The 144,179-nt window shown below is 43.4% G+C and overlaps 2 protein-coding genes across 2 annotated transcripts; both read left to right on the top strand.

Moving 5' to 3' along the window:
• The first annotated feature begins 49,486 nt into the window (after window positions 1-49,486).
• On the top strand, window positions 49,487-64,167 carry IER3IP1 (immediate early response 3 interacting protein 1). The gene is made up of 3 exons (XM_030192917.1): window positions 49,487-49,638; window positions 60,276-60,377; window positions 62,447-64,167. Exons 1-3 carry the CDS (start codon window positions 49,548-49,550, stop codon window positions 62,500-62,502), a joined length of 249 nt encoding a protein of 82 aa, XP_030048777.1. The 5' UTR covers window positions 49,487-49,547; the 3' UTR covers window positions 62,503-64,167.
• A 12,523-nt stretch (window positions 64,168-76,690) lies between these two features.
• Window positions 76,691-140,394, top strand: HDHD2 (haloacid dehalogenase like hydrolase domain containing 2). Its single transcript, XM_030192918.1, has 6 exons — window positions 76,691-76,726; window positions 95,507-95,611; window positions 96,828-97,036; window positions 104,048-104,132; window positions 130,242-130,458; window positions 140,311-140,394. The coding sequence occupies exons 2-6, from the start codon at window positions 95,511-95,513 to the stop codon at window positions 140,386-140,388; spliced, it is 690 nt and encodes a 229-aa protein (XP_030048778.1). The 5' UTR covers window positions 76,691-76,726; window positions 95,507-95,510; the 3' UTR covers window positions 140,389-140,394.
• The last annotated feature ends 3,785 nt before the right edge of the window (window positions 140,395-144,179 follow it).

Below are 144,179 nucleotides of genomic sequence, written 5' to 3'. Positions count from 1 at the left end.
CCCAAATAGCAGCAACATCCTATGCTACCAATCCCGGGGCAACCAGTGGTTTCTCCCATGTCTGCCTCGATAGCACACAAATATTTCCTCCAGGAACTTGTCCAAACCTTTTTTTAAACCCAGATATGCTAATGCTGTTACCACATCCTCCAGCAACAAGTTCCAGAGCTTAACTATTCATTGAGTGAAAAAATGTTTCCTCCTATTTGTTTTAAACGTATTTCTATGTAACTTCATTGAGTGTCCCCCAGTCTTTGTACTTTTTGCAAGAGTACAAAATCAATTCACTTCTACTCATTCTATACCACTCAGGATTTTGTAGACCTCAATAATCATATCTGCCCTCAGCCGTCTCTTTTCCAAGCTGAAGAGCCCTAATCTCTTTAGCCTTTCCTCAAATGAGAGCAGTTCTATCCCCTGTGTCATTTTGGTTCCTCTTCTTTGAACCTCTTCTAATTCTGCTATATCTTTTTTGAGATATAGAGACCAGAACTGAATGCAATACTCAAGGTGAGGTCACGCCATGGAGTGATACAGAGGCATTATAATAATCTTGGTCTCATTTTTTATCCCTTTCTGTATCCTGTTTGCATTTCTGGCTGCCGCTGCACACCGAACAGAACATTTCAGCATATTGTCTACAATCACACCTAGATCTTTTTCTTGGATGCTGACCCCCTTGGCTTTTTCTTCCCAATGTGCATCACTTTGCATTTGTCTACATTAAATTTCACCTGCTATTTGGATGCCCAATCTTCCAATTTCCTAAGGTCTTCCTGCAATTTGTCACAGTCTGCATGTATTTTAGGGGTTTCATTTATTATGGGAAATGGTTGAAGACAACATGGGTATGAACAAGCAAATAAGGGGTTAAAATGTAAAAGTAGACTCAAAAGGGTAGGGGGCTGTTTTGCTAGATTTATATAAGGACAGAGAGAGCCTGACATAGAAGATCAAGAATTTCGTTCCAGGTATATGGTGCTGCAAGGTATAATGAACAGAGTCTGGAATTAGTGGTACAGCAGAAGGACACAGATAAGAGTTCAAAGGGCAGATGACGTTTAATGTGAGCAAGTTTAAAGTGATGCTCGTGGGAAAGAGAGAAGATATGATAGAGGTCTATAAAATACTACAAGTGGAATGGAACGGGTAGACATAAATTGCTTGTTTACTCTTTCCAAAAATACTAGGACTAAGGGGCACACAATGAAGCTACTAAGTAATAACTTAAACTGGAGAAAATATCAGGGTTTAAAAAAGATTTGGATAATTTCCTAAAAGAAAAACCCATAATCTATTATTAAGAATATTCTTTAATGAATAACCATTGTGGATATCCTGAAAACCTGACTGGCTGGAGAGGACCGTTTTGGATTCACTGTCCTAATGGAAAGTTAGCTTACAATTTTGAAGATTTGATAACTTTCTGGCACTAATACATTGTAAAAGGGTTAATACAAACCTTGCAAATGTTTTTACTTATTAATGACAAAATTAATTTGAATATGACAAAATCCATGGAATTGTCATACATTGTACCTGAAGTGTTGGTGCAGTTGCTTTAATGTGGTTTAACATACTTTAATTGCCACAAAACACACATTAGTATACCTTTGTAAATTCACAATTGTGAAAAAGACTCAGTAGAAAGAACATTCTTCTTTCTCCTCTGAAATTAAATGAAATTAAGGAAACAAATACCTGGGAAATACTAATGATTTCATCTGTATGAATTGCCAATGTAATTATCTATTTCAAAATAAAAAGTTGCAACCCCTGTGGATTTGTAATCTTTAAATTCAGAAGCAGACAGAGAAGTTGAAAAGTAGCCTTCTTCATGTAATGCCTATGGGCTCTAGGTTTTGATAAAAATGACTCTTTTTGTTCTGTCAGGAGACCTGTGACCCTACTTTTGTACACCAGATTGAATTTTTGCTGACAGAGTATCTTCTGTACCCCACTGACCTACTCTCTGATTTTGTTTTGCAGTCTGGCTGGAACTGAGGAAAGAGCGACTAAAAACATGCCTTCATTCACAGAAACAGGTATCATACCCTTATGAAGTGATTTCATTTTAATATTAAAAAATGTATATAGATCTATAATAAACCATTTTCCTCTTTTATAACCTTAGCAGCTAAATGTAAGTGCCAGTTGCACACTAAACGACTGATATTCAGCGTCATTTAACCGCTAGGATCAGGTCCTGACCGGTTAAATAGCACTTTGCCAGCTAAGCGCTAATGTTCAGTGCAAGACAGCTGGTTATCTCCACAAATATTAACACTTAGCACATAGTGTTAACCAGTTATATCATGCAGTGTAACCACGTAGCCGCAAATATTCATAAGATCATATGAATAGCCATACTTGGTAAGACCAATGGTCCATCTAGCCCAGTATCCTGCTTCCAGCAGTGGCCAATTCAGGTCACAAGTACCTGGTAGAAACCCAATTACTAGCAACATTCCATGCTACCAATCCTAGGGCAAGCAGTGGTTCCCTCATATCCATGTCAATAACAGACTATGGACTTTTTCTCCAGGAACTTATCCAAAACCCTTTTTTAAATAGCAAAAAGAAGCACCAGGAGCCTTCAAAATCAGGACACAATTTATTTAATCATATAACTTGAATGTCAATTCTTCCCTTGGTGACCCGACATGGCCCATGTTTCGGCGCAAAGCACCTGCATCAGGGGTCAAAAAGGTTGTGACATCTAAGAAGCAATGGAACTTGCTCCTTTTATGGTGACAAGTAAGACTGTCCCATTAAATGCCAATGAAATATACTTAATCGTGCGATAAAATTGGAGCAGAGACGATCCCTCTTGCTTGAGTTCAAAAGTCAAAGAGTCAAACCTTTTTTAAACCCAGATATGCTAACCACCGTTACCACATCCTCCGGCAATGAGCTTAGCTATTCTTTGAATGAAAAAATATTTCCTCCTATTTGTTTTAAAAGTATTTTCATGCAATTGCATTGAGTGTGCCCTGGTCTTCATACTTTTTGAAAGAGTGAAAAATTGATTTACCTCCACTCGCTCCACATTACTCAGGATTTTGTAGGCCTCAATCATATCCCACCTCAGCCATCTCTTTTCCAAACTGAAGAGCCCTAACCTCTTTAGCCTTTCCTCGTTCCATTCCCTCTGTTATTTTGGCCACTCTTCTTTAAATCTTTTCTAAGTTCGCTATATCTTTTTTGAGATCAGTGCTTCACCAGCTAAGTACAGTGGCCAAATCAGACCGTCTAAATAGCAGTCCTATCTTTGGCCACTATAAACTTAACCGGCCAGTGCTCAATAACAACTCGGCCGGTTAAGTTTAAGCCAGCCAAAAAAAATGGATATTCAATACCAGTCACAGGAAATTGCCTGGTACTGAATATGCAGGCTCAACACTGATCATGACACTTAGCCAGCCTGCCTCCCATGGGCTGAATATCAGCCAGTAAGATTATACCATACTAGCATTTATGCTTGTGAATGTAGCAATCCCACTCAGTGGTATTCTATGAGCGCACAAGTCACATAGGACTGGATTCAGTAAATGGAGCTCAAATTTAGGCACTGGAAAAAATTGGCATGGAATGCTATTTTCTGTGGCATAGCTACAGGTAGACCTGGGTGGGCACAGGCCCACCCAGTGGGGGCACCACACTGCTCTCTCTCCTCTTTCCTCTGTGGCGTCCTGGCATCTGCACTTCTGTCTTTGAACCTCATCCTTTGGTGTACCATAGAGGTGTCCTTGGTGCCTGCAGTAAGTCATTCTTGCATAGGGTTACCATATGTCCGGGCAACCGGGCGGGTTTTGCCAGCCTGCCCGTTTGTCCAGAAATCCGGACAAACGGGCAGATTGCTAGCCTCCCCTCCCCTTAGTTACTACTGCTCTGGTGGTCTAGTGACCTCTTCCGCCTTCGGGGCAGGAAAGACTTCAACTCTCGGCAGCCATTTTGAATCGGTGCCGAGATCACCAACAGGAAGGATGCATGTAGGGCAGCGCTCCAGGCAGGAAAGAGGGGCTCTTTCCTGCCCCGAAGAGGTCACTAAACCACCAGGGCAGTAGTAAGGTAAGGGGAGAGGGGTGACGGGGTGTGTGACAGGGGGGAGGGGAAATTGTGATGGGGCGGGGCGAGGGCATGAAAGGGGCGGGGCAGGTGTGTGGTGGGGGCAGGGCATGTGTCATCCTTTTGGGGGGACAAAATATGATAACCCTATTCTCGCAGCTTGTGCCGGCCCTGCAGGCTTCCATCTGCTGCGTCCCTCCAGACAGGAAACAGGCAATGATGTCAGTGAGGGCGGGGCGCGGCAGATGGAAGCTAGCAGGGCCAGCGCAAGCAGCGAGAATGAATCGCTGTAGGCACTGAGGATGCCTGTATGGTACACTGGGGAAGGACAAGGTTCATGAAAAGAAGCGCAGATGTCGGGATGCTGCAGAGGAGGGGGGGGGGGGGGGAGATGTAGGGTAGGTGAAAAAAATCTGTATTTTAAAAAAATATCTCCAGGAAGGGGGCATGGAAGGGCCCATCCAAAATACTGAATCTGGCTACGCCTCTGGCTATTTTATAGAGGGTGCACTGAGATGAATGCTCTTTATAAAATAGCATTTAGGGCCCATTCCCATGGCCAAATTTGGGTGCCAGTATTTACACAAGCTGAAACCTGGTATAAATACCGGCGCCCAACTCTAGACATTTGGGTGCATAAATGACACTATTCTATAACTCAGCATGCAAATTTTTGAATGCCCTTGCCCGCCCCCTTTTGAGTTTTGTGCTATAGAATAGGGCGCAGGCAAATGCCTGTGCAATTATTAACTTTTGCTTATTAACTGCAATAATTGATTGTGAACATCAATTTAATGTAATAAATTGACTTGTAAGCCAATTAATTTCCACATGGATCTTTTCAGCGCTGAAATCTTGGTACCATATACGGAATCCAGGGGGTAGCACAAAAATGCAAGGGGATGTGAACAGGGGGAGGCACATGGGTGGGCATGGGTGCGTCAAACATTTATGCATATAAGTTACAGAATATTTGCATTTACATGCTAAAGTGCTACATTTAGGTGCAAGCATTTATAGCTATTGCCATAATGTAAGTGGGCGTGGCTAAATATTAGCATGTAAATACCAACTTACGCTAGTGTTCTACAATGGAATCTGGAAACCGAGGGGCCCTTTTACTAAGCTGCATTTAAAAGTGGCCTGTGGTAGTTTGGACGTAAGAAATTGACACTCGCTGGGCCATTTTGTACCGTGGCTGGGAAAAAAAAGGCATTTTTTAATGGGGCAGTAAATGGCTTTGCGCTAAAATTAAAAGTAGTGCGCGACCGTTTACAGCCTGAGCCCTTACCACCATCCATTGACCTAGCGGTAAGGGCTCGCATACTACTCGTGCAGTAATCATGCAGCACACGCCAATATGGCCGTGCTGCCGATTACCACCAGGAGCGTCCCCCTCTCCGGTAGAAAATAGAAAAATATTTTCTACCATAGGAAACAGCATGACCCAACTTCGAAATTACAGCCTGGTGCCTGCGCTACCCCGGAGGTGTGTCGATTTGCTGCACGTTACCCACACATTAGCCCGACTGCTTCTTAGTGTAAGTGGTTGCGCCTAAATGTAATTGCGGTTCCCAGTGCTAAGTGCTATTCTATAAATGGCGCCTAACTTTAAGCGCCATTTATAGAATAACGCTAAGCGCTATTTTTCTCAGCACCAATTTTTTAGGCACCATTTATAGAATTTAGACCTAAGTGATCTTTTGGCACATACTTTATAGAATAGTGCAAAGCACTTATACGCCACATGCTGGTTATTGGCACCAATGACCCCGCATAAATGCTAATCAAACATATAAATGGCAAGAGGCGTACTCACTTGCAAATGTGCAGTAGAGACCCTCTCTGTCCCGCCCCCACATCAATACGTGATGATGGGAGCGTGAGAGAGGGAACCTGCGCACCTGTGAGTGAGGGAACCGCCATCGCCACCGCTCCCCCCCCCAGGGTTGCCGCTACCGGTCCCCCCACCCACCCGGAGTCGCCGCCGCCACCCACCCTCCACCCGGCCTGGGTACCTGGCTTCACTATTCAAACCGCCGGAATGCAACACACAGCTCATCTGAGCTGCCGTTGGCCTTCCTTACATGCCTGTGTCCCGCCCTCGCCGACGTTACGTCACACGAGGGCGGAACACGCGCAGAGAAGAAGGAAGGCCGACGGCAGCTCAGATGAGCTGTTCGCTGCGTTCTGGCGATTTGAATAGTGAAGCCAGGTAGCCGGCCCGGGTGGAGGGGTGGCGGAGGGGACTCCGGGGGGAGGGGCGGCAGCGACTCCGGGGAGAGGGGCGGTGGTGACCTATCCGGGGGGGGGCTTTCAAACCCCCCCTTCCTTTACTAGCCCGTTTTTACGGGCTCAACGGCTAGCATTCTATAAACTATGGGGTGGATTTGGTGCCAGTTTATAGAATTGCCCTTTATGGTCATCGCTTCAAGGTGTCTTGGAGGTTATTGTATTGCTATGGATTGCAAAGAGTAAACAGCCTTCTTGTCCTCCTCTTTTCAAGTACCTTCCAGTGCGATCTATGAAATCATCATGGTATCTATCGCTGGAAGCATCTTGATGTTATCAGTCATTGTTACAGCCGCGGTGGTTTTCAGAAAGTAAGTAGCAAAAATAAACACCGACTATATGGCGTTATTTTCTCATTCTTTTATTATTTCTGGCAGTCCGCTTATGGAAGAATTTACCTTTGGAACTGTGTTTGATGAAATGTTACTTTTCTTTTGGTAAAGCTTTGACAACTTATTTATTTTAATATTTTTGTGTTAAGATTAGTTGCATTTAGATTTTTAGAGCTTTCTTTGTATTTTTTTTTTTTTTGTAACTCCTAATATGTTTGCTATGAGTTGCTTTTTTTTTTTTTTTGTATCTCGCCTTGAATCGCAATCTGAGGGAATTGGCAGGTTATAAGATTGTTATAATATAACATAACATATTTCACCAGAAATTAATCCCTGAACCTTGTACAGGATTTAATAGATAGATATGGCAACCATATATTACAAGATTTTACCAAGAGAATGAAAAAAAAATGGCCAATATTTAGGAAAAATACTGGAATAAATGGTTGCAGTACTGACAATGAATATTTGCAGGTGTATTCTATAACCATGCGCATAGATTTTTGGAACACCCATGGTCACGCCCCCTTTTTGGCAGTATGCATTAGAATTTATGCGCACCACTTTACAGAATATGCCTAGCAAGTTGTGTGCATAAATTCTAATTAACACCAATTAGTATCACGTGGCAAATTATCAGTGCTGATTGGCTTGTTAATTAAATTGCATGTGCAAATCCAGAATACGACCGGATTTGTGTGCGCAATTACGCTATATAGATCCGGGGGATAGGGTCCAGAATTCAGCCAACTAGGAGAGGCTCTGGCCTGGTTAAATAATGCTGAATGGGTCGGGAGGGGATTCCAGTGGCACTTAATGGGATAGAGCCACTGAATAATATCCCTTCTGACCAGGGGCACAGCCAGACCTCAAGGTGGGAGGGGGCCAGAGCCCAAGGTTGGGGGGGTGCATTTTGGTCTGCTGCCCCGCTGCCGTCCCCCCTACAATGCCTCACCGCCCCCCTCGGCCGCCTCGCTGCCCTGCCGCTCCCCACCCACTGCCACCGCTGTACATCTTGGCTGGTGGGGGGTTCCCAACCCCCACCAGCTGAAGCACTGCTGCCCCAATTACCTTGACTGGCGGGGGTCCCCAACCTCCGCCAGCTGAAGCCTTCGTCCAGCGCTGGTCTCCGACGCTGCCACATGGCCAGCCCTGCTCTCTCTTCCCCTCACGTCCAGCATGCTTCTTTTAGTGAAACTGATGCTCTTGCATACTTTTAGCCACACTGCAAATGCAATTTACTCATACTACCCCTCTCCTCAAGTCGCTTTACTCATACTACCCCTCTCCTCAAGTCGCTTCACTGGCTCCCTATCCGTTTTCGCATCCTGTTCAAACTTCTTCTACTAACCTATAAATGTACTCACTCTGCTGCTCCCCAGTATCTCTCCACACTCGTCCTTCCCTACACCCCTTCCCGTGCACTCCGCTCCATGGATAAATCCTTCTTATCTGTTCCCTTCTCCACTACTGCCAACTCCAGACTTCGCGCCTTCTGTCTCGCTGCACCCTACGCCTGGAATAAACTTCCTGAGCCCCTACGTCTTGCCCCATCCTTGGCCACCTTTAAATCTAGACTGAAAGCCCACCTCTTTAACATTGCTTTTGACTTGTAACCACTCGCCTCCACCTACCCTCCTCTCTTCCTTCCCGTTCACATTAATTGATTTGATTTGCTTACTTTATTTTTTGTCTATTAGATTGTAAGCTCTTTGAGCAGGGACTGTCTTTCTTCTATGTTTGTGCAGCGCTGCGTATGCCTTGTAGCGCTATAGAAATGCTAAATAGTAGTAGTAGTAGTAGTAGTACTATTTAGGTTTGTATAGGCTAGAAAATAAGGGTGTGTACATGCCAGTTAGGCATTCTATTGAAAAATATATCCAATTATTTTCTATCACTTTACTATAATTTACTCAATCAAAATGTTTGGCACAGTCTTTTTGTGAATCATCCTTTCCAATATAAATGATTATTATGGCACTCATTTTCAAAGCAGATGGACGTCTCAATCGTCCGCCCCCAAAAAGTCCATCTGCCAAAAACATCCAAATTGCGATTTTTGAAAAGCAGAACATGGACGTCCTACGTTGCAGTTCGTCCAGATAGCAAAGGGGTGTGTTATGGGCATATTTAGGGCGGGACTAGGAAGGGCCCAAATTTATAGCACCTAACAGCAATAATCAAAGGGGAAGACACATCCAAGTCAAAAAAAGAAGGGTATCCTAAGTTAGACCTATTTCAATCCCATCCAGGGTATAAAAAGGTGCCTTGATTGAGTAGCTGACCACTGATGGGATTAAGGCATGACCTCTCCCTAATCTCCCAGTAGTTGCTGTCCCCCCTCCCTCATCCCTGAGAGTGACACTAGAAAAGGGAAGAAAGGCTCCCTGACAACATCAGGTATTGTGGGCATTCTGAACACAGCAGGTAGACTAGTGGTCAGTGTAGTGGACAGTAAACCAGGAGACCCAGGTTCAAATCCCACTTCAACTCTGTTATTGTACTTTTAAATTGTGAGCCCATTGTACCTACATATTAAAGACACCTGCAAGCCTGAGGCCTATTGAAGTAGAGTACATTCAGGTACAGTAGTATTTTCCAGTCTCCGGAGGGCTCACCCTTTAAAATAGCAGAGTTGCAGTGGAGTATGAACTCGGGTGACCTGGATTAAAGTCCACGGCACTGGCCACTAGGCTGCCCCTCTGTTCTGCAGGGACGTCTGTGTAGCCATCCTTGTCCCTGGTTTTTTGATATTCATAATTTGGCCATTTTATTTTGGAAAACGGCTCTTCATTTTGGACGTTCTCGCATATTCTCAAACAGGAAACCCCAGTGTTTTTCCTGTTCAAAAATAGCTGTGAGATGGACTTTCTTTTTTTAGACGTTATGAGTGGGAATTCTGACTTGAAAGTTCTTTTGAAAATGCCCCACTATCTCTTGCTCCTCTTCATGTCTAAAGGGCCCTTTTACTAAGATACTGTAGGCAGTAGCGTTTGCCTACCGCACACCAAAAAGCACTGCCGCGGGACACGCTGAAACATCCCGCGGTAGTGCGCCAATCAGCACACGCTAATCCCGTGCTAAAAAAAATAGATTTTATATTTTGGCGCAGGAGGCATGGCTACGGGCAGAGAATAGGTGTGCCCAGCACTAATTGGGTAGCACGAGTACATTGAGCATGCTGCCTGATTAGCACGGGAGTAGCACCTGAAGCCTTACTGCCTAGTAAACAGGTGGTGGTAAGGCTCCTGAGGTAATGGTCACACACTAATTGGGAAAATAGCACAAGCCTTTACAGAAAATTAGACAACTGTGGCCATTTTACTGCTGCACTCAAAGTGGCCACAGCGCACGGAAAAACCCACTCGGTACAAACAGCGTCAGTGCGGCTTAGTAAAAAGGCCCCTAAGAGTCATAGGTATCTGTCAGTTTAACACTAGCTTGTACTATTTTACCACAGGTCTCATTTTATGCAGTGAGGCCTAGGGCCCTGTTTACTAAGCCATGCTGTAGGCGCGCTAACTTTTTAGCTCATGCTATAAATTAGCGCACGCTAATGCTAGAGACACCCGTAGGGCCCGGTTACCGCCAGGTTAGCGTGGGAGCCCTTACCGCCACCTCAATGGGTGGCAGTAAGGGCTCCCCCCCAAAAAAAAAAAATAAATGGCCACACAGCAAGTGTTTCAATTGCTGTACGGCCATTTCCTCAAAATAAGAAAGACCTACCTCTACCTTTTACCCACTGCAGTAAAGGGGGGCCTTGGCGCACATCTAAAACACATGCTGACATCAGCGCAGTCCCCCTTTTGCCATAGCTTGGTAAAAGGGGCCCATGTATTCCTATGGGTGTCTGTAGCATTAGCACACGCTCATTTTTAGAATGCGCAAAAAAGTTAGCGCGCCTACTGCGCAGATTAGTAAACAGGGCCCTTAGTTACTAATAGCTGGGGTTATAGGTGAAATAACATGTCTTAACGGTAACCCACAATGATAACATCCCCCCTAAATGTTAGTTGTGTTCAATAACTGAATGTAACATCAATCACTGCTTGGTTGGTTTTAGGGACTGAAATAATGGTACTGATAAAAAAATTTCCAAAACTTCTTCAGATCTGTGAATTGCATTATCATAAACCTCAACGAAAGTATGATAGTCACTTCACCTACTGCTTACAAATACTGCCTATTTTCTCTTGATTTAGGTACTGCGAGGTATGTAGGTTCTTCAAAGATCAGAATCCAGAAGAGAGCGCTGTGGTAAACATTAGCATGACGCGAAACACTGCTGACCAGATCTCAACGGTGGATATTGCTGGCCCAGTGCATATCACTTACATTTCTGAAGAAGGAAAAGTAGTCCCCAAGTATCCTGTCACTCAAGTCAATCTTGGCAGAGATGCTCTCCTCCACATTTCGTTATTAATGTGTGTCACGCTACCAAATTTGCCATCAGAGCCTTGATCATCCCTGAGAACATAACCCCAGTTGCTGCGATTGAAGATTTCATTCAAAGAGATGAATGGACTATTAAGTATTAAGTTCTGTGGGTACACAAATGACCTAGATGACATCTACAGTATTAGAACATGAATTTTCAAGACATGGGCTTGTTGGAAATGTGATTCTTTGAAAACCCTAAGACTGGAGTAAATACACAGTCCAGTTGTTAGGCTCCTTCAGTGCTGAAAAAGCATGGACCAGTACTCTGCACCAATCATGAATGGATGAGTGCAGGACGGAAAGTTTCTTGTTTCTCAAGAAACAATTTCTAATTAAAGAAAGTGTTCACTAGTTCAGATGAAACCTGCAACTGATGTGGTCCAGGTGAGACAGTAGACTAGAGAGGACCGTTCATATAATATATATTCGACAACGGGCCTTAAACTTCCTGCCATGGCCAGGACAGTATACGAATGTGTTTGTTTAATATCAAGCAAAACAGAAATGTTAAATCCTGGAGCGCACTCATGAACTGGAAGTTCATGACACATAGTTGTACTGACCAGAAACAAATGTATATAAAAGGAAAAAAAGTGCTTCCATGTCGGCACATCTCTGTTTTCAAACAAATGAAACCTTAGGTTTAATTATTCTGAGGGGAAAACTATGCATTACCACACAATATTGTTACAAAAATGCACAGACATACTTACACAGGTTTCAAACTGTAATTAAGACTTTGGAAGGGTAAAACAAAGCTTATTTAAACATTTCCTTGCCTATCAGGATCAAAAAAAGCTCAAAGGCTTTATCAGCATGGCTTCCCTCAGTCTCAAGGGTAGGAAGACTAAATGGCATAGGCAATACTAATAAAACCTGATACAAATGTGAGCAGAATTGAAACAGAGATATTGAACATCTTGTTTAACTGCTTTTTAAAATTGTTTTACTTTATTTTTTACCTTTATTGGTTTTCATGTTTTTTGGCAGTATATTTTGAATCTTTGAAACCAAATATTTTGTGTATAAATCCATTTATAATTATCCTACATTTGATGTGTTTAGTTGCAGTAGTCATTTAACAGATAACCTGTGAGTGCCAATTTGTTATTTGTGATAATCTTCAATTAATCTTAAAGGATTACTGTACAATCATTTATTTAAGAATGCTACAGTAACTGAACACTGCAATCGCTTTCCATATTTGGGCAGACTGGATGGACCGTGCAGGTCTTTTTCTGCCGTCATCTACTATGTTACTATGTTACTATAACACTTGCTTTTTATATATTAAATATAGCATTTCAGTCACGGGAACCCAGCTTGAAACATTAGTGTGAGTATGAAACTCCTGAAGTGACATCAGAAGTTCATTTACCACTATCTCCATACTACAAAATTCAGTTTAAGCACCATGTTAAAATATTTTTAAAAGGGAGGAATCAGTTTCAAAACAGATGTTCTTTCCAAATCAAAGCATTCCAAGGTAAAGGATTCATTTTCAGTAACATTTTGTAGAACAATTTGCATGACTGACACCCTTGACTTTTAATGGGAATCAGCATCTTTTTCATCTGAAAATGTGTGCATTAACAATAATTTACTTATTATAGTATGTTACAAAATGAATCCATTTATGCAGAATTAAGTGATCAGTCAAAGAGGACTCAACAATGTTTTGATTAAGGAAAGCTGTGTTGTTCTCTGTGACTACCAAAGAATTCAGTAGGGATGTGCCTAAGTACATAACTGTTGCCATACTGGGACAGACCGAAGGTCCACCAAGCCCAGCATCCTGTTTCCAACAGTGGTCAATCCAGGAAACAAGTACCTGGCAAGATCCCAAAACAGTACAATTCATTTTATGCTGCTTTTCCAAGAAATAAGCAGTAGATTTTTCCCGAGTCTATCTTAATAAATGGCTTATCAAACTTTTCTTTAGGAAGCTATCCAAACCTTTTTTTAAACCCTGCTAAGCTAATTACTTTTACCACATTCTCTGGCAACGAAATCCAGAGTTTATTTACACGTTGAGTGTAGAAATATTTTCTCTGATTTATTTTAAATTTACTACTTTTGTAGCTTCATTGCATGCCCCCTAGTCCTAGTATTTTTGGAAAGAGTAATTAAGCAATTCATATCTACCCATTCCACTCCACTCATTATTTTATAGAGCTCTATCATATCTCCCCTCAGCCGTCCTTTCTCCAAGCTGAAGAGCCCTAGCTGCTTCAGCCTTTCCTCATAGGGAAGTCGTCCCATCACCTTTATCATTTTCATCGCCCTTCTCTGTACCTTTTCTAACTCCACTATATCTTTTTTGAGATGCGGTAGCTCCAGGTCGAGTGTGCACCATTTTTTCTAGCTCAGCAGTAACCTGGCGGTAATCAGACATCGCCACGCACTGCCCGTTTACTTCCGGGTTACCACGCAAGCCCTTACCACCCGGGTTACCACCAGGTTACCGCAGGAGCCTCAGTGGGTGGCAGTAAGTGCTCCCCACCGCATGGCCACGTGGTAAGAGTAATCTTAACAGATGGCCATTTTTTGGGAGGGCTTCTTATCCGCTGCAGGCCCTGGCATATGGGAAAAACAGCTACCGCAGGGCCCTTTTTCCCGCAGCTTAGTAAAAGAACCCCTTACCATGGTTGATTTTCAATCATCTTATCAAAAAGGAAAAGGAAGATACCTCCTTTATAAATGCTGCAACTGAATAACATGTTACAGGGAAGTGTGCTTTAGTATATTTTTTGTACCTTTACATACCATGTCTGTATTTAAACAACAAGGTTCAGAATTTCTAATCAATAAAAGATATGTTTTCTTACATAATGTGCCTTGTCCTCTTTTCGTTCAGTTAAAACTGGTCATACAAATCGGTCTGCTGGTTTGAGCATCAAAGACAGACAATATTTTACTTTCCTGTAAAAATGTTGCACGTCTAATTTGTTTCACATCACCCATCTTGTTTAGTTATATTCCCTCCCTCCATTAATTATATTCACAACACTTGAGAGAGAAGGATGTATAGTCCTACAGAGCTGCAAAATTTAAAAAATAAATACATTTGCTGTTATTCTTAGGCAGCTTTTGGTTTTAATTAATACTTGCTTCTCCTTAACCACTCATGAGTTTGGTTTTGATCAACAAATGGTTCCTGGAGCAACTTATGCCGTTTTTGCCGTGCACCTTCCAGGGCCCCCTTTACCACAGTGGGTGAAAATAACCAAAAATGAAATGGCAGTGCGGTAAGTTTGCACATGCCGCACAGCCATTTCAGGGGGGAGCACTTACCGCTACCCATTGAGGTGGTGGTAAGGGCTTCTGCACTAACCCGGCAATAACCGGGTAGCACGCGATGCTGCCCGATCACCACAGGGTAACCCACTGCAGAATATTTTTTCAATATTTCCGCTAGCATCGGAATTGGCACTTGCTGGGGGGCCCCCTAAATGCTTTGAAGATATTTTTTTCTCTTTTGAAAATTCTGTTGCTTCCATCCCTATGTATAACTGTGGATCCTCATTCATTCCTTCTACTTGTCGGAACGCTCATCCAAGTTTAATGATGGAGACTGGTTCTGGACATTTACTTTCATATCTCACCACCTTTTCAGTATTTGGATCTAATGACTAGAGGGTGTGTTTACTAAGCTGTGTTAAGCAGCTAGCACAGGTTTGAATAAGTATCAAATGCTAGCACAAACCTGAGCTAATGGCTAAAGCATGTTAAAACAGGCTCATTTTCGAAAGAGATGGATGTCCAAAAAGTGACATAAATCGGCACTTGGATGTCCATCTCTCAGAGACGTCCAAATCGGTATAATCAAAACCCGATTTTGGATGTCTCCAACTGCAGTCCGTCGCAAGGACGTCCAAATCCCAAGGGGGCATATCAGAGGTGTGGTGGAGGCAGGACATGGGCATTCCTAAGACTTGGACGTCTTTGAGCCATAATGGAAAAAAGCAAAGACGTCCATGACTAAAACTTGGACGTTTTCACCCAGACCTGTTTTTATTACAAATAAGGCACAAAAAGGTGCCCAAAATGACCAGATGACCAATGGAGGGAATTGGGGATGACCTCCCGTTACTCCCCCAGTTGTCACTAACCCCCTCCCACCCTCAAAAAACATCATGAAAAATATTACTTGCCAGCCTCAGATGTCATACTCAGGTCCATGACAGCGCATGCAGGTCCCTGGAGTAGTTTCGTAGTAGGTGCAGTGCACTTCAGACAGGTGGACCCAGGCCCATACCCCCCTACCTGTTACAACATTTGTGGAGGAAACAACGAGCCCTCCAAAACCCACCAGAAACCCTCTTTACCCACATCTAGGTGCCCCCTTCACCCATAAGGGCTGTGGTAGTGGTGTAGAGTTGGGGATAGTGGGTTTTGGGGGGCTCAGCACACAAGGTAAGGGAGCTATGTACCTGGGAGAATTTTATGAAGACCACTGCAGTGCCCCCTAGGGTGCCTGATTGCTGTCCTGGCTTGTCAGGGGGACCAGTGTACTACAAATGCCGGCTCCTCCCACATCCAAACGGCTTGCATTTGGACGTTTTAGACTTGGACGTCTTTGGTTTCGAAAATCACCAAAAATCAAAGATGTCCAAATCCAAGGATGTCCATGGTACTTTCAAAACCAAAGATGGACATCCATCTTTTTTTGAAAATGACCTTCTCCCCGCCTCCGAATATCAACAGTTTACAAAGTCGTCCAAATTCCAACTTAGATGTTTCTTTTGAAAATGCCCCTCATAGGCACCTACGTGCGTCCAACTCACATCAAATTGGCACTACCATCCGGCTACCGCGTGCCATAGGCGGTAATTCCAAAACATGTGGTAGAAAATATTTTCTACCACGGAGCCTTTACCCGGTAGTAATCAGCAGTTGGCACGCACTGCATACTTACTACCCAGTTAGCGTGTGAGACCTTACCACAAGTCAATGGGTGGCATTACGGTCTCAGGCCGAAAATGGACACGCACTGGTCTTCATTTTGCCGCATATCCATTTTCCGGCACATTAAAAAGACCCCTTTTTTTCCAGGCACGCTCAGGAAATGGGCCAGCGTGCATCCAAAACACATGCCTGCACCAGCGCTGGCCACTTTTGGTCATGCCTTAGTAAAAGGACACCTCAGGGATTTACATTTCACTGTTGCTCCTTTCTCCACTCCTATATATTGATATATACCTTCCTGTTCAAGTTCCCTTATCACACAGTCATCAGTCGAAGATATATTTTCACTTTTCCTCAATTTACTTTAAGGAAAGTTGCCTTAGTACAATTTTCCAAACCGAATGTTATCTCGATGTCATCTGAAAAGCTTTTTACTACATGGAATTGCTCCACTCATTGTTGGTCACTGAAACTGTAGAATTTCAGGTCGTCTGCAAACAGTGGGGCCCTTTTATGAAGCGGCGGTAAGCCCAATACAGGCTTAATGCACGCTAATCTAGAGCTACTGTCAGCCAAACGCAGGCACCGGTGGTAGTTTCAGCCCCAGCGCATGCCAATTCACGCAATGGAGAAAATAAGGCTGTAATTTTTAGTGCAGCACTAACCCAATGGTAATCAGGCAGCATCGCTCACTACCTGGTTACTACCAGAGCCCTTACCACCATCTCAATGGGTGGTGGTAAGTGCTCCCCCTAGCATGGCCACGCAGTAAGAGCAATCTTACCACGTGACCATGGCTATTTTCAGCCTTTTTTACCCACTGCTGTAAAAAGAGCTGCAGCATGTGGCTAAAGCGCGCTCGCCACTAGCGCAGGGTCCTTTTTACCGCAGCATGGTAAAAGTGTTGGAATGTAATTGTATTTTACATGCATTGCCTGTCACCTATTATTTCTCTGTGATTACTCTGTGACCTCTGATGTGAATTACTTAGAGAGGTCACACAGCTATGCAACTTCCTGTGGGGGTTAGATGCAGCAGAAGCAGCACATGGAGCACATGGAGCTCATGATCTCTCCTAACCTGAGAGGATCTATGGTGGTGTGAGCATCCATTACCATCTAAGCACATGGAAAGAGCTGATAATACAAATGTATAGTATTATGTATATATAAGCCTGTCTGATTATAATCTAACTACAAACTGTGAGTAAACAGATGTTTTGTTACTTCAACTTTAAAGTGACTCAGCAGTGAATTATTCAGGGGTGAATGAGAGAGAGATGAAGAAAGAAATTAACATTTCTAAAGCTGAAGCTGTGTGTACTAAAATCTGCTAATTATTTACTACAAATAATCCAACAAAAGGGTTATGGGCCCAGGGCCCAGGAATTGAAAAAGAAGAGAAATATTACCAGGCAGAAAAAAAAGGCCACATTTTTCTCTTAAGTTTTAAAGGAAAGATTCAGTCTGTCTCTCTCTCCCCCCACACAGCAGACAGAAGGCTAAGAAAATGGCTGAGGGAAGAAATTCACCATTTTTCTATTCTCTCAAGGTGCCTAGATTAACTGAGTTTAATTATCGGCAGTGGGAACTAAGATTCATATGTCTCCTTCGAGCAAAAGGATTAAATATATGCTTAGACCAAGACAGAACAGCTGAAAATATGGCTGAATGGGACAATGCAAACTATTATGTGAAGTGCATGCTTTTGGAAGCTCTCTCAGAGAAACATGCCATATTAGTGGAGGGAAAAGATACACCAAAGGACATTTTATATAAACTGAGAACTATGTATGCAACTACATATGCAAAGCAGCAACCAATTTGGTTGGCAGAGTTGAATGAAACCAAATTAAGGGATAAAAGTAAATGTAATGATCACATTATGCATCTTATGTCTTCATTTCAAAAATTAGAACTTTCTGGAATTCCCATGTGTGATGCATTGAAAAGAGCATTTCTTTTTACCTCACTATCAAAGAAGTTTGATGTTTTTAGGTCTGTAAATGAGGCCATTGAAGGGCAATCTTTTGAACAGGCAACATCAAAACTAAGGCAGGAATGCATAATAAATGATTCTGAGGAGATGTGTTCTCAAAGCAAGTCAGAGAGAAATGAAACAAATTTCTTGGCAAAGAACAGAGGAAGGCGGAGCTATGGGAAAACTCCACCCAAGGGCAAGCTGATTTGCTACTCATGTGGAAAGGAGGGACATGTATCTAAATGGTGTAAGGAAACACAAAACACTCCCTCTAGCTCACCTAAGCCAATGGAACTAAAGAATTTTCAAACCAGGAAATGTATGAAGGACAAAGATAAACACAAGGGCTTTCTAATGGCAGAAAAATCTTTGACTATGGTAAATAATAATTCAAATGAAAGTACTTGGATTTTGGATTCAGGGAGCACATGCCATTTAACCAATTGTAAAGATTTCTTTCAGGAAATGTGTCCAGAAGAAGGAATTCTTAAAACTGCAAACGCAGGGACTGCTAAGATCCAAGCAAAAGGTATTGGATTCTTAAAATGCAAAGTGTCTAATGAAGTTAAAGAAATTCCTGTAAGTGATGTCTTGTATATTCCCCAAGCAGTTTGCAATATGCTTAGTGTATCTACATTAGATAAGAAGGGATTTGCGATTCATTTTGAAAAAAGTAAGTGCACAATCTCTAAAAATGATGAAGTGTATGCTGAAGCTTTTATGCATAATGATGTTTATAAGCTGAACATTTCAGGTGAAGCCTCACATATGGCGCAAGTAAGGAAGAATGATGGTAAATGTAGTCTGGAAATCTGGCACCGCCGCCTGGGACATCGTGATTCTAAGGTGATCCAGGATCTTTACAGTAAGCAACTGGCCACCGGCATTCAGATAAGTGCAGATGCTGGTAAAATGGAGAAATGCATAGACTGTGTTACTCAAAAAGATGTGAGACCCTCATTTCCTGCATACACAGGAAATAGGAGTAATAAAGTGCTGGACTTAATACACAGTGACTTATGTGGACCGTTTAATATCCCATCATTGGGAAATAACAGATTTGTGCTAATATTCTTGGATGATTTCTCTAGATATTGTGTGGCCTATTTGCTGAAAGAGAAGGGTCAAGTCACAGACATGCTGAAGAGGTACGTAGCCATGGTGAGCAATAAATTTGAAAGAAAACCAAAGGTTCTTCAGACCGACAATGGTGGTGAGTTCACTTCACAAAGCATGCGCACATATCTAGAACAAGAAGGCATTCAGCATATCACAACAGTAGCTTATACACCAGAGCAAAATTCTGTTGCAGAGAGAAAATTTAGGTCACTTGTGGAAATGACCAGATGTATGCTGTCAGATAGCAATCTCCCTAAAAGACTATGGGGGGAAGCCATTCTCACAGCAGTGTACCTACAAAACAGAATGCCAACTAAAGGCGCTGAGCGCACACCACATGAGACATGGCATGGTAGGAAGCCAAACCTGTCACACATAAGAACATTTGGAAGTACAGCATATGCTCATGTACCAAAGCAAAGAAGGCATAAGCTGGATTCCACAACAGAAAGGGGCATTTTAGTTGGCTATGCTCCAGGACACAAAGGATATAGAATTTTGAATCTGAAAACTGGCATTGTTGGCATAAGACATGTTACATATTTTGATGAAAACAAGAGGGTTGATAAAGGCTGGATTATCCCAGATGAGCCTTATCATCCAGAATATGAAACTAGAACCATAATAGACATGCCAGTGTATATAAATGCCATACCAAGGCAGATGTCTGAAAGCAACTCACCTGTATCTAACGAGGAACAGGCAGAGGAAGCAGACACAGAAAGGATCATTGAAGAAGACAGTACAGTTGGAGAAGGGGAATCAATTGGAGAAGTACTCTCAGATTTAGAGGATGCAGAAAGGTCAGACCAACCTGTTGTCAGACGCTCATCCAGGGAAAACAAAGGTGTTCCACCCCCAAGACTGTCTTACCTAACAAAGTCAGCAGAAGCTCAAGAGCCCTTAACATGGGATGAGATTGAGAAAATGCCAGCAGAAGAAGCTGCTGAATGGCATAAAGCTGCACAAGAAGAAATTGATGCATTGGATAAAAATAATACTTGGATTCTTACAAAATTACCTCCTGGCAAGAAAGCTATAGGATGCAAATGGGTATTCAAGTTAAAAGGAATGCACAAGGAAAAGTGGAAAGGTATAAAGCCAGATTAGTGGCAAAGGGATATCTTCAAAAATATGGAGAAGATTTTGATGAAGTGTTTGCACCTGTAGTGAAACACACGACAATTAGAACACTTCTGAGCATTGCAGTCTCAAAAGGCATGCAAGTCAACCACATTGATGTGAAAACAGCGTTTCTTCACGGAGATATAACTGAAGACTTGTACATGGAACAGCCAACAGGTTTCATAAATACAAAACAAAGACAGCTAGTGTGTAAATTAAACAAAGGTCTTTATGGATTAAAGCAAAGTGCAAAATGTTGGAATGAAAAATTGCATGAAATATTGACAAATTTAGGATTTAAGCAAGGTGAAGCAGATAAATGCTTGTACACTAGGTGCAGAAATGGACAATATGCATACATTTTAGCTTTTGTTGATGATCTGCTCATTGCAAGCAAAAGTGAGCAAGAGTACAAGGACATTGTAAAGTGTTTAAACCACAATGTTGAGATAAAAGAACTGGGTAATGTGTCATACTATCTTGGTATAGAAATTGAGAAACAAAATGATGGTTCTTATCTTCTAAGCCAGAAGCAGAAAATAAATGAGCTTATTGAAAGTTTAGGTATGCAAGATGCCCAAGTTGTAAGCACTCCCATGATCACTGATTTTCTGAAGGATGAAACAGTAAGAGAACCTTTACCAGATAACATCCAATATAGATCAGCCATAGGTAAGCTTTTATATCTAGCTACCACATACAGGGCTGATATAGCAAATGCAGTAGGAATTTTGAGCAGAAGGGTCAGCTCACCTACCAAATCAGATTGGACTGCAGTTAAAAGGATGGTAAGGTATTTAAAGGGTACCATTGATTGTAAATTAAAGATTTCAGCCAATAGTAATCCAAAACTAATATGTTACTGTGATTCAGATTGGGCAGGGGATCATTCTGATTATAAATCCACAAGTGGATATGTGTTTATGTATGGAAATGTACAAATTTCATGGGCCAGTCATAAACAAAGTATTGTGAGTTTGTCTTCTACAGAAGCTGAATACGTGGCCGTATCGGAAGCGTGCAGAGAACTGATGTGGATTGAAAAACTTTTGCTGGATTTTGGAATAGCTGAGCAGAGACCAATCCAGATAATGGAAGATAATCAGAGCTGCATCCGACTGTCACAGAATGACAAGGTTCAGTCACGCACCAAGCACATCGCAACGAAATACCACAACGTGCGAGAGTTGGCAAAAGAAGGGGTCATCAGTCTACACTATTGTCACACCAGTGAGATGACAGCTGACATCATGACCAAACCGTTACCCAGAGAACATTTTGTGAATCTGCGTATAAAGCTTGGACTTTGTATGAATAAATAATTGCATGACAGTTATGCATGAGAAGGGGTTTGTTGGAATGTAATTGTATTTTACATGCATTGCCTGTCACCTATTATTTCTCTGTGATTACTCTGTGACCTCTGATGTGAATTACTTAGAGAGGTCACACAGCTATGCAACTTCCTGTGGGGGTTAGATGCAGCAGAAGCAGCACATGGAGCACATGGAGCTCATGATCTCTCCTAACCTGAGAGGATCTATGGTGGTGTGAGCATCCATTACCATCTAAGCACATGGAAAGAGCTGATAATACAAATGTATAGTATTATGTATATATAAGCCTGTCTGATTATAATCTAACTACAAACTGTGAGTAAACAGATGTTTTGTTACTTCAACTTTAAAGTGACTCAGCAGTGAATTATTCAGGGGTGAATGAGAGAGAGATGAAGAAAGAAATTAACATTTCTAAAGCTGAAGCTGTGTGTACTAAAATCTGCTAATTATTTACTACAAATAATCCAACAAAAAGGACCCCAGTGTGCTGTAACCTATGGACCGCTGCCATAGCACAATGAGATGACAAGAGTATTCTGTATTAAGTGCCATACAAAACAAAAGTAGTGATAGGGAGTCTCCCCGAAATATGTCTCCTCGGACCTTGATGTTTAGAATGGCAAACTGCCCATCTGCATACTTCAGATGGAGTGTGGTTTGTCACATTTTCATGGTGAATTCAATGTGCTTAATCAATCCAGGGTTTATTTTGTACTAGTAAGAAATGCCCGTTTCTGGCAAAAATGAAACGGGCGCTAGCAGGGTAATCCCCCCCCCCCGTCCTCCCTCCCGAGTTGCATACACCCCCTCCGTGCCTCCGTTCCGAGTTGCACACCTCTCCTCTTCGTCCCTTCGTCCCTCAGTGACGTGGTTGCGAGGGCCGCCCCGCCCTCAACGTCATCGCATTTTGACGCGAGGGCGGAGCTACAGTGACTGGAGCCTGCAGGCCAAACCGGATATCTCGGGCGCCTCAAGTTTCCAGCTTGAGGCTTCAAAGTGCCTTTTATATATAGACTAGGAAAAAATGGCCGTTTCTGAGCGGAATGAAACGGGCGCTAGCAAGGGGCCCCCTCCCTCCGTCCCTCGAAGCTACTTGCCTTGTTCGCTGTGGGCCGTTTCGGCCCTCGAGTGTCAATAGCTCCGCCCTCGACGTCATGACGTTTTGATGCGTCATGACGTTTTGACGCGAGGGCATTGCAGACACTCCAGGGCACACCGGATATCTCGGGCGCCTCAACTTCCGTGGAGGCTTCAGAACGTTGGGGTTGCCTTTTATATATATAGATATTTCAAGGCAGCTTATTATCCAGGCATGTGGGATGCTATGAGAGGCTTTCTTATAACCAGTCCATACTACACTGAGATTTCCGCTTTTCTTCTTGCAATGACCAAAATGGCTTTATTTAGCATTAACTTGACCTTGGTTTCAAATGCTCCCTTCTTATTGCCCTTCTGCTCTATTGTCATGATGTTACTGGAGTTGATATGATCATATATTCTACTGGCATCTATTGCAGCAAATAGCTTATAGACTGTAAGTAGACATGTTATGGGTCTGTAATATTTGTGAACACTACTTGTATCTCCCATTATTGTATTACATCTACAAAAAAAAACCTTCAGCTTAACAGGTGACTTCCTATTCCCAAAAGCACAGGTCACAAAACTATTTTAAAAATAAAAATTGAGAAAATCTTTAAAATTTGATAAAATCATGAAAACCTGAAAAAAATACCAAAATATTGCTCCAGTCTCATATTATTCTGTACAAAAAAAGCTATTGGTTTTACACGCACCACCAACCACCACATAGAAATGCCTCCCACCAGAGGCAAAACAATGATAAAATTAAGAAAAATTGGAGGTAAGCAAAGAATCCTTAGCTGCAAAGAAGAGAAGGTAAAACTAGATATCAAGAGAGCCTACGGGTACAGCAACAAGAAAAATGGGCAATACTTATCTACTACCTCATTCTCTGTTTCTTTTCTACCATCAACGTATGTAATATATCTTATGTACTACTACCATGCTAAGACAAATAATTAACTCCTCAATAATAATAAATAGTTTCACCTAGTTATTCCATTTTCAATATACTTAAGCTCTCTGTTTTCCAAATTAGACTACCTACCACCCACTCCAGTTTCGTTCTGAGTCTAGATCAAAGCGGGCAAAAGGTCACCAAACCTGGCCCTGCATCAAAACTGATTTAAACTGTCTATAATGGTACTGAATTAGTAAAATATTAAACAGTCCCTGTTTGTACCAGTGAGTTATTTATTTTTATTGTACTTTACACTGCATACCAAATGAAGGAACGCCCTCAATCTTGCTTGTAGGGTAGATACTATTCTCAGAAAGTCCCAAACAATGGCCTTTACTAATCAAAATAATTGGCACTCTATCCAGCTAGAACCCCATACCTGCTTATAATCGAAAGAGAAAAACGCCTATATTGTGACCCAAATCGGGAGATAGACGTTTATCTCCCAAAAACAAATAAAGCGGTATAATCAAAAGCCGAATTTGGACGTTTTCAACTGCACTCCGTCGCGGATGCGGACAACGTTGATGGGGGCGTGTCGAAGGCGTGGTGAAGGCGGAACTGGGGCGTGGTTATCTGCCGATCAGAGATGGGCGCCTTTCGCCGATAATGGAAAAAAAATATGCGTTTTTAGCGAGAATTTAGGGCACTTTTCCTGGACCCTGTTTTTCCACGAATAAGGCCCCAAAAAGTGCCCTAAATGACCAGATGACCACTGGAGGGAATCGGGGATGACCTCCCCTGACTTCCCCAGTGGTCACGAACCCCCTCCCACCACAAAATATGCCATTTCACAACTTTTTATTTTCACCCTCAAATGTCATACCCACCTCCCTGGTAGCAGTATGCAGGTCACTGGAGCAGTGGACTTCAGGCAGGTGGACCCAGGCTCACCCCCCCCCCCACCTGTTACACTTGTGCTGGTAAATGGGAGCCCTCCAAACCGCCCCCCAAACCCACTGAACCCACGTGTAGGTGCCCCCCTTCACCCCTTAGGGCTATAGTAATGGTGTAGACTTGTGGGCAGTGGGTTTTGGGGGGGATTTTGGGGGCTCAACACCCAAGGGAAGGGTGCTATGCACCTGGGAGCTGTTTTACCTTTTTTTTTTTTTTTTTTGTAAAAGTGCCCACTAGGGTGCCCGGTTGGTGTCCTGGCATGTGAGGTGGACCGGTGCAGTACGAATCCTGGCCCCTCCCACGAATAAATGTCTTGGAGTTATTCGTTTTTGAGCTGGGCATTTTCGGTTTCCATTATCGCTGAAAAACAAAAACGCCCAGCTCAAAAAAAGATAAACGTCCATGTTTTTTCGAAAATACGATTCGGTCCGCCCCTTCACGGACCCGTTCTCGGAGATAAACGCCCATGGAGATAGGCGTTTCTGTTCGATTATGCCCCTCATAGTCTCATGGGGACAATTTTAAGCAGGAAAGGCACATAGGTACGTGCATGTCACCTATTTTATAAAGCAACACCTAAACATTTGTCACTAAGTGTTTCCATGTTATCCGAGAGCAGCACAACATTCATATTCATGCCCAAGCTGCAATAAAAAAAATATCAGGAACACCCCCAACAGGTGCCCCATGACATTTGCAGATACCATGTGGTAAAATCCCATGTTGAGCCATGGTAACTGCAAATTTTGCCACAGTTTAGGAAACGGACCCCTTGGTTTCTACATTAGAGACACCTGAGCTCCATTTGGGGGGGCAGGGTTATTTCTATGGAATCCTCCAGTCTGATTTTGCCCCTTTGCAAACTCATGGAAACTCAATGATTTTCCTACATATCTGTTGCTTCTTTCTCTATAATATCACCAAAATGTGTCCTTTCCTTTCTCAGCACACTGCCAAAACCCTTATCTACACTCTCATCACCTCTCACTTAGACTATTGCAATTTTCTTCTCACAGGTTTCCCACTAAGCCATCTTTCTCCCCTTCAATCTGTTCAAAATTCTGCTGAATGACTTATATTCCAGCAGTGCCGCTATGCTTATATTAGCCCTCTCCTCAAGTCACTTCATTGGCTCCCTCTCCGTTTCCACATACAATTCAAACTCCTCTTATTGACTTACGAGTGCATTCACTCTGCAGCTCCTCAGTATCTCTCCACTCTTATCTCTCCCTAAACTTCTCTCCGGGATCTCATTCATTGGGTTAATTTCTCTTATCTGTACCCTTCTCCTCCACTGCCAACTCCAGACTCTGTTCCTTTAATCTTGCTGAACCTCATGCCTGGAATAGACTTCCTGAGCTAGTACATCAAGCTCCATCTTCAAATCTAGGCTAAAAGCCCGCCTTTTTGATGCTGCTTTCAGCTCCTAACCACTATTCACTTGTACAGTACCCATGTCTGTTTTATCATTCCCACCTTTGTAATTGCCTTATCCCTTATTTGTCCTGTTTGTCTATCCTGATTAGATTGTAAGCTCTTTCGAGCATGGACTGTCTCTTCATGTTCATGTGTACAGCGCTGTGTACATCTAGTAGCACTATAGAAATGATAAGTAGTAGTAATAGTAGTAATTCCCTGCCCGTGGGTGGGAAATTGTGGGATATAAATGCTATAAATAAATAATAAATAAATACCAAATTTCATCCCATTCTGTTAAATTCTCAGAGATGTATTGTGTCCCTAGACTGACAATGTCTACCCTTCTGTAGAATTCTTTCCAACTTTCATTGGGTTGGAAAGAATAAAAATTGAAGTGGGATTAAATTGCATGGCGGAGAAATTTTAAAAGCCTAAAACAGCATACATATGATTGCATCAGGGCTTCAAAATAAGCACAGGTAAACCAGCATTGTGATGGATTTGGATATTCCTGGGACTAAAATGAGAAGAGGGCTGAGATGTTAGAGAAGAAGATGTGGGCAAGAGGGAAGCAGGTGTTGGGTTGGGTTAAGAAATGTTAACATTTGCATCTACAGAAAGGGTGAAGGTATTGGACAGGATGGATAGGCTACTTTGGTCTTTATCTGCTGTCATTTACTATTTTATATTACTATAATTGCAGTAAGATTATCTGCTCTTTCTTGGATTACTACTGTACTACGTTTATCTACGTGCTTAATTATCAAATCTACTATCTAAGAAGCTGTCTAATTTTAGGACAATATTCTAGATGGACCAGGTTTGTTTCATTTTTTCCTTTAATTTGTCCCCCATTATATCTCCTCTCTTCCCAATTTGCTTTTAGTTTCTGTATCTGTTGATGGCTAGTGTTAGGTGTCTTTTTGGTTTTTATTTCTATCTCTTGTGGCTTTTGCTCCACTGTCTCTCATTAATGTAAATTTCCTTCAGTATGGATAAAATTTTGAAAACTAATTTTTTTAAAAATTGTCTAAATCCCTCCATTATTTGTTGGTGAGGTTATAAACTACTTACCAATACTATATCCTAGGACAGCTAGATCCCTAAATTACAGTATATTGTATACAAGGCTAATAATTATCATCTTTTTGACAACAGTAACAAACACATAGGGCCGATATTCAGAGAAATTTAAGCAGGCTGGATAGGATCTGGCCCGCTTAAATTGCCTATCTCCACCCAACCCCGGGCATTGCCACTGAATATTGCCTCTGACCAGCCCAAAAAAATGAGGGCCAGTCAGGAGCAGGCCAGGGGGCATGTTGGAGAGGAGACAAGGCTTATGTAGGTGCCAGCGAGATTCAGCTGACGCCCACATAAGCTTAAGCAGTTGAATTTAGGACTGCTCAAAAGCTGTCCTAAATTCACCCACTTGCCCCAGCTGAATATCAGGCCGGTCCTGGACTCACAAAAGCTTTTTTAAAAACTGAAGACCCTCAGCCCCCGATGTGTCACATCCCTTCCCTGCTCTTCCCAACTCGCAGCCACAAGCCACTCCTCCTCCCACAAATGCCACCCTTCCCCACCCCACCCCTCTCCTCCATAGTTCAGGTACACCCCCAGGCCTACCTTAATCCCTTGTGGTCCACTGGTGGTCATTGGGGACAGAAGCGCAGCCCCTTCACACACGCCCTTTGTGGCACCTTCCCAAAATTGCTGCTGCAACCTCTCACAGCAGCTTGTGGTACTACATGAAACACCGTGAGGTGATGCGAGAGGTTGAGGCAGCCATTTTGCAAAGGTGCACAAGGGGCAGGAGCAAGGGTAATCTCCTGTTTCCTCATAGGTGGGAAGCAACAGGAAGAAGGAACTATGGCCAGCAAAGCAGTCTCTCTCAATCGCTGCTGCCTACCAGTCAATGACTTCAAGGCAAGTAAAGGACTGGGGAAGGGGGGAGGGAAGGAAGGATGCTGGAACTTACTGAGCAAGGCTAGCTGCAGCACAGCATCATTGAAAAAAAGCAGCTTTTCTATGGCCGGCCCCAGGCCCTCATTGGAGGCCAGGCCCGAGGAATCTTGTCCCCCCTGCCCCCCCTCTCAGTGGCCCTGGTTGGTGGCAGCAGGCAGCGATTCAGACGGCCTGCTAGCACCAACCCTTGCATCTTTTCTCTGACATAACTTCCTACTTCCACATAGGTGGGAAGCATCAGAGGGAGGGTTCGGGTTGGCGAATGCAAGCTGTCTGAATCACTGCCCACTTCTGCTGCTGATCATTACAGGAAAAAAGGTGAGGGAAAGACAGGCTAAATTCCTGAGTTTCTGCACCCAGATACCATGAGGAAGTTAATGGAACTTTCATACTAAATCTACTTAAACTTGTCATGCATTTCTAATCCCTTATTATATTAGGGATTACTAAAACGTGTTAGTTTCCCTGGAGTCACTGGGAGGAGAGAGAGTTGTCTTTGGGTGGACTTGAAGTCCAGAGCGGGGGGGGGGGGGGGGGGGGGTATGGCATAAGTTGCAGAGAGAAAGTTTCTAGTTATTGATTGACTGCAGAGATGAAGTTTGAAGATAATAAACATTCTTGCTTGTCTAAGCATATGGCCTTTGGTTGCTTTCACTCCCCACCAGTACCCTAGGAGGAGAGGGGGTATCCTGGAAAGGTCAGATAACCTAATGCTAAGTTAAGGGGGAGTTATTGTCAGCCAAAGGCATAACTGTTTAGAGGAGTGCTCTGGCTGGGCAAGGGGATCCCAGCTCACAAGCAGGAAGAGGGAAGAGCCTGTTCATGGCCAGAGGGTGCAGCTCAGTAAAGAGGAGAGGACAGACAGGGATGTCTGATCCTAGACGAGTTTGCTGGTGACCACCAATGCTACCAGCATAACTTTGGATTATACAGCCCAAAGGGATGGATGATGGACTGGGGAAGCTGTAAATATATACACACTTTAGGATTGCTGCAAGAAACTGTTTAAGCAACGGATAACGGATAACCCACCTTCTACACCTACCCTAATCACTCCCTTCTTTCTTCACTCTTCCCTTACTTAATCTCTACACCATACTAACTGTATCTGATATCCTGGTTTGACAATGCTAACAAAAATATGTAAGCCACATTGAGCCTGCAAATAGGTGGGAAAATGTGGGATACAAATGCAATAAATAAATAAATAAGACTGTAACCGATATTTTTGGATGGACAGGAAACCTCTTAAACCAAATGCTGACTGTATATAAGGAATTATGAAGTTTGAATCAACTTCAAGTTGCAGAAGTTAAGTAAAGTTTGCTTGCATAAAAGATAACTCTTTGGTATGGCAAGTATTCCTTGGAAAAGAGAATGAAGAGCTTGCTCCTGGACTGTTCAAGGGTACTCAGTGTAAAGCCCAGCTTAACATCCTATGGCCTTCCGGATCTTTATCCTGTCCCGACTTGCGTCCAAGCTCAAGTGAGAGAGACTGAACTGTGTGCAGAGTGAGTGGAGAAAAGGAAAGAAGTTTGTGGCCCGGGTTGGTCAGAGAACTGAGCTGATTGGTGAGACCCGGGTTATAAAAAAATGGTGCCCATAACGTGGAGCAATGGGATTTAAGCTGCAGAGACTTTTTTTTTTATCAAGGACTATAAATTTGATTTTTATGTGTTGGAGAAGTGTAGCATGGGGTGATAAAAAGCCCAAAGAGACTGTAGATACAGATCTGGGACTTACAGGACATGGGGCATCTGCCAGTCGGTCATGGAGGTCATCCCAAAGACCTGAAGCACATTACCATGCAATGTGCCTAGCCGCAATAGAGACAGCAGCAATGCGTGAAGTGCTATCATACAAATCATAGGTGTTTCTAATAAGATGAAACATTATATCTTCCTGTGAGGTTGAAATGATTATCAGTTTTGTCATAGTAACATAGTAGATGATGGCAGAAAAAGACCTGCATGGTCCATCCAGTCTGCCCAACAAGATAAACTCATATGTGCTACTTTTTGTGTATACCTTACCTTGATTTGTATCTGTCATTTTCAGGGCACAGACCGTAGAAGTCTGCCCAGCACTAGCCCCGCCTCCCAACCACCAGCTCCGCCTCCCAATCTCGGCTAAGCTCCTGAGGATCCCTTCCTTCTGAACAAGATTCCTTTATGTTTATCCCACACATGTTTGAATTCCATTACCGTTTTCATCTCCACCACCTCCCGAGGGAGGGCATTCCAAGCATCCACCACTCTCTCCGTGAAAAAATACTTCCTGACATTTTTCTTGAGTCTGCCCCCCTTCAATCTCATTTCATGTCCTCTCGTTCTACCGCCTTCCCATCTCCAGAAAAGGTTCGTTTGCGGATTAATACCTTTTAAATATTTGAATGTCTGTATCATATCACCCCTGTTTCTACTTTCCTCCAGGGTATACATGTTCAGGTCAGCAAGTCTCTCCTCATACGTCTTGTAACACAATCCCATACCATTCTCATAGCTTTTCCTTGCACCGCTTCAATTCTTTGTACATCCTTAGCAAGATACGGACTCTTTGTCAAGAGTCATTTTGGGAATACAGATTTGAATCCAGTATATGTGTACCATGAAGAATTTGATTGAATTTTTTGGACTACATGTGTTGAACGCTACATCTTCTGAATACTACTACTACTACTTAACATTTCTAAAGCGCTACTAGGGTTACGCAGCGCTGTACAGTTTAACAAAGAAGGACAGTCCCTGCTCAAAAGAGCTTACAATCGGAATACTATATGATATCTTTTGAATGCTCCAGTTGGAAGTCAAGTGGGGTTGGGAATCGGGGTTTGTAAAGATATATGTGCGCATTGGCTTTAAATGTTGTGATTCTAATAAATATTTTCAATTTGATATGTATTGTATGTAATTGTAGGTGGTTTTTGTTGGATTATTTGTAGTAAATAATTAGCAGATTTTAGTACACACAGCTTCAGCTTTAGAAATGTTAATTTCTTTCTTCATCTCTCTCTCATTCACCCCTGAATAATTCACTGCTGAGTCACTTTAAAGTTGAAGTAACAAAACATCTGTTTACTCACAGTTTGTAGTTAGATTATAATCAGACAGGCTTATATATACATATTACTATACATTTGTATTATCAGCTCCTTCCATGTGCTTAGATGGTAATGGATGCTCACACCACCATAGATCCTCTCAGGTTAGGAGAGATCATGAGCTCCATGTGCTCCATGTGCTGCATGTGCTGCATCTAACCCCCACAGGAAGTTGCATAGCTGTGTGACCTCTCTAAGTAATTCACATCAGAGGTCACAGAGTAATCACAGAGAAATAATAGGTGACAGGCAATGCATGTAAAAATACAATACATTCCAACAAACCCCTTCTCATGCATAACTGTCATGCAATTATTTATTCATACAAAGTCCAAGCTTTATACGCAGATTCACAAAATGTTCTCTGGGTAACGGTTTGGTCATGATGTCAGCTGTCATCTCACTGGTGTGACAATAGTGTAGACTGATGACCCCTTCTTTCGCCAACTCTCGCACGTTGTGGTATTTCGTTGCGATGTGCTTGGTGCGTGACTGAACCTTGTCATTCTGTGACAGTCGGATGCAGCTCTGATTATCTTCCATTAACTGGATTGGTCTCTGTTCAGCTATTCCAAAATCCAGCATAAGTTTTTCAATCCACATCAGTTCTCTGCACGCTTCCGATACGGCCACATATTCAGCTTCTGTAGAAGACAGACTCACAATACTTTGTTTATGACTGGCCCATGAAATGTGTACATTTCCATACATAAACACATATCCACTTGTGGATTTATAATTAGAATGATCCCCTGCCCAATCTGAATCACAGTAACATATTAGTTTTGGATTACTATTGGCTGAAATCTTTAATTTACAATCAATGGTACCCTTTAAATACCTTACCATCCTTTTAACTGCAGTCCAATCTGATTTGGTAGGTGAGCTGACCCTTCTGCTCAAAATTCCTACTGCATTTGCTATATCAGCCCTGTATGTGGTAGCTAGATATAAAAGCTTACCTATGGCTGATCTATATTGGATGTTATCTGGTAAAGGTTCTCTTACTGTTTCATCCTTCAGAAAATCAGTGATCATGGGAGTGCTTACAACTTGGGCATCTTGCATACCTAAACTTTCAATAAGCTCATTTATTTTCTGCTTCTGGCTTAGAAGATAAGAACCATCATTTTGTTTCTCAATTTCTATACCAAGATAGTATGACACATTACCCAGTTCTTTTATCTCAACATTGAGGTTTAAACACTTTACAATGTCCTTGTACTCTTGCTCACTTTTGCTTGCAATGAGCAGATCATCAACAAAAGCTAAAATGTATGCATATTGTCCATTTCTGCACCTAGTGTACAAGCATTTATCTGCTTCACCTTGCTTAAATCCTAAATTTGTCAATATTTCATGCAATTTATCATTCCAACATTTTGCACTTTGCTTTAATCCATAAAGACCTTTGTTTAATTTACACACTAGCTGTCTTTGTTTTGTATTTATGAAACCTGTTGGTTGTTCCATGTACAAGTCTTCAGTTATATCTCCGTGAAGAAATGCTGTTTTCACATCAATGTGGTTGACTTGCATGCCTTTTGAGACTGCAATGCTCAGAAGTGTTCTTATTGTCGTGTGTTTCACTACAGGTGCAAACACTTCATCAAAATCTTCTCCATATTTTTGAAGATATCCCTTTGCGACTAATCTGGCTTTATACCTTTCCACTTTTCCTTGTGCATTCCTTTTTAACTTGAATACCCATTTGCATCCTATAGCTTTCTTGCCAGGAGGTAATTTTGTAAGAATCCAAGTATTATTTTTATCCAATGCATCAATTTCTTCTTGTGCTGCTTTATGCCATTCAGCAGCTTCTTCTGCTGGCATTTTCTCAATCTCATCCCATGTTAAGGGCTCTTGAGCTTCTGCTGACTTTGTTAGGTAAGACAGTCTTGGGGGTGGAACACCTTTGTTTTCCCTGGATGAGCGTCTGACAACAGGTTGGTCTGACCTTTCTGCATCCTCTAAATCTGAGAGTCCTTCTCCAATTGATTCCCCTTCTCCAACTGTACTGTCTTCTTCAATGATCCTTTCTGTGTCTGCTTCCTCTGCCTGTTCCTCGTTAGATACAGATGAGTTGCTTTCAGACATCTGCCTTGGTATGGCATTTATATACACTGGCATGTCTATTATGGTTCTAGTTTCATATTCTGGATGATAAGGCTCATCTGGGATAATCCAGCCTTTATCAACCCTTTTGTTTTCATCAAAATATGTAACATGTCTTATGCCAACAATGCCAGTTTTCAGATTCAAAATTCTATATCCTTTGTGTCCTGGAGCATAGCCAACTAAAATGCCCCTTTCTGTTGTGGAATCCAGCTTATGCCTTCTTTGCTTTGGTACATGAGCATATGCTGTACTTCCAAATGTTCTTATGTGTGACAGGTTTGGCTTCCTACCATGTCATGTCTCATGTGGTGTGCGCTCAGCGCCTTTAGTTGGCATTCTGTTTTGTAGGTACACTGCTGTGAGAATGGCTTCCCCCCATAGTCTTTTAGGGAGATTGCTATCTGACAGCATACATCTGGTCATTTCCACAAGTGACCTAAATTTTCTCTCTGCAACAGAATTTTGCTCTGGTGTATAAGCTACTGTTGTGATATGCTGAATGCCTTCTTGTTCTAGAAATGTGCGCATGCTTTGTGAAGTGAACTCACCACCATTGTCGGTCTGAAGAACCTTTGGTTTTCTTTCAAATTTATTGCTCACCATGGCTACGTATTTCTTCAGCATGTCTGTGACTTGACTTTTTTCTTTCAGCAAATAGGCCACACAATATCTAGAGAAATCATCCAAGAATATTAGCACAAATCTGTTATTTCCCAATGATGGGATATTAAACGGTCCACATAAGTCACTGTGTATTAAGTCCAGCACTTTATTACTCCTATTTCCTGTGTATGCAGGAAATGAGGGTCTCACACCTTTTTGAGTAACACAGTCTATGCATTTCTCCATTTTACCAGCATCTGCACTTATCTGAATGCCAGTGGCTAGTTGCTTACTGTAAAGATCCTGGATCACCTTAAAATCACGATGTCCCAGGCGGCGGTGCCAGATTTCCAGACTACATTTACCATCATTCTTCCTTACTTGCGCCAGATGTGAGGCTTCACCTGAAATGTTCAGCTTATAAACATCATTATGCATAAAAGCTTCAGCATACACTTCATCATTTTTAGAGATTGTGCACTTACTGTTTTCAAAATGAATCACAAATCCCTTCTTATCTAATGTAGATACACTAAGCATATTGCAAACTGCTTGGGGAATATACAAGACATCACTTACAGGAATTTCTTTAACTTCATTAGACACTTTGCATTTTAAGAATCCAATACCTTTTGCTTGGATCTTAGCAGTCCCTGCGTTTGCAGTTTTAAGAATACCTTCCTCTGGACACATTTCCTGAAAGAAATCCTTAGAATTGGTTAAATGGCATGTGCTCCCTGAATCCAAAATCCAAGTACTTTCATTTGAATTATTATTTACCATAGTCAAAGATTTTTCTGCCATTAGAAAGCCCTTGTGTTTATCTTTGTCCTTCATACATTTCCTGGTTTGAAAATTCTTTAGTTCCATTGGCTTAGGTGAGCTAGAGGGAGTGTTTTGTGTTTCCTTACACCATTTAGATACATGTCCCTCCTTTCCACATGAGTAGCAAATCAGCTTGCCCTTGGGTGGAGTTTTCCCATAGCTCCGCCTTCCTCTGTTCTTTGCCAAGAAATTTGTTTCATTTCTCTCTGACTGACTTTGAGAACACATCTCCTCAGAATCATTTATTATGCATTCCTGCCTTAGTTTTGATGTTGCCTGTTCAAAAGATTGCCCTTCAATGGCCTCATTTACAGACCTAAAAACATCAAACTTCTTTGATAGTGAGGTAAAAAGAAATGCTCTTTTCAATGCATCACACATGGGAATTCCAGAAAGTTCTAGCTTTTGAAATGAAGACATAAGATACATAATGTGATCATTACATTTACTTTTATCCCTTAATTTGGTTTCATTCAACTCTGCTAGCCAAATTGGTTGCTGCTTTGCATATGTAGTTGCATACATAGTTCTCAGTTTATATAAAATGTCCTTTGGTGTATCTTTTCCCTCCACTAATATGGCTTGTTTCTCTGAGAGAGCTTCCAAAAGCATGCACTTTACATAATAGTTTGCATTGTCCCATTCAGCCATATTTTCAGCTGTTCTGTCTTGGTCTAAGCATATATTTAATCTTTTTGCTCGAAGGAGACATATGAATCTTAGTTCCCACTGCCGATAATTAAACTCAGTTAATTTAGGCACCTTGAGAGAATAGAAAAATGGTGAATTTCTTCCCTCAGCCATTTTCTTAGCCTTCTGTCTGCTGTGTGGGGGGAGAGAGAGACAGACTGAATCTTTCCTTTAAGACTTAAGAGAAAAATGTGGCCTTTTTTTCTGCCTGGTAATATTTCTCTTCTTTTTCAATTCCTGGCCCTGGGCCCATAACCCTTTTGTTGGATTATTTGTAGTAAATAATTAGCAGATTTTAGTACACACAGCTTCAGCTTTAGAAATGTTAATTTCTTTCTTCATCTCTCTCTCATTCACCCCTGAATAATTCACTGCTGAGTCACTTTAAAGTTGAAGTAACAAAACATCTGTTTACTCACAGTTTGTAGTTAGATTATAATCAGACAGGCTTATATATACATATTACTATACATTTGTATTATCAGCTCCTTCCATGTGCTTAGATGGTAATGGATGCTCACACCACCATAGATCCTCTCAGGTTAGGAGAGATCATGAGCTCCATGTGCTCCATGTGCTGCATGTGCTGCATCTAACCCCCACAGGAAGTTGCATAGCTGTGTGACCTCTCTAAGTAATTCACATCAGAGGTCACAGAGTAATCACAGAGAAATAATAGGTGACAGGCAATGCATGTAAAAATACAATACATTCCAACAGTTTTAGTATACAGTATGAAAGTAGTATTGTTTCCAACTTTTAGATTGTGAGCCCAGTTTTTTGTTTTATATCATTACTGATGTTTTTATGAGATCAACGGGTTGTGCTGCCCACAAGCTTTCATCATGAATGCAGATGCAGGCATTACAAAAGTTTTCAACTTCCAACTAATTTGTGCCCCCTACTCCTTCATCAAAGGAATGTACGAATCTGGTCTCTCCAGAGAGGGAGAGGGAGCTTCTATTACTCATTCTCAAACTAGTTCCCTTTTGCTTGCACACCCCAAATGATAACTGCCAGCGTATTCCTGATATTTGTAGTAATATTGGAAGACACGAACAGTATCTATACAGCAACCAGATGCAAAGTTCTGTAAAATTTGATTAAAGGTAGGGTTACCATATGGCTCCAGAAAAAGGAGGATACATTGATCCAGTCTGGGTTTTGCTTCCATTGAAAGCAATGGAAGTAAAACCCAGACTGACTCAATCTGTCCTCCTTTTTCTGGAGCCATAGGGTAACCCTACCCTTAATCAAATTTTACAGAACTTTGCATCTGGTTGCTGTATAGATACTGTTCGTGTCTTTCAGTATTACTACAAAAATCAGGAATCAGTTTGGTTTTTGCCATCATCAAACTTATGGCCTTGTTCAACAAAAGTGTAATCTTTTATCTGATTGTTATCATCATTATCGGACCATAAAACTAGAAAGAGATTAACTCAGACAAGATTCTACCGTTAGAATTATAATATATTTCTTGGAATCATTGACCTTTTGGAGATTTCTTTATTACTGGGTTTTATGACTTTGGATGAGTTTAATGTTTAATGCTATAAAAACCCACCAATGCTGGCGATCACTGCCAGTCCCCTACTATAGTGGCATATAGGGTGAGGAAGGATGGTATACAAGGACCACACTACTACAGCAGAATTAACGATAGTAATCCCACTTCTCTATCGCATTACATGTGTGTGTGTGTATCTAGATAGATAGATACACAACACACATGCACGCAAAATATCAATGATTCTCCCAGAGGTAACGAGCAGGGAGCCGATGCCTTCTTCAGCGCCGTCTCCAGCGCAGCCGCATTTCTGCCCTGCTCTTCTTGCTCCTCCTGCCCTGTGCATGCTGACACTCCTTTACGTGAAACTGAGGAGTGTCAGTGTGCACAGGACAGGAGGAGCAAGAAGAGCAGGGCAGGAACGCGGCTGCGCAGGACATGGCGTTGAAGGAAGGCTTTCGCTAGCGGGGGTTGAGGACCCCAGCCTGCAAAGGTATTTGTGAGGCAAGGGGGGTGCAAGGAGGCGCGAGGCGATGGAGGCGGCGGGGGGGGGGGGAGGTGAGGCAAAGCAAAGTGAGGTGAGGCGTGGCGGGTGGGGGGGTGGCCGCGGGGCAGCACTCAAAATGTGTCCCCAACCTCAGGCTCTGGCCCCCTCCAACGGTAAGGTCTGGAGACACCCCTGGTAACAAGTCTAAAACTCCCATCATGTAATTTTGAAATATGGTATCATCCCATGACTATTCTAACTTACTTTCTACTATCGGGGGAAGTGGAGAATGGACATTTCTGCGCTCTGTTACATTACCATGAGACCCTACCACCTACAAAATAAATGAAAGTGCTCATGCTGTAATTTTTTTTAAATGGCTGCCTGTTAATGGCAACATTGCCCTTGGCCATTACTAGAAAAAATGGCCTTAGCGTGTGAGAAAAACCCAAGCCAGGGCGCACTAAGGCTGGCAGACATCATCTCTGTCACTCCGCAGCTCACAAAGTTGCTCCTGTTGTTGACCATTCGCCCAATTTGAGCCTGAGATTCTCATTCCAGATCTTTCCTCCTCAAAAGATGCTACCAACAGATATGGAGGAGTGGCTTAATGGTTAGTGCAGTGGAATGTGATCCCAGCATCCTGGGTTCAATTCCCACTGTAGCTCAAAAGCTGTTCTAAATTCACCCACATCTTAAGCAGGCCCCAGCTGAATATTGGCCAGGCCCGCATAAGATCCAGCAGCCTGTCCACCCTCATTTAACTGCTGGTATTCAGTGCCTGGTGCTGAATATTGGGAGCTAATTTAGCTGGTGACTGAATATTGAGGGGAAAGGAGTTATGCAGAGTGGAAGTATGAGGAAATCCTTCTTTACTGAGCATGATAGATGCCCTGAAATAGTCTACTAGCAAGGTGGTGGAAACCAATAATGTGGTTTGGAAATATAGAGGGCAATAGTGGGAGCATCATTCAGAGGCCGGATAAAACATTGGGGGAGTTGAGGGGGGAGGTACTACTAACTGCTGGTTTATAGATGTGTACTTGTACTGGTCTGCCCAAAAGCTCTTTAAAGGATCAAAGACAGATATGGTTGACCATGGAATCCTATTACACATACTCGAATACTTTGGCATTGGAGGAAATGTCCTGAATTGGTTCGAAGGGTTCCTAACCCAACGTTCGTATCAAGTCACATCAAATTCGACCACATCCAAGGCATGGACACCTGAATGTGGAGTACCACAAGGATCACCTCTCTCACCAACCATCTTCAACTTAATGATGATCCCTTTGGCAAAACTCCTATCAAACCATAACCTCAACCCATATATATACGCTGATGATGTGACAATATACATCCCCTTCAAACAAGACATTAACAAAATCTTCAACGAAATCAATCAAAGCCTACACATCATGAACACATGGGCGGATGCATTTCGTCTGAAATTAAATGCAGAAAAAACTCAATGCCTGATTCTCACCTCCCAATACAATACAAAAGAATTCACAGCCATAAACACACCAAACCTGAACCTTCAAATCTCTGAAACGCTAAAAATCCTTGGAATCACTATAGACCGCCACCTAACGCTTGAAACTCACGCTAACAACACAACAAAAAAGATGTTTTACAGCATGTGGAAACTGAAAAGGATAAGACCATACTTCCCAAGATCCGTCTTTCGTAGCCTAGTGCAATCCCTCATGCTCAGCCATTTGGATTACTGCAACTCACTATACACAGGCTGCAAAGAACAAATACTGAGGAAACTTCAAACAGCCCAGAATACAGCAGCCAGACACATCTTTGGAAAGCCAAAATATGAAAGTGCACAACCATTACGAGAGAAACTGCACTGGCTCCCACTCAAAGAACGCGTCACTTTTAAAATATGCACATTAGTCCACAAAATCATTCACGGCGAAGCCCCAGCCTACATGTACGAGTTGATAGACTTACCAACTAGAAACACCAAAAGATCATCCCGAACCTTCCTTAACCTCCACTTCCCCAATTGCAAGGGCGTGAAATACAAAGCGCTACACGCGTCAACCTTTTCTCACATGAGCACGCAGTCTTGGAATACACTGCCGTGCAACTTAAGAACAATCAACGAGCAAGATTCCTTCCGCAGGTTATTGAAGACCCATCTTTTCGAAACAATTTACGGAAAGAAACAAAACACATAAAGGCCACACTTAATGTTCACTAATGCATCATACTTTCAGCTCTAAATTCTCATTCCCGTAATATCACATCTCTCATACCTTCACTCACAGAAAGATATATACCATATGTCCTCATGCCTTTTTATCACCCTCCGAGCTCGCTGTGTTTTCTTCCAAAGTTTCAATGTTTATGTTCCATTGTTACATTCCCTAACGATACCTCAATTGTTTCGCATAACTCTGCACAGTGTAATCCATAACCAATCTGTAACAAAATGTATTTCTAACATTTAACTCTTATTGTAAGCCACACTGAACCCGCAAAAAGGTGGGAAAATGTGGGATACAAATGCAATAAATTAAAAATAAATAAATAAATCCAAGATGGCGATTTGAGCTGTGTGGGCGTTTTCTCGTCTCCGAGGGGTTGCTGTGGCGAAACGCCAGAATTTCCCCATTGTTAGTTTGAAGAATGGGGAAAAGAAAGGGGAAAGCAAAGGCTCAAGCCTCCCCGAGCCTTGCTACAGGTCCCGCTGTTCGTCAGACCACATTAGACACCTTCGGGATGAGGCCGCTCGAAGCGCAAGTTCCTGCTTCGGCGAGACCCGTGGAAACGGGTCAGAGCATAGAGGAGGTGACGCTGAGCCCCTCCACAGGAACAGCCCCCCCGCCACCACGAGGTGTTCAGACGCCAACGGAGAGGAACCGGATAGAGGAAGCTAATATGCAGCCCCTACCTGTTCAGTTGGGGGGACCTGTCGGCTTCTCTACCCCGATCGGAACAACAGAGGGAGAGCTGAGGGAATCGCTCTCAGATCGAGGAGGCACCCCAGACGGTAGTGGGATAACGGTAAGACCGGCTGTTGTCACATTAGAAGTGCTCTGGGACTCAATTCAAGGACTAAACACTTCCCTTAAAATGGTTACAAACTCTCTTAAAGAAGATATTGTGGAGGTTAAACAAATTTCCCAAACTTTGACTGTTAAAATTCAAGAACAATCGGATAAAACAGCATTGTTGGAAGGAGAAGTCGCTAAACTTAAGAACATTACGACTAACTTAATTAAAGACAAGGAAATTCAGGCACGTAAAACTGAATTCCTTGATAACCAACTCCGAAGGAATAATTTGCGGTTTATAAATTTCCCCAAGTCTCCATTAATTCCAGCAGTGGAGATGCTAAGGAAATATTTTGGTGACGTGCCTGGCCTACCAGTGGAGGGTTTTCCACCCATTGTTAAGGCTCAGTACATAACAGGAGTTACAAACAATTTAAATGAACAACAACCGCAAAACCCGCAGTTAAACTTAACTGAATTTTTAGAGAGTTCTTTGGACGTAGTGACGGAACGGACCACTCTGCTGGCTACTTTCGCCTTTGAAATGGACAGGAACAATATCTTTAAGATTTATTTCCAACATATTAATGCAGTCTTTCTGGGTTCGAGAGTTCAAATTTTCCCTGACTTGGCGAGGGACACGCAGAGGAGGAGGAGAGAATTCTTGCAATATAGGGCAAGACTTCTCAACCTGGGCGCAGTTTTTAAACTGAAATTTCCTTGTAGATGCTTAGTATCCCTTCAATCGAATAACTATATATTCTTTGACCCCTTAAAACTGCAACAATTTATAATAGCAAAGGAAAGTGTTAATACTCCTTAGTTGAACCCCAAAGAAAGTAATATGCTGTAAAGTTGGCTTGCAGGATAAACTTGCTCTTCACGCTTATGTATAATTAATTTCCTTCTGTTTACCTAGTATCTGGATCTTTATTTGTGGACAAAGTGATTGTGTAATTACCATTCTAATTTTTTTTTTCTTTTTTAAAACAATTTCTTGTATTTCCATTACATTTATGTTGTTTAATAAATGTAAAATTATAAATAAAATAATTAAAAAAAAAAAGGATCAAAGACAGAAGGCAAGAAAACTGATTAAATTAGATAAGGAGCAATAATATCCTGTAGGGGCTGACCGCTGGGATGTTTTCTTAGCTCATACAATATAGAAGGCTGGCTGACTCTTAACTGCCATTGTCCACCATGCTTAACAGTGGGCATTTATTAAGTTAATGATTAACTAAACTTAATAAAGTCATTTAAGCCATCTATTTATCTTGAGATTAATACAGCAATAATACTTTGACTCTACTTAATTAGCACATATAAAAATCAGTTTACATAATAACATAGTAACATAGTAGATGACGGCAGAAAAAGACCTGCACGGTCCATCCAGTCTGCCCAAGAAGATAAATTCATATGTGCTACTTTTTTTATTTGTACTATCCTCTTCAGTGCACAGACCGTATAAGTCTGGCCAGCCCTATCGCCGCCTCCCAACCACCAACCCCGCCTCCCAACCACCAGCTCTGGCACAGACCCTATAAGTCTGCCCAGCACTATCCCTGCCACCCATCACCGGCTCTGGCACAGACCGTATAAGTCTGCCCAGCACTATCCCCGCCTCCCAACCACCAGCTCTGGCACAGACCGTATAAGTCTGCCCAGCACTATCCCCGCCGGCCAACCACCAGCCCCGGCACAGACCGTATAAGTCTGCCCAGCACTAGTCCCGCCTCCCAACCACCAGCCCCAGCACAGACCATATATGTCTGCCCACACTAGCCCCGCCTCCCAACCACCAGCTCTGCCACCCATTCTAGGCTAAGCTCCTGAGGATCCCTTTCTTCTGCACAGGATTCCTTTATGTTTATCCCACACATGTTTGAATTCCGTTACCGTTTTCATCTCCACCACCTCCCACGGGAGGGCATTCCAAGCATCCACCACCCTCTCCATGAAAAAATAATGAGTTTCCTCATTATAAAAGTAATGTTATTTGTCTATTGAATTTATACCACGCTTATCTAGTAAAAACACACACTAAAATAGCTAAAACAAATTTTCACTGTATCAGCCCCAATTTAGAAGGTCGTAAACAAAACAATAGATCCTGACAATCACATGAGCTCAAAGAAACAACAGGAAATACTTTTACTAGCAGAGAGGTGTACAGTTTTCACATTGCCTACTTACCCAGATTATTCTGGGAAGGATGGTGTTGAGGTGAACATGGGGAGGAGGCCAAAGGGCCTACAAGTTCATCTTGGGGGTTGGGAATGCAAGGCAGGTTTATCTAGGGTACCTAACACCCTTACACCAGCTCTGGGGCCACCATTTTAGAAGAGCAGGTACGCATGTGTAAAATTGATACATATCCATGCCGTCCTCCCCCCACCCCCGATAGTATGTTATCTGTAGCAAAATTGGGAGAAATACACATGCACAATGCCAGTGTAACACGGAGAGGTAAAAGGTGAGCACAACAGAGATGCATGTGCATCCTGGACCTGGATGTCATTTGCACATCTGTAGTGCAAAGGCCACAGTCAGTGAGGTCCATATGTTTGCATCCACATTTTGGTGCCTGCCACATACATGGGCCTTTCTGCACTGCAAGCCTCAGTGATGCATTTCTAGACCCTCACAACACTGTGCCCACCACATACATGAGTAACGTGGCTGCCAGGAGGGAAAGCAAATTCTCTCAGGTGGAGAGTGACCTCCTGGCAGTACTTGTAGTGGCCAAAGAAGACCATCTCTATTTATTATTAGCATTTGTATAGCGCTACCAGACGCACGCAGCGCTGAACACCTGACATAAAGAGACAGTCCCTGCTCAAAAGAGCTTACAATCTAAAAATACAGACAGACAAGACAGTTACGGGTGAGGGAAGTACTGGTTGAGAAGGAAGGAAGTAAGGGACAAGGGAGGGCAACTGAGTAATGACTAGGAGTTAAAAGCAGCAGTGAAAAGCAGCTACCTGTTAGCTACAGGATAACAAGCAGGGGGTTCTGGCACATGGGCACACATCGCGGGCGAAGAGCTATGCTACCTAGCATCATACCTGGCCCACCAAGTGCAAGTGCCTAGTATGCTTGGAAACACACCAACCCACCAGTGCTATATCAGGAAACTATGTGGTCCGAGCAGTAGTAACACAAAAACACAAAAGAGTTGTGATACAAGTGTCAAGAAAGGGCAAAGTTTGTCTTTTGTGCCAAGTCTAGCAGACAGAACACAACCCCTCCCCCACTAAAAAATAAAATAAAAAAACATTGTGTAATGTACCATCACACATGGCAGCACCCTCATTGTGGCACTCATGGACTATGACTCCAAAACTAGCCCTTACGTTATGAATCTACCTACACAATACAACTATATAGCCAGTTTTAAGTAGTACGGGGTGAAATCAGATGCCTTTCCTGACTTTTTTTTTCTTTAACCACAAACTTGGGAGAGGGCTCTGGACAAGCAGCTGGGTTGTCTACTCCACACTGTTCCTAGCCTTTCCTTTCTATCCTATCAATGATTGTAGTTCTGTTTATTTCTACTTCTTTTCTTTCATTTCTGTATACATTTTTACTTAATTTTTAATTCCTTCTCTTCCCAATTTTATATTTTAAACCTCTCATGAGAAGTGTATCAAATATTAATAAACTCAAAACTTAAGCTTGACGGGATGCCCAATCAACTTCTGGCATACTGCAATCACCTATCAATAGAGTGGCCTAGTGGTTAGGGTGGTGGACTTTGGTCTTGGGGAACTGAGTTCAATTCCCACTTCAGACACAGGCAGTTCCTTGTGACTCTGGGCAAGTCACTTAACCCTCCATTACCCCATGTAAGCCACATTGAGCCTGCCATGAGTGGGAAAGCACAGCGTACAAATATAACAAAAAAAATAGTACTTTTAATTTCATTTATTTCACTTGATATACCCACCTGTTCACTGCTGCTTTTAGCTCCTAGCCACAATTGCCCTCCCCTTGTCCCTTCCTCCCTTCTCATCCATTACTTCCCTCACCCGTAACTGTCTTGTTTGTCTGTATTACTTAGATTGTAAGCTCTTTTGAGCAGGGACTGTCTCTTTGTAACAGGTGTTCAGCGCTGCATGCGTCTGGTAGCGCTATACAAATGCTAATAATAATAATAATATACCGCATTAGGCCTGGTAGGGTTTCAGAGTGGTTTACAGAGTTAAAACCAAGTTAGAGAAAGAGGTAAGGAGAGAGGAGAAGAAGGAGGAAAGGGGCAGGGAAGAGAAGATAGAGAGTAAAATAGGTTAAAAAATGTCTGAGGGCTGACTAAAAGAACCCTTTCATAGCAATGTTGTAAAGATCAAGTAAACTTCTGCCTGTGAAGGAGGTCTGTATATCACACCAATGTAAAGAGAAGTTTTATTCCCTCATTCCAGATTAATTTACAACACTTCCTCTTTACCACAAAAGTCCTGCAATTCTGCTGCTTTAATATAATCTTTAAACTTACAATGCCACTCCTTCTCCCTTACTTTCTATCCTGTTCTTCCTGAACAGATTATAGCCAAATATAAGTACATTTGAGTCATAGCTTTTGGTGAAACACATCTCTGTGACAGCCATTAAATCCAAGTTAGCTTCTTCCTACAGTCTCTAGATCCAGAACCTTATTTGCCATACTACAAGCATTAATATACACAGCTTTCCAGATTCTGTCCTTTTTTCCCATTTCTAGTGAGGTATTTACCCCCAAATTCTATAAAAAGCGCTAAAAACTGCACATACAAATTTAGGTGCATGCCCAGTTTGTATGCACAATTTAACTGAAAAAGCTGTGAGCAAGATCTAAAGAAATAGTTGAATAACTAGCTAATTAGTGCCGATAATTGAGATCTTAACAAGCAGTTATTGGTGTTAATTGGATTTAATTACAATTTACATGTGTAAATGTAGGTACAGGTCCAAAAAGGGAGCGCAGCCATGGCAGGATCAGGTGTGGATCAGGGGTGTTCCTTTAACTTACATGCGTTGTTACAGAATAAAGGGGATTCGTGCCTAGGCAGTGGGATTTACACCAAGGTTTCGTTGGTGTAAATGGTCGTGCCTAAATGTAGTCTCATTCCCGGTGCTTAGTTCTATTCTATAAACAGGGCCTAACTTTAAGCGCCACTTATAGGATAGCACTAAGCAATTTTTTTCATACATTTATAGAATTTTTCAGCACGATTTTTTAGGTGCCATTTATAGAATTTAGTCCTTAATATTTTATTTACCTAAGGGCTTTTACTTACCTGGGGACTTTGCTCACTCATCTCTGATGATGCTAGTTTAAAGCCCTATTCAGTGGTTTAGCCAGTCTGCTGCAGAACACACTAAGAACTTTAACATCGCCATACTGAGAGACTAACCAGCTCACTTTCGAAAGTGATCGCCGGACATCTTCCAACAGAAATCGGGAGATGGCCGGCGATCTCCTGAAACTGGCAAAATCGGTATAATCGAATGCCGATTTTGTCCGCACCAACTGCTTTCCGTCGCGGAGCCGGCGAAACATCAAGGCATGTTGGTAGGGTAGTGAAGGCGGGACGGGGGTGTGCTCATGAGATGGCCGGCTTCGCCCAATAATGGAAAAAAAGCCAGCCATTTGTTTTGCTCGCACGGTAAGACGGTTTGCGAGAGAAGCATCTATCAAGCTACCAGTATCATTTGTTTGAGATTTATTTCTCTGTTACACTATGAAGACGCAATACCTTATTACTGTACAGGAAGACTGCATGTGTTTTAATCGATGCATACTTTTTCAGAACCCATGGACATCCTCTGTTCATTTGGTCATTCCCACAATCTCTCCCAGACATACTTCAGTTGTAGGAACTTTGGTACATGTCGAAAGAAAATAGAAAAAGATCTATTAATGTCCCTATCTTAGTACCTACCTGTAACTCAGGTGTCCTGTCAAAAGAAGCAGTTAGACCATTTCCCAAACTGTGAACTGCAGCACCCCAGTGTGCAGCAACAAACTCACAGGGTGCCACGGGGCAGATGGGAGTTCACACGCCGAGCACCGGAACACAGATTGCTGCAGTGTTGTTCACCTTCCTCTCTCCACCGCCACTGCAGGCTGCCAGCAGCGATGTAAGCGTTGCCTTTGGCCTGCCCCCGAAGCCTTCTTTGTACAGCATCCCGCCTACGCAGCAACAGGAAGTGCTTGTACAAAGAAAGATTCTGGGGCAGGCTGAAGGCAGCGTTTACATATCGCTGCTGCCAACAGCCAGGAAGTTTGGAGGCCTGCTCCCGCCCCAGTACCCTGGCTGCTCATTACTCAGCTGTCTGTGAGGGAGGCCGGGGCTGCGGGACATTATGTTGCCTCCCTCCTGTGCTTAGCCCTGGGCTCTTCCTCATCTTCTCCCCAGGAACAAGGTAAAAAATGGATTAAAATCGGAGAAAGTTTTTCTTCACCCAACGCGTAATTAAATTCTGGAATTCGTTGTCGGAGAACGTGGTGAAGGCGGTTAGCTTAGCAGAGTTTTAAAAGGGGTTAGACGGTTTCCTAAAGAACAAGTCCATAAACCACTACTAAATGGACTTGGGAAAAATCCACAATTCCAGGAATAACATGTATAGAATGTTTGTACGTTTGGGAAGCTCGCCAGGTGCCCTTGGCCTGGATTGGCTGCTGTCATGGACAGGATGCTGGACTCGATGGACCTTTGGTCCTTTCCCAGTGTGGAATTACTTATGTACAAGGGGGCATGGGTTGGGAGATGGTGCATGGGGGAGAGAGGGAGAAATATTGGACATGATGTGTGGTGGGGCGGAGACCTGTGTGGCTGGGGGGGAATGCAGACCTGTGTGGACGTGGGGGGGGGGGGGGGGGGTGCCACGAAAAATTGCTCAGACACGAAGGGTGCCGTGAACCAAAAAAGTTTGGGAACCACTGAGTTAGACTCTTTTGTGGGATCTAGCACCTCAGTTCTGTTCCCTGTATGCAGTCCTGCTTGCTTGCTTGCTTACCTGTTACTGGGGTATACAGCAGTTTATCTCATCTCTTCAAACTTCAAAGGGCTTTATTCTGTCCTTATTATAAGTACATAAGTATTGCCTTGACCTCTGTGTCCTCTGCTTTAGACTCCAGTAACCACCATCTGTTTCTTGATACCCAACCTTTACTTTGAATTCAAGATTAGGTTCTATACTGGTTCTTATCTTACCTTTCCTAGTTCTCGATCAGAGGATCCACATCTTCAGCAGTTCTATTATCAGTTGCTATGCCTCAGGACTCTGTCCTGGGACCTCTCTTCTCTCTATATCTTTATTCCTTAGTAAGCTTACCTCCTCCCATAGATTCCAATAACATCTACCTCTGTGCATTAAAATATCATTGAGCATTCAATCACAAATCTCTTCCTGCTTGTCCAACATTGCTGCCTGGATGTTCCAGCACTGCCATAAAAATCAGAATATAGTTTGTACGATGACTTCCATGAAGTAATGTCTTCTGATCTGCATCTGTTGTGGGGAGGTTGAACTTTTGTGGATGCAGGCATATGTTTACATTTATTTATTTATTTTTATTTATTGCATTTGTATCCCACATTTTCCCACCTTTTTGCAGGCTCAATGTGGCTTATAATACATCATAAATGATGAAGATATAGTAGAAAAATAGGCAATTTAGTTAACAGAAGAATCATGGTAACATGATAATGATATAACAGGATAGTAATATAACAAGCAGATATTATAAGGCAGTTCTGAATATCTGTGAAGGAGTAGTGTATGTTTACATTTGTTGATCTTTGTGGTATGCTTTATTAAAGAGATGGGTCTTATAATAACTGCTATACTGTCAGACCAACATTAAAGTTATGTTTACAGTATTAATATTTTATATTTACATACAAACCCTGGTCCCTGGTAGAATACTTAACATACAAAAAAATGACCAAGGGGGCAATTCTATAACTTGGCACCTCATTAGGTGTCACAATGAAGCATGCTTAGTGACATTTCTATAACGGCTTCAAGGCACATCTATGGTGTGCTGAAAGTTAGGTGCTCCAACTTATATCATGTCAGTGGCTGGTGCTGGATGGGGGAAGGGGTGGCGGTTGTTGAAAGGAAAGCACATTCCAGGGCACTGGGGTGGCAGGAGAGAAGCTGGGAAAAACAAGAGAAATGTGTGTATTGGGGGGGGAGGGGTGCTGGGGCTTTAAAGCTAGGAAAAGAGGAATAAAATATTCAGGGGGAGGGCAAAAGCTGGAGAAAAAAAAGAAAATATTCAGGGGCTGGGGGGAGGGGGACAAATGGTAAGAGGAGAAAATATTGGGGGAAAGAAAGCTGGGGAAGAGAAGAAAACATTCTTGGGCAGGAGGCTGGTTGAGGAGGGAAAGCTGGTGAACAGTAGTTTGTGCAGCTCATACTACCAGATTGGCCCAATGTGGGGGTGGGGCACAAAACAAAAATTGGTCCTAGGTGCCACAACCTCTTAAGCTGGATTTAACTGCTGGCTGGGCCAGCATGTTTCTAAATATAACTGACTCTGGGCAGAACTTCTGCATGAAGGCAGCTCTTCCCTCATTATTCATTAAATAGTAGTAATTAAAAATATCTAGTGAATACTTATAATACACCACTGCGTTCCAGAAAACAGAAAGTGCATGTTCCCACATACCATCTTTCTCTTTAGATCTAGGCACTGGGGAAAAAATTCTAAATTCCTTTCAGGTTTCAACCTAATTAAGGTTTAAAAAAAAAAAAACCGTTGTAGTTTAAAATAAAAACTCTGAATGTTCAACACCTGATTCTCAGAACACGATGTCTGTTAGTGGCCCTTTACTAGGTGAAACAATCTCTGCATTAATACAAGGTCTGTTAGGGTGTCCCTACAACCAGCCCCTCGAAATGACACACTAATTATTACTCTAACCGAGCAAAAGTTATTCCGTTCTGATACTTTCTCTGTCTACATCTGTATGCCGCACAAGCCAGCAGCATGTTTCTGCCATTAAACCTTGTTTCAAACTGTAACGCAGACAAAATAAGTATAACATGACCAACGTGTACACATCAGTCGTTTTACACTAGCCAACAGTGCGGCTGCGCGGGAGGCTTATTTCAGCTCCTTGACGTCATCGTGGACTCCTCCTCCTAGTATACCTCCTTGAGCTACGCCGATGGATGAAGTTTGTTTCTTGTGGCTTGCCGTACTTGTAGAGATTTGTCATTCGTAGAGAGAGGTTGGGTCGACCAAGCAATATAGGACGCTGAGAGTGCCAACATGGCGTTTACGTTGTACTCTTTGATCCAGGCGGCTTTGCTTTGTGTGAATGCTATTGCCGTGCTACACGAAGAGAGGTTCCTTAGCAAGAGTGAGTAATATCTTGTAATGAAAAAGCTGCACAGAAGTTAGGGATAGTTGTTTCATTGCTCGTTTAAAACAATACAGCTATTACTAAAAAAAAAAAACAACCCAAAAAGTAGTCAGGAATTCTAATTCCATTGATAGCCCAACCCAGCTTCTCAAAGATCGTCCACATCTATTACTGTCATTCTAATGCCATCTCAATTGACTGCAATCCAGTGATCATCTCCCTTACCCTTAATTGTTCTCTCTGTCTGTCTGTCTGCCTGTCTTATCTAGATAAGCTCTTTGAGCAGGGACTGTCTTTTTGTGTATGGTGTACAGCTCTGCGTATGCCTTGTAGCGCTATAGAAATAAGTAGTAGTAGTATCTCAATCTCTTACCTCTTATCCTGAATGCTAACCTGTAATACTAGAGCTTTTTTTTCAGGGAGTACTGGAACCTTTTTCATTGCATGTTAAAATTGACCCATTGTACCCAAGTATTAATGAAAGAACCCAGGCTTTCCATATGAAGTCTGCCTCTTCATGGATTCTGTGGCTGGCTTTAGGGGGCCAGGCTACTGGAGAGTTGGTCCTTCAGTATTCACCAGGCATTGGCTAGGAAAAAAATGCACTGTGTATTTTATTTGTTTATTTATTACATTTGTATCCCACATTTTCCCACATAGCAGTAGGCTCAATGTGGTTTACAGGTTCCAGAGAGGAGAGTACCAACTCTGGGAATATATACAGAGTGGAAAATAGAGTAACAGTAGGTGAAGGAAGCTGATAAGGTTCCGGAAAAGAGAATACAACTCTGGGACGAATATATAGTACTACTTAACATACAAAGAAAAGTAATCCCAATGAGGCTGATAAGTCTCTGCGGATGGGACTACAGCTTCAAGTGAGTAATACAGAGTAGGATAAGGGTAGAAGTACACTTAATTATAACTAGAGTGGTAAAATTCGTACAGTTTGAAATAATAGGATTATGTGGAAAGGGTATTGTTCATTTCTTAGATCGAAAGATGTGATGCATTGTTCATTAATTAGTTCAGGTGTGCTGGGTAGGCTTTCCGGAAGAGGTGAGTCTTGAGGTATTTTTGAAACTTTAGATGGGTGTTCACAGTTCTAATGTTTCTAGGTAAAGCGTTCCAGAGCTGGGTGCAAATGTAGGAAAAGCTGGATGTGTTGATTTGTATTTTAGTCCTTTACAGTTTGGGTAATGCAGGTTTAGAAACGTTCTAGATGAATCGATGATGTTTCTAGTTGGTAAGTCGATAAGTTCGGTCATGTAGGTTAGGGCCAGACCATGGATTATTTTGTGGACCAGAGTGCAAATTTTGAAGGCTATTCGTTCCTTGGTTGGTAGCCAGTGCAGTATTTCGCGTAGGGGTTTAGCACTTTCGAATCTTGTCTTTCCAAAAATGAGTCTAGCTGCCGTGTTCTGTGCGGTCTGGAGTTTCCTTCTGTTCTTTGCATCCCGCATATACGGAGTTACAGTAGTCAACATGTGATAGTACCATTGTTTGAATTATATTACGGAAAGTTTCCCTTGGAAAGAATTGTTTGATCCGATTGAGTTTCCACATTGCATGGAACATTTTCTTCGTGGTGGCAGAGGCTTGGCTCTCCAGGGTTAGGTTGGTGTAAATAGTAATTCCAAGGATCTTCAGTTTGTCCAATATTGGGAGAGTGTGTTCCTGGGTTTTTATGGATGAAGGGAGGTTTGTTTTGTGGTGAGAAGAGAAAATAAGGCAGTGAATTTTTTCCTTGTTGAATTTGAATGCCGATGCCCAGGCATCCATTAAGCTTAAGCTAGTCTTTATTGCAACAGTGATTTCTGTTGGATTAGAGTAGAATGGTATGTAAATGGAGACATCATCCGCATACAGAAAAGGATTAAGATTATGCTTGTATGGGGCATGAGCAAGGGGGATCATCATCAGATTAAATAATATGGGTGACAGAGGTGAACCCTGGGGTACTCCGCAATGATGGTGATATGTTTGAGTTTGCTTTTACTTGATAAGATCTCGTGGTTAGGAAAGGGGAGGTTGTTAGTTCTCCTGTGCAGGTGATGATTGTGATGACAGAGAGATATATTTTCAAAGCACTTAGCCTTCCAAAGTTCCATAGGTTTCTATGGAACTTTGGAAGGCTAAGCGCTTTGAAAATATGCCTCATAGTGTATTGCATCCACATCAAAGGCCATTGTACTAAAAAGATAAAGGCTGGAGGTAGGTGTGATAAACTTTGTCAGAATGGTGTGAGTCCTATACCAGTAGTCCTGTCTGATGAAAATTAAGTGTCTAAATATGTATACTCAGGTGGAAGACTGGCCTAGTAGTGAGAGCAACAGGCTGAGAACTAGGGAAGTCAGTGTTCAGATCGCACGTATACAATTTGTGAGTGTAGTCAATTCACTTATTTATTATACTGTTTTGAAGAAATTCATCCAAGGTGGTGTACAACAAGAATAAGCTGGATGTAGACAGTAAAAATATTCAAATAAAAACAATACATATTTATGGCATAGTACGCTATTTCCTTTAATCACCTTGTGTTAAACCACAAAAATACCTAAATAGGGACCACTGGTGAACTATTCTAATGTTGTATTACCAGGTGGTGTTCAAAATATTCTGCTTCAAACAACTGCAGCTGGTTGTAAATCACACTTATTTATTCTTACTTTTATTAAGAGGACCTCAAATCTTCCCAGCTTGGCTGTTCTATTCAGAACTCATTTGCATGATAAGTACATAAGTACATAAGTAGTGCCATACTGGGAAAGACCAAAGGTCCATCTAGCCCAGCATCCTGTCACCGACAGTGGCCAATCCAGGTCAAGGGCACCTGGCACGCTCCCCAAACGTAAAAACATTCCAGACAAGTTATACCTAAAAATGAGGAATTTTTCCAGTCCATTTAATAGCGGTCTATGGACTTGTCCTTTAGGAATCTATCTAACCCCTTTTTAAACTCCGTCAAGCTAACCGCCCGTACCACGTTCTCCGGCAATGAATTCCAGAGTCTAATTACACGTTGGGTGAAGAAAAATTTTCTCCGATTCGTTTTAAATTTACCACACTGTAGCTTCAACTCATGCCCTCTAGTCCTAGTATTTTTGGATAGCGTGAACAGTCGCTTCACATCCACCCGATCCATTCCACTCATTATTTTATACACTTCTATCATATCTCCCCTCAGCCGTCTCTTCTCCAAGCTGAAAAGCCCTAGCCTTCTCAGCCTCTCTTCATAGGAAAGTCGTCCCATCCCCACTATCATTTTCGTCGCCCTTCGCTGTACCTTTTCCAATTCTACTATATCTTTTTTGAGATACGGAGACCAGTACTGAACACAATACTCCAGCTGCGGTCGCACCATGGAGCGATACAACGGCATTATAACATCCGCACACCTGGACTCCATACCCTTCCTAATAACACCCAACATTCTATTCGCTTTCCTAGCCGCAGCAGCACACTGAGCAGAAGGTTTCAGCGTATCATCGACGACGACACCCAGATCCCTTTCTTGATCCGTAACTCCTAACGCGGAACCTTGCAAGACGTAGCTATAATTCGGGTTCCTCTTACCCACATGCATCACTTTGCACTTGTCAACATTGAACTTCATCTGCCACTTGCACGCCCATTCTCCCAGTCTCGCAAGGTCCTCCTGTAATCGTTCACATTCCTCCTGCGACTTGACGACCCTGAATAATTTTGTGTCATCGGCGAATTTAATTACCTCACTAGTTATTCCCATCTCTAGGTCATTTATAAATACATTAAAAAGCAACGGACCCAGCACAGACCCCTGCGGGACCCCACTAACTACCCTCCTCCACTGAGAATACTGGCCACGCAATCCTACTCTCTGCTTCCTATCTTTCAACCAGTTCTTAATCCATAATAATACCCTACCTCCGATTCCATGACTCTGCAATTTCTTCAGGAGTCTTTCGTGCGGCACTTTGTCAAACGCCTTCTGAAAATCCAGATATACAATATCAACCGGCTCCCCATTGTCCACATGTTTGCTTACCCCCTCAAAAAAATGCATTAGATTGGTGAGGCAAGACTTCCCTTCACTAAATCCGTGCTGACTTTGTCTCATCAGTCCATGTTTTTGTATATGCTCTGCAATTTATTCTTAATAATAGCCTCCACCATCTTGCCCGGCACCGACGTCAGACTCACCGGTCTATAATTTCCCGGATCTCCTCTGGAACCTTTCTTAAAAATCGGAGTAACATTGGCTACCCTCCAGTCTTCCGGTATTACACTCGATTTTAGGGACAGATTGCATATTTCTAACAGTAGCTCCGCAAGTTCATTTTTTAGTTCTATTAATACTCTGGGATGAATACCATCAGGTCCCGGTGATTTACTACTCTTCAGCTTGCTGAACTGACCCATTACATCCTCCAAGGTTACAGAGAATTTGTTTAGTTTCTCTGACTCCCCTGCTTCAAATATTCTTTCCGGCACCGGTGTCCCCCCCAAATCCTCCTCGGTGAAGACCGAAGCAAAGAATTCATTTAATTTCTCCGCTACGGCTTTGTCCTCCTTGATCGCCCCTTTAACACCATTTTCGTCCAGCGGCCCAACCGACTCTTTGGCCGGTTTCCTGCTTTTAATGTATCTAAAAAAGTTTTTACTATGTATTTTTGCTTCCAACGCTAATTTCTTCTCAAAGTCCTTTTTTGCCCTCCTTATCTCCGCTTTGCATTTGGCTTGGCATTCCTTATGATCTATCCTGTTACTTTCAGTTGGTTCTCTTCTCCACTTTCTGAAGGATTGTTTTTTGGCTCTAATGATTTCCTTTATCTTACTGTTTAGCCACGCCGGCTGACGTTTAGTCTTTTTTCCCTTTTTTCTAATACGTGGAATATATTTGTCCTGAACCTCCAGGATGGTGTTTTTAAACAGCATCCACGCCTGATGCAAGTTTTTTACTCTGCGAGCTGCTCCTTTCAGTCTTTTTTTCACCATTTTTCTCATTTTGTCGTAATCACCTTTTCTATAGTTAAACGCTAGCGTACTTGATTTCCTAGTTTCACTTCCTTCAATGCCAATATCAAAACCGATCATATTATGATCACTGTTATCAAGCGGCCCTCGTATCGTTACCCCCTGCACTAGATCATGAGCACCACTAAGGACTAAGTCTAGTATTTTTCCTTCTCTTTTCTTACATGCGCTCAAGCTGTTTTCTGAAAGTATTTATTATCACTGGTCCTGTATTTACTATCAAAATCTTTCAGAGGTCAGGTTTCTTACGTCACTGAAAAAAACTCCCAATCGGAGAAAAACCAGTGACTCCTGCCCTCTGAAAAACAGCTTCCCCTTGTACCAAGCAGAATATTTTCTGCAACTGATTCTGTCATTCCTTTACATTTGAATAGGGTTAAATGCAGTGCTCAATCTTCACATTATCCAACCCAGCTTTTCTCTTGGCATTTGGTTTGTGGATCTCTATCCACCCCAAACAAAAAACAGTCTGTACTTAGCTTCAGGTCAGGGTTGTCCCTGAGCTGCCAGCTACAAGCTGCACGTATCACAGCTTATTTCCTCTTTCCCATTATGATGTTCTCTAAATCCTTCTGTCCCTTCAACAAGAACGTCTCGTTTCGCTGCTCTCACTGCTGCGTCAGGAAGGAAACACTATCTCTGTCTACTATCCTCCTTGCACATTTTCAAAATGGCCGCAGGTTTTTATAACAAACGCTCAGGCTTGTTCTTATCCAATCAGATTTTCCATTATATTTAAAGGGCTATTCTTTTCTCTTCTTGTACTTGAAAGAACTACTTTCTAGAAAAACGCCTTCCATTCAACATTTTTATTTAAACCATGTGGTTCTACTGTATTATACTGATAAATTAACTTTAGTTCTTTTTGCCACAGTTTCAATGAAACTGTGGCAAAAAGACAGAGAAACAGCTTTATCTTTTCAGTCAAACACCACGGACCCTGAGGCAGTATTTCGAAACTTGGGCCGTGGATGGTGTTCTTTTGACTGCTGAATATAAAAGATAAGTGTACCGATTAGTGAATATTCACACGGTTTTCTTGTGAAGTATTTGAGCAGATCAGCCATACTTTTGTAAAAAGAGGTTTTTGCCTATGATGATTTAGAGGACCTCCTTTATGTTGATGTTATCAACAACGGAGTGTTCCTCTAGATTTTGAGGCTTTTTCTCTACTTAAGTGTATACATCAGATAATTATGGATATTGATTATAGCTAGAAAATAAAGGTGGCCAACTTAAATTACACATGAAGTCAGAAAAGGTACAAGAAAATATCAGCTAGAGTAGGACTGCCACAGTATGTGCAGTTGGTGTTATCCCTTGTGTGTGGGGTTAGCTAGTTAGGTGTTTCTTCCATTAAAGGCTTGGGAGTAGAGCTAAGCTTTCACCTGCTTCCTGAAGTGGAGATGGTAGTTAGGTAAAGCCCTTCTGAGAGTGTGCCCCAAAGGGTGGAGACTACTCCAGAGAAGACTTGTTGGCAGGTGTTAACATTGTGTGATTTTCTTTGGCGAAGATGTAGTTAGGGATATTCCTTGGTAAGCCTTTAGTGCCCTTGGAGGTGTGTGTAGAGAGAGAGATCCTGTTCTTAAGTTCTCTGGCCCATGTCTTTTAAGGGCCTTGAAGTTCAGACGTGGAGTTTTAAGTTTAGCCCTGTATCGTACTGGTAGCCAATGAAGTTTTTTTTGCAAAAATAGAAGATTGTAAGCAATGTGATCACATTGTACCATCAGTCATGCTGTTGCAGGCTCTTCGTATCGAGAACAAAAGTAAGATGGGGGGCATCAGCTCAAAACTTTTTTAAACAGACCTGACATGGTCCGTGTTTTGGTGAAACCACCTGTGTCGGGAATTTAAATGAAATATATATAAAAATACATAAACATGAATTAGTAAATACAAATTTAGACAAGTCATGAATTAGTAAATACAAACTTAGACAAGTCATAATTGTAAAAGGCTACGCAGTAAAGCCACATGTGGCTTCTGCTGCAAAATTAAAACCACATGATTCAGTAAGATAATGAGATGCTGATTTCAAGTGCGCAGAACTTGTGCGCTAATTGGAGGAAGCCTGCCAGACCCATGTGGTGAGGGCCGCTTACTGTGCGTATATCTGAACAAAACAAAAGTGTCAGCACACACATGCACCTGTTGTTCAGTGCACAAATATTAGCCTCACAAAAATTTCTTGGACAAAAAATTTTTGCGAGGCTGATATTTATACACGGGTTTCAGTAAGTCTGAGATTAAACAATATGTGTTGTAAAATACTTCTTTCCTTACCACAAGACCAGCAATTTTGAGACATGGTCGATTCTGTATAGTGTGATCTGACAGGGGTCCATTATGTCCTGAGAGCTAAAAAGTACTTGGACTGTGTTATATTCGCAGATCTAGAAGAAGAAAAGATTGTAGACCTCTCCCACTCCCTCTCTTGGAAGGTGTTAGTTTAAATCTTCTTGCCATGATCTCTGAACCCAAACGATCACTTATGATTAATATGTGTAAGTAGCTTATAGAAATGGGAAGCAGAGTGACCTAATGCATTGAAGTGTCTGCAGTATGTTAGAAGGGAGGGGGGGGGCACAGAGGCATATATACATTGAATTCCTGAATTTTTAATTGAGTGTAATAATTGAAGCCATTTATTTTTTTTTTTTTTAAATGTCAGGAAGAGCAAGCTTGATTTTAGCTGTGCAAAAGTTTTAAATGTTGAGGAGGGTTTGTCAGTACTATTACAACCAGAAGAGGAGGAGATAGGTTCATTGTGCGGATTTGTACAAGAGCACAAGTCTCTGATGTCCCATACTCCTAAAGCTTGCCAGCGGGCCCAATACACTTTTTTTTTTTTTAAATCAATTAAGGTGCATGGATTGTACCATTATAGAACTATGTTGAGACCGAGACCAGGGTATATCCAAGGAAGTATCTTAATTCTTTAAGAAGACTATAGGTAGTCTTAATTATGGGGTTGGAGAGAAGGGTAGTTGGGAGCGACATGCCAGGGGTTCTAAATAATAGGATAGGGGACAACAAGAACTGTGCAATTCGTAACCAGCTTTCTAGTGACGTATTGGCATTAGAATTAGTACTGGCTGATAGCCATATTGCTCCCTGACATAGAATGCATGCTTTGCGATATTTTGTTAAATCAGGAAAATTGACTCCACCAGAGAGTTTGGGGGCCTTCAGTTTAATCAAAGATATCCTAGGTGTTTTCTTCGGTCAGAGGAATTTAACCATTAGTTTCCCTAGTGATGTGCAGAAGGTGGGAGGAAACACAGTGGGAAGCATGTTCAAGGCATACAATATTTTAGGTACTATCATCATTTTCAGGGTGTCTAACCTACCCCACTATGAAGGGTGGAGGTGGGGGGGTCCAGAGGGATAGAGCTTGTTTAACTGTGGTAAGTATTTTATCCATATTGACTTTAATTAAGGATTGTAAATCTCGGACAAACAGGATTCCAAGATATAGGAAATATTCAATCGAAATAGGCAGTCTGGGATGGTAAAAGGAGTAGAAACTTGATTCAATGGCATGCATTTGGTTTTGTCCCAATTTACCTGGTATCCTGAGAGGAAAGAGAACACTGGAACAATACATGTAAATTGCAGTAGTAATGATTATTAGACATATATAACAAAATATCGTCTACATATGCGGCTAACTTAAATTCTAAATGATGAATATTAATACCAGTTATGAGAAGGTCCGGTCTAATCTTGCCCTTGAGCCATTCCTGGCCATGATTAAACAAAAGAGAGGATATAGGGCATCCTTGATGGGTGCCTCTATGTAAGGTAAATAAATCTGATAAGGCACCATTAGCAAAAATCCTTGCGGAAGGAGAAGAGTATAGTAATTTGACCATATGGATAAAAGGTTCAAGAAAGCCAAAGTGTTTGTAAAACTCAAAAAAGGTATGTCCACTCCACTTAGTCAAATGTCTTTTCAGCATCAGTAGACACCATAAGTAAGGGATCAGGCCTTGACCGAGCAGAGTGGAAGAGGTGGTAAAATATCCTGGTGTTCTCAGATCCAAATCGGCCTTTTATACACCCAGATCAGGTTGGCTTTTTAAGTAAAGTGATAACTTTTTCCAATCTGCTAACCATTAATTTGGTAAAAAAATGTTATAATCCAAGTTCAATAGGGATATAGGAAGGTAGTTTTGCACTAATTGTGGGTCACGGTTGGTTTTAGGGAGGATCATTGTGTGTGCCTCCAGAATCCACCCAGTAGAGTGTGGCTGTTGTAATAAGTCCTGAAAGTATAGCTCCAGTTTTGGAGCGAGAAGAGAAGAAAAGGTCTTAAAGAATTCAGCCGGTAGACCGTCTGGTCCAGGTGCTTTAGAAAATGAAAGGGCTTTAATAGCCATTTGTATTTCAGAGATGGTAATATTTTGAGATGGGTATAAGCCACCTGGTCAAGGTGAAATTGAATAGAATCCAAAAAGTCCGAAATGTGTACATTTGTCACAGTTGATTCAATTCTGTAAAGGTCATTATAGATAACGTTTGAAAGACTTGTAGTATATCTGGAGTAGAAGTCTTTATGAATCCAGAATGATGTTTGACAGCAGAGACTCTTTTGTACGTTGCCCTTTTAAAATATGATGCTAATAATTTGCCTGCCTTGTTGGCCGAGGCATAATACACAGAACTCTGTTTGAAATGAATGGCTGTTATGATCTGGCTGAAGATATATTTGAGTTTTAAAGATTAATTCTGATTATTGCTTCTTCTTTTGAAATGTGTTGTAAATAATTACTTCTCCTTGGAGCCCTAAAAAAACCCCCTCAAACCAGTGGATCCCAAACCTGGTCCTGGAGGCACTCCAGCCAGTCAGGTTTTCAGGACACCCACAATGAATATTCATAAGAGAGATTTGCATGCACTGCTCAACTGCATGCAGATCTATCTCATGAATATTCACTGTAGATATACTGAAAACCTGAGTTGCTGGGGTGCCTCCAGGACCAGAATGGAAACCACTGCTTCCAACACAATCGGCACTACATACACTCCTGTTCCCTAGCCTTTCCTCTCTCCTCCCCCTTTCTCACACCTATACACTTGTATGTCGCAGTTTGAATTGGGTTGTAAGACTTCATTTAGCTGAATTTTAAAACCATGCGAAACATCATTAATAAATAGATTTTCAAAATTGCAATGACTGCATTTGTGGATCAATCTAAACTAAACTGAGGTATCAAAAGTCAATTTGAAATAGATAATAGAGATGGTCGCTGTATATGTAAGTGTATTTATAGCTGTGGCAGTGTTCTGATAATCTTTCAGTTGAAATAAGAAGAATTCTTTTAAAAGTATTCACTACACTTGTTGCTGTTTGTATATTGTAATTAAGACCAAAGGAAAAACATTATTTCTAAATGTTTACTGTACCACTCTTCATCCTGGCTTAGCAATCAGGGTGGTTTAAAAGTTGACTGATCTCAAAAAGGAGAGGCAGCAGAGAGCAGCAAAAGGAGAATGGGTGGAGGGAGAAACACAGATGGGTATCACCTCTCTACCGCAGGGCCATCATTTAAAGGAAAGGTCAAATAAACAGTTTTTCCAGTAAGTAAAGTTGTGGCTTTTGTTTGTTTTTTTAGTTGGTTGGGGTGCAGACCAAGGCATTGGAGGCTTCGGAGAAGAGCCGGGAGTTAAATCACAACTAATGAACCTTATTCGATCTGTTCGAACTGTTATGAGAGGTAAGACATAAAAGCTTGACTGTGTGCTTACTGTCCTGCACAGTAGGTTTTAAAGCTTTTGGTACTGAGGCTCTGTTGACAAACCCTAACGATTTCACTAAAAACGTACTAATACCTTCTTATGACCTACTGGTACTACTTTGTAGCAAGCTGCCTCCTTCTCTCCTCACAAAACATGAAACATGCCCCTGCTGAAGAGGAGACGGGAAAAGATATAGAAAGTCCAAGCTTCATCCACAAATCTTAGAAGTTAGAACAAAAATTACTTTACTTTGGGGTTCATTTTCAAAAGAGAAACATGACTAAAAAGTGGCATAAAGCAGCATTTGGACGTTTTTCTCACAAAAACGTGCAAATCATTATTTTCAAAACCTATTTTTACATGTTTTTCTATGAAGGGGTCAGAAGTGCATTCAAATCACAAGGGGGTGTATCGGGGGCGTTTCGAAGGCAGGATTAGGGCGTGCCTAACACTTGGACATTTTACAGCTATAATGGGACAAAACAAAAGCGTCCAGGAATTGAACCAAGACGTTCAGAACGAATAAGGCATAAAAAGGTGCCCTAAATGAAGATGACCACTGGAGGGAATCGGGGGTGATCCCCTCCCTCCCCCACCCCCCCGCAAAAATGTGAAAAAAAATATGACCAGCCTCTATGATGGCTTTAGATGTTAAAATCAGATCTATCAGAGCAGCATGCAGGTCCCTGGAGTAGTGTAGTGGTCGGTGGAGTACACAGTGGGGGACCGAGGTCCCTATCTCCCTCTAGCTATCACACTTGTGGAAACTGTGACCCCCCTCCCAAGGTCACCAAAACCCTACTGTACCCACATATAGGTGCCCCTTCACCCATAAGGGCTATTGTATTGGAGGATGGTGGGTTTTGGAGGGCTTGGGACAAGATAAGGGAGCAAAGGTGAGATGTGTACCTGGGAGAATTTTTATGAAGTGCCCTCTTAGGTGCCCCATTGCTCTCCTGGGGTGTCTGGGGGACCAGTCTACTAAAAATGCTGGCTCCTCCTATATCCCAGTGGCATGAATCTATACGTTTTGCACCTTTTTTTTTCAAAAATGGGCCAAAACACAAAACGTCCAAATCACAAAACCTTGTTCAAAACAGTATTTTCAAAAAAAAAAAGATAAAAGCTTTACTTTTTTGAAAATGACCTTCTTTCCTAGTCAGTTTGGATGTTTTGCACAAAATGTCCAAAATCAGACTTAGAGGTCATAATGAAAATGCCCGCTCATTTTTCTGCTATTTCATATCTACTCTGGGGGATAGGAACAGTGCCTTGTTTGACTGCCTTGAGTCTTTTATAGAAAAGCTGTTCTACAAATCGATTAAATAGAGGCTGCTTTTGACAGCTGAAAACCCAATAAAGCAGGAGGAAACTGCAGACCCATGCAGAAAACAAAACTACTGTTTTTCTACACTTTTGTGTTTTGGAATTGTCTGATATTGAGCTTACCGTGTTTCCCCGAAAATAAGACACTGTCTTATATTAATTTTTGTCCCCCAAAATGCGCTAGGTCTTATTTTCAGGGGCTGTCTTATTTTTCGGGGAAACATCGGGGTTGGCCCACTCGCCCTCCGTCACTCCTGGAACTAACCTTAAACGCCTCCTTTCACCTTCGCAGCAGGTCAGGCCACTCCTTCCTTCCGTGTCCCGCCCTCGCGTGACGTAACGTCCGCGAGGGTGGGGCACGGAAGGAGGTCTGCCCTGCTGCTGCTTGCTGCGAAGGTGAAAGGAGGCTTTTAAGGTTAGTTCTGGGAGCGACGGAGGGTGGGTGGAGGGGGGCCCGGTTACCTTGGGTGGGGAGGGAGGCCCGGGGGCGGCCTTGTCCGGCTCTCGGCGGCCCTGCTTTCAAACAAAAATTTGCTAGGTCTTACTTTCGGGGGAGGCCTTATATCTACCAATTCAGGAAAACCTCTATTAGGTCTTATTTTCGGGGGATGTCTTACTTTCGGGGAAACAGGGTAAAATGTTGTGATAACTGTAAATGATCTCTTGTTAAACGCAGATGGTTATGCTATATTTATAATGTGTAATTTGTTTTCTTTTGCAGTGCCACTAATAGTAGTGAATTCAGTAACCATTGTGTTGCTGTTACTCTTTGGTTAGAAGATGACGCTCCGGAGAAGTTAGTAGCAGCCTTAACCAGAGAGAGACCAGCAAAAGCCATCACTCTAAATGTTACTAAGATGCAAGACAGACGCGTCGCACACATCAGTCATTTTCAAGCCTAGAATTTTTTTTAATCATTTTTGGCCCTACAGTGACAATTACTGGCCAGGAACTACAGTTCTGTGCAGAACATGACTAGCGTGGACTGATTGTCTGGCCACCAGCAATCGCAGTTGATCAGTGAAGGAGAATTCCTTTCCTCAGGTGCTGTGGACATTTCCTCCACAGCATCCCTAGCTGACCCGGGGAACAAAAATCATGATGATGTGCAACCCTTTCCACCTGGCTGGCCCCCCTACATTTACTTTTAAACACCAGATGCAGTTTTGTTATGTTCAGACAACAAGGTTGGGGCTGAATAAAAGCACAGGGCTCTCTCTCCTCAGTGCATTTTATTAATGACTGTTTAATAGTTTAACATTGTGTGTTGTAATTGTTAAAAGGGGGACTGGGGATTTTTGTGCCTTTTAGTAAGAGATGCGCTCTTTCTCAGCTTACTCGGTATGAGCTCAGATTGGATTGTTTGCATATTGAACATATCTTGCTGGAGCAATCTAAGATTGATGTATATGAGCAATCTTTTCAGGCCCCGAGGGCCTTCCTTCAGATGTGCTTAGAAGAAGGGGAATCAGGTCTCAAATGCTTGTGAGCAACCTTGAGGGCCACAATCCAGGTGGATTTTCAAAATGTCTACAACGAATATGGAGGAGATTGATTTGCATGCACTGCTTCCATTGTATGCAAATAGATCTCATTCATATTCATTGTGCAAATCTTGAAAACCCAACTGGGTTGTGGCCCTTGAGGACTGTGGTTGCCCACCCCTGTTCTGATAATTTTAATTTAACCAGTAAAAGGTGTTAAATTTTTGTAGGATCAATATGGCTTGTAGAACCCTGCACTGCATGAGCTAACTATTAATTATTGTTTTGAACAGGGAACAAACGGAATGCCCAGGGGTATTGCATATTTACAAAGTAAGATAAATTTTTATGCTAAAAGACTACTCCAGTACATACACAAAATTGTAATGAGATAAGGAGCCTATTCCTATTCTAGGAATAAATGAGACTAGTGGGAGCTTTATATAGCCATAAATCTTGGTCAATCAAGATTACTAGTTTGTCTTCAACTTGTGTAAGGCATTCTGTGTAGCTGGGTGTCTCAGACAATTGAGTCTTAAGGATTTTTCTGAGGCACTGCATGGGAGAAGCCAATCCTGAAATAAAAGCCCAAATAGCAATGCAATGGTAACCTCCATCGAAGTCTGACCTTGAACTCCAGGACATATCTACTGCAGATAGGGGATTTCTATCCCGAGCCTGATTTACCCTTTCTACATATACACATGCTGGACTGAGTCTAAGGTTTGAATTGGGATCTGGGAATATTTACCAGTTATGTGAGCTTTGCCACCTGCCACCCCTTAGTTTTATGTCTGCCAAATCACCATCTACCACATTGGAGTCTGTGAAATAAATTGTATGCTGAGGCCCATAATATTGAAGCTGACTTAGGCTGTACCGGAAGCAAAAAAAAAAAATGCACACTATTCCCAACCATAATTTATTTCAAAATGCAGAGAGAAGTGTTTTAAACTCTTCAGAAAAATTCATTGTTTTATGAAATGAAAACAATTCAGTCCTACTTTAACTATCCTCTTTTAGACGTATTCTAGCCTGATTATTTTACTTGTTCAAAAAATGTACTACGTATATTTTGTTTTCCACAGATTGTAGGAGTTTGTTCTCATGCCTAGTTTATTGGCTCACCCTAAATAAATGTTTCTAGAAAAAGATTTAAACCAAAGTTTAAAAAGTGCGCAGTCCGTCGCAGTATTTTACAGAAGTGTCCTCATTTGTATTCAATAATTGTAAATAAAATAAAATTGGTAAGGCTTTTGTGACTAGCTAGTAAACACAATTACTTTTTTTAAGAGATGGTGGCTGGATGAAATCTGAATGTCATTTTTTCCACCGGTACACAAGTGTAAGGTTCTTCAGTTTCAGCATTTTTTAAAACTTCACACTGGGACAAGTAGGAAAGTGGAAAAAAATGCACCAGAATATTCCTGGCCCTAATTGGGTGATTTAGTTCTTTTCCATTTCCAGGACTGGTTTTTACCATTGTAAATCACTTGACATTTTCACAATTGAAAGGCGATATATCAAAAGTTTAAAAAACAAACATACTTTATGTCCATCTAAAGGGAAGGTTTACTCCTTGAGCTACTATTGAAAAAGGTGTGAGCTTAATCCAAATCCCTTCCCTCGAGGAAGTTAATCTCTGTTGCCAAATTGAAAAATTAGGATTACTATGGTTTGTGGTTTATTAGATTTGCTATACCGCCTTTTAAAATATAACACCACTGTATACATAAGAATTAATATAGAAATATTTTTTAAATGCCATTTTTAGATATGACAACCTTGTACATATTCAACCAAAGGCACCATACTAATGCACATTTCCATATCATCAAGCTGATCAATCCATAGACTGGTGGGTTGTGTCCATCTACCAGCAGGTGGAGATAGAGAGCAAACTTTTGCCTCCCTATATGTGGTCATGTGCTGCCGGAAACTCCTCAGTATGTTCTCTATCTCAGCAGGTGGTGGTCACACACAGCAGCAGCTCTGGCTAGGCCTCCAAGCCTAATCCTTAGGTTTTGTTGAGGCCTGGGGTTGAGGGCTCTTTTGAGCAAGTGCAAACCTGGTGGTGCCAGGTCCCTCCTTTTCTCCCCCCTCCCGCTGGCTCCGTTTAAAAAAAAAAAAAAAAAAATTTTAAACGTCCTTAAAGGCGTTTATTTCGACGTTTATTTAAACGATCATTGCAGCTACTCACTGGGACACCAGTTCGTTACAGCTCGGAGCGGCAAGCAGGTAATTTTTACCTTTTTATAGCGGGCAGGGGGTTCCCCGATTCTTCTCCTCGTGGCATATGGCGTCGGAGGGCGAGGGCGCAAAGGGTCGCTCCCCGGATCGCTTGAGCGCTTCTAGAGGGGATGCGGGGGTCTTACAGCCTGATTCGCCCTTGCACATTTTCTTCAAAAAGAGATCATAAACAGAAGAAAGGGTCATAATCCACTCACTCCTGGTTCACAAGCACAGCAACATTCCCAGCACAATGGCTATGGTGAACATAGCGCTGATCGTATGAAACTATAGCCAAGGGTATGCAAATGTACTTGGCTTTTTTACATAAAAACTTGGCTCAAAGTGACTCGGGAAGAACATTTCAATGTTTTAAGTATTTGCTTAAGGTCTCCATAGCTGGTAATCTTATGGAGAGTGGTTATAAAATACTCTAGCGTAGGTATTTTACCCCACAGTTCCTTATTAGAATGTTTGGCCAGGATACAGGATTGTGCTGGGGGAACTGTGGAGCTTCCAGAAATATGTATCGCATCTAATGATCCTGCTCCAGGGCACAACAGTATTGGATGAAGATACTACAGTTTGTTCAGCAAACACACTGGGTAACATACCCTGTCAAGGCAGACCGTTGTTTCCTCCATTTGAGGAAGCTAGAAGAATGGTCTAAGGTTTGGCAATTAAAATTCAATGCGAAGAAATGCAAAGTGATGCACTTAGGGAATAGAAATCCACAGGAGACGTTACACTGGTAAGGTTTGCCTCTTTGCTGATTATACCAAACTCTGCAATAGGGTAGACACCCCTGACGGCATGGATAGCATGAGTAGAGATCTAGCAATGCTTGAAGAGTGGTCCAGAATTTGACACTAAAATTTAATGCTAAAAAAATGCTGGGTTGTGCATTTGGGCTCCAAAAACCCAAGAGAGTGGTACAGTGTAGGGGGTGAAGAACTTTTGTGCATGAAAGAGGAGCAGGACTTGGTTGTGATCATGTGTGATGATCTTAAGGTGGCCAAACAGATAGAAAAGGTGATGGCAAACATTACAAGGATGCTTAGGGAAAGGAATGTTCAGCAGAAAAAAGGAGGAGATGATGCTTCTGTATAAGTATCTAGTGAGTCCGCATTTAGAGTACAATTCTGGAGATTGCAACTTCAAAAAGATAAATTGTATGGAGTCAGGCCAGAGGGTGGCTTACTAAAATGGTCCGTGCTCATAAAGTGTATGGGGACAGACTTAAAAATCTCAATAGGTATACTGTGAAAGAAAGGTGGAGAGATACATCAGAGACGTTTAAATATCTCTGGTGAGTCTGTTTCAATAGAAAGGAAGCTGTGGAATGAGGGGGCATAGGATGAAGGTAAAAGGGGACAGACTCAGGAGAAACCTAAGGAAACATTTCGTCATGGAAAGGGTGGTGAATTTGTGGAATGGCTTCCTGATGGCAATGAAGACTGTATCTGAACTCAAGACATCTTGGGTGAAATTCTTAGGATCTCTAAGAAATAGTATGAATGGGCACATTGGATAAGCCACATGGTCATTATCTGCCTTGATTTTTCTATATTTCTATGTAAGCTAAGTATAATATTTCATGAAATTGCAATCCTGATGGGGATCTCCATTTCACCCAAGGTTTCTTCAGGGAACAACCTGGTGCTGCAGTGCTTGAACACAATGAGCTAATCATCCATGCTGCATTACAGCTAGTTCAGAGTGCCTTCTTAAATTACTGATTGGGAGCATGGTATCTCCTGCTAATAAACTCCCAATTGATAATTTGAGAAGATGCTCTGAACCAGCTAAAATGTGGCATGGATGATTACTTCATTGTATTCAAGACTGGCAGCACCGGGTTGTCCCCTGAAGAAGCCTTGGGTGAAATGGAGATCTCAATTGGGACTGCATTTTATGTTTCAACATTTTTATTGACCAACCAATACAGAAATAAAATTTGCACACATGAATCTACAAAAGCAATTGTCTGTGATCATTATCATAATCTAACATTATTTTTCCCCCCCCTTTTCACCCTCCTCCCCCCACCCCTCTTCTTTCCAGTGATACCATCCGATTGTTTTACCCTTCACCCCTCCTTCCCCCTATCCCTCCCTCCTGACGTGTTCTGATAGCCCGGAGAGATCCCTCCCCCTCCCGCTGTCTGTTAACTACGAAATTTATGTGTGATCAGGGCTATCTTTAACCTTCAAGTTAGGGTGTCGCATTATGCCAATTAAGTAGTAAACTATGCCCTCTAGGGCTTAATGCCTCCAGCTAAGGGCCCCATATCTGTTTAAAATGTACATATCTCTTTGGGGAGCCCCGTGCTTCCCATGTTGCCAAAAGGTGTACCTGATTTCTCCAGTGCCAGTAAGCCGGCGACTCCGGAGCCGTCCAATACTGCAGAACAGTCTTCCGCACCACCAAGCTCAGCTTACGGCATAAGGTGCGTGCCCCCGCTGAGTGTGTCCTGAAGGCCCTTTTCGTGTCCAATACAAAGTGATCCCAAGTTCCCGTTACTGATGATCCTAGTATCCGGGACAAGAATCTCTCAACCTGTGTCCAGAAAGCCCTTACCCCTGGACATGCCCAAAATGCATGGAACAATGTATGTGGGGTTTGACTGCATTTAATGCAACTCGCTCCTTGCGGGAGGCCTATATGTGACAACTGTTGCTCTGACATATATGCACGCATGATTGTCCGATAGCCACACTCATGTAGCCTTTCATCTGACATAAGGGTTGCTATTCCCTTCAGCATGGTTCCCCCTTCCCAACCCACCAGGGGTCTCCCTGCTTCTTGTTCCCATCTACCTTTTATAACCTCATAATTCTTTGCCGGAGATCCCCGACGGATCAATGCTTTATGAAGTGCTGACACTGACAGGCCTGTTGCTTCTGTTTCTTGAAAACAATCCCTCACTCTTTGCCCCAAACCCTGTCTCAGCATAGGTTGATCTAAAGCAGATACATAGTGTTTAATTTGGACATATGCGAACTTATTCCCCCAAGAGATTCCTACTCGTCTCTGCAATTCTTCATAACCTATTAGTTCTCCATCTCTCCCCAGGAGGTGTTTTGGGACTGCATTTTAAGATAGGTGCTCTCAACTTGTATTTTGTTCTCTGCCACAAGTTTATAAGGAGCTCACCAGTAAGAATTTGTTTTGTCATCAATGTCATTGTAGAGAATTCCCACCTCTAGTCTGGCAGCTTCTGTGCTGCCTTGGGGGAGGGAGGTCTCCTAGGAGAGCATCACCCTGGTGAAGTAGGAAGTACTACTGTAGCCAGGACCTGCCCACCAGGGGATACACTATCCTCTCGCACCAAGGATATGTCTCTGAGAACTTCTGCCCAGGTGGGAAGGATTAGGACAGCAGTTGTAGTTGGTGATTTGATCATTGGGCATGAGGATTGCCTGGTCACTTGCCTGCCTGGTGCGAAGGTAGCAGACCTAATGCATCACCTAGACAGAATCTTAGATAGTGCTGGGAAGGAGCCAGTTGTCTTGGTACATGTGGGTACCAATTACATAGGAAAATGTGGGAGGGAGGTTCTGGAAGCCAAATTTAGGCTCTGACAGGCAGATGATCAAAAGCCCCACGCTGTTCCAACCAACGCTCTAAAAATAGCGCTGGAACAGCGTGGGGTTTTACCGCACCTATGATCAGAGATAATGCATGCAAATTTAAGCAGCGCAATTATCTCTGATCATCGGTAGAAGTGTGGGCAAATTGTGCCTGAGCATGCGCTCAGCACAATCCTCCCGCACTTGTTTGACAGGTCTGGGCTGTCAAAAGCCCACACCTGTCAAACACCCGAAAGATCTGCCCCATCCCCTGCCCCGAGCAACGGGGGCTGAAGGTCCGGTGGACCTCCGGTCCCCCCGACGATCCCCCCCCCCCCAGGTTCAGGGAGGGCTAGAGATCCGGTGGGTCTCCAGCCCCCCCAAACCCTCCCGAAACTGGTCCATGGTGGTCACAGCAAAACACCCTCCCACCCAGCAAGTGATCGGGGGGGGGGGAGGGGGGGAGTGGAGGTCCACCGGACCTCCAGCCCCCCCAACTCCCCCCCCCACAGCGTTGTCCGAGCAGTCCCTGGTGGTCTAGTGTTAGGACAACCCCCTCCCGGCCCCCCTACCTTCAGTTGGAGGAGGGACGCAGCCTGCCTTCCTCCTCTACTTTGGGCTGACGTCGCTGCAAAATGGCGGCACCCACTGCATCTTGGGATATGCTGGGTGGGGCTACAGACCATGTAAGGGAGTGATTACCTTACATGGTCTGTAGCCCCGCCCAGCACATCCCAAGATGCACTGGGCGGGGCTGGGTGCTGCCATTTTGCGGCTGCGTCAGCCCAAAGAAGAGGAGGGAGGCAGGCTGTGTTCCTCCTCCAACTGAAGGTAGGGGGGGCCAGGAGGGGGTTGTCCTAACACTAGATCACCAGGGACTGCTCGGACAACGCTGGGGGGGGGGGGGAGTTGGGGTGGGCTGGAGGTATATATATATATATATACAGCTGCAAAGACTTATTGGAACAGTATCAGATAAATTGCTCTGACCATCACCCTCCCATATAACAAAATCTAGCTCGGTGGATACCTAAGTCCATCAACACATCTCCAAAGAACAAAAGTCTGCATACTGCATGAAACTCAGACAATGACTGAGAGACTGAAAAGCCCATCTACCCACCTAACATGACACAAGAAGCCCATCTATGCCAGACTCTTTTAATCCTGTCAAATATGGATGTGTATCTACCAGCAGATGTCCAGACAGAAAGTCTTTTGATGTCATTAATGCATGTGACCAGTTACCATGCTGCATCTCAAAACTAGATGAAACCAGTTTTCAGCTATCCCTGAGTTTTCATTGGATTGAGTATACCCCACCTGACGTCAGCCTATGGTCCATCATCAAGAGATTATAAAAAGCCTGGAACATTTTCAGTTTGCTCTCTTGGCTCTTCGCTCTGCCTCTTGCCTCTCTGCTATTCCTGATCTGCACCTCCATGGACCTTGCTAGACTTCATATACATCTAAGATAAGACCCTCTCCAGGCTCCAGCAACAACTCTGCAACAAAAGACTTCTTTTCCAGCAAGGATCTCCTTCATCACTCCAACCAGCAGCCTCCATCAAAGTGAGTTACCATTAAACCAGCCTAATTTATAATTCAGACTTGCTATCTTGAAAAGCACATTCCCCTTGTGAAAGATCTCTAAAAACTGCCTCTCTTTAATATTATTACATTACCTGTATTGTAAATAAACATTTTAAAGTTAAGTATATGGTCTTTATGTTCTGAGCACATGTCCTTAAACCTTACAGTGCAGGTTAATGTAATTCAACAAATATATTATTTAATTTCCCTTTTCTTACATATTCTTATCATATGACATTATATTTAATTGGTGGAGAATAGAATAGAATACAGTGCAATCCGCTTAAGTGCAAGGGTCTGGGACCAAAGAAATACATGCAGTTAACCGGAGTGTGCACTTAACCGTTGTGACCCAAAAAAGAAGCTTGACATCTGATAAACATATGTACAGTACTGTTTATTATATGTATAGTATACAGTCTCCATTAACTGACAGGCTTACTTGAAGTAATCAGTCATAACCCTCTGTACACTCTTGTGTCTGTGATTTCCATAGACTACGTCTGCCAGACGGTAAAAACTGTCATAGCACTGACATCCAGTGGCCTACGGGTAGGCCCACACAGTGTTGAGACTCTCCAGTACTCTTGCAAAAGTGACAGGAGGTTGTTGAATTTCGTCAGCATGTGCCTCGCTCATTTCATCATCTGTTTCATCATCAGCCGTTGCCTGCATGTAGGCGCATATCTGGACATCAGTGCTGTCGTCAGCTGTTTGTAGATCGTAATCAACAGCTACGTAGTGATGAAACTCCTCTTCAGTAACACCGGCTGGGATGTCAATAGCCTGTTCATCTGACGCGTTTGTAACAGCTGCATCTATTTCGTCTCTCTCCACATCCCTAACAAAGCTTACCTGCTTGTAGTAGTTCACAATGGTTGCCTGTGTAACATGATTCCAGGCTTCTTTCTGCATATGTAGGGAATCCAACAGTGATAGATTATGAGCCAGTTCAACAGCACGTTTATCCTTGCCAGTCTGGTCATCCATAACGCTCATCAGACGACGTAGCACAAGAGCCCGATAATGTTGTTTGAAATTGGCTATTATGCCCTGATCCATAGGTTGGATCAGAGAGGTAGTGTTTGGTGGCAGGAAGACCACCTTGACGTTAGACAGCCTGACCTCATCACTGTGTGCAGCACAATTATCACAAAGCAACAAAATCTGACGCTTTTGTGCCCGCATTCTAACTTCTTTAGCCACTGCTTCCAAATTTACACAGTCATCCATGAATTTGCGTTAGCCTCGTATGACACAGGAAGTCGCTTAACATTCTTGAAGCAACAGGGCTGTTTGCTCTTTCCAATGACGAGTGGTTCTAACTTCTCACTCCCATCCGTATTGCAGCAAAGGAGGATCGTCAGTCAGTCCTTTGACGTTTTACTTCCTGTAGTTTCTGCTTGTTTGAATGCAAGTGTTCTATCAGGAATTGCTTGCCAGTACAGTCTGTTTTCATCAGCACTGAAAATGTCAGGAGGTGCAAACGCGTTCAAGATGGTAGGAAGAACTGAAACAACCCAATTTTCAGCACCAAAGTCATCAGCGTCTTGTTTTTCACCATGTTGTTTTTTGAATTTTATGTTGTTCCTCTCCTTCCATCTTTCCAACCATCCAACAGTGGCTTTGAATTCAGTTAGTCCAAGACTTTCAGCTAGCTGATTAGCTTTCTCCATAAGCAATGGACCACTGACAGGAAACTGTCTGCTCCTGACTTGAGAAAACCACCGAAGAAGAGCATCTTCTACCTCCTCAGCTTTTCCCGCCCGTTTTCGTTTCTGGTGTGGATTTGTATTGTTTTGCCAGTCTTCCAGAAGCTGGTCTTTCTGTTTCAAGATACGTGAAATTTGACTGGGATTGACACCATATTCTTTAAAACAAAAGGGCAGACGATCTGCAAACTCCAAGGTGGAAAAATGACAAAGCAGATCTATATAAGACAAACAATAGTTTATTATTGTAAATCTAATGTCTTCATATTTGTATTCCCTTGTTCTGTTTTTGGTAAGGGTCTATCTGTGTTTTGCATGTGACCAAAGTGTGGTATTCTATCTGCATGTAGTTTCTGTATAGAACTCTGTAGCAGTCCCACTTGTTTTGTTTTACTAGTAGTAGGTGTATTGGCATTCTAGGACCCTGTGTAATATTGTAGTGCTGCCTATTTGTTGGTAGCATTCATGTTGTTTGAATCATAGGAATTAGTACTACTGTTGTATGGTAGGTTTCATACATGTATGTTGAGTTAGGATTTTTTCAGGTTTGGTAGCGGAGAGATTTATATTGCTGTTATTCAGATGGCATGAGAATCAGAATATATATATATATATATATATATATTTAATATGATAAATTTCCATGGAACAAATGTGCTAGTTATGATCTGTATCTGTTGTTGGGAGGACATAGGGTTTTTATGGATGCAGGGCATGTTTACATTTAATTCATAAGACCTGACATACTGCATCGGATAAAAGGTCCATGGGGGTCATGTACACAGTATCATATATGAAAGTACTGCCCATTAGGTGTGTCCCAAATGAAAAAGGTTGAGAACCACTATACTAGACCAGTCCACACCAGTGGGTCCTGTTCCTTCCTGACCAGCATATGGAGTCTTATCACAATGTCATGAATGTTTCAGTACCAGATTACCTGCTGCTGCTATAGTACATTTTCAGTCTTTTTAAAGACTATTGTACAGTCAATATATTTTTGTCTCTTACAATATTAGACACAGATTATTGAAAAGCATAACATTCATGACATTGTGATAAGACTCCTGATGCAGGCTTCTTAGCCAAAACATGGAGCTGTGTCGAATCTCAAATACTTGCCTTTTAAAATAAAGACTACTCGTTTGAGAATTACTCGACTGCATCGCCGTCCTTCCTTGTGTGGAGAATTGTCCTGCTGCATACACTATTGCTTTGTTTCTTCTTCATGTTCATAGTGTTTGTGTTCTTCCACCTTGGTGGTTTTTCTTTGGTTGGCATAGTATAAGTCATCATAAGAACAAAATATAAGCAAACCAATGGACTCCATTAGGGGCTTATAGCCCATTTAGTTATGTTTAAACAAATGAGAGATCTGCATGAAACAAAATATTTATTTTTATTATTTTGACTTATATTGACATATAAAACTACTTGTCCCTGAAACGTGCTCAAAACAGATTAATCCATTTATGTATCTAAAATGTCAACTTCTACAAAAGAAATGAAGTGAAGATGTAATTCCATGGGCCCCAACGAGAGTTTAGTTTTACTTCCATTTAATTTCAATATATTCTATCCTTATAACACCAGATTTCCCAAGGCAGATTACAACAGTTAAGATAAACCCATCAGGAAACAGGATATCCTCACTGAGATTTGTTCATGTACTGTATTGTATAGAACAGTGTAGAAAAATGAGCACAAAATTCTAAGAATTTATTACTGCTGTTTCTACCTACTATAATAATTTTTAATGCTGTTTTAGTGATTTTCAATTTGATATATCTCTACATATGGAAAGCTTTCAAATAAAAAAACAACACAGGGGCTCATTTTTAAAGTGGGGTGTTTTTCTCACATTCCAGGGCCCTTTTATTACAACAGGTAAAAAGCCCCCAGACAAACACAGCCATACAGCAGGGAACCCTTACCACAAGTGACGATCCTAGGTCGGCTGCCACCCGGGTGCAGCACGACCCCCCCCCCCCCCCCACCAGGTGCATCTTTACCTGCGGGGAGCAGCTGCGTGACTCTCGGCTCTGCTGGCTCCCTGCTCCCTCTTCCCCGGAACAGGAAGTAACCTGTTCCGGGGCAGAGGGAGCAGGGAACCAGCGGAGCCGACAGGCGCGCGGCACCCCCCCCCCCCCCCCAGTAGCGTGCACCTGGGGTGGACTGCCCCGCCCTTGGTACACCGCTGCTTACCACCACCCATTGTGGTGGCAATAAGGGATCCCACGATAACTGGGCACCGCACAGCAATGCCCGATTATCACCAGGTTACCGCCATGCAAGCTATTTCCAGGGGAGTTTCTTTTTCCTCTTGGAATGGCGCACACTTGGGGCAGAACTACCACCGGTAGTAAGTGCTTTGAAAATAGCATCTATGTAACTTTGTGTCAGTGCTTTGAAAATAGGCCTCAAAGGCAGTCATAAGCATTCGCTATTGTTTTTATATAGAAATATCTTTATCGACATCATAAGGAAAAAATAAAGGCATATAGCGCAGAACTGACATCCATAATACAGCACTGCAAATAACAAAGCAAGCTCTGCAGCACTGACAAATACATGTTGAATATAACCCTCCACCCTTCACAGAAGGGGGTAGCTAGGTGGGGCCACGGGGGCATGGGCCCTCACAGATTTAGGCCTGGCCCCCTCTACTTTCGACCCCCTGCCGCCAGGTACCTTTGCTGACGGGAGGTCCCCAACCCCCGCCAGCCGAAGTCTTATTCAGCGCCGGCCTCCGGCGCCTTTGCTGATCTGTTTCTGTCCTGACTCCAGACGTCCTGCATGTAGCCCAATACAGGACGTGCGTGCAGGGTGTCAGGACTGACAGAAACAGATCAGCGACGGAGACCAGCGCTGAAGAAGACTTCGGCTGGTGGGGGTTGGGGACCCCCACCAGTAAAGGTACCTGGCGGCGGCTTGGGGAGGCAAGCTAAACTGTGCCCCCCCCCCACCTCTGAACCCCCTCCCGCCGAGGTCTGGCTACGACCCTGCTTCACATACCCTACTACTACTACTATTTAGCATTTTTATAGCGCTACAAAGCGTACGCAGCGCTGCACAAACATAGAAGAAGAAAGACAGCCCCTGCTCAAAGAGCTTAAAATCTAACAGACAAAAAATGAAGCCAGCAAATCAATTAATGTGTAGAGGAGAGGAGGGTAGGTGGAGACGAGTGGTTACAAGTCAAAAGCAATGCTAAAGAGGTGGGCTTTCAATCTAGATTTAAAGATGGTCAAGAATGGGGCAAGACGTAGGGGCTCAGGAAGTCTATTCCAGGCGTAGGGTGCAGAGTAGACCCCTCGAAAACTCCCCACACATCCCCTCCCCTCCTCGCAGAGAGAATACAAAACCTAGTAGGTTTAATAAAACAATATAAACCTCACAAGTTTGCTATTGTTTTGTCTTATTAAATCTCTTCGGGTTCATGCCGTCTCCTGGTCTTTCTCTAATCTCACCTATCCACACCCACCCTGTTAGAATATCAATGATATGCTTTGATGTCCCCATGCATACCTCCGACCCACCCCCATCCTCCCACCCTGTCAGACTGTCATAGTAATGCTTGAATGTTTTCACTTATATACACTGTCAGCTAGCACATTTGCTTATTTCCGATCTGACGAAGAAGGGCAACCTTCGAAAGCTAATCAAGAAATGTATTAAGTTATGTCCAATAAAAAAGGTATCATTTTATTTTCTTTTCCATGTTTTATTTTGTTTGATTTCTATAGATTCTACATGGAATGTTGCTATTCCACTAGCAACATTCCATGTAGAAGTCGGCCCTTGCAGATCACCAATGTGGCCGCGCAGGCTTCTGCTTCTGTGAGTCTGACGTCCTGCACATACGTGCAGGACGTCAGACTCACAGAAACAGAAGCCTGCGCATCCTTCTACATGGAATGTTGCTAGTGGAATAGCAACATTCCATGTAGAATCTCCAATAGTAGCAACATTCCATGTAGAATCTCCAATGGTATCTATTTTACTGTCATAGTAATGCTTGAATGTTTTCACTTATATACACTGTCAGCTAGCACATTTGCTTATTTCCGATCTGACGAAGAAGGGCAACCTTCGAAAGCTAATCAAGAAATGTATTAAGTTATGTCCAATAAAAAAGGTATCATCTTATTTTCTTTTCCATGTTTTATTTTGTTTGATTTCTATTGATAACCTTAAGAGCCTAACACCGCTACCACACTCCTCTAATCTCCCGGAGTCCCTGCTTGCGACCCCTTTTTCATTCGATGACTAGTCTTTTCTCTGTGCCGGAAACAAGAAGTTACGTCAGAGGGTGCGGGAGTCGGGACGCCGAGGAGGAAGCTTCAGGCTGCTTTGACTTGGGCAAAATTTGTTTATTGCTGCAGTGCCGATTCCAATGACAAGCTGGAAGGTAGGACTCGGAAGTGGGGGAGTTTGAGAACGAAGACAAGATTAGGGAGCGGAAAGAAAGATGCCGCGTCGCGTGAGGACATTAAAATGCGTGTGACTTGGTATTTTTGGACTGCAAAGTTGTTCCCTGGAGTACTTTATATTTTTAGTGGGGGTGGAGGGGGGATGGGCTGCCGCCTAGCAATATTTTGTTACTGCTGTTTGTAATATATTTTTATTTTGCTGTTCGTTTGAGCTTTCGGCTGAACCAAAGAGCTAGCCAAGCAAGGTGCAACACAGAATTTATGACAGGGGGGCACCGACATTTGAGTACTCCCCCCCACCTTTTTGCAAAGACAACGTGTGCAGGACTAGAGCATGGTTCTTTAAGCAAGCGCTGTGCAGAAAGGAAGTCCGGTGTAAGTCTGACAAGAATTGTGCCAGGGTTCCTCCTTGCTCTGTGGAACAGTAGAGGTAGGTTACTGGGCAGCCCTAAGGGAGGGTGCCAAAAGCCCTGTCTCCAACCCAGGGGCCAGTGTCTGCTGGGTTACGAGTTCCCAAAAACCTTCGTTTGCAGCTCCTTCCAAATCTGCCACTTAAATTCAGTTATAATTAGTATAGTTTCACAAATGGTGCACGATGCATTAACTGTTGGCACTTATTCCGTCCAGTTGCCTCATACATATACCCCCTGATGTTGAAAGCTATTTAACCAGCTATGTTTAGCGGTTAAAATAGGCCTGTCTTGAACTGCTAAAAAGTAAACCGGTTAGCGCTGAATATCTGCATAACCGGTTAACTTTTCAGTGGTTAAAACTAACCTGGATGTTCACTGCCGGTCGCCGGGATTGAATATCCAGGTTTAATGTCGGTGGCATACAGCAAAAGTACAGCCCGCTGAACATTAGGCCCACACTCAATTTAGTCTTTTGTCCTCTGTCCTCTCCCTTTTTTAGCCCATAATACCGGCTTGTATTTTATTGGGGTTTTAGTTTATACCATAAAGATAGATAAATATCTACTGTCTTTTTAAAGTTCTTTACCGCTTCCCTTGATGGTAGATAAGAACCATCTGGCCCATTCAGTAAGCCCACTTGTCTCCTCTACTGCCGTAGCTAAGGATGTAGCCTAGTCATCAACAGTACAGGCTTGACTGTCCATGCAGTTCTGGCCATCACTCTTCCTTAACAGGAGTTAATAAGGATCTCTTGGAGCTCCCGGCTACATAAGCTTGACCACCTGCAGGATCCAAGTTAGCATTTTGTCATTTTTCAGTCCTCTGCTGTTCCAGCGAAATGAGCATGCATGCATGTGCCCTGAGCCAACTTTTGCAAGAGCAAAGGAACAAGCTGTCACTGCTGTGAAAGGTCAGCCATGAGGCAGACTTTGTTGATGCCCTTGAGTTTTGGTATCCTGATCCAGTGCCTCATCTGGTTTATGCCTTAAGCTGGCCTTGCAAGGTCCCATACCTGCTGGGAGCTAAGGTGGTAAATTTCCCATATCACCTACATAGGATCTTAGAATGTGCAGGGCAAGGATCAGGTGTCTTGGTGCTTGTGCCAGTCAGTTTTTTTTTAGGATATCCACAATGAATATGCATGAAAGAGATTTGCATATAATGGAGGCTGTGTTTGCAAATCAAGTTCATGCATATTCATTGTGGGTATTTTGAAAACCTGACTGCAAAGGGTACTCCAGGACTGGACTTGGGAAGAAACACTGGTCTAAACTGTAGTCCCAATACTTTAATCATTGCATGCCATTTTACAAAAAAACCTTAGCAAACGTCCACCGTGTGTAATCACTTTTGATTTGAGGTAGATATGTGGAGATGTGGTAGAAGAAGAACAACCCAAGGCTGGCTCAAGGGACCCATTGGCACACCTCCTCCCCCCAGCCTACCTTTAAAGGCAGTTCCTCCTCCTGAATATTGACAGTGTTTCAACAAACTCTACCCCCATCAGCCCCTGTGTCTTCCCTCTGCCATGCCCCTGTGGAAACAGGAAGTTATGTCAAAGTAGGGGCCAGAGCTGATGCAGGTAGCGTTAGGTAAAACGCTGTCTGTTTGGGAAGGGAAAACTGCCTTTAAAGGTAAACAGGGGAAGATGGCCTGAAATAGAAAAGGAAAGGGGTTGTCAGCTCTTCTTTTTTCCCTGCACACGCAACGCTGCCAGGTAAGCTCTAGGCCAGCTTAGTCTATAGGGACATCACACGCTCGGCATTTGGCGCCCTGGGCCAGAGCCTGATCTGGTCCATAGGTTAAACTGGCCCTGGTTCAAACAATGTATCAATTATATTGCAGTGGTCAGATGGATCATATTGGCAGATGAGAAGTGATATATGTTTTATTTATTTTTGGATATAGCTCACACCTTTTCAGTAGCACTTCAAAGTGAGTTACATTCAGGTACGGTATATTAAAGAAGGCATTGAGTTAAACAGGATAAAGTTCTGCAGGAAGCAAAATGCACTGTGGATTATTTATGGATAGGGACTCCCATCTGTGAAGGGAAAGAGAATAGCAGATGGCATGTACTACTGTCCACCTGACTACAATGAACAGATAGGTAATAAAATGCTAGTAGAAAATTGGCAATGGGATAGATATTCAAAAGGGTTCAAGCAGGCAGGAGAGGCACCTCCCTGCGTAATCTTTGATCAGTGGGCTGGGAGAGGATATTCAGCAGCATTTAACCAGGCAGTGTTGCTGAACATCCCCTCTGACCACCGTATCACCGTCCAGTGAGTGCCAGTGGTGGAGCTGGAGCAGAGCCACAAAACACTTAAAACATCTCTCTGGTTCACTAAAGCACAGAATTTAACTGGAGTAAGGAACTAATGAGGAAAAAAAGAAAACAATTTTCCTAGGAATATTTAAGAAACATAGTACTTTTACTACTACTGTGCAGGAGTAGCCTAATGGTTGGTACACCTGGCTTTGATGCTGGCAACCAGGGTTCAATTCCCACTGTAGCTCCTTGTGACTTTGGGCAAGTCACTTAACACTCCATTTTTCCAGGTACAGAAAATTAGATTGTGAGCCCTCTAGGGACAGAAAAAGTACCTGTATATAATGTGTACAGCACTGCGTACGTCTAGTAGCGCTGTAGAAATGATTAGTAGTAGTAATACTACTTATCATTTCTTTAGTGCTACTAGATGTATGAGGCGTTGTACACAGAACATATAAGAGACAGTCCCTGCTCAACAATCTAATTTGTTGCTTATATACCGCGCAAATCCCAGTGTGAGGTTCAAGGCAGTTTACAAAGCAGTAATCTACGTTGGCCGGGAGGGGAGGGGGGGGAAGGGGGGTAGAGCATTAAAGGGACAGTGTGTGTCTAATCAAGACAGACAAACAGGACAAATAAGGGAATTACTTGAGGTGGGAATTATAAAACAGACATGGGTACAGAATAAGTGAATAGGAGTTAGGAGTTAAAAGCAGCCTGAAAAAGGTGGATTTTTAGCTTAGATTTGAAGACAGCCAGCACTGGAGCTTGACGTGATTCAGGAAGTCTATTCCAGGCGTACAGTGCAGCAAGATAAAAGGAACGAAGTCTGGAGTTGGCAGTGGAGGAGAAGGGTATAGATAATAGAGATTTACCTGATGAACAGAGTTCCTGGGGAGGAGTGTAGGGAGAGATAAGAGTGAAGCGGTACTGAGGAGCTGCAGAGCGAACGCTGGTTTAGTGCAGATAGCAATAGGGCTAACATCAGAGGAGTTCTTGCCACTCAAAAAGAAAGGTAATTGAAAAGCTTCAAAAGAAAAAACATATTTCACATCCTGATATTTCATTATACATTTACATGGAAACTTAAGAAGAAACTGAACACCAATTGTAGCACCTTAGGTCACAACAGGAATTGTTTCATTTTTTTCTGAGTGGTCCTTGAAGCATCAGGAAACACCCAAACTTAGAATACTTATTCTGATGAAGGCAGATGAAGGTAGTCTCTGCTTTCTTATCAAAAGATAAATCATCATAGCAGTTTGAAGCCTTCCTCCAGTGTCTCCAGTGCATGACAAGATTAAAGTATTTAAATTCTTGGTCTGAATCAGTATATGAAATTTTCAGCACTGACAGGCTCGTGCTGCCTTGTGATTTAGCAGGAGAGCCTTAAAACATTCTGAAGTCAGCTTAAACAGTTGGGAGGGAAGCGTGTAAGAGAAAAGAAGTTTCTGTCAGATGGTCTGACTGAAGACAGTTAAAAGTTGTAAAATTTGTCTAATTTCACTTGTAATTCAGTGGAATAATAGAATTAGGGCTCCTTTTTCTATTTTTTTTATTCAGAATTTGCTCACACCTTTTTCAGTAGTAGCTCAAGGTGAGTTTCATTCAGGTACAATGGGTGTTTCTCTGTCCCTGGAGGGCTCACAATCTAAGTTTGTACTTGAGGCAATGGAGGGTTAAGTGAATCGCCCAAGGTCACAAGGAAGCAGTAGTGGGATTTGAACCAGCCACCTCTGGATGTCAAGACCAGTGCTCTAACCGCTAGGCCACTCCTCCACTCCACTCTGGATTTAGTACAAGCTAACAATTAACACACACACACACAACTGCTAAGAAGCCCATTTTATTCCTATGGGCTTTTTAGCATTTAGGAGAATCTGCAGGAGCGGAGAACTCAAAAGACCCTCGGGAAAGTGCAGAAGATATAGAAAAGGTGAGGGATTGACCACGGGTACCAGAGACTGGAGACACTTGTCCTTGAGTAAAAACATTTATTGATAATAAGGATTCAACACAATGTTGTGTTTTGGCCAATTAGTGTGAGCAACTGAAGTAATGGCTGATGGAAAAGAGCAAACGCAAGGTCAGGACTGTTCTTGGATGAATGTTTTTTATTGTAGAGCCGAACAAACAAACAATTATGAACTAAAAAAACGGATAAGAAATCTGAACATTGTGTTCTTATTTCTGCGCAAAAATGTGACCTTGGCATTGAAGCATTGGATTTGTCCTTGCCAATGTTTTTCTGATGGAAGTATTTCCGTGCGGGGTAAGATCATTTATTCAGTCTACCTTGTATATATAGAGAGACTGTGCTGTAAAACTATGTGAATGTGCCTATATATAAATTTGAGCAGGCTCTCTCTTTAATATAAAGTTGAGGGATGTTTTGCTATAAGGGTTCAAAGTGAACTGAATCTGTTGTTTAGCAGTAGTGACAGCTGAATTATCTTTGGGAAGCTCTGAGAGGGAAACGCTGCTACCAGCTGATAGTTCCTCTGTTAGCTGGTGATCATACATTTATTTAGACCTCTGCTGGCTAAAGAAAATTTGTAGACAAAACCTGATTGACAGGTTGACTGAAACCAAAATACAGTTAAAAGAACTGTGTGAGAGAGTGTGTGTGAGAGTGAAGAAATTTTAAAGAGAAAAAAAACTGCATTATCTAATAATACACAATTGATAAAAGTTTTTTTTTTAAACGCATATAAGACAAGACTCGGACACATAAACATAAAATAATAGGCAGTTAGGTTCTATTTTTGATTTTGGTGAAGTCAGAATAGTAGGGAGCAAGAAGAAAGAAGACAAATCCAATTTACTTATCTGAAAGGGATCCAGAAGAACCTGAGAGACAGTGATAGCCAATGCAAGAAAGTTTTTCCTGGGAAGAATAGAATAAAAGTTAAGTGAGAAAATTTACACACTAACTTTAAAATTTCTGATGCACACCAACACAGTTCATATTGTTAAACTTACATGGGAGCTGACCTGGAGTGAAGTAGTCTTCACCTACAGGAAAAGAAAGAAAACAAAAACTAAAGTATTTAATTTGGTATATATTGATTAAGATAGGGAAACAGAATAAAACTGTGAAGCAAAATCTTGTAGAAGTACTTATCTGAAGGAAATTTTGAGAAACTTTTGTTTTTGGTATTGAGAACAACTTATAGGTCTTGACAGTTGCTAGGTTCTGTTTTTAAAAAGAAAGCAAGAATTGTATTGAGAAACATTTGTGTTGGTATTGTTAGCAACTTTTTTTTATTCTTGAAATAAATGATTTAAAACATTTATATTCAGTAATAATTTGACACTCCTTGTGTTAATAAATTTGCTCAGCTGTAAAGTATGCTGTTATATATTTAGAATTAGAATGAAACGTTCTAGTATGAATACATACCAATATATTTAACGAGAAGATAAAGAAGCTTTCAGTTGAACACATCTTGCTTGTGTTCCTCACTCCTGAGGTACTAAACACTTGGCCAACTGTGATTTTGCAAGAAAAGTAAGGGATGAGGATGATTGCTATATTTGTCCACCTACAAGAACATCACACCTTCTTCCTTAGTCCACTCATCTCTTCTCTACATACACAGAGGTTCAATTTCTGACTTGGTACGGTTGACCTTGTATCCCGGCAATTCTCCAAACCGCTCCAGCAAGGCAGGTATAGATTCTTCCAACTGGGTGAGATACAGAAGGATATCAGTGTACAAGGTGTGGATCCTGTGATTTTTCTGTATTCCTCCTCCTCCAATGTTCTCATGGTCTACTGTCCTACTAAGTACTACTACTTATCATTTCTACAGCGCTACAAGGCATACGCAGCGCTGTACACCATACACAAAGAAGACAGTCCCTGCTCAAAGAGCTTACAATCTAGATAAGACAGGCAAACAGACAGAACAATAAGGGTAAGGGAATAAAGAGGTGAGGATAAAAGGACAGGGCAGGTGAGTAGTGGTTAGGAGTCTCCCTTTCACTTCTTCTACTTTTCTACCAAGTATGTCACTCACTTTCACTTCTTCTGTCTGTTACCCCTCACCATCATAATCTGTCCTCAGCCATTTAAAATGTTGCCACAGCTTTGGTGCTACTCCCTCTGCTGGTAAACATCATATAACAATTAATTACCTGATATATTTTTGATGTTTTTCTTAAATGTAAGCCACATTGAACCTGAGCTTGATTGGGGTAATGTGGGATACAAATGTGATCACCATAATAATAATAATGATAGCTGTAATAATAATTACGATAGCTGTCTTTTCAGAGAATAATGATAGTCCCTCTCTCTCTGCATGCTAACTGCATTGTATAGGGAAAATGTTCTACAAAATCTTGAAAAACTGAAAAATGCTTTCAAGTTTGGTTTCCCCAACTATGTTACAATTTAATTTCCAAGAAGCATAGAATTAGTAATTTTTCCTGCAAGAGTTTACCTCAGTTTGAAAGAAAATGACCTTGTGGTTAGAGCAACAGTACTACTACTACTACTACTATTTAGCATTTCTATAGCGCTACAAGGCATACGCAGCGCTGCACAAACATAGAAGAAAGACAGGCTAAGAACAAGGTAAGCCAAGGCTGAAATCTGGCTTCTGCCGCAGACACTCCTTGTGACCTTGGGCTAGTCGCTATCTCCCATTGCCTCAGGTACAGTACCCAATTATACTGTAAGCTATTTAGAGAAGGAGCATACTACATGAATACTTATGTTTATACTGCTACTGACGGTGGTGATAAGTTCTATTAGAGCCTATCAGCGAATTTGTGGGGTACTGTGAAATCTAAGATCTTAAAACACTGCACACTGTGCGATTTAGCAGTGCCGCTCAAATCTTTTATCTGCTCTTTTTATCAGTACTGATAAGTGCACATTTATCAGCTGGTGAGATCAGCCACTTACTACACTAATGCTTCTAAGGTAAAAGGTATACTCAATAAATGATCTTACCACGCACGTTAATACTTTAGTAGAAAAAAATTGGAAAGGACAAATCCAGTGCTTCAATGCCAAGGTCACATTTTTGCACGGAGATGTGAATGTAAACAACGTGGAAATATTTACACACATATGACTATATAGCCTACACTTGTTTCATAAAAAATACAATGGTATAGCCACAAGCTGTAACTGGTCTGCCTGTTTTCCTGTCTCCTGCAATACTCCAGACCCAAAATTACCTGTGGCTTTATCCTTGTTTCCCTAAAGGTAAATTCTGCTGCGCTTAGCTTTTTTTGTCCCCAACACCTCTCTCAGGAAGTTGTTTTATGAATCCAATAGGCTTTCTAAAAGAGATTTTCATTGTCTGTCTGCTTGAAATTCCCTCTTTTGAGATGCATACATTACTCTTTTTTTTTTTCTGTTGCTGGAGTGAAACATACTTCCATTAAGACTGAGAACTTTATCTGATAGTAGGGTATTTGTTCTCAGTTGGCTTTGGGGAAATGATTAGTGGTGGGTATGATATGTAACATCCTATCAACATATGATGAGAATTCAAGAAACATTTATTTGACAAGTTAAGATTATGGTAAGATCTGTATAAGGTAAGTCTGTGGGGATCATGTGATATGAGCCTCTTAGATGCCAGTGATGTTTGTGACATGTCCATTTTTGTTGCAGGTATTGTTTTATAATGGTTTATATTTTTTATCATTATGTGATCTGCCTAAATTTTTGGCAGAATATAAATCTTTCCTATATAATAATTCTCACCTCCAACGTTCTGACTTGCCTGGGACCGTGGCTCATTCCGAGTTGGTCTGCTAGGCTCTGTAGATCAGGCTGACATCACCGTAGCCATTATGATGTCAACTTCAGAACCCGGGGGGGGGGGGGGGGGGGGGGACCATGCTTCACAGCTGATCCATGTCCAGAGGAGGGTTGCTGGACATGGGTGGCAGGAGGGGGCAGGGGAGAGAGGAGGGTCGCTGGACATGGGTGGCAGGAGGGGGGCAGGGGAGAGAGGAGGGTCGCTGGACATGGGTGGCAGGAGGGGGGGCAGGGGAGAGAAGAGGGTCGCTGGACCTGGGTGGCTGCAGGAGGACAGGAGGGTCGCTGGACATGGGTGGCAAGAGGGGGGGCCGGGGAGAGAGGAGGGTCGCTGGACGTGGGTGGCTGCAGGGGAGCCGAGGAAAACCTTGCTAGCGCCTGTTTCATTTGTGTCAGAAATGGGCCTTTTTTACTAGTACATAAATAATGTTACTCCTGAGCCTAATTCCCTCTAGATTCTGATCATAACTGATGCTTTATCATGTTCCTCCTCCTTTGCTATCCACTGACAGTGCAGTTATACATCTTTGCTTTGGAATCTCATTTTCTTGCTTCTACTTAACCAATTGGACTACAGAATGATTTTTCCAGCAAGTCACTTGGCTTTGGTAGAGGGACCAAGAAGGTGGAATGTGTCCCCATTCCAAATGGGTACAGAAAGATGGTAGAAGCGGGAGTGTCAGAATTGAGCATATAAATTACATCTGGCCAAATTAACACATCTGCCAAATGTAACAGAGTGTTGAAGAGCAAAAATCTCAAACTAGGCAGACTGGATGGACAGTTGGCCTTTCTTTGTCGTTTACTATATAGAAATAAAGGTTAATAACGAACAAAAAGAGGAGAATATAAAGTGATAGTCCAATAAAAAGGTATCGTTTTGTATTGTTTATTAACCTTTATACATTTCTAAACTCGGGCACCAATAAAAAGGCATCATTTTGTATTGTTTATTAACTTTTATACATTTGTAAACTCAGGCACACCTCCAGCTCAGCCCGGTGTTTCACTCCACCTCACTTCCGAGACTAGGGTTACACAAACAGAATGTTTCTTGAGCTGGGCGCAGGCCGGGGCTGGAATAAATCCAGTAGACTGAGGGTACTCTTTCTTTGGGCACTTACAAGAATTAGTCGAGCAGTCTCCATGTTGAACTTCAACTTGATTTATTAAACAGTAACTTTGAAAAAACAGTTCACAAACTTGTCAACTTGGTCTGTACAATTCAGGGTATTTTTCTTCAGATAGCACAAAACATAGTCTCCACATGATAGGACTTTCAAACTTGCAGTTCAGTTCTATCTCAAATCTCATTTGCAACCAGAACAAAGTACTTATCAATCTCCTTTATTTGCAACCAGGGTACCAGCATGTCATAATCACACGGTTTCCGATCAGTCCTCAGTCATCTCCATTTAATCTCTTCAGCTGCTCTCTGGCGCATCCTGGAACGAGGTCATTCACACATGCAATGAAAGTCCTGTCAGAAGTGAGGCATGCCCACTCCCACTTCTCCCTGGGGTGTATCACCCCCAAAGCACTCCATCTTGTTCCCAGTTTGGGAACTCCCTGAAGGCACCCACTGCTCTGTAGCAGAGGCTTCATGTCACCATACACTGAAAACTGCTTTGATAACCGCAAACTTCCCCCTTGGTACAACAGGCATCGGGGGGGATGGTCTACCAAACACTAGAATTTTCTCCTTGTAATGCCTTTTATTAACTCTTGGCTCTGCCCTCATGGGCTGGCGTTTGCTCTGATTTTCTAACCAGGCTGTCAATACAAGCTCTGTTTCCCTAGTAACATAGTTAGTGACAGCAGATAAAGACCTGAATGGTCTATCCGGTCTACCCAGCAGTCACACTCATTATCAAGTCATGATTAAATCAACAATGAATGTGATATATACTTCATCGTGGTCTTTCTTTGGGGTTTCTGGGACATTGACCGTAGAAGTCTGGCCAGCTCTGTCCTTATGTTCCAACTACCTGAGTTGCCATCAAAGCCCACTCCAGCCTATCCGAATCTGTCTTGCCATGTGTGGGACCCAATTCATGAAAGTCTGCCCAGCACTATCCTCAGTTCTGGCTACTGAAGTTGCCATTGAAGCCCTTTCCAGGCCAACCTAAACCGAATTGAAAATACAGAACACAGACCTACAAAGTCTGCCTGGCACCGGCCTTAGTTCTTTGCAGCCAAAGTCACCATCCAAGCTTCAGTTATACATCCACACACATGTAGCTGTTTAAGAGTTTTTTTTAATACCATCCATTTTCTAAATAGAGATCCTCTGTGAATTCCATCACAGTTTTTGTCTCTAACATGTCCCCTAGAAAATCCTCCCACCTTATGCCAGAGCCCTTTTTTTTGGGGGGGGGGGGGGTCACATTCAAGCAGACTAACATGGCAACCATACTACTTATTTACTATATTACTAGGCCTGTGACATGATCAATTCAAAAGAATCAGCAGGAATAGACTTAAGATTAGAGCACTGTTGTTTTCGTGGACTTGTATAAAAAATGCTGGTCACTGTTGACCGCACTAGTAAAATAAAATGATAATTTGCAGGTAGACTAGATTTTATTCTAAACGGTCTTATAGAATATTGGGGTTGGAAATATTTTCTATTTGACCTCATGATTTTGTTGTTACTAGTTTCCCTGGTGCACACAATTACATTTTGAATAGAAGATGGGGGGTCTCTTCCCCCCCCCCCCCTTATACAGTGAGGAATGACTACAGACTGTTATTAGGGTCAGATAGACTTAAGTTGCTAAATCTGATAACTGTGGATGAAACGTGAGCCAGTTTACTGGAATTCTCACCTTCTACTTGAGCAGCAAAATTCTCCATTTTAAATATAATTACCATACTAGGTTAATCCATCTAACCCAATATCCTGTTTCTAACAGTGGCTAATCCAGGTCACTTAACAATCAGTAGCAACATTCAATGCTACTTATCCCCAGGAATAAGCAGTGGCTTTCCCCATGTCTATCTTAATGGTTTATGGCCTTTACATCCAGGAATTTATCCAGACTTTTAAAATAAAGCCACACTGGCTGCTTTTACTATGGTCTCTGATAATGAGTTTCTGAGCTTAATTATTGAAACTCCCTCAATAAAGGGGTTTTTGAATGGGATATGTTTGTGTGTTAGACAGGCTGCCAGTTGAAATGTATCTTTTCTTGTTCTCACGAATGGAGGAAGTGTTTCCAATATCCAGGTGGGTGCCCACCTATGTAAGGGAGAAGGTGGAGTGTGGACGCACAAAACTCAAAGTACTGGATTTCAGACGTACTGATTTTGATAAAATGGGGGAATACCTGAAGGAGCTGTTGGTGTGGGAAGGCATAGGAGAAGTGGAAAATCAGTGGTCAAAGCTAAAGGCTTCTATAAATATGGTGACTGATCTTTACGCAAGGAAAGTAAACAAAAACAAGAGAAACAGGAAGCCTATATGGTTCTCCAAACAATTAGCTGAAAAAATAAGAGCAAAAGAGGCTTTGTTCAAGAAATACAAAACGCAACGAGAGGATCACGGAAAAGATTACCGGATTAAACTCAAAGAAGCGAAGAGGGAAATATGGCTAGTGAAAGCGCAAGCGGAAGAAAAAAAATGCTAAATATGTAAAGAGAGGTGACAAGACCTTTTCAGATAGATTGGAGAAAGGAGAAAAGATAGGAATGGAATTGCGGAACTGAAAGATAATGAGAATGGCTATGTGAAGAGTGAGGAGGATAAAGCGAATGTGCTAAACAATTCTCTTCGGTGTTCACGGAGGAAAATCCTGGTGAAGGACCGCAGTTGGCTGCTGATGGAATATCTGGGAATGGAGTGGATACTGCGCTGTTTACAGAAGAAAGAGTTTATAAACAGCTGGAGAATCTGAAGGTGGATGAAGCTATGGGGCTGGGTGGGGTACATTCCAGGATACTGTTCACAGAGGTCTTGGCTGGACCTCTTAAAGATTTATTTCATAGACCTTTAGAGACAGGAGAAGTTCCACGAGATTGGAGATGAGCGGATGTGGTCCCTCTTCACAAACGTGGAGACAGGGAAGAAGTGGGAAACTACAGACCAGTAAGTCTCATATCCGTGGTAGGAAAAATAATGGAGTCGCTGCTGAAAGAAAGGATAGTTAACTTTCTAGAAGCCAATGGGTTATAGGACCTGAGGCAACATGGCTTTACCAAAGGATAGTCCTTCCAAACAAATCTTATTGACTTCTTTGACTGGGTGACCAAAGAACTGGATGAAGGACGAGCACTAGATGTAATCTACTTGGATTTTAGCAAAGCCTTTGATATGGTCCCCCACAGAAGACTCGTGAATAAGCTGAAAGGGCTGAACTTAGGACCGAAAGTGGTGAACTGGATAGGAAACTGGTTGACCGACAGGTGGCACAGGGTGTTGGTAAATGGAATCCGCTCAGAGGAAAGGAAGGTGAGCAGTGGATTTCCTCAGGGGTCAGTGCTGGGGCTGATTCTGTTTAATATATTTGTGAGAGATATTGCTGAAGGGTTGGAAGGAAAGGTTTGCCTTTTTGTGGATGACACAAAGATAGCCAATAGAGTGGATACCCTGGAGGGAGTAGAAACAATGAGAAGGGATCTCCAAAAGTTAGAAGAATAGTCGAGGGTCTAGCAGTTCAAATTTAATGCCAAGAAGTGTAGAGTGATGCACTTGGGGTGCAGAAACCCAAAAGAGAGATACCGGAGAGGAGAGATTAGTAAGCTTGACTCAGGAGAGAGACCTTGGGGTGTTGGTGTCTTGAGGATATGAAGGTGAAGAAACAATGTGACAAGGTGACAGCTGTAGCCAGAAGGATACTAGGCTGCATAGAGAGGGGTATAACTAGCAGAAGAAAGGAGGTATTGATGCTCCTCTACAAGTCGTCGGTGATGCCCCCCTTGGAGTATTGTGTTCAGTTCTGGAGGCCGTATCTTGCTAAAGATGTAAAAAGACTGGAAGTGCAAAGAAAAGCTACAAAAATGGTATGGGATTTGCATTGCAGACCTTACGAGGAGAGACTTGCTGACCTGAACATGTATACCTTGGAGAAAAGGAGAAACGGGTGACATGATTCAGACGTTCAAATATTTGAAAGGTATTAATCCGCAAACAAGCCTTTTCTGGAGACAGGAAGGTAGTAGAACTAGAGGACATGAATTGAGGTTGAAGGGGGGCAGACTCAGGAGTAATGTCAGGAAGTATTTTTTCATGGAATGCCCACCCGCAGGAGGTGGTGGAGATGAAAACGGTAACGGAATTCAAGCATACGTGGAATAAACACAAAGGAATCCTGTTTAGAAGGAATGGATCTACAGAATCTTAGCGGACATTGGGTGGCAACGCTGGTAATTGGGAAGCAAAACCAGTGCTGGGCAGACTTCTACGGTCTACTCCCTGATCATAACTGAATAGATATGGATGGGCTGAAGTGTTTAAGGGGCTTCGACGTTAGCTTCAGAACTTTTAGTAGAAGAACAGTGCTGGGCAGACTTCTACGGTCTGTGCCCTGAGAATGGCAAGGACAAATCAAACTCAGGTATACATATAAAGTATCACATACCATGTAAAATTAGTTTATCTTGTTGGGCAGACTGGATGGACCATTCAGGTCTTTATCTGCCATCATTAATTATGTTACTATATTCTCCCTAGCAACCTCACTATGATCTCAGTGTGTGCTATAAGACAGAAGTCACAGCCATATACAAACTTACTGTGTGGAAAAGGGATCACTAGGTGGGATCAAATTGTACATATACAATGAGTATAACTGCTAAACATAAATGATCAGAGTATGTTTAAAGAGAGGCACAAACTATGCAGGCATAATGGAAGTGTTTTTGGTAGTCGAGCAAATGACACCCTGATACTTAGAGAGGGCAAGTGAAGCGGGCCTAGGGAAGCTTAGTGAGGTTCATGGATAGGTGGTGTGGGGGATGAAAACAAGGAAAGTGGATTGGATAGGATAGGATAAAGTAAAAGGTTTGCTGAAAGTCTATAATTGCAGAATTTAGTGCAAAGAGGGCTGGGATTCTAAAGGGGCTAAAAGACAGCGAGAGTACCCAGAGAATTCCCCTCTATATCTGTACTTGAGAGGAAAGGGAGGGATTTACAGGATTTGGCCAAAAGAGGACTGAGGTTCCAAAAGAGTGAATACAGAATGATTTCTCTGCTCTGTATGCTGTCAGGATAGTTCAGGTCACAGATCAGAGGACTGGAAAATCCTAAGAGTTAAATTCACAGAAGTGTTTGTGGGGAGAAGGGAAGGAAATCTCACCTGCCAAAACCCATCTACCTCAGGTGGAGACACCAGGTGCCACACATACAAGGGACCAACGGAACTGACCCGGGAGAGGACTCCTGCCAGCTTGGGACCCGAACCTAGGGATGCCCCTGAGGGGGCATTACACTAGTTATTGGTGAAAAAAAAATATTTTGTCTGATTTATTTGTAATGTACTACCTATTAAAGTGTGGTAAGCTTTGCACTTACTGCACATTTAAAGCAAAAGTTAACATGCAGTAAGCATAGAGCAAGGGATGTGACCTGCACAGGGCAGAGAGTTACCACACAGGCATAGCATTACATGCAGGGCTAGATACTGCGGGTGCTCCTGCACTGTTATGCACTACGTGTAACTTGGTGCTGGCCCAGAATAAAATGATGTCGTTAGTGACGAAGCAGTCCCTCTGTCCTATCCCTTGAGCCCAATCATCTTCAGCCCCCCTCCCCCAGGAACCTACCTAGGAGTCTTATTAGTGGTCTCCTAATTCTGTCACTGCAGCAGCTAAGGCATTTTTACTGCTGCCCAAAGACTGTACTGGGGTGCCCAATAGCTGCTGAGAACACTAGCAGTCTTGCTTCACTACTGCAGTGAACACTGCAAGCCACGCTGTAGCTAGAAAAATAATGACAGCCAAAATCTGGGTTATTTTTCCATCCCAGGAGCAACAGGCTACAGGGGTGCAGCCGATGCTCCCGAGCCACATCTTAAAGAAGCCAGTGCTTCCCAAGAGAGGCTGGCTTCCCCCCCCCCCCCCCCCCACACCGATGATAGCTCTTTCGCCCTCCAATTGAAGGCCCCCTCCCAACATCTTTTCAAACACCTCTTGTCTCTAGTGTGGTCAGGCAGGAACAATTCCAGGCCCCTCCTGCCCTTGCCAGTAGCAGGTTCCAAATGCCACCCACAACCCCTAGTGGTAATCTCATGGTACTACCGCTAGGGGGCCAAGTTTCTACATAAAGGCCAAAGAGAGTACTTTGAGAAGGGGGGGGTGTCATGTTTTAGGAGAACATTCTGATTGCTGTGGATTGTCATTGCAGAGAGAGATCTTAGGAGGCAGCTCAGCGAGTGTGCCCTGGTTCCTCTAAGAAGTTTGTGAGAGTTTCAGGCGGCAACTTTGTGGCTCCATACTTCCAGAGCAGTAGAATAATGCTGCTTGCAAAGTTGTTCACAAACAGCATTATCCATATACCATGGAAGTCTGTAACCTGTGATACTGAGCTACCATTGGTTGGTGACTCTCTGGGAAAATTGAGATGTGGTAAAAATCCAATTCTTATGGTACCTTGATTACTCTCTCCCTCCCAACTTAGGACCCCTTTTACCAAGCTGCAGCAAAAGGAGGCCGGCGTCGGTGTGTGTTTTACACGTGTGCAGAGGCCCCCTTTTACCACAGCTGGTAAAAGGGAAGGTCTCGCTTTCCTGCAGGAGGAAGCCCTTTCCGCCACCCATGCGCTACAAAAATAAATACATTTTTGTAGCACTGGAAATGACGGCGCGGTAGGGGTGGGAAGTGCCGTGGGGCTTCTGTGGTAGCCTGGCGGTACTTCCATTATAGCGATTGGTAAGCTCGCGTTGGGGTTACTGCCGCTTAGTAAAAGGAGCCCTTAGTGCTATAATATACTCTGGCTCTTCTAGCATTTGTATACAAACATTTCAAAATGTAATTTTTGTTTGTATCTAGGACAACCTGATTACTTTAGCTTTTACCGCAGCCTCTCCATTGGGATGCCCTAACTTCCTTGTTTTAATAGTGTCCTTCAAAGTTATTTTACGCCAAACCATATGCTTCTGAGTGACTTTCAGCTTTTTCCGTGTTCTAGTTTAAAAGCTGCTATTTCTTTTTAAAAGTTAGTGGCAGAACCCTGGTTTCAGCCTGTGAAAGGTAGAGCTCATCTTTTTGGAATAGGCTCCCTCTTCCCCAGAATATTGCCCAGCTCTTAACAGATCTAAATCCCTCTTCCCTGCATCACTGTTTCATCCATGCATTGAGACTCGAGCTCTGCCTGCCTCTTGGATCCTGCACGTGAAACATGGAGCATTTTTGAGGATGCTGCCCTGGAGGTTCTGGATTTCAACTTCCTGCCTCAGCTTCCAAAACTTCCCTCCCACACCTTTTTTGTTGGTAGTTGGTACCCACATGTACTAAGTCAGCCGGCTTTCTCCCTGGCACTATCTAAAATCTTTTTATTTTATTTATTGCATTTGTATCCCACATTTTCCCACCTATTTGCAGGCTCAATGTGGCTTACATAGTTTTATTCAAAAAAAACAGCACCACAGGCCTTTAAAAATGGAACACAGTTCTTTAATGAATGAGCCTTGACAAAAAGACCCGACACGGGCTGTGTTTCGGTGACTAGCACCTGCGTCAGGGGTCACAGTGATGACGTGGAAAACTTGGGGAATAACTCGAATATATTCCTCTACAATATATTATTCCTTACCCCACGCCTCATGTAGTAAAAGCTACAAAGCACCAAGGCACTTTCACTTTCTGTATTCCCCAAGTTTTCCACGTCATCACTGTGACCCCTGACGCAGGTGCTAGTCACCGAAACACGGCCCGTGTCGGGTCTTTTTGTCAAGGCTCATTCATTAAAGAACTGTGTTCCATTTTTAAAGGCCCGTGGTGCTGTTTTTTTTTTTTTGTTTGGACTTTAGTTTGTACTTTGTTCCCTCTCTTTTGTTACATTACATAGTTTTATTAACATTGTCATTCCAGGATATCAGATACAGTTAGTATTGTGCAGAGATTAAGTAGGGAAGAGAGAAGAAAGAAGGGAGTGATTAGGGTAGTTATAGAAGGTGGGCTTTCATAACTGAGTAGGTTGGTGAGGTGGATTAGTGAGCCCTTACGCCAAGCCCCCTCCCTGCCCGTCTTCAAGTCTTTGCTTAAAGCCCACCTCTTCAATGCTGCGTTCGGCACCTAACCCTTACCGTTCAGTGAATCCAGACTGCCCCAATTTGACTGCCCCTATCGGACCGACCGTTCACTGTCTATTAGATTGTAAGCTCTTTGAGCAGGGACTGTCTCTCTTTGTTAAATTGTACAGCGCTGCGTAACCCTAGTAGCGCTCTAGAAATGTTAAGTAGTAGTAGGTTATTGGTTCTCATTGTAGGCTTTGTTGAAGAAGTGTGTCTTCAAAGACTTGGGAAAGATGGTTATTTCATTGATTGTTTTCAGGTCTGTAGGTAATGCATTCCATAACTGTGTGCTCATGTAAGAGAAGGTAGTGGCATGCATCAGCTTGTATTTTAGTCCTTTACAGCTGGGGGGGGGGGGGGGGCGCAGGTTGAGAAATTTGCGGGATGATCTTGTTGCGTTTCTGGGAGGTAGGTCCACGAGGTTTAGCATGTATATTGGGACGTCTGCGTGAATGATTTTGTGTACAATCGTGCAGATCTTGAATGCAATTCGTTCCTTGAGTGGGAGCCAGTGAAGTTTCTCTCTTAAGGGTTTTGCACTTTCATATTTGGTTTTTCCAAATATGAGTCTGGCGGCAGTGTTTTCCATCTTATCAAGGAGACATGTGAAATTTGCCACCTTTGCTCCAGACAGGCAAGTGAGCAAGTAATCCTCTTTCCTACCAGCCATGTCAACAAGCACGTTTTCCAAAAATACCTTAATGTGTGCAGGTCAACAGGAAATGGCCTAATAGAGTATCCATACCACAAATGGAGCAAGTTAGGTACAAGTAAGACTGAATAGAAGCTACACAAGCTCATTTTTCAGTTGAAACAACAGATAAGGGACCTGTGTGATTTCAAAAGCTTGGGTTGGGCCGCCTCTTTGGATACTTCTTAGCTCGGCCTAATGAAAGGTATCATGATAGCCAGCAAAGAGTCTGGGTTTCTACAGGACTAGACCTCTGCAGTGCATGGGTAATGATGTATTCAAAGCATACTTGTAATGTCATGATTTTCATTTCAAGATTTAAAGTGTTTCTTTGGACTTTGTGTTGTGTTTTGGTCCCCACCAGAAGTATGGCAGCACGACGGGCACTGAAAGCTGTTTTGGTGGATCTCAGTGGCACACTGCACATTGAAGATTCAGCTGTGCCTGGTGCCCAGGAAGCCCTTAGAAGGTAAGTTAAGCCTCTTCCTCAAATATGTTTCTAGTTGTTAAATTAGAGAGTAAGTATAAGATAATTGGGAACAGTCACAATTAGGGCTGCACATTGTTTAAAATTTTTAATCTCACAATTAATTGTATAAAGCGCTACCCTCTTTCTCAGTGCAAAATATAGCAGATATAAATTCTGAAAACTTGACATATTTCAGTTACTAAACTAAAAATAAAATCATTTTTCTTACCTTTCGTGATTTTTATATATTTTTTTAATCGTCTCGTTCCCTGTCTTCAGATCTGCTTCCCTGTGCTCTAAATTCTGTTTCCAGGGCCTCCTTTCTATTCACTATTCTTCCGTTTTTCTTCGTTCTCAAATCTGTCTAACTCCCTTCCCTCTTCCTTCATGGGCCCCATCTCCTCCCTCCTCTCCTCTCTCCCCATCTCCTCTCCATGGGCACCATTCCCTATGCTCTCACTCTTCTACGTGTCCCTGCAGCCCCCTCCCTGTGCTTTCACTTTCCTGCATGCCCCTTGCGGCCCTCCAAAATTGTCTTTAATTCTGCAGTGAAAGCATGCTGCTTCTCACCTGTCCAAAGCCTTTCTCTGTAGCGTCCCACCTCCTCTGACAGAACTTCCTATTTCTGGGCAGGACACTACAGAGAGAGGCTTCAGGCAGGTGAGCAGCAAGCAGCATTAAAAGTAAGTTTGGAGGGCCACAAGGGACAGGTAGAGTGCGAGAAGAGGGGAGCGCACAGGGGAGGGGCCAGCACGAATGCAGGTAGAGGCAAGCAAAGGTGTCGGGAGGAAGAGAGAAGTGGACTGTGAGGGGTGGGAGTGGGGCGCAGGAGTGCAGGTTGCTGGATGATCTGCAAGGCTTCGTTCTATTTCCGTGAGTCTGACGTCCTGCACGTCCAACGTCAGACTCACAAACAGAACAAAGCCTTGCAGATGATCTGCAAGGCTTTGTTCTGTTTTTGTGAGTCTGACGTCGTGCAGGACATCAGACTCACAGAAACAGAACGAAGCCTTGCGCCGGAAGAAGAGGACCTTGGCTGGCGGGGGTTGGGTTCCCCCGCCAGCAAAGGTAGGCGACGGCAGGTTGTTGGCAGGGGGGTCCAGGGCTAAATCTATGGGGGCCCAGGCCCCCATGGCCCCCCATGTAGCTACGCTACTGGTCATGGGATGTTTTCCTGATAGGTGATGTACTTTTTTCCTTCCCTTCTCTGGCCTAGGTTGCGCAATGCTCCCGTTGCCATTAAATTCGTGACAAACACAACCAAAGAGTGCAAGAAGACCCTCCTGGAAAGGCTGAGGAGACTGGAATTTGACATTACCGAGGATGAGATCTTCACTTCTTTAACTGCAGCTAGAAATCTTCTTGAACAAAAGCATGTCAGACCCCTGTTACTAGTGGACAATAGTGCTCTTCCTGACTTTGAAGGTATAGTGCCTGAACAAGGTACTCATGCTATATTTTTTGGTCTTTCTCTATGTCAGCAGGGAATCCAGGCAGGTTACAATAAGATATGAAATACAGAAATCATTTAGTTAATTATCAGATCACATACAGTGGTGGAAATAAGTATTTGATCCCTTGCTGATTTTGTAAGTTTGCCCACTGACAAAGACATGAGCAGCCCATAATTGAAGGGTAGGTTATTGGTAACAGTGAGAGATAGCACATCACAAATTAAATCCGGAAAATCACATTGTGGAAAGTATATGAATTTATTTGCATTCTGCAGAGGGAAATAAGTATTTAATCCCTCTGGCAAACAAGACCTAATACTTGGTGGCAAAACCCTTGTTGGCAAGCACAGCGGTCAGACGTCTTCTGTAGTTGATGATGAGGTTTGCACACATGTCAGGAGGAATTTTGGTCCACTCCTCTTTGCAGATCATCTCTAAATCATTAAGAGTTCTGGGCTGTCGCTTGGCAACTCGCAGCTTCAGCTCCCTCCATAAGTTTTCAATGGGATTAAGGTCTGGTGACTGGCTAGGCCACTCCATGATCCTAATGTGCTTCTTCCTGAGCCACTCCTTTGTTGCCTTGGCTGTATGTTTTGGGTCATTGTCGTGCTGGAAGACCCAGCCACGACCCATTTTTAAGGCCCTGGCGGAGGGAAGGAGGTTGTCACTCAGAATTGTACGGTACATGGCCCCATCCATTCTCCCATTGATGCGGTGAAGTAGTCCTGTGCCCTTAGCAGAGAAACACCCCCAAAACATAACATTTCCACCTCCATGCTTGACAGTGGGGACGGTGTTCTTTGGGTCATAGGCAGCATTTCTCTTCCTCCAAACACGGCGAGTTGAGTTCATGCCAAAGAGCTCAATTTTTGTCTCATCTGACCACAGCACCTTCTCCCAATCACTCTCGGCATCATCCAGGTGTTCACTGGCAAACTTCAGACGGGCCGTCACATGTGCCTTCCGGAGCAGGGGGACCTTGCGGGCACTGCAGGATTGCAATCCGTTATGTCGTAATGTGTTACCAATGGTTTTCGTGGTGACAGTGGTCCCAGCTGCCTTGAGATCATTGACAAGTTCCCCCCTTGTAGTTGTAGGCTGATTTCTAACCTTCCTCATGATCAAGGATACCCCACGAGGTGAGATTTTGCGTGGAGCCCCAGATCTTTGTCGATTGACAGTCATTTTGTACTTCTTCCATTTTCTTACTATGGCACCAACAGTTGTCTCCTTCTCGCCCAGCGTCTTACTGATGGTTTTGTAGCCCATTCCAGCCTTGTGCAGGTGTATGATCTTGTCCCTGACATCCTTAGACAGCTCCTTGCTCTTGGCCATTTTGTAGAGGTTAGAGTCTGACTGATTCACTGAGTCTGTGGACAGGTGTCTTTCATACAGGTGACCATTGCCGACAGCTGTCTGTCATGCAGGTAACGAGTTGATTTGGAGCATCTACCTGGTCTGTAGGGGCCAGATCTCTTACTGGTTGGTGGGGGATCAAATACTTATTTCCCTCTGCAGAATGCAAATAAATTCATATACTTTCCACAATGTGATTTTCCGGATTTAATTTGTGATGTGCTATCTCTCACTGTTACCAATAACCTACCCTTCAATTATGGGCTGCTCATGTCTTTGTCAGTGGGCAAACTTACAAAATCAGCAAGGGATCAAATACTTATTTCCACCACTGTATTAAGATATATCTCGGACAGTCTTTATGGTTTCAACGTATAACCTAAAGTCCTTCCTAATGACTTATCCGTGGACCATTTTAGTCTCTTTAACCTTTCCCTTTTTTCACCCTGTTCCTTCTATTTAATTTGATTGTATTTGTATAACAACTGATCTGGCATTAGCCTCATCAGTACATTGTAAGCCACTTTGTGCCTGCAAAACTGTGGGGAAAAAGTGGGATATTAATGTGGTAAAATAAATATATTGAAAAAGTATGTTTTCAGAGTTTTACAAAACCAGAGATACTTTGGAACAGTATGAATTTGTTTTTGAAATGGAATTCCAAATTTTACTAGATTGATACATAAACTATCCAAGATTCTTCTATATCGAACCATCTTAATAGTTAGAAATCCAAGTAACAATGCAGAATGTAAACAAGAGTTTCTCTGAGAAACAGCAAAAGTTATTAATTGAGTATGTAAATAAGGACAATAACCATATAAGATTTTAAATACTAACGGGCCCTTTAACAAAGCCGCGCTAAGCACTAGCATGTGGTTGCCACAAGTTAAAAGTGCCTACCGTTGAGCGCTCTGAGGCATCCCACTATAGTTTTCGCATGTATGCACACTTCCCATGCGATAAATAATTTTAATATTTTTAGCGCTGAGGGCATATTTGGGGACGGAGAGTAGGCATGTTCAGCGCCCCCTTTTTTTTTTTGCTCCAGAACCATCAGAAGCAAATGACATCTTAGAAAACTGAACATCACAAAACAGGGGTTCATGTTCCACGTTAAAATGTGTCTCTTGCAGCTTCACAACCTGGGGTCGATTTGATCTGATTTCCTGCAAAACTAAATGTCTCCTTCTAGAAGAGTTAAAATCTTAAGGTCAATCCCCATGTCTAATAAACTATCGACAAATAAAAGCAAAGAAATTACACAGTCTATGGAAAACTCCCCCCCCCCCCCCCCCCCCAAAGAAAATAAACATCCCACTCAGAATAGAAAAAGATCCCTCCCCCAGCATGAAAAAAAACAAAGTACTACTATTCTCTTCCCCAACAAAAAAACACTTCAGCCAACAGAAATAAAAACCCAACTGCCTAGAACCACCCTCCCCCCCAGCCCAAAAATTAAAAAAATCACCATCTACAAACGCAAGCTGAAGCCCACATTGCAAGGAAATGGAGGTTCTGACCCACAATCCCAGACCAACTCACCCCTCCCCTCCACCCACAATGCAAGAAGAAAAACTGTGGAAAATACATTTCTTGTACAAAACATATAGTTCAAATAACATAGCAATTCACATAACCATATTTGCTTCTTAACAGTGTATATAACTGAATACAATAAAGAGCATCCCCGAGGCTAGATCTCAAACCAACTTTTGCAAATAGCAAAAATACACCCCAACAAAGAAGGATGTCACTTCAAAGGAGAGAAACAGCAGCTCCAAAGTTAGCAATCAACAGATATCAAGATGTATTGACATTACGGAGAAGTCAAAGTTTAGCGAATCCCAGCAAAAGGGAACCACTGCGTCTTCTGTGTTTTATCCAGGACTCTCGACCACTGTTGAAGTTTAGAGCGGGTAGCTGGAGCCACTGATGACGAAGATATAGATAAGGGAGGAACTCCCTCCAACCACTGCAGGATCTGCCAAACCTCAGAGATGATGATGATGATGACGGCAGAAAAAGACCTGCATGGTCCATCCAGTCTGCCCAACAAGATAAACTCATATGTGTATACCTTACCTTGATTTGTACTTGCCTTTTTCAGGGCACAGACCGTACAAGTCTGCCCAGCAGTATTTCCCGCCTCCCAACCACCAGTCCCGCCTCCCATCACCGGCTCTGGCACGGACCGTATAAGTCTGCCCTCCACTATCCTCGCCTCCCAACCACCAACCTCTCTTCCCCCACCTGCTCCACCACCCAATTTCGGCTAAGCTTCTGAGGATCCATTCCTGCTGCACAGGATTCCTTTATGCATATCCCACGCATGTTTGAATTCCGTTACCGTTTTCATCTCCACCACCTCCCGCGGGAGGGCATTCCAAGCATCCACCACCCTCTCCGTGAAAAAATACTTCCTGACATCTTTTTTGAGTCTGCGCCCCTTCAATCTCATTTCATGTCCTCTCGTTCTACCGCCTTCCCATCTCCGGAAAAGATTTTTTTGCGGATTAATACCTTTTAAGTATTTGAACGTCTGTATCATAACACCCCTGTTCCTCCTTTCCTCCAGGGTATACATGTTCAGGTCAGCAAGTCTTTGGTCATACGTCTTGGAACGCAAATCCCATACCATTCTCGTAGCTTTTCACTTAGTGAGTCTTGGCCGCAAAAACAAAAGACAAGGCAAAGGGGAAGCTCCATCGGTATGAAATCTTTTTTCCTTTTTTAAAATCTCCAAACACTGGTTTAAAATCCTTCCGCTTAACCAAATTAAGTGCAGAAACATTCTGGAACACTTGAACTGTAGCATTCTGAGAATATAAAGTTCCCTTTTGAAGAGATTGCTGATAAATGCGCTCCACAGCATAATGGCAAACTGCACCACAATGTCCCTAGGGTGATTTGGGCGGAGGGGGCGGGCTGACCCAGTACATGATGTGCACGCTTGAGCTCAACCGGGGCTGCATCTCTGTCTCTGCCAAGAAGTTGTGCATAGCAGCTGCACAATGGCAGGATCAACCTCCACTCCTTTCACCTCAGGCACTCTGCAGATTCTCAGATTTTCCGCTGCCCCCTATTATCCAAATCATGAAGTTTAAGCAGCATGTCTTCATATTGTGTACAAAGAGATCCTGTCTGAGTGCGCAGTGTTTATAGGGCCTCAGTATGGTCATCAACGTGGGTCTCCAAGTCCTCTACTCTTGCGCCCAACTCTCTGAGGTCCCTGTGTACAGTCTTCAAAATCTCATCCCCCATGCTTTTCAAGACTTGGTGCATTTCCATGAAATACTGTTTAAAACCTTGAGGCACGCTGCGACAGGAGGTGGCCTCCTGGTGCTCAGCCGCCGACTGCAAGGACTCCGACTCAGACAGGGAATCAAGGCCTGGTGACACATGGCACGAGAAAGGCTTGTGTCCCGGTTTATGGGAGAGCTTACCGCCCTCCTTAGTGCCAGTACTCAGATACAAATCAACCTATGCGTCCAGCTTCTCTTATATAAGCACGCAACTATGGAACACGCTACCAATAGCCGTGAAAATAACATACAACCACCTAAACTTCCAGAAACTCCTAAAGACTAACCTGTTCAAAAAGGCATACCCTAACGATCCAACCTAAATGCCTTAACCCCGCAACACAACAATATAAAAGTTTGTACCGGACATAACCCAACTCTTCCTCCTTATGACCCCTAATGTGTCTATCACACTGATCATTATTTATTTATTTATTGTATTTGTACCCCACATTATCCCACCTTTTTGCAGGCTCAATGTGGCTTACAGAGTATGGAAATGAAAACGTCGTTACATGATTTAAAAAAACAAAACAAAACAGTCAATCATAAGCTGAGGTGAAAGAGGAATTCAGATGGAAAGGTGTTAGGTAAGGTCGTGTGAGAGGTGTTTTAGGTGCCTTATGTAGTTTAAGGAATGATATGTTTCATTGAGGGTGACTTTTGTAGGCTCTGTTGAAGAGATGTGTTTTCAGAGCTTTGCGAAAGCTTGTTAGATTGGTTATGGTTTTCAGGGCCATGGGTAGTGCGTTCCAATACTGTGTGCTTTTGTACGCAAAGGTAGTAGCATAAGCCTGTTTGTATTTCAATCCTTTACAGCTGGGGAAGTTCAGGTTGAGGAATTTGCGGGCCGATCTTTTGGCATTCCTGGGCGGTAAGTCCACTAGGTTTAGCATATAGAGTGGGGCATCTGCATGAATGATTTTGTGTACAGTCGTGCAGATCTTGAACTCAATTCGTTCCTTGAGCGGGAGCCAGTGCAGTTTCTCTCTGAGGGGTTTCGCACTTTCATATTTAGGTGTTCCAAAAATGAGGCTGGCTGCGGTGTTCTGGGCTGTCTGGAGTTTCTTGATGGTCTGTTCTTTGCAGCCTGCGTACAGAACGTTACAGTAGTCCAAGTGGCTTATTACTAGTGACTGTACTAGGGTGCGGAAGATATTTCTTGGGAAGAAAGGTTTTATTCTTTTGAGTTTCCACATCGATTGGAACATTTTTTTTCGTCGTGTTCTTCGCGTGGGTGTCGATAGTGAGGTTTCGGTCAATGGTGACTCCAAGGATTTTCAGATTTTCTGAGATAGGAAGTGTGCAGTAGGGTGTGGTTATTGTAGGGTAGTTGTTTGTATTGTATTGGGAGGTGAGAACTAGACATTGAGTTTTTTCTGCATTGAGTTTTAGCTTGAATGAGTCCGCCCAAGAGTGCATAGTCTGGAAACTCTGGTTGATCTCGTTGGTTATTTCATTTAAGTCGCTTTTGAACGGGATATGGATTACTCTACCATAACCTCACTTTGTATTGTCCCTACCAGTATTGGCAATCGCCTCTACTGCACTATGTAAGCCACATTGAGCCTGCAAATAGGTGGGAAAATGTGGGATGCAAATGTACCAATAATAATAATTTAGATCGGGAAGTCATAAACCTGGTGTAAATCCTCACATATAAATTTGGCGCAGATCCCCCAAATTCTATAATAAATGTGTGCATCTTTAGTGAACACTCCTGACCCACCCATGCTCCTCCCATGGCCATGCCCCCTTTTCAGTTTCGCTGTAAAAGATTTAAGTGTGCATTTTTATACAATAGCACTTAGCAAGAGCACCATATATAGAATCCAGGACACACATACCCCACCTCCCCTCACTTTGGATGCTGATAACCCCTGGCATACTTTTTAAGAGTACATATTCAGCCCAGCCATCAGGGTGGCTTCTCTTATTCTTCATTTTATAGTTACCCATCTCTGGACTAGCAGAGCATAAGTGAAGGGTAAAAACAGAAAAGCATATTGGCCTATAAGCCAGGATAAAAAAAAAACACACACACACGAAATACGGGAAATTGTCTAACTGAATTTTTGTTGCACAGTTTGTCGGTTGGCATTTACTGAAAAGACATGATCTATCTTAGATTAAATAGAAAATCTCTCAAAATATTGTACTGCATTGATCGTATCTGCACTTTCTTAAGTTGAGTTTGAGTGCATGCAGTATGTACATTTCCTTATTGTGTTTCTTCCTGTCTTGATCAGGGGATTACATGGCCATTTGTTTTGAGCCTGGAACCCCTCATCTGCAGCTTTATTGTTTTGTTTTGTTTGCAGGAATAGATACAAACAGTCCCAATGCAGTGGTAATTGGACTAGCAGCAGAACATTTTAACTACCAAACTATGAATAAGGCTTTCCGGTAAGTTGTATCCAAGCATCATATCTGTGGTGATAGGAAGGGCAATTAATTTTACTTCCTTATTCTCCTGCTAGAGCAGTTCAGACAAGTGGGTTGTTCTCCCCATCTTGATTTTCAGTGACATCATCGTTAGTATAAGGATTGGTGCACTCCTGGAACTGCCCAGTATTCTCTGCCACCAGCAGATGGTCACAGTCTGGATAGGTGCAGTAGGAGTTTATTGGTATTCTGGCTCCCTACGGTGTGGTCCAACAATAACGATATCCACAGTAATATGATTGTGACAAAAAGACTCTTTTTATGGTAAAGATGATGAGCTATTGCGAGGCTTGTCTTGATGAAGTTCCCACCTCAGGATCCCAGGTCCCTCTTTCACTCAGGGTGAGCTGGTTCTCAGTATGCAGATTTTATGCAAATTAATCTACTACCCTTTTCTGCTCAGGGTGACCTGCTTCTCAAAAGGCAAACATAGTCAGGTCTCACCAATCAGGCTATTTTCATACACATCTTTATTCCAGCCTCTGGGGCACACTTCTTTTAGCTTAAAACACTTTCACAAGCTTAAACAGTTCTTCCAGCTTAACCATTTCATTTCTTCCTACTCAGTGCAATCTTCCATTTTAAACATTTCTTCTTGCACAGTTCAATATCCATAGATTTCTTCCCCCTGAGCCCTCTCACGCAGGCCTTTGGGCTCAGTACTAACTCAGTCCCTGGACACACAGTCCCTCCTTGTAGCACACAGCTCTAGACACACAGTCTCTTCATCTTGGACACACAGTCCCTCTTCACTGTTCTAGACACACAGTCTTTTCCTCTGGGACACACAGTACCTCTTCACTGCCCTAGACACACAGTACCTCTTCACTGTTCTAGACACACAGTCTTTTACTCAGTCCCTGGACACACAGTCCCTCCTTGAACACATAGTTCTTATTCTTGATACTCCAGGGCCTTCTTACCCCAGCCAGCTTCCTTCTTGGGAACACACAGTTCTACCCCCAGTCCCAAGGGCACAGCCAGAACTTCCCATGGGGATTCCCCTGCTTCAGCTGCCAGCTCTCCTTTCTCCCTCACAACTCAGGTGGGGTATTAAGTGTTTAATGGCCAAACAGGACCCAGCCCATAATCTGCTGCACCTGTTTCTATCCCCAGGACTCTCCCCGGTCCTAGCGACCTCCAGCTATACCTCCCCTTTCTGGCTCCCTATAGTGACTCACCCAGCCCTTCTCCATGGACATTTTAGGGGGAACAGCGCCCTCTAGGGGCCTAACCAGGGTAGGACAGCCTCTTCCTTCTCACATTATATATTGGAGGAAAAAGCCTCAAATAAACAGAAAACTCCTTCGTTGACTATATCAACATGAGGGAGATCCACTGAATCATCACGGGCAAAAAACCTCCTAATAAATAGAGCTTTTGCGCTTCCAAAAAGGCTTCTGTGCTCACAATAACCGTGTAATATTACTAAGCAGTTCAAGGAATATGCACTTATCTCAAAGAAAGTTTTCAGTTTTCAGTCGAGAACTAATACCTCCCACGGCCCGACTACAGGCCCAAGTTTCGATCCCTGCCTCAGGATCCATGGTGTCAGACTGTAGAGATCTAAGAAAAAAGTACGTCACAAAATCCTCTTCAATTTTAAAACAATAATGAAGGGTTAAGTGTCTTGCCCAAGGTGACAAAGAGCATCAGTAAGATTTGGCTTCTGTGGTTCTCTCTGTCTCTCTCAAGAAAACGTTTGTTCCAACAACCATCAAACTGCGCGCTCCTGAGTTCACTTCAGCCTATAAGTTAGCAATAAGTTGTACCATGCACCTTACTAGAAGCACACAAGTCAAATTCAGATTCCTAAATACAGCCCCACTGAAATTTGGAATGTTAATTTACTTGCTAGTTAGAGAACACCATGATCAAAATATTGGAGTCCCTCTGAACCTAGGAAATGCTGCAGTAATTTTTGTTCACTAATTATTCACAAAGTAATTTAATTAATTTTTTGATTTCCATTTTGTACAAGTGAAGTGATCATTCCTGTTTCAGGGGGCTCTGTCACTTATTCACAGGTTTTGATAAAAAAGTATGCAGGACAGAAAGATCTACCTGATCTCCTATGGTGCCATCTGGAAATCCTGTATCTGGGAGTACATCTGTAAAAACCATAATCGACCTCTGGTGCAGTGTAATCTGTGTAATTCAGTAATTAGCTAGCATCAGAGCAACCATACTAATGGGTATAAAGTCAGCGAACTCTTTATTCCTTTATAGAAACTAGATGTTCAGATAAGATAAAGAAGACTACCAGTTCTCGTTTAACAGTTTTTCCCTAGTTATATCAAAAGAGGTATAATCTAAGCAAAATCAGAGTTACCTCTGCCTAATAACTGCTCTAGCTTCCTTCAAAGAATCCAAAGGATCCGAATGAAAAAAAAATAAGAAACAAAATAAGCACCGTCAAGCTAGATGCAAAGCAACGATAAAGGTGGCTATAAGAGAATATGAAAACTTGTCGCAGAGAGAAAACTTCATAGTAACACCTTTTTTAGGTACATCAGAAGCAGAAATCCTGTGAGGGATTCCGTGGGACTGTTTGCTCTTGAAGGAGCAAAAGGAGTACTCAGGGAGGACAAGGCCATAGCAGAGAGACTGAATGAATTCTTTGCTTCAATCTTTACAGACAAAGGCGTAAGAGATCCACCTGTACCAGAAATGGTTTTCAAGGGTGACGAAGCGGAGGAACTGAAAGAAGTCTCAGTGAACCTGGAAAACGTACTGAGCCAAATCAACACGCGATAGTCACCTGGACCAGATGGTATACACCCCTGGGCACTGAAAGAACTCAAACATGAAATTGCTGATCTGCGCTTAGAGCCCCTTTTATAAAGCGGCGGTATGCCCAACGCGGGCTTACCGCTCGCTAAAAAGGAAGTACCGCTGGGCTACTGCAGCAGCCTGGTGGTATTTCCCACCCCCAGCACACCGTCACATCCAGCACTACACAAATATATTTATTTTTGTAGCACTGGTGTGTACCTGGTGGTAATCGGGCAGTGCCCACTTGCTGCTCGGTTACTGCTGGGTTAGCGCTGGAGCCCTTACCACCACCTCAATGGGTGGTGATAAGGGCTCCCCCCAAATGGCTGACCTATCTTTTACCAGCTGCCGTAAAAGGGGGCCTCGGCACGTGTCAAAAACATGCACTGTCGCCAGCGCAGTCCTTCTTTTGCTTCAGGTTGGTAAAAGGGGCCCTTAGTGATCTATAACCTGTTATTAAAATCGTCCTTAGTACCTGAAGATTGGAGGGTGGCAAATGTAACACCGATTTTCAAAAAGGGTTCCAGGGGTGATCCGGGAAATTACAGACCGGTAAGCCTGACTTCAGTGCCAGGCAAAATAGTGAAAACTATTATAAAGAATAAAATTTACAGAACACGTGTATTAATGGGACAGAGTCAGAATAAGTTTAGCCTAGGGTAGTCTTGCCTCAATAATTCGCTTCATTTCTTTGAAGGCGTGAACAAACATGTGGCTAAAGGTGAGCTAGTTGATGTAGTGTATCTAGATTTCCAGAAAGCTTTTGACAAAGATCCTCATGAGAGGCTCCTAAGAAAATTAAAATGGGATAGGAGGCAATGTCCTTTTGTGGATTAGGAATTGGTTGTTGGACAGAAAATAAAGGTTAGGGTTAAATGGCCATTTTTCTCAATGGAGGAGGGTGAATAGTGGAGTGCTGCAGAGATCTGTACTGAGACCAGTGCTATTTAACATATTTATAAATGATCTGGAAATTGGAACGACGAGTGAGTTGATTAAATTTGCAGATTACACAAAAGTATTCAAAGTTGTCAAAACACATGTGGATTGTGAAAAATTGCAGTAAGACTGTGGGGAAACTGGAAGACTGGGCATCCAAATGGCAGATGAAATTTAATGTGGACAAATGCTGAACACTAATCCGAATCACAGTTACCTGATGGCTTTGGAATCAGCACTCAAGAAAAAGATATAGGTGTCATTGTAGACAATATGCTGAAATCTTCTGCTCAGTGTTTGGCAGCCAAAAAAGCAAACAGGGATGTAAAATATGACCAACAATATTATAATGCCTCTGTATCACTCCATTGTGCAACCTCACCTTGAGTATTGCGTTCAGTTCTGGTTGCTGTATCTCAAAAAAAGATATAGCGGAATTAGAAAAGGGTCAAAGAAGAGTGACCAAAATGGTAAAGGGGATAGAACTCCTCCCATATAAGGAAAGGCTAAAGAGGTTAGGGCTCTTCATCTTGGAAAAGAGACGGCTGAGGGGGGGGATCTGATTGAGGTCTACAAAATCCTGAGTGGTGTAACAGGTAAAAGTGAATCGATTTTTCACTCCTTCAAAAAGTACAAGGACCAGGGGGACATTCAGTGATCTTACATGGTGATACTTTTAAAACAAATAGTTGGAAATATTTTTTTACTCAAATATTTTTTCACTCAAACACGCTGGAACTCGTTGATGGAGGATGTGGTGTTGGCGGTTAGCATATCTAGGTTAAAAAAAAAAGGTTTGGACAGGTTCCTGGAGTAAGAGTCCATAGTCTGCTATTGAGATGGACATGGGGAAAGCCACTGTTTGCCCCGGGGTTGGTAGCATGGAATGTTGCTACTATTAGGTTTCTGCCAGGTACTTGTGATCTGGATTGGCCACTGTTGGAAGCAGGATACTGGGCTTGATGGATCATTGGTCTGACCCAGTATGGCTATTCTTATGTTCTTGGCTCTCAGACTAGATATAATATGACTTTTCCTCTTGAATTTCAACTTTACTTCAGCATTTCCAAACTCTATCCAACTTTTCTACAACAGGCTTACAGCATTATGTACCTTTACAGAAAAAGAAACCCACAGCTTTATAAAATTACTTTTGGAACTGAACATGTGGCTTGCACTCTACTGCACAAAAGGCTGGGATTTGAATCCTAGTTCAGGTCTTCCACTCCCTGGGTTTGGTTGGGGATGCGTCGGATGGAGTTCAAAGCCCCTTGAGATTAGCACCCAGTAGCCAGATTTAGGGACCATTATTGCAAGGTTCTGGAAAGATCCAGCAGGTGCATAGCTCCTGGACAAGGCAGTTGCTGCATTGATTGCGTTAGGTGACCTAGGAGAGAAATATACAAAAAAAAAAACACCACATTTTTCTCTGTGCTATGGACCAGTATTCTGCTTTGTTGGCTGGCACCCACTTCTGCCAGAACAACAAACAAATTAAAGACGGTTCAATTCAGAGGATCAGTCTGCTTGAAATCTTTGAACTAAGTAAGCCTGAATGTACTTATTTATTTATTTACATTATAGAACTTGTTTAGAAGAGGGGCTCAAAAACGGAAACAGAGAAGACTTGAAATGATAAACTTTTGATCTCTCACTATATGTTACTAGGCACAGTTGAAGTGAGATGTGATTTATAGCATACTACTATTTAGCATTTCTATAGCGCTACAAGGCATACGCAGCGCTGCACAAACATAGAAGAAAGAGAGTCCCTGCTCAAAGAGCTTACAATCTAATAGACAAAAAATAAAGTAAGCAAATCAAATCAATTAATGTGAACGGGAAGGAAGAGAGGAGGGTAGGTGGAGGCGAGTGGTTACAAGTGGTTACGAGTCAAAAGCAATGTTAAAGAGGTGGGCTTTCAGTCTAGATTTAAAGGTGGCCAAGGATGGGGCAAGACGTAGGGGCTCAGGAAGTTTATTCCAGGCGTAGGGTGCAGCCAGACAGAAGGCGCGAAGTCTGGAGTTGGCAGAAGGGAACAGATAAGAAGGATTTATCCATGGAGCGGAGTGCACGGGAAGGGGTGTAGGGATGGACCAGTGTGGAGAGATACTGGGGAGCAGCAGAGTGAGTACATTTATAGGTTAGTAGAAGAAGTTTGAACAGGATGCGAAAACGGATAGGGAGCCAGTGAAGGGTCTTGAGGAGAGGGGTAGTATGAGGTCACTGGTAAACAAAAGAGCTACTATTATAAAGGTTTTTTCTGTGCTTAAGAGGCCTCAGGTGACATAAATATCAGTATTTCTATGTGACCCATGTGCGGCAGAGTCACAGAGTACACGTACAGGTTATAATATACATACCTATGCACCTAAATGCTTGGGAGATTTAGTTCAGACCAGCAGAGAAATAGCGTTTTGCATTTCAAAGAGGAGAAGGGGGGGGGGGGGGGGAGAGGGGGTTAATTTGCAAGGAGTGCCAGTTATAACCCTAAACAAAGGCACTGGAAAGTACCAAGCAGCCGTCTTTCCTCCTTTGCTCCATTTTTCTTTTCTCCCTTCAGGTCTGAAATCACTCTTTCTGGTCACTCCCCTGCTTCCCAGTTTCTCTCCAGGCAGTGGCCAGCTAGCCACACCTTGTACTCACTAGTCTTTCTCCCTTTCTGATTCCCCTCAGTAGCTATCAGTTACTTTCCTCTTTACCTATTTCATTCTTGAATAGTAACCCAGTGGTGGGCAGAGGCAATCAGCAGTTTGGTGGGAATAAGAGCAATGACAATCAGTATTGGGGATACATCTGTGAGTATACCAGTGTGGGGGAGGAAGGACATAGAATCAGTGGCAAAGTGAGGCTGTCAGAGGTTCTGGGGGGGGGGGGGGGGGGGGTGGTGGTTCCAGTAGTGGAGACTGGAGAGAAGCTATTAGCAGCCTTGAAAGTGGTAAGAGACTGTCAGCCACCCTGGGAGTGAGAAGAAGCCAGCAGCAGTCTTGGCAGTGGGCAGAGGTCATCAGTGAGCCCAGATGTGGGAGAGGTTATCAGTGGTCCACTGACTCAGCAGAGGCCAGACTTAGAAGCCCAGTGAGAGAGAGAGATCAGCAGGGGCTATGGAAGGGAAGGGAATTATTCAGCTAGGCATACTGTTTCTCCTGATTCTGCAACCACAGGCCAATTCTATAATAAGTGCCAAAAATAAGTTTTAGCCATCCACAACCTACATTTGTATTCATTTATTTTATTTATGACATTCAGGGCCGTGCCAACACGGTAAGCGAGGTAAGCATGGCAGGAGGGCGCCATCCTCTGGGGGGCGCCCCGCCGCACCATGCTTACCTCCCCCTCTTCTCCCCAGATCCTTTTCCTTCTTTTTTTTTGTTTAATTTACCTCTGTCCGGCGGCAGCGTAGCGTTAGTGAGAAGGAGGCAGCGCTCCCCCGCCCCGACGTGTCAGTCTTCCCTTCGCTCAGTTCCGCCTTCTTCTGACATCAGAAATGACGTCAGAAGAAGGCGGGACACTGAGCGAAGGGAAGACTGACACGTCGGGGCAGGGGAGCGCCGCCTCCTTCTCACTAATGCTACGCTGCCGCTGGACAGAGGTAAATTTAAACCAAAAAAAAAAGGAAAAGGATCTGGGGAGAAGAGGGCGGGTAGTGTAGCGATCGTTTTCGAGGGGGGGCGCCGGAGGGGGGGGGGCGCCAACTGCAGGGGGGCGCCGGAGACCCTAGGCACGGCCCTGATGACATTTATATCCCATTTTAGCCCAAGCAGAACTCAGGTTCAGTGTGGCTTACATAGCAATTAGAAAAGCATGAACATGACTACAGTCAGAAATTTCCCTTGGTCCAATGAAGTTCAATTAAAGAATAAGGCAACTTTTCTTATCAAACTCTGATTCAACATTTGTAAAATCTCATTCTTCTTATTTCTTTAAAACTCCCCCATGTGTTCTATTTCTCCTACCAATAGGGAAGTTAGCATGATGGCTTTTCGTAAGGCAATTGACAGAATAACCATTAACCCGAATGGGTAACAGGCTCTGGCACCAAGACTAATACTGTTTGATTTTCCTAGGGTGGGTGTGTAACTTATCTGATATTTCTTATCATTAGATGGCACGATAAGATAAAATGATTCGTCTATAAAGGAGTTTCAAATCTGAGTAAGTCCTTCCACAGCCTGTAAAAGGAGATGTAGAGGCCAACTCCATACTCAACTACTTTTATGATTCTAGTTTATACTCAGACTTTCATGTCAGAATTGCTTTTTCTACCCTCTATGTCACTGCACAAATTATTCAGCTCGAGCTTTTATCTCCCTTCTTCTGACACTGTTGGATAGCTACCACTCCTGAGTCTAGATACAGATCAGCACAGAGAGCACCTGTCACTTTCCCCAAGCAGCAGCTGAGACATAGCAGCAATCCTAAAGTTATAGAAAACTAGCTACACAAGCCAAGCTAAAGGCTTTCTACAAGGATAAACCACCTAGGTGATAGGCAGTGTATAAATGTTTAAAATAAATAAATAAATCTTCCCATATGAGTACAGAACCCAGTTATTGAATGTAAGCATACATCTTTCAAAAAAGGAGGAAAAACGCCTCAAGAAAAAGCTTCTCCCACAGTTGAAGTGGGATAAAAGCTATCATTTCATCATCATGGGCGATACAAAAAACCTCCTATATTTAATGATTTTTTATTTTATTTTTACTTTTACTATTCCTTTTACCACAAAAGAAAATTTTTTTCACCCTGCCATCCAAATTGAAAAGTTTTTACTTAGCTTGGGCAAACTTTAAACTCTCTCCTTTCGTGACCGAAATAAAACTGTGGTCAACGGGTCCCGTTTCACATTACGCTGCTTCAGGACCACAGCTATTCAATTATATATTTCAAAGGTCATCTTTCCTTAACAAAGGAGAAAGAAAAAGAATAATAAACATAAAAAGGTTTTATCTTAACTTATTCACCTTTTAAAGTATGACTATCCTTACAGCCCGTTCAGTATGCCGACGGTCGCATGGCTGGCAATTCAAATTAAACATGGCGGCACTTTAAATAAAGGATGTGATGTCACACGCTGTCAACATTATCCAATCATAATCTTTCAGTCCTAAAAAACACTGACTAGTTTGTATATGAAAAAATCAGTCCTTCTGACATATATTCTTTTCTCAAAAGAAATGTATCCACTCAATCTTCCCATTTAACCCTAGAGGAGTCATTGACTTTAATCGAAAAATCCATTTTTGTTCTTTTCTTAATAGCCACAATCGAGCTTCTTCATTCTTTAAACGCCAATCAACCTGTTGTAAAACAAAACAGCTGAGAGAATTGAAATCGTGCAAAAATTCTGTGCAATGTATAGCCAATGGAGACGTAGTCTTTTTTGTTGAAATGATACTTCTGTGTTCTATAAGTCTGACATACAATTGTCGGATCGTTTGTCCAACATAAATCCTTTCACAAGGACATTTGATGCATAAACAACACACTTAGATTTACATGTAGTATTCGTAAAGAGAGTGAAATTCTGTCCTGTACTTGGATTCACAAATTCATTTGTCTCAACCATAATGGGACACATCTGGCATTCACCACAGCATTTATGTCCATTATATACTCTGTCAGTCTGGAAATTGGATTTTGTTGAACACATTTCCTTTAGGTTATTGCCTCTACTATACGCCATTCTTACAATTGAATTAGTAAAAGCAGGTAAAGTCTGAACAATGTTCCAATGTCTCCTAATAATGTTGGAGACACTGTTGGCTTGCAAAGTGTGTTTTAGCACATAAGTAAACATCTTCTCTTCTTGATTATCTTCTTTCTGAGTAGGCTGTAGTAACAACTGTCTGTCAATGTACTTAGCCCTCTTATAGGCAGACCTCACAACGTTTTTAGGGTACCCCCTTTCCATAAGGCATTCCTGTAGTTTTCGTGCTTGATGGCAAAAATCTTTTTTATTTGAGCAAATCCTTCGATATCTCAAAAATTGTGCCAATGGTAGATTGTTCTTCAAAGGCTTTGGGTGGCAACTAGTATAATACAACAACGTGTTCCGATCTGTGTTCTTCTTAAATATTGAGGTGTCAAAATGATCAGATTCCTTCCGTATTTGCACATCTAAAAATGTAATTTGATCAGAATGTACATTCATAGTGAATTTAATGTTGGAATGACAATTATTTAAATAAATCACAAACTGATCTAGCAGTTCTTGATCACCTTGCCATATTAGAAACACGTCATCTATAAAACGTACCCAGATTTTAATCTTCTCTTTAAACATACAATCATATACATGCAGGTCTTCAAATTCTCTCATAAATAAATTAGCTATCGAGGGAGCCATGGTTGCACCCATGGCGACCCCCGATATTTGTTGAAAAATCCTCTCTTCATAAGCAAAATAATTTTGTTCCATTGCTAAGGAAGCTAATGCTGTCACAAAGGAAATTAACTGCTCATTAAATAAAGATGACCTGGCCAGAAACCTCTTTATTACTGCTAAGGCTTCTTTCTGTGGAATAACCGTATATAAGGACACCACATCCAATGTTACCAGCCTTACATCAGCCAAAGATCCAGACCATTCTGCAAGAATATTCATAAAGTGTGTTGAATCTCTTATATAGGATTGTCCTTCTTGAACCATAGGTCTTAAAAAAGTATCCACATACGTGGATAATGGCTCTAATACTGACCCCCGTCCTGAAACTATCGGTCGTCCCGGGGGATTTTCTAACGTTTTATGTATTTTAGGCAGGGTGTATAAAAGAGGAATCCTATTCGTTTTAGAATTTAAATATTGAAATTCCTTCTGTGTTATCAAACTTGCAGCAAAGGCTTCACCTGTTACTTCCAAAATCTTTTCTTTTAGGCTATCCGTGGGGTCCATCTGTAGTTCCTTATAATCTGTCTTATTATTTAGTTGTCTACAAATTTCTCTATCATAGGTGGTGCGGTCTTGAACAACTACCGCACCACCTTTATCTGCCCTTCTTATAACTATGTTGGAATTCTGAGCTAATGACTTAAGGGCTTCTCTTTCCTCTACAGACAGATTAACATGAGAGATAAAAGGACGTTCTTCCATCGCATTTAAATCTCTCAAAACAACTTGTTTGAAAGTGGACAATATCGGGTTCAAAGGGCCTGGTGGAACCCAAGTAGGTCCAGAGTTAAATTGAAATCTATCAGGGACAGGAACTCCCGATTGCTCAGAAAAAAACAATTTAATTTGCAATTTTCTAATGAATTTCTCTAATTCCACTCGACTATAAAATTTATCATGTTTCTGAGATGGAACAAATGACAGTCCTTTCGATAATAATGCTGACTCTGAGTCTGTCAGTGAAAAAGACGATAAATTAATCAAATTCATTTTTGCTACGTTTGTGACCGTGTTCGCAGATAAGTTTGTTGATAACCCGCGGTTTCCATCGGGTCCGCCCTCTGTGTTCCTCTCCGTCCTCTTCTTGTTCGAGTGTTCCATAGATGTTTTATAGATGACGTGTTTCTAATATGGCAAGGTGATCAAGAACTGCTAGATCAGTTTGTGATTTATTTAAATAATTGTCATTCCAACATTAAATTCACTATGAATGTACATTCTGATCAAATTACATTTTTAGATGTGCAAATACGGAAGGAATCTGATCATTTTGACACCTCAATATTTAAGAAGAACACAGATCGGAACACGTTGTTGTATTATACTAGTTGCCACCCAAAGCCTTTGAAGAACAATCTACCATTGGCACAATTTTTGAGCTTTCGAAGGATTTGCTCAAATAAAAAAGATTTTTGCCATCAAGCACGAATGCCTTATGGAAAGGGGGTACCCTAAAAACGTTGTGAGGTCTGCCTATAAGAGGGCTAAGTACATTGACAGACAGTTGTTACTACAGCCTACTCAGAAAGAAGATAATCAAGAAGAGAAGATGTTTACTTATGTGCTAAAACACACTTTGCAAGCCAACAGTGTCTTCAACATTATTAGGAGACATTGGAACATTGTTCAGACTTTACCTGCTTTTACTAATTCAATTGTAAGAATGGCGTATAGTAGAGGCAATAACCTAAAGGAAATGTGTTCAACAAAATCCAATTTCCAGACTGACAGAGTATATAATGGACATAAATGCTGTGGTGAATGCCAGATGTGTCCCATTATGGTTGAGACAAATGAATTTGTGAATCCAAGTACAGGACAGAAATTCACTCTCTTTACGAATACTACATGTAAATCTAAGTGTGTTGTTTATGCATCAAATGTCCTTGTGAAAGGATTTATGTTGGACAAACGATCCGACAATTGTATGTCAGACTTATAGAACACAGAAGTGTCATTTCAACAAAAAAGACTACGTCTCCATTGGCTATACATTGCACAGAATTTTTGCACGATTTCAATTCTCTCAGCTGTTTTGTTTTACAACAGGTTGATTGGCGTTTAAAGAATGAAGAAGCTCGATTGTGGCTATTAAGAAAAGAACAAAAATGGATTTTTCGATTAAAGTCAATGACTCCTCTAGGGTTAAATGGGAAGATTGAGTGGATACATTTCTTTTGAGAAAAGAATATATGTCAGAAGGACTGATTTTTTCATATACAAACTAGTCAGTGTTTTTTAGGACTGAAAGATTATGATTGGATAATGTTGACAGCGTGTGACATCACATCCTTTATTTAAAGTGCCGCCATGTTTAATTTGAATTGCCAGCCATGCGACCGTCGGCATACTGAACGGGCTGTAAGGATAGTCATACTTTAAAAGGTGAATAAGTTAAGATAAAACCTTTTTATGTTTATTATTCTTTTTCTTTCTCCTTTGTTAAGGAAAGATGACCTTTGAAATATATAATTGAATAGCTGTGGTCCTGAAGCAGCGTAATGTGAAACGGGACCCGTTGACCACAGTTTTATTTCGGTCACGAAAGGAGAGAGTTTAAAGTTTGCCCAAGCTAAGTAAAAACTTTTCAATTTGGATGGCAGGGTGAAAAAAATTTTCTTTTGTGGTAAAAGGAATAGTAAAAGTAAAAATAAAATAAAAAATCATTAAATATAGGAGGTTTTTTGTATCGCCCATGATGATGAAATGATAGCTTTTATCCCACTTACAACTGTGGGAGAAGCTTTTTCTTGAGGCGTTTTTCCTCCTTTTTTGAAAGATGTATGCTTACATTCAATAACTGGGTTCTGTACTTATATGGGAAGATTTATTTATTTGATTGAACCAGTTCCCTACTGATATTTTTAGTTTACATCTATAAAATAAATAAATGACATTTTAACCAGTTCAAACTAAACCAGGCTGTGTCAGTTTTACATCCGTGCATTCATGGAGATAGGGCACAGCTTTTCTTACAAAGGTCAGGACTGCATTTTGTTGTATACTGTGGGGCAAAGCCTTAACCGGTTTAGCCAGGGCTGGCCCATCCAGTAGGCAGGACTAGGCAATTGCCTAGGACATGCTTGTCCCAAGTTCAGTCCTTAAGGGCTACAAGCAGACCAGGTTTTCAGGTATCCCTATGAATATGCATGAGAGGGAGCTGTATACAATAGATAAGCGGGCATGCAAATCATTCTCATGCATATTCATTAGGAATATCCTGAAAACCTGGTCTACTGCCAGCCCTCGAGGGCTAAGAACATAGTAAGAACATAAGGGTTGCCATACTGGAACAGAGGGAAGGTCTATCAAGCCCAGCATCCTGTTTCCAATAATGGCCAATCCAGGTTACAAGTACCTGGCAAGATCCCAGTACAATACGTTTTATGCTGCTTATCCTAGAAATAAGCAGTGCATTTTATTATCAAACTCTTTTTTAAACCCTGCTAAGCTAACTGTTTTTACCACATTCTATGGCAACATATTCCACAGTTTAATTACATGTTGAGTGAAGAAATATTTAAGTGTAAACAAGCGATTCACGTCTACCCGTTCCACTCTGCTCATTATTTTATAGATCTCTATCATACACCCCTCATCCATCTTGTCTCAAAGCTGAACAACCCCAGTCGCTTTAGCCTTTCCTCGTAGAGAAATCATCCCATCCCCTTTATCATTTCCGTCGTCCTTCTCTGTACCTTTTCTAATTCCACTATATCTTTTTTTGAGATGTGGTGACCAGAATTGCACACAATATTCGAGGTGTGGTTGCACCATGGAGCGATACAAAGTCATTATAATGTCCTCATTTTCTAATAATACCTAACATTCTATTTGCTTTCTTATCCGCCACTGCACACAAGTCTAAGGGAACAGTTTGGGGGGGGGGGGACGACAAAGAACCACTGTAGTCAAACCAAAACAATAAATCCTGACAACCACACAAAGTGAAAAAACAAAAGGAAGGGGTAGTGCTAGCAGGTCCAAAGGGTCTGAAGGATAATTATGGGTGATGGAGCATAAGGCTGAACGCTTGTCTAGGACACCTAAATACCCTTACACTAGCCCTGTCCCTGATGACCTGGAGCCATCTGCCCATCTTATTTTACAAGTTGACCAAAACATCTGTAATAAATATTAGAAGAAAATCATGAGTAAGCGTGAAAATTCACTGCATACACTGGCTTTTAATCAGACAGACATAAAAAGAACCCTGTGGTAATTTTCATACATATATATCCTATTACTAGGTTTTGATTTTCCATTTCCACATTTACCTTATGTTTGGTTATTTTACTATTGATATACTGTTAACAAAAGTGTAAGTTTTATGTTAAACTGTTACTGCTGTACAGCACCTTGGATGAATCTCATCAAGACAAAGCGGAGATAAGGAGGGCAAAAAAGGACTTTGAGAAGAAATTAGCGTTGGAAGCAAAAATACATAGTAAAAATTTTTTTAGATACATTAAAAGCAGGAAACCGGCCAAAGAGTCGGTTGGGCCGCTGGACGAAAATGGTGTTAAAGGGGCGATCAAGGAGGACAAAGCCGTAGCGGAGAAATTAAATGAATTCTTTGCTTCGGTCTTCACCGAGGAGGATTTGGGGGGGACATCGGTGCCGGAAAGAATATTTGAAGCGGGGGAGTCGGAGAAACTAAACAAATTCTCTGTAACCTTGGAGGATGTAATGGGTCAGTTCAGCAAGCTGAAGAGTAGTAAATCACCGGGACCTGATGGTATTCATCCCAGAGTATTAATAGAACTAAAAAATGAACTTGCGGAGCTACTGTTAGAAATATGCAATCTGTCCCTAAAATCGAGTGTAATACCGGAAGACTGGAGGGTAGCCAATGTTACTCCGATTTTTAAGAAGGGTTCCAGAGGAGATCCGGGAAATTATAGACCGGTGAGTCTGACGTCGGTGCCGGGCAAGATGGTGGAGGCTATTATTAAGAATAAAATTGCAGAGCATATACAAAAACATGGACTGATGAGACAAAGTCAGCACGGATTTAGTGAAGGGAAGTCTTGCCTCACCAATCTAATGCATTTTTTTGAGGGGGTAAGCAAACATGTGGACAATGGGGAGCCGGTTGATATTGTATATCTGGATTTTCAGAAGGCGTTTGACAAAGTGCCGCACGAAAGACTCCTGAAGAAATTGCAGAGTCATGGAATCGGAGGTAGGGTACTATTATGGATTAAGAACTGGTTGAAAGATAGGAAGCAGAGAGTAGGATTGCGTGGCCAGTATTCTCAGTGGAGGAGGGTAGTTAGTGGGGTCCCGCAGGGGTCTGTGCTGGGTCAGTTGCTTTTTAATGTATTTATAAATGACCTAGAGATGGGAATAACTAGTGAGGTAATTAAATTCGCCGATGACACAAAATTATTCAGGGTCGTCAAGTCGCAGGAGGAATGTGAACGATTACAGGAGGACCTTGCGAGACTGGGAGAATGGGCGTGCAAGTGGCAGATGAAGTTCAATGTTGACAAGTGCAAAGTGATGCATGTGGGTAAGAGGAACCCGAATTATAGCTACGTCTTGCAAGGTTCCACGTTAGGAGTTACGGATCAAGAAAGGGATCTGGGTGTCGTCGTCGATGATACGCTGAAACCTTCTGCTCAGTGTGCTGCTGCGGCTAGGAAAGCGAATAGAATGTTGGGTGTTATTAGGAAGGGTATGGAGTCCAGGTGTGCGGATGTTATAATGCCGTTGTATCGCTCCATGGTGCGACCGCACCTGGAGTATTGTGTTCAATACTGGTCTCCGTATCTCAAAAAAGATATAGTAGAATTGGAAAAGGTACAGCGAAGGGCGACGAAAATGATAGTGGGGATGGGACGACTTTCCTATGAAGAGAGGCTGAGAAGGCTAGGGCTTTTCAGCTTGGAGAAGAGACGGCTGAGGGGAGATATGATAGAAGTGTATAAAATAATGAGTGGAATGGATCGGGTGGATGTGAAGCGACTGTTCACGCTATCCAAAAATACTAGGACTAGAGGGCATGAGTTGAAGCTACAGTGTGGTAAATTTAAAACGAATCGGAGAAAATTTTTCTTCACCCAACGTGTAATTAGACTCTGGAATTCGTTGCCGGAGAACGTGGTACGGGCGGTTAGCTTGACGGAGTTTAAAAAGGGGTTAGATAGATTCCTAAAGGACAAGTCCATAGACCGCTATTAAATGGACTTAGAAAAATTCCGCATTTTTAGGTATAACTTGTCTGGAATGTTTTTACGTTTAGGGAGCGTGCCAGGTGCCCTTGACCTGGATTGGCCACTGTCGGTGACAGGATGCTGGGCTAGATGGACCTTTGGTCTTTCCCAGTATGGCACTACTTATGTACTTATGTACTTATGTACTCTCTCTCTCTCTTTCTACACTCACACACAACATGTCTAGTTGGGTCATCTATAATGCATGTCTTCCCTTCACTTTGGTAAAAGGCAGTGTGAGGCATAGTGAGAAACCTCATACTCAGTTTATAATCAGGAGTAAAATACACAAAAGCTAAGGTAACATCAGGGCTATAAAGTCCATCAAGGGATACAGGTGAAATTCACAAGAGTAAGGCTGAGGCCTATCCACAACACCACAAGGAGCTCTGAAGGGAATATACAGTATTGTTCTAATGTAATCTGCTTAGTTTAGGCAGAATATAAAAGTGAGTGAATAAATACACCTGATGGGGCTGTTCAGTACTTAGGTCAGGTTTCATATTCTTTAAGTACTTGTACCCATCTGAAGGGCAGTTCTAGAAACTAAGCACCTGCATTTACGCATCCTTGTGCATTTAAATGGATAGAATACCAGCACTTACGTTCGTAAGTGTACACCTACCTGCTAAAGCAGGCTTGTCCACCCTGTGGCCCGTTGGACAGAACCCGGCCCACCAAGTGCTTTTTTCCTGCCCTCAGAAATTTAGCAGTTCTCGTGTTGCTTGCAGTGGGATTCCTGCTTCCCCACCACCACTCAGCTTTCTGTAAGCATGAGCCATGAGACTTGAAACCATGAGACCAACCCAAACCTCCGGCGCTGCGTGGCTGTAGTTTGCAGAGAGCCAAGTCATGGTAGGGAAGCAGGAGCCCAGTGGTTTCCTCTGCAGCTGAAGCCAGGTGAGGGAAAAGAAAGTGAATGAAGGCTGGAGGGGTTACATGAGCAAAAGAGATGGGATAAAGGCTGTGAGGGGAGGGGGTTGCATGAGCGAGAGAGACTGGGTAAAGGCTGGGGGGGGTTACATGAGCGAGAGAGACTGGGTAAAGGTTGGGAGAGGGTTATATGAGCAAGAGAGACTGGGTAAAGGCTGGGGGGGGGGGGTTACATGAGCCAGAGTGAGAATGGGTGAAGACCGGGGGGGGGGGGGGGGGGGGGATGATGGACCATCATATTTTGCCACTATTTGACAAAACATGCAGCAATATGTGACGGGGTAGTAGAAGTCAGTTATTGTTGGGGTTGGAAAGGGAGAGGGTGTTGGTGAGGGGAGAGGGTTATTATAGCTGCTCATTGTTATTAATGTTTTCTATTTGTAATTTACACACAACAGATTCACTGCATATTGTCCTTCAAGTGCAGTTAGTACTGATAATGAAAACAAGAGAACACTTATCTCAATGAACCACCTTTGAGATATAGAGTGAGCATCAAAGTCGTTTCCTTAAATTCTCCTCGCCTCGGGCCAACGATGGCCACCATTTCACATAGCTGGGTTTTTGCCAGGTTCTTGGGGCCTGGATTGGCCGCTGTCGGAGACAGAGTGCTAGGCTTGATGGACCTTTGGTCTTTTCCCAGCGTGGCAGTACTTATGTACTTATGTGGCGGGATCTTTCTGAGAAACGAAAAACAGTCACTGATTGTACTTCATAAGACACACTCCATATAACGCTCAGAAGTCAAACTCACTCACAGACTAGTATTTTCACAGACAATGCTCTCAGTCCTCCAAGCATAGCATATTAACAATCAGTCTTCAAAATGGCCTCCATTTTAAGATCTCATGATCTTTCAGCAGGATTGCAGGCCAGATTATCAAAATGACATCATGAGATCTTTTAATGGGGGCCATTTTGAGGACTGTTATTTCTCCTTTCGTTAGAACCACTTTTGTGTATGATTCGGGCAAATAATGAAATACGTGTTGTGCACTTTCGGGACTACACATTAAAGGTGTTAGCCTAAGCAGATGATGTAATTTTAACTTTGGATGATCCACAACATTCTCTTTCAAATTTCCTCCAGACTACTGAATGTTATAGGGTAATTTCTGGATTTCAATTGAACTTGTCTAAATCATTAGCACTTCCATTAACTTTAGAAACCCAACTTAACTGGCGAGGGCACTTCCCCTTACAGTGGGTTTCTTGGCAAATTAAATATCTAGGGGTATATATCCCAGATGATCTGTCTAAGCTGTATGACAAGAATGTTCCAGCATTCTATAACATGGTTCTTAAATGTGATGGAACATACTTTGAAGATAGACATATACATGGGTAGAGTCTGGATGGGGAGTGGGCAGGGTACACAGTTACATATGTAAATTATAGAATGATCAAAAATGCATTTAAATTGTAGCATTCTAGGCTAGAGAATGATTTTGGGACAAAGTTTGTCCCCGTAGGTTCTGTCTCCGTCTCCACCCCATCCCCGCAGGTTCTGTCTCTGTCCCCATCCCATCCCTGTAGGCCCTGTCTCTGTTCCAGTCCCGTCCCTGCAGGTTCTGTCCCATCCCCGTGGGCTCTATCCTTAACTGCAGAAGCCTCGAACGCTTATGATTTCATATTTAAATCTTAAAATATAAAAAGAACAATATGCAGTGAATCTGTTGTGTGTAAATTACAAATAGAAAACATTAATAACAATGAGCAGCTATAATAACCCTCTCCCCCCACCAACACCCTCTCCCCTTTCAACCCCAACAATAACTGACTTCTACTACCCCAAGGAACACTAATCCACCCAGGTAAAATGTCTAGGGGTACAAAGTACAACCCATTCTGTATGCCCTAGAGGAGAGAAATATGCCCTTTGAAGCACTGTTAATGATTTTTTTCAATCTGTGGATGAATACGAAGCCATCAAGAATCTCAGGGTACCGGCACTGAATATCAGGGTAATTTTGGCGACCTGGCCACCTGGAGCATATGTGGGTTCGGCCGATATTCAGCTGAAGCCACATAAGAGTTATGAGGCCACGGCTGAATATTGGAACTGTCCCATCATAACTTTTTTTTTTTTTAAAGGCCCCGAGCCCTGTTCTCCTCCACTCCAATGTCCCCTCTTTCCCTCCTCCTAACCTGCATCAAGTTATGTGGTTGCTGGCCTGATATTCAGAGCAGGCACCTGCATAGCTAAGCTCTTGGCCTGTCCTAAATGAAGCTGCTTAGCTATGTGGGTGCTGGTATAACCTGAGGCTCCTCCCCAGTGCTGTCCCCAGCACCGCCCCTGACCTGTCCATATTTTGTTTGGACAGTCTTGGGATATTCAGCGGCACTGTCCGGTTAACTGCTGCTGAATATCCCAGGTTAGGTGGCGGGAAGCTATTTAAGTGGGCTCCTGCCCGCTTAAATTGCTTTGAATATCGGCCTCATAGGACCTAATATTCAAAAAGAGCTGAGCTCCTGTATTTGTGCTGTATTATCAGTCAAAGCTTTGAAGCATAAATTTTTTAGCTGAAAATTCATCTTAATTCAGGAGATTAAAAGTTATGTATTTAAATTTTAAGCTGTTATCCATTTACATAGATTTATGAGCCTAATTTATAAGCCTAGCGCTGAAAATCAGTGCTAGGCCCTTAATGTTTTTTTCCCTGCCCTAAATCTGCCCCTGTTGCACCTAGTTTTAATGTGTCTAAATTTAGGAGTTTAGTGAAATTTTGAGTATAAGGTTATGTACTACTCAGCCCTAGTAGATTTTCAGAGGCCAGTTTATGAGCATAACTCTCAAAGGGGCCCTTTTACTAATCTTTATCAAGTGCTAATGCACGCCTAACACAGCTTAAAATGGCATACTCTGCCGTAACTGCTAAATTAGTGCACACCAAAAAATATTTTTATTTATTTTTGGGAGGGGGCAGAGTGTGGTCATTCCTATGCTAAACAGCGCGTCCACATTAGTATTCGCTAACTGGTTAGCACAGGAATACCACGTGAGTTTTTACCCCTTACAAAATGGGTGGCAATAAGTGCTTACCAGTGGCGTAGCCAGTATGAGGCCACGGTGGCCTGGGCCCCCGTAGATTTGCACCTGGACCCCCTACCGCCGCCCCGCCCGACCCCCCCCCCTCCCACCACCGACCCACCGTTGCCTACCTTTGCTGGTGGGGGACCCCAGTCCCCGCCAGCTGAGCTCCTCTTCGTCCCAATCCCGCGCAAGGCTTCGTGCAGGACGTCAGACTCACAGAAACAGAACGAAGGTCAAAGTTGGTGGCGAGGGGGTTCGGCAATGGCGGGGGGTGGTCAGCGGCGCCGGGGGGGGGGCTAAAATGTGGCCATGTGCTAATGGCAACATTAGCGTATGGCTGTTAATACAAAGAATAGAAAATCGGCCATTTTACAGCTGCAGTAAGCATGGAATAAACCCCATATAAGGGTGCGCTAAAGCCACTTTTTGCCACAGCTTAGTAAAAGGAATCCCCAACATTAGGAACATATTTACATCAACTTTGGAGCAGGGGTAAATTTGTGCATGTCAAATTGCATGTTTTTGGGCTGGTTCTAAGAGCCTGTTTTTATAAATGTACATAGGTGCCTAAGTTGCCTTTATAAAATAGGTACCTTCTTGGATTTAAGCACAAGCGTCTGTTTTAAAATGAACCCCCACAGTGTTTTGGCCCACTTCCAAGCCTAATAGCATGTAGTGAATTTCAAGGGCACAGATTATACTCCTGGCCTTGGTTACATTTTTACCTCTTGTAATAAAGTCCTTACGCTTCTTAGGTGAGGAACATGCTGATAAGAAGAGGATATGCTTTTTCTGTCAGTAAATCACTCTTTATTGCTACCATCTTCAAGGATTTTATTGCAGTAAAGTGAACAAAACTGGGAGGGATTTGTAGCTATTGTCATTCAGTGCATGGTAGTACCAGGAAGATTTTTCCAGGCGATTCCGACATCCATTTACTTCCTTTTATGCCATATATAGTTAGCTGAGTTAGATGTTTCCAGACTGATCCTAACTTGAATGCTCTTAAGTATTGTGAAAGAGTCACAGAATTATATTGTTCCAAATGATTAACAAAGGTGTACTAGGCTTTTCTCCTGTTTTATATCTATGGGAAAAAATGCTTTGATGCATATAGCTAGAAGTGGAAAGGGCATAATATCTCGGGTCCATCTGGATTTAGATTTAATTATTTTTGAATACACAAACTGAGTTACATTCGGATACAATAGGTGCTTCCCGTCCCAGAGGGCTTAGAATCTATCAGGTCAGTGTTCAAATGCCACATTTATATTATTTAACATTTATATTATTTACATATATTCAGTGCCACTATCTGCAGAAATGGCAGTGACCATTGCTAATTCTCTAGATAGTGATTGAAATTCGGCCACTATCTGGATAGCTATGCAGTTTAAGTGAGAACAGTCTTATTTATTTATTTATTTATTTGTTTGTTTGGATTTTGCTCACACTTTTTTCTGTAGTAGCTCGTTCAGGTACACTGGGTATTTCCCTGTCCCTGGAGGGCTCACAGTCTAAAGGGTCCTTTTACTAAGGTGCACTGAAAAATGGCCTGCACTGGTGTAGACGCGTGTATTGGACATGCGTAGGTCCATTTTTCAGCACACCTGGAAAAAAAAGGCCTTTTTTTTTTTGTTTTGGCCGAACATGGACATGCGGCAAGATAAAAATTGGTGCATGTCCATTTTGGGCCTGAGACCTTATCATCACCCATTGACTTAGCGGTAAAGTCTCACGCGTTAAGTGAGCGGTAATCAGCACATGTACACTGCTGATCACTGCTCAGTTAGTGCAGCGTGCCAGAAATTTCTGGTGTGCTTAGGGGACGCGCGTAAAAACTGAAATTACCACCCGGGCCACGCAGTAGCTGGGCAGTAGTTCCAAATTGGCGCACCTAGGTGCCTACGCAGCTTAGTAAAAGGGCCTCTCAGTTTGTACCTGAAGCAATGGAGAGTTAAGTGGCTTGCCCAAGATCACAAGGAGTAACAGTGAAATTTGAACCTGGCACCATTCAGATGGTGCATCTGAATATTGGCATATAGGGCATTTATCCACATAGTGGCTGCTGTTATGTAGCTAAGTGCTTTATTTATTTATTTATAGCATTTATATCCCACAATATTCCCACCCACGGGCAGGCTCAATGTGGCGTACAGTAGTTCATAAAGCAAACAATAGGTCAACAAGCATTAATCAATATCTTAAAAGGGAAGAGAAATAACAGAGGAGGGAAAGGATAGAGGATGACAATGTGTCACTATGTTGGCCGGAGTTCAGAAGGATGTGATGCCAGGTGAATTCGTAGCGTATGCTCTACCAAAAAGGAAGGTCTTGAGTCGCTTCTTGAAGGTTGGGTGATCACAAGTAAATTTGACCATTTGAGGCAGCCCATTCCACAGTTGAGTGCTGAGATAGGAGAAGGGGGATGTCCATCCCTAAATTTAAAGCTAAGGTGATGGAGAGTGAAGTGATTTGCCTAAGGTGTGATTGTAGACCGTATTCTGAAATCTTCTGCCCAGTGTGCGGCGGCTGCCAAAAAGCAGACAGGATACTAGGATTTATTAGGAAAGGGATGGAATTCTTCCTATATGAGGAAAGGCTAAAGAGGTTAGGGCTGTTCATCTTGGAAAACAGAAAGGTGAGGAGGGATATGATTGAGGTCTTCAAAATCCTGAGTGGTATAGAACTAGTAGAAGTGAATCAATTTCTTTTACTGTTTCAAAAAGTGCAAAGACTAGGGGACACTGAATGAAGTTATATGTAAATTCTTTTAAAACAAATAGGAGGAAATATTTTTTCGCTCAAAGAATAGTTAAGATCAGGAACTCTTTGCCGGAGGATGTGGTAACAGCGGTTAATGTATCTTGGTTTAAAAAAGGTTTGGATAAGTTCCTGGAGGAAAAGTCCATAGTCTGTTATTGAGAAAGAAAAGGAGGAAGCCACTGCATGCCCCAGAATTGCTACTAATTGAGTTTCTCCCAGGTACTTGTGACCTCGATTGGCCACTGTTGGAAGCAGGAAACTTGTCTAGATGGACCATTGGGCTGACCCAGTATGGCTATTCTTATATTCTTATCTCAGAAGAAATGGGATTTCAGTCCTCGCTTTCCTGGTTCGGTTCATAGTGTTCTGTTGTAACTGCACCTGCACTCTGTTTATATTTTATATTCACTCATAATTCTATAACAAGACACCTACTATAGGCACTGGCTATGGTGCCTATTTTAAGCCTATTATATGAAGAAAAGAAGATGTAAATGGCCAAAAAGGTGAGTACATTGGAGCACTATCACTTATTCCAGCCCTATAACAGGAGTAAATGGCTGTGCATAGATGTTAATACATAAATATTGCCATACTGGGAAAGACCAAAGGTCCATCAAGCCCAGCATCCTGTTTCCAACAGTGGCCAATCCAGGTCACAAATGCCTGGCAAGATCCAAAAAAAGTACAAAACATTTTATACTGCTTATCCCAGAAATAGTGGATTTTCCCCAAGTCCATTTAATAATGGTCTATGGACTTTTTTTTTAGGAAGCCGTCCAAACCTTTTTAAAACTCTGCTAAGCTAACCGCCTTTACCACATTCTCTGGCAACGAATTCCAGAGTTTAATTACATGTTGAGTGAAGAAAAAATTTCTCCGATTCGTTTTAAATTTACTTACATTGTAGCTTCATCGCATGCCCCCTAGTCCTAGTATTTTTGGAAAGTGTAAACAGACGCTTCACATCTACCCGTTCCACTCCACTCATTATTTTGTAGACCTCTATCATATCTCCCCTCAGCCGTCTTTTCTCCAAGTTGAAGAGCCCTAGCCGCTTTAGCCTTTCCTCATAGGGAAGTCGTCCTATCCCCTTTATCATTTTCGTTGCCCTTCTCTGCACCTTTTCTAATTCCACTATATCTTTTTTGAGATACAGCGACCAGAATTGAACACAATATTCGAGGTCCAATCGCACCATGGAACAATACAAGGGCATTATAACATCCTCTTTTTTGTTTTTCATTCCTTTCCTAATAATGCCTAACATTCTATTTGCTTTCTTAGCCGCAGCAGCACACTGAGCAGAAGGTTTCAACGTATCATCAACAACGACACCTAGATCCCTTTCTTGGTCTGTGACTCCTAACGTGGAACCTTGCATGACATAGCTATAATTTGGGTTCCTCTTTCCCACATGCGTCACTTTGCACTTGCTCACATTAAACGTCATCTGCCATTTAGACACCCAGTCTTCCAGTCTCGTGAGTTCCTCTTGTAATTTTTCACAATCCTCCCACGATTTAACAACTTTGAATAACTTTCAGGCTTATTTTTGAAAGAGAAGGCCGCCCATCTGTCAACACAAATTGGAAGATGGGCGTCCTTCTCACACGGTCGCCCAAATCGTCATAATCGAAAGCAGATTTTGGGCGTCCTCAACTGCTTTCCGTCGCGGGGACGACCAAAGTTCAAGGGGGCCTGTCGGAAGCATAGCGAAGTCGGGACTGGGGCGTGCTTAACACATGGGCGTCCTCGGCCGATAATGGAAAAAAGAAGGGCATCCCTGAAATACACTTGGATGACTTGGTCCTTTTTTTTTTATGACCAAGCCACAAAAATGTGCCCTAAATGACCAGATGACCACCGGAGGGAATCGGGGATGACCTCCACTTACTCCCCCAGTGGTCACTAACCCCCTTTGTGGTTGCTTGGGTGTTTTTGACCAATGATTACAGAAAACAGGCATGAGACAAGGATTGTCTAATCGTCATAGGCTTGCAGCAGCAGGTCATTCCTTTCTGAGGTCTTTTCCCCCTATTTTTTGATAGTGGTGTGAATCACATTCTGAGGTTTTACCTGTGTTTTGACAAAATTCTAGCACAAAAGCTGCAGAAATCACACCTAGATTGATGGTGTGGACATTACACCTGCTGAAGAACAGGCATGTTTTAGCACGTATTTTATAAAATTTGCATGTCACAACTCTGCCCCAAGCATGCTTACTGTACAACTATACACTGGCTTGCACCCTGCCTACTTTTAGACATGACCTCATTTTATATGAGGCCTTTTCTATGCATATATCAGCTTTTTATGCGCAGAAAAGGTTTAAAACTGATCTAGTAGGCTAACAGTTCATGCAGCATTGCGCTGTTATCATACATTAAAACATGTATCAAACACCTAACATGCTTAGGGGCACTTTTACTAAGTGACGGTAAGCCCAACGCGGGCTTACCGCTCGCTAATCCGGAACTACCGCAGGAGCCTGGTGATACTTCCCACCCCCATTATGCACCATTTCCGGCGCTACAAAAATAGTTTATATTTTTGTAGTGCTGGTGCTTAACAGGCAGTATTCGGGCAGTGTCATGTGCTCCACAATTGCCGCCAGGTTAGCACGGGAGCCATACCGCCACTTCAATGGGTGGTGGTAAGAGCTCCCCCCAAAATGGCCGCACAGTAAGTGGTTCACTTACCACATGGCCATTTCATGTCCAGGAAAAAGGACAGCCTTTTACCTACTGCGATAAAAAGGGGCCTCAGCGCGCATTAAAAAAACACGCTGATGCCAGCGCAGGCCCCCTTTTACCGCAGCTTAGTAAAAGGGACCCTTAGTAAATAGACTCTAAAATTATTCAGTGGATTTCTTCTTCCAGTCTATTAGTAGTTGTGACTCTCAGCGTTCAGTTTGACAATGATTGAATCCTCGTTCAGTGATGAGTGTCCATAATTATGTGGGCTTCATGGTTAATTTGTGTTTCTTTTTTTTCCCTCGTTGTGGTGTTCAGGTTGTTATTGGATGGTGCTCCTCTTATAGCAATACATAAAGCCAGATATTATAAAAGGAAAGATGGGTTGGCTTTAGGACCCGGACCTTTTGTAACTGGATTGGAATATGCCACAGACACAAAAGCCACAGTGGTGGGAAAGCCAGAGAAGACCTTTTTCTTAGAAGCCCTGCGAAGTATGGGATGTACCCCAGAAGAGACTATAATGATTGGCGATGTAAGTATGAAATCAGCAACGAATTGACCATTACCTGGCAAGTTAATTTTGATGGCTTTAATAGTTTTAGTCTTTTGACAGTGATCAGATGAAGTCTAGAAGTACATACATTTTTAAAATACAAATATCAGAGACATCATCCCATGTTTCACATAATAGACTCTTTAAGGCTCAAGATGCTTCTAGAAGACATAAATCCCCAAATGCTATAAAAAGAGCTAAAGGATTTGTGCGCAATTTAATTGAATAAAGAGCCAATTGGCGCCAATAATTGAGATCGTAAGCAACTATTGGTGCTAATTGGATTTAATTAAAATATACGTGTGGGCCCAAAAAGAGTGCGTGGCTACAGGAGGGTCGTGGGTGGATAAGGGGCATTCCTTTAATTTTCTTGTGTTGTTATAGAATAAGAGGCATCCACACCTAATTTAGACACATGGATTTACCCCAAGGTTTCATTGGTGTAAATGGTGACATTTAAATATAGTTGCAGTTCCTGGCGCTAAGTTCTGTTCTGTAAAAGGCAGCTAACTTTAATCACCGTTTATAGAATAGCACTTAGCACTATTTTTTTTACGCCATTTATAGAATTAAGTCCAAAATGGAAGTGGTATTCTTAGTTGATTTGGGTGTAAGACAGAGGGTGTGTATTGTTGCTAGATTTAGGTTAATATTCAGATTAAATAAACTAGCTAATTGGATTCTGTGGAATATCCTCCTAAACATAACCTGCTAAAATTAGCTGTTTTTCTGACCTGCTGGACACAACTTAACTTTCAATACTGACTTCATACTTGCCTTACAATACTACTTACAATAATTCACTCACTCCTGTAGTAATATAGCAGAATTCCATCTCTGGGGTCCCAATCACACATGTATACATCAGGAGGTTTGGTGTTAATATATTGGCATCATGTTCAAATTTCATAATGATTACTATGCTACTGTATGGATTCCTTGGAAGCGCCAGGCCTATGTGAGTGCAACTAAGATCTTTACACTGATTGGGGAAGCTCCATCATAAATTTGACTTCTCCTCCTAAATACATAAGTACTGGACATAATATAGATTCCATATCATCAAGCTGATCAATCCATAGACTGGTGGGTTGTGTCCATCTACCAGCAGGTGGAGATAGAGAGCAAACTTTTGCCTCCCTATATGTGGTCATGTGCTGCCGGAAACTCCCCAGTATGTTCTCTATCTCAGCAGGTGGTGGTCACACACAGCAGCAGCTCTGGCTAGGCCTCCAAGCCTAATTTTTAGGTTTTGTTGAGTGCCTGGGGTTGAGGGCTCTTTTGAGCAAGTGCAAACCTGGTGGTGCCAGGTCCCTCCTTTTCTCCCCCATCCCGCTGGCTCCGTTAAAAAAAAAAAAAAAAAATTTTGAACGGCCTTAAAGGCGTTTATTTCGACGTTTATTTAAGCATCTATTGCAGCTACTCACTGAGACACCAGGTCGTTACAACTCGGAGCGGACAGCAGGTAATTTTACCTTTTTATAGCGGGCGGGGGTTCCCCGATTCTTCTCCTCGTGGCACATGGCGTCGGAGGGCGAGGGCGCAAAGGGTCGCTCCCCGGGTCGCTTGAGCGCTTCTAGAGGGGATGCGGGGGTCTTAAAGCCTGATTCGCCCTTGTTGGGTGACAGTTTCGTGACCGATGAATGGCCCGGTCCTTCCTCCGGCGTGGCGGTTTTTCCCGCCATAAACGCCCATCCCCCGCTCCTCGCCTCCGCCATCTTGGCCGGCCACGCGGCTCGGACGGCTTCTTCTTGGGCCGCCCTTGAGGTTGGAGACATTAATGCCATGAACGCCCTTAATTTGGGCGACGGCACAGAAGCGGCTAAAGTTAAGAGCCGTTCTTCCCGCGCGGCTCCTTCGCGGAGTTTCGCGCCGGACGCCATTTTGGATGCGCAGCATGTCTCTCCCCCGCTGTTGCGAGCGCCGGTTGAGAGCGTTCCTAGGGCTGTTGCCCAGGCTGCGGAAGTGCACAGTCTGGGGGGTTTCTCCCCCGAGTTTGTTTTGCTGCTGCATCAGGCCTTCCTCATGCACAACGCTGCCCCCGCTCCCTCGTCTGGTAAAGAGGTTGAGGTTCCCAGAGGTAAACGCCCTCGGGTTGATTCCCAGGCCTTGGAGGAATTTGTCTCCTCTGATGTAGATGAGGGCAGCGTGTCTGAGGTCTCCCAACGGTCCTTTGCGGATTCCTTGGAGGAGACGGATCCCCGCTCGGATGGAGCGGATGACCCCTCTGCAGCGCGGCTTTTTCGCCCAGAGGATTTGCCCAACCTGTTGTTACAGGCCATGGACACTTTGAAGATATCCTCTCCGGAGGACGTCTCTCCCTCAGCCCCTGTTGGCTCTGCCATTATGCTGGGGACGAAGCGCCCGCCTAGAACCTTCCACGTGCATGATGCCATGCACACCTTAATTTCGGCTCAATGGGATGTCCCAGAAGCGAGCCTTAAAGTGGCTAGGGCTATGTCCCGCCTCTATCCTTTGGCTGTGAGTGAACGTGAGGCCTATCTGTGGCCTACCGTGGATTCTTTAATCACTGCGGTGACTAAGAAAACGGCATTGCCGGTGGAAGGTGGCACGGCCCTAAAGGACGCCCAAGACAGGAGATTGGAGGCGGCCTTAAGGTCGTCCTTTGAGGCGGCTGCTTTAAGTTTGCAGGCCTCAGTTTGCGGCTCCTACGTGGCCAGGGCGTGCCTGACTATGGTGCAGCGGGCTTCCCCCTCGGATCATTCCTTGAGGGCTGATTGGCCAGCCCTGGAATCGGGCTTAGCCTATTTGGCAGACTTGCTGTATGATGTCTTGAGAGCCTCAGCTAAAGGCATGGCTCAGACAGTCTCTGCGCGGCGGTGGCTTTGGCTGAAACATTGGTCTGCTGACCACGCCTCTAAATCCCGCCTGGCTAGATTGCCTTTTAAAGGCAAGCTGCTCTTTGGGGTCGAGCTGGACAAAATCGTGACCGATCTCGGCACGTCTAAGGGCAAGAAGTTACCGAAGGTCAGGGTTCGGGCTAGTGCTCGTCCCGGTACCTCCAGAGGACGGTTTCAGGAAGCCCGTCGGTACCGCCCGGGCAGGTCGGGTGCTTCTGCCCCCTCTTCCTTTAAGAGGAATTTCTCCCCCAAGCAGCATTCCTTTCGCAGAGACCGCCGTCCCGGAGGTGCTCCCTCCGGTCCTCCCCCAGGGTCTCGTACCCAATGACGGGGTCTTGGTCCACGCCCCAGTGCAGATTGGAGGACGGCTGTCCTCGTTTCTGGGCGAGTGGACCACAATCACTTCAGACGCTTGGGTGCTGGAAGTCATCAGAGACGGCTACAAGCTAGAGTTCTGCCGACCCTTAAGAGACGGGTTTGTACTCTCTCCCTGCAAGTCTCCGGTCAAAGCTGTGGCAGTGCAGCAGACTTTGGACAATCTGATCCGCCTGGGGGCGGTCGTCCCGGTGCCAGAAAGTCAGCTTGGCAAGGGGCGTTACTCCATTTACTTTGTGGTACCAAAGAAAGGAGGTTCTGTCCGGCCTATCCTCGACCTCAAAGGGGTCAATCGGGCCTTGAAAGTGCGGCACTTTCGCATGGAGACTCTCCGCTCTGTTATAGCGGCAGTGAAGGCAGGGGAGTACCTGGCATCCTTGGACATCAAGGAAGCATACTTGCATATTCCCATCTGGCCTCCTCATCAACGCTTTCTGCGTTTTGCAGTCCTGGGCCGACACTTCCAGTTCAGCGCCCTCCCGTTCGGGTTGGCTACTGCTCCGCGGACCTTTTCCAAAGTAATGGTGGTCATAGCGGCCTTCCTGCGAAAGGAAGGAGTACAAGTCCATCCTTATCTGGACGACTGGTTGATCCGAGCCCCCTCTTATGCAGAGTGCGGCAAAGCTGTGGACCGGGTAGTTGCTCTTTTGAGCTCCCTGGGATGGATCATCAACTGGGAGAAGAGCCAGCTGCGCCCGACTCAGTCCCTGGAGTATCTGGGAGTTCGATTCGACACCCAAGTGGGCAGAGTGTTCCTGCCAGACAATTGGATTGTCAAACTTCAGGCTCAGGTGGACCAGTTCCTAGTAGCCTCTCCTCTTCGGGCTTGGGACTATGTGCAGCTGTTGGGCTCTATGACGGCCACGATGGAAGTAGTGCCCTGGGCCAGGGCTCATATGAGACCACTTCAACTCTCTCTGTTGCAGCGCTGGACTCCGATGTCGGAGGATTATGCTGTGCGCCTTCCCTTGGATCCAGCAGTGCGCAAGGCGCTGAGCTGGTGGATGCAGACAGACAAGTTGTCTGCGGGAATGCCTCTGGTGACCCCAGAGTGGATTGTCGTCACGACGGACGCCTCTTTGTCGGGCTGGGGAGCCCACTGTTTGGGAAGGACAGCGCAGGGGCTTTGGTCTCCTGCAGAGGCAAAGTGGTCTATCAACCTCCTGGAACTCAGAGCCATTCGGTTGGCGCTTTTGGAGTTCATCCCGGTACTGGTGTGGAAGCCTGTACGGGTCCTGTCGGACAATGCCACGGCTGTGGCCTATGTCAACCGCCAGGGAGGTACCAAGAGCGCCCCTCTAGCCAAGGAGGCTATGAGTCTATGCCAGTGGGCGGAAGCGAACCTGGAACAGCTGTCAGCGGCCCACATTGCCGGAGTCATGAATGTCAAGGCGGACTTTCTCAGTCGCCATACCTTGGAGCCCGGAGAGTGGCAGCTATCTGCTCAGGCGTTCTTGGACATCACGAAGCGCTGGGGCCAGCCGAGCCTAGATCTGATGGCGTCATCGGCCAATTGCCAAGTGCCGCGCTTCTTCAGCAGAGGACGGGACCCTCGATCCCTGGGAGTAGATGCTCTTCTCCAACAATGGCCGACACAAGAGCTTCTCTATGTGTTCCCGCCCTGGCCCATGTTGGGCAGGGTGCTAGACCGGGTGGCAAAGCATCCCGGCAGGATAATCCTGGTGGGTCCGGATTGGCCCAGACGTCCCTGGTATGCGGACTTGATCAGGCTCTCAGTCGACGATCCTCTGCGGCTGCCAGTGGAGCAGGGCCTGTTACATCAGGGTCCCGTGGTGATGGAGGATCCCTCCCCCTTTGGTCTTACGGCCTGGCTATTGAGCGGCAGCGTCTGAGGAAGAAGGGCTTCTCAGACAAGGTCATCGCCACTATGCTGAGAGCGAGGAAGCGCTCTACTTCTACTGCTTACGCCAGGGTTTGGCGTATCTTTGCAGCGTGGTGTGAAGCAGGCTCTCTTTCTCCTTTCTCTGCTCCAATTTCTTCAGTGTTGGCGTTCCTGCAAGAAGGTCTGGACAAAGGCCTGTCGCTCAGTTCCCTTAAGGTCCAGGTAGCGGCTCTGGCTTGCTTCAGGGGCCGCCTGAAGGGTGCTTCTCTGGCTTCGCAGCCAGATGTGGTGCGCTTTCTCAAGGGGGTTAATCACCTGCGCCCTCCTCTGCACTCAGTGGTGCCTGCGTGGAATCTCAACCTGGTGCTAAGAGCATTGCAGAAGCCGCCGTTTGAACCCTTGTCAAGGGCATCTCTGAAAGACCTGACGTTGAAAGCAGTCTTTTTGGTGGCTATCACTTCAGCCAGAAGAGTTTCCGAGCTCCAGGCGCTCTCATGTCGAGAGCCTTTTCTACAGTTCACTGAGGCAGGAGTGACTATTCGCACAGTGCCTTCCTTTCTGCCCAAGATTGTTTCTCGCTTCCATGTGAATCAGCAGCTCTGTCTCCCTTCCTTTCGTAGGGAGGACTACCCAGAGGAGTATTCTGCTCTTAAATATCTGGATGTGAGACGAGTCATCATCAGATACTTGGAGGTGACCAATGATTTCCGGAAATCAGATCATCTGTTTGTCCTGTTTGCAGGTCCTCGTAAGGGTCTGCAGGCTGCTAAGCCTACAGTGGCAAGATGGGTCAAGGAAGCCATTGCAGCGGCTTATGTGGCCGCGGGGAAGGTGCCGCCTATCCAGCTGAAGGCTCACTCCACAAGAGCTCAGGCGGCCTCGATGGCAGAGGCCGGTTCCGTCTCCTTGGAAGAGATATGCAAGGCGGCAACTTGGGCTTCGGCCCATACATTCTCCAAGCATTACCGTTTGACTGTGGCTGCACGGGCGGAGGCCCGGTTTGGAGCTTCAGTGTTGAGGTCAGGGATTTCAATGTCCCGCCCTGGGTGAGTACTGCTTCGGTACATCCCACCAGTCTATGGATTGATCAGCTTGATGATATGGAAGGTAAAATTATGTATAATCATACCTGATAATTTTCTTTCCATTAATCATAGCTGATCAATCCATAGCCCCTCCCAGATTTCTGTACTGTTTTTATTCTGGTTGCATTTCAGGTTCAAGTTTAGTCTTCAGTTACTTCAGAAAGACTTCGTGTTCAAGTTTTTTCACTTGGATTCTTCAAGAGTTAAGACGAGTTTGTGTTACAGTGAGCTGCTGCATTACTCTCCCCTCCGTTTTACGGGGCTGGATTGAGACTTAAAATTCTGCCGGCACTCCCTCCCGCTTCGTGCGGCTGTAGGGCAGCTTTGTACCCCTCCCGCTTCGGCGGTGTTAGGGTCAGTCAGCTCCTCCCGCGGTTGCGGTTGCAGGATAAGCCAGATCCCCCCGCATCGGCGGGTGTGGTGTCCCTCCCCCGCTCCGCGGGGATGAGCTGGACGGATTCCCCTCCCCCACTTGTGTGGGGATGAGCTGGGTTAATTCCCCTCCCCCGTTTCGGCGGTGGTGAGCTGGGCAGAGTGTCCCTTCGTGGGTGTAATTCTCTAAGTGCTGAGTCCTGCGGATGGAGCTTTGATATCGACATACTGAGGAGTTTCCGGCAGCACATGACCACATATAGGGAGGCAAAAGTTTGCTCTCTATCTCCACCTGCTGGTAGATGGACACAACCCACCAGTCTATGGATTGATCAGCTATGATTAATGGAAAGAAAATTATCAGGTATGATTATACATAATTTTACCATGTAGGCATCTCTGTCATTCAAATGGAAATCATCACGTTGGGAGAAGAGGGTATTGACTGATGCAAATCCAGTTTGTTGTTAACCTTTGATAGAGACACAGCCACATTCCACCACATCACTGTTCTATAGAATTAGAATCATAGAGGGTACACGTTTATCTCTATATATAAAAGGCACTTCCAAAGTTCTAAATATGTAGTTGCAAGATCCCATGAGTGTCTGCCCCGCCCGTGCGTCACAACGTGATGGCGTTGAGGGCGGAGCAATGACACTCAAATTGGATTGTCATTGGGTAATCTCTTTTTCCACTCCCCAATGCAGCCGTCATTCCCATACACTCAAAACCAACCAACATCGGCGCTGGACCCCCGTCCCCCCGCCCACAGTCCCCCTCACCCACCCTCCCGCAGCCGCTCGCTCACCGTTCCACCGCCCTCCCTCTCCTCTCCAACTCCAGCCATGGTGCACGATGATTACTACACACAAGCAACGAAGCCCATTGGTTAATCTCTGTTTCCACTCCCCAACACAGCCGTCATTCCCATACACTCAAAACCAAGCACACAGACGTTATTTTTTTCTTCCGAGGAGCACACACACACACATTCACTCTCTCTCTCACACACAGTCACTCTCACATACACTCTCTCAAACATACACACTCCAAGGAAAACCTTGCTAGCGCCCGTTTCATTTGTGTCAGAAACGGGCCTTATTTTACTAGTATTTAAATATTTCATAAGTTTAATACGTTGTTTTGTGTCTTGTGTGGCATGTTGTTGTTTTACTGATACACATTACAATATGGGAGTGTCGAATTTGGTGGTAAAAGGTACATGGGGGAGTTTAAGATGTATCAGTCACACCCTTTCTTCACACCACATTTCTACAATAACATTTCGAAGAGGGAGATGGTTTATTTAATAGTACGTAGTGACTGTTTTTAATGTATGTATGATTCATACTTAATACTCATGGCCATTAAGGGATCAATTCTATAACTAGGCACCTTCATTAGGCACTCTGAGGACAGGTGGTAGGAGCCTATTCTGTAAGGGAACTTAGGTGACTAGTTCGGTTATAGAATACTAGCGTAAACCATTATCAGCACACCTAACTTTTAGGTGTCTGCACTTATACCAGCCATAGAGCTGTGTAATTACAGATACCTAAATGCGGCAGGAATGTGCATAATTTATGTGCCTATGTGGAATCTCCACCTATATGCTGCCCATTCTCCACCCCTGTGTATACCCCCTTACAAATACATTCTATATTAACCCCGGATTCTATATATAGCGCTCAAAATTGTGTGTACAAATTTAGGCGTGCACCCAATTTGCACAATGTAATTGTGTAACAAGCCAATTAATGCCAATAACTGGGCGCTAACAACCAATTATTGGCAACAATTAGAATTCCATTACGGAACTTCTCACTATTCCAGAACCTGTGGGATAATTGAGTCCATCAACCAGCATGTGGAGATAGAGAACTGAAAACTGAGCTGAGACAACATCTCATCCAGTCCAGCTCCTCAGTATTTTCTCTCTCTAGCATGTGGACGGACACACTTTTCAGCCTTTGGTTCTGAGTGATTTGCTCATGATCTAATTGATTAACTGCTACCCCAGTTGAGCTTTGTGGGTGGCTTGAGTCTGCAGAGTCATATCTGGAGGACTTCAGAGTTTACATAGCAAGATGTACTTGGCGAGACTTGCTGACCTAAACATGTATACCCTGGAGGAAAGGAGAAACAGGGGTGATATGAACTGTCCAAACCTTTTTTAAACCCTGCTAAGCTAACTGCTTTTACAACATTCTCTGGCAATGAATTCCAAGGTTTAATTACACATTGTGTGAAGAAATATTTTCTCTGATTTATTTTAAAACTACTACTTTGTAGCTTCATTGCGTGCCCCCCTAGTCCTAGTATTTTTGGAAAGAGTAAACTAGCAATTCACATCTATCCATTCCACTCCGCTCATTATTTTATAGACCTCTATCATATCTCCCCTCAGCCATCTTTTCTCCAAGCTGAACAGCCTTAGCCACTTTAGCCTTTCCTCATAGAGAAGTTTTCCCTCCTCTTTATCATTTTTGTTGCCCTTCTCTGTACCTTTTCTAATTCCACTATATCTTTTATTGAGATATGGTGACCAGAATTGCACACAGTACTTGTGGTGCAGTCACACTATAGAGCGATATAAAGGCATTATAACATCTTCATTTTTGTTTTCCATTCCTTTCCTAATAATACCTAACATTCTGTTAGCTTTCTTAGTTGCCACCGCCGCCACACACTGAGTAGAGGGTTTCAACATCATCAACGATAACACCTAGATCCTTTTCCTGATCGGTGACTCCTAATGGGGAACCTTGCATCAAGTAACTTGAGCTACTATCCCCTCACAGCAGTTACTCCTACCTAACTATATTCAGGTCTGAGTGCTCTAGGAGTTGAATTAAAGTGCATCTGCATTTTTGTTGCGTCAATCATTTTAAGCAACTTTGTGGACAGAGTAGACGAAATTACTGAATTCTCTGTAGAGCCCATCCTCCTCTGTATGCTGAATAGTATTGGGGAGTGGAATTGGGTGTGGAACATTTTTGAATATCTTTTGCTCTATTGAATATTTTTTCAATGTGTTCTTTTATGACAGATTTTAATGTAACTTTTTTTTTCTGATGTTGGCCCTTCAGTAGGCGAATAGTACTAATGCAAACTTAGAAATTAATTTTCTCTTATTTTTTTATCGATGACTTCTGTATTTTAAATTTTTCTTTCATATTTAAGAATAAGAAATTAACATGGTGTATTCTGTATGCATTAAAAGATTTACAGACTAATGAATTGTTTCTAAACTGCTGGTTAAAACTCTTTTCTTTCTTCCCTTCTCCATCAGGACTGCAGGGATGATGTTGGTGGAGCCCAGAATGCTGGAATGCGAGGTATTCTTGTAAAAACTGGTATGTATTTCTGAACAACCAAAAGATGTGAGTATGAGTTCCTAACCTTGTGTTATACCATAGAGCGGCTTAGGCCAGAGCAGCCGTGGAATGGCTCCAGGCACATCCTTAGCAGTTTTAACCTTACCTGCTTGCCCTTTGTTTAATTGATTTCCTTTTATCTCTGTATTATCCATGTTTTGATGTTTCTTTCTTTTTCTTGTTGTACTTTGATTGTAAACCGCGTTATGTGCCCATGAAGAGCAGTATATCAAGTTTAATAAACCATTGTGCATTTCAGTGGAACAGCATCAGGCTGGTCCTGTGCGTTTGGCCTCGATATGGTTGCCTCTTCGATTTAGGAGTCTACTTCCTGAGGTGTGCCCTACTGTACTATATACCTCACAGGTTTGAGATCGGCTGAGCGGGGTGCAGGTTTTTCAACTGTTCAAATTTTCACCTTTTCCTTCTGTGCAAGTACCAAGGGCGTTGCAACAGTGGGAGGCACTTGGGTTGATTAGATAGGGCCAATTATTTGATGATACTAGACTTGATACCTTTTGGGGAATTATCACAGGAATACCCCTTACTCCCTCAGACCTGCAATCCTTGTTTAGCGCACTTCCTGTCTTCCAAAATTATTAAACCTAGTGTTACTCTGAGAACTCTTTCCTGAAAGACCTCTGTGAGTATTTTCACAACATCCATAAATTAATCTCTGTGCTTTATCATTACCTCAGGGATAGCTCTCCACTGAGTTTATCTCATAGATCTAGATGGGAAGAGGATTTGAGAGTGAAGTATGAGGAGGGGATGTGGAGAGCTATGAAAGCTGGAGAATGGGGTCAAGGTTATGTATCGGTGGTATCTTACCTCTGTTAGGCTCCTTCATATTTTCTCTAGAGTTACTCCTTTCTGTTGGAGACAATATGGTGGACAGGGTACTGTGGGACATGTTTGGTGGTCCTGTCCTAAAGCAAAAGCTTTTTGGAAATCCATATAATTAGAATTCAAACATGACTGGATATCTTGATACCTTGGGACCTGGGAATTTTTTTTATTTAACAAAACTGTACCTGGTCTTCTCCGAGGACAAGCAGGCTGCTTGTTCTCACGACTGGGTGACGTCCGCGGCAGCCCCCACCAACCGGAAAAAGCTTCGCGGGACGGTCGGCACGCAGGGCACGCCCACCGCGCATGCGCGGCCGTCTTCCCGCCCGTGCGCGACCGCTCCCGCCAGTTCCTTTTTTTCCGCGACTGGAGAGAGTTGTGCTTTTGCCGCTCTCTCTGTTTCAGCCGCCGGATTTTCGACCGCGTTTACGCGGATCGTCGCTTCGCTTGGATTACCTCTCGGTTTTCCCTTTTTCTTGTTTAAAAAAAAAAAAAAACTCTGCGCGTGTGGAGCACGCGCTCCCTTTTTCCCTCGCTTCCAGCGGGGACGCCACGTTGCGGCCTAGTGGTCGCTCGGTCGTTAATTTTTTCGTGGTGTGATTTTAGCCACCATTGACGACTTTGACTTCGCCGACGCGATTTTTCCGTCGATGTCCTCGAAGGTCCCGAGTGGATTTAAGAAGTGTGGTCGCTGCGGCCGGCCGATCTCGCAGACCGACACCCACGCTTGGTGCCTCCAGTGCCTCGGGCCGGAGCACAATCTCAAGTCGTGTGCTTTGTGTCTCGGTCTCCGGAAACGGACTCAGGTTGCGAGGCAAGTTCTGCGGGACCGTCTTTTTGGAACTTGCGCCGGCCCCTCGACGTCGACCTCGACGGCATCGGTATCGAAGGCCGGTTCTTCGGTACCGGTATCGATGCCCGAGACATCGGCACCGATGGCAGCGACCCCAGGAGAACAGGTCCCGTCGGCCCGCCGGTCCGCCGGTGAGAGTGGGGTTGAGAGGCCGCGTGGGCAGTCGGCCCCGGTCACTCCCTCAGCTCGTGAGCCACGGGACCGAACCCTGTCTGACCCGGTACCTCGAGACCGAGGGGGATCGACCTCCTCCTCCTCCATGCCCTCCGGCGCCGGTGACGTGCATCGGAAGAAGGATAAGAAGCGCCGTCACCGGACGCCCTCGGTGCATCCTGAAGAGGAGTCGACGCCGAAGCGTCATCATCGAGAGGAGAGGTCTCCGTCGGTTGTGGAGGTACTGACGCGTCGGGGTTCCGGCACCTCGGTGCCGTCTCCTGGCCCCCAGCAGCTTCCGGCACCGACACCCTTACCGGCCCCACCGCCTTTCCCGGCAGCGGGCCTGGACGAGTGCCTCAGAGCCATCCTTCCGGGGATCCTGGAAGGGCTGATGCGCCAGGCTGTGCCGGCGCCGGGGGTGCTTGCGCCCTCGGCGCCGATGACTGTGGCGCCGGCGAGCTCTAGCCCGGCGCCGGGGACGTCGACACCGCCGCCGCTTGCGGTGCCGGTCTCGACAGCCACGCAGGTGGAGTCCCCGTCGACGTCGATGGAGGGAGCTCCGTCCCCGCCGGCGCGGGAGTCCACCGCTCGACGACACCGAGACCTTGGTGCCTCGACGTCGAGCCGGGCCCGGTACCGGACTCAGCTACATGAGCTAATGTCCGATACCGAGGATGAGGACTCGTGGGGGGAAGAGGAGGACCCGAGATATTTCTCCTCAGAGGAGTCTACGGGCCTCCCCTCGGACCCCACGCCTTCACCGGAGAGGAAGCTCTCACCTCCTGAGAGTCTCTCCTTTGCCTCCTTTGTGCGGGATATGTCTATCAGCATTCCCTTCCCCGTGGTCTCTGTGGAAGAGCCGAGGGCCGAGATGCTCGAGGTCCTCGACTATCCATCACCACCTAGAGAGTCCTCCACGGTGCCGCTGCACAATGTCCTGAAGGAGACGCTGCTTCGGAACTGGGTGCGACCATTAACTAACCCCACCATTCCCAAGAAAGCAGAGTCCCAGTACAGGATCCACTCTGACCCAGAGCTCATGCGGCCCCAGTTGCCCCATGACTCAGCGGTCGTGGATTCTGCTCTCAAGAGGGCACGGAGTTCGAGGGATACCGCCTCGGCGCCCCCGGGGCGGGAGGCTCGCACTCTGGACTCGTTTGGGAGGAAGGCCTACCAATCCTCCATGCTCGTGACCCGCATCCAGTCATACCTGCTCTATATGAGCATCCACATGCGGACCAATGTGCAACAGCTGGCGGACCTGGTCGATAAGCTCCCGCCGGAGCAGTCCAGGCCTTATCAGGAGGTGGTCAGGCAGCTGAAGGCGTGCAGAAAGTTCCTGTCCAGGGGTATTTTTGACACCTGTGACGTGGCATCTCGTGCTGCGGCCCAAGGTATAGTGATGCGCAGGCTCTCATGGCTGCGTGCCTCTGACCTGGACAACCGCACCCAGCAGAGACTGGCCGACGTCCCTTGCCGGGGGGATAACATTTTCGGTGAGAAGGTCGAGCAGATGGTGGACCAACTGCATCAGCGGGAAACCGCTCTCGACAAGCTCTCCCACCGGGCGCCTTCAGCATCCACCCCCACAGGTGGACGTTTTTCCCGGGCCCGGCAGGCTGCACCCTACTCTTTTGCGAAGCGTAGGTACAACCAGCCGGCCCGAAGGCCTCGTCAGGCACAGGGACAGCCCCAGCGCGCTCGTTCTCGTCAACAGCGTGCGCCTAAGCAGCCCCCTGCGCCTCCACAGCAAAAGCCGGGGACGGGCTTTTGACTGGATCCACGGGAACATAGCCGCCCTACAAGTGTCCGTACCGGACGATCTGCCGGTCGGAGGGAGGTTAAAATTTTTTCACCAAAGGTGGCCTCTCATAACCTCCGACCAGTGGGTTCTCCAAATAGTGCGGTGCGGATACGCCCTGAATT

The sequence above is a fragment of the Microcaecilia unicolor genome, chromosome 2, assembly GCF_901765095.1.
Source record: "Microcaecilia unicolor chromosome 2, aMicUni1.1, whole genome shotgun sequence".
Taxonomy (NCBI): domain Eukaryota; kingdom Metazoa; phylum Chordata; class Amphibia; order Gymnophiona; family Siphonopidae; genus Microcaecilia; species Microcaecilia unicolor.
This window is presented reverse-complemented; position numbering and strand designations above follow the sequence as displayed.

Bases quoted from the DNA above. Each gene is read 5' to 3' on its own strand.
- IER3IP1 (XM_030192917.1), top strand. From the start codon at position 49,548: ATGGCGTTTACGTTGTACTCTTTGATCCAGGCGGCTTTGCTTTGTGTG. The intron at 49,639-60,275 runs GTGAGTAATATC...TTGTTTTTTTAG, and splicing joins AGAGAGGTTCCTTAGCAAGA to TTGGTTGGGGTGCAGACCAA. The intron at 60,378-62,446 runs GTAAGACATAAA...TTTCTTTTGCAG, and splicing joins TGTTCGAACTGTTATGAGAG to TGCCACTAATAGTAGTGAAT.
- HDHD2 (XM_030192918.1), top strand. From the start codon at position 95,511: ATGGCAGCACGACGGGCACTGAAAGCTGTTTTGGTGGATCTCAGTGGC. The intron at 104,133-130,241 runs GTAAGTTGTATC...TGTGGTGTTCAG, and splicing joins ACTATGAATAAGGCTTTCCG to GTTGTTATTGGATGGTGCTC. The intron at 130,459-140,310 runs GTAAGTATGAAA...CTTCTCCATCAG, and splicing joins AGACTATAATGATTGGCGAT to GACTGCAGGGATGATGTTGG.